This window comes from Ranitomeya variabilis, chromosome 1, assembly GCF_051348905.1.
Source record: "Ranitomeya variabilis isolate aRanVar5 chromosome 1, aRanVar5.hap1, whole genome shotgun sequence".
In the NCBI taxonomy this organism is placed as follows: domain Eukaryota; kingdom Metazoa; phylum Chordata; class Amphibia; order Anura; family Dendrobatidae; genus Ranitomeya; species Ranitomeya variabilis.
Window position 1 is genome coordinate 711,397,702 of NC_135232.1, and position 133,121 is coordinate 711,530,822.

At 45.7% G+C, this 133,121-nt stretch overlaps 3 protein-coding genes across 7 annotated transcripts; 1 reads left to right on the forward strand and 2 right to left on the reverse strand.

The window, feature by feature from the left end:
- Positions 1 to 1,158: 1,158 nt before the first annotated feature.
- On the reverse strand, positions 1,159 to 16,711 carry FAM161B (FAM161 centrosomal protein B). 3 transcript variants are annotated; one of them, XM_077267395.1, is made up of 8 exons: positions 16,383 to 16,711; positions 11,850 to 12,280; positions 11,433 to 11,767; positions 9,016 to 9,131; positions 8,053 to 8,220; positions 3,715 to 3,814; positions 3,520 to 3,640; positions 1,159 to 1,521 (listed from the first exon to the last, which is right to left on the reverse strand). In XM_077267395.1, exons 1-7 carry the CDS (start codon positions 16,526 to 16,528, stop codon positions 3,524 to 3,526), a joined length of 1,413 nt encoding a protein of 470 aa, XP_077123510.1. In that variant the 5' UTR covers positions 16,529 to 16,711; the 3' UTR covers positions 1,159 to 1,521; positions 3,520 to 3,523. The 3 variants fall into 3 exon arrangements, with proteins under 3 accessions (XP_077123510.1, XP_077123512.1, XP_077123511.1); XM_077267397.1 differs by having other exon boundaries at positions 11,850 to 12,275; positions 16,383 to 16,517; XM_077267396.1 differs by having other exon boundaries at positions 1,406 to 1,521; positions 3,516 to 3,640; positions 16,383 to 16,687.
- A 110-nt stretch (positions 16,712 to 16,821) lies between these two features.
- Positions 16,822 to 68,922, forward strand: COQ6 (coenzyme Q6, monooxygenase). 3 transcript variants are annotated; one of them, XR_013216490.1, is made up of 14 exons: positions 16,822 to 16,936; positions 22,589 to 22,744; positions 23,811 to 23,945; positions 24,024 to 24,082; positions 24,154 to 24,277; positions 29,005 to 29,141; positions 30,476 to 30,583; positions 31,311 to 31,373; positions 36,050 to 36,157; positions 36,232 to 36,434; positions 36,508 to 36,623; positions 61,988 to 62,154; positions 63,373 to 63,472; positions 67,999 to 68,922. XR_013216490.1 is itself a non-coding variant. In XM_077267398.1 (13 exons), exons 2-13 carry the CDS (start codon positions 22,597 to 22,599, stop codon positions 63,400 to 63,402), a joined length of 1,398 nt encoding a protein of 465 aa, XP_077123513.1. In that variant the 5' UTR covers positions 16,822 to 16,936; positions 22,589 to 22,596; the 3' UTR covers positions 63,403 to 63,519. The 3 variants fall into 3 exon arrangements, 2 of the variants coding, with proteins under 2 accessions (XP_077123513.1, XP_077123514.1); XM_077267398.1 differs by lacking the exon at positions 67,999 to 68,922 and having other exon boundaries at positions 63,373 to 63,519; XM_077267399.1 differs by lacking the exon at positions 67,999 to 68,922 and having other exon boundaries at positions 16,839 to 16,932; positions 63,373 to 63,519.
- A 29,419-nt stretch (positions 68,923 to 98,341) lies between these two features.
- ENTPD5 (ectonucleoside triphosphate diphosphohydrolase 5 (inactive)) lies at positions 98,342 to 127,128 on the reverse strand. Its single transcript, XM_077267400.1, has 14 exons — positions 126,926 to 127,128; positions 124,208 to 124,433; positions 124,060 to 124,139; positions 117,998 to 118,141; positions 116,516 to 116,591; positions 115,267 to 115,302; positions 111,198 to 111,280; positions 111,045 to 111,124; positions 110,896 to 110,957; positions 110,475 to 110,576; positions 109,362 to 109,502; positions 109,234 to 109,290; positions 99,624 to 99,739; positions 98,342 to 98,628 (listed from the first exon to the last, which is right to left on the reverse strand). Exons 1-14 carry the CDS (start codon positions 126,947 to 126,949, stop codon positions 98,542 to 98,544), a joined length of 1,314 nt encoding a protein of 437 aa, XP_077123515.1. The 5' UTR covers positions 126,950 to 127,128; the 3' UTR covers positions 98,342 to 98,541.
- Positions 127,129 to 133,121: the final 5,993 nt, after the last annotated feature.

Here is a 133,121-nt window from a genome sequence, read left to right on the forward strand (position 1 = left end):
TTGTAATCAGTGTGTATGCATAGACACTGAGTGAGTTTCTGGGATCCAGACAGACTCTTGCATATTTCATCCAGCCACTGAAGTTTCTGGATCGTGATTCATTGGAAAAGCAAAAGAATTGTCAGCGCATCTATGGGAAAAGGTAGTTGAACTGTATAAAACAGGAAAGGGATGCAGAAGCATATTCAAGGAATTGATAATGCCAGTCAGCAGTGTTCAAACTGTGATTAACAAATGGGAAACCAGGGGCTCTGTAAAAACAAAACCACGGTCAGGTAGACCAACAAAAATGTCGTCCACAACTGCCAGGAAAATTGTTCGGGATGCAAAGATGCTTTCATCACCCGATGTTTCTTATATGCTAAATATAGTAACATAGTTAGCAAGGCCGAAAAAAGACTTTTGTCCATCCAGTTCAGGATATATTCCGTCAGAATAAATCCCCAGAACTACGTCCTTCTAAAGAACCTAATAACTGCAAGATACAATATTGTTCTGCTCCAGGAAGACATCCAGGCCTCTCTTGAACCCCATGGCTGAGTTTGCCATCACCACCTCCTCAGGCAGGGAATTCCAGATTCTCACTGCCCTAACAGTAGAGAATCCAAAGTTGGTAGAAAAACCTTCTCTCCTCCAGACGCAGAGAATGCCCCCTTGTGACCGTCACCTTCCTTGGTATAAACAGATCCTCGGAGAGATATTTGTATTGTCCCCTTATATACTTATACATGGTTATTAGATCGCCCCTCAGTCGCCTTTTTTTCTAGACTAAATATAGTAAAAAATAGTAATGCTGAGTGATTGTGTAAATATGCTAATGCTATGTAATCAGTCTCCTCCATAAGAGGACACTATTGACCTTATATCAATAAACACTTGAAATAGATCACTCTGTGTAATGACTCTATCTAAAATGAGATCCACTTTTTGTATTGAAGAACTGAAATAAAATTAACTTTTTGATGATATTCTAATTTTGTCAGAAGCATCTGTACTTTGGTTGGTCAGTCTCACAAACATTAATGGATTCCCCCAGCTTTGCTGCCGTTTGGCCCCTTTACACATCTCATCTCATTAGCAGTCTCATACCAGGAAGGACACGTGAAGCTGTTACTGGCAGCCCAGTACAATTTCTGCTCACGATGGCGGAGACAATTTCCAGTTAAACAATTGTTGCATTTCTTGTTTTTACTAGATAATTTTCCACTCATAAACATTACAAAAAATGCAAACACCAAGGATTGCTTGTATCTGTAGTGCATCACATTAGGGTTATTTGCTGCTTATCTACATTGCCTAAATAGGCAGTCATTTAATGGAGTGGTTTCCACTGGGAATCTGTATCAATGTTGAACAACCCTAATGGCTGACCCTGAGTACAAGCATGAAATGATAAAAAGATGTACAACTAATGGGAAATGACTGGAGGCAAGCGATTCCTCAGTGATGTCCAGTGTCTGAATCGTCCATTCTTCTGCTGGTCAGGTAGATCTTTATCTCCAGAATGTGGACATGGAAACCCTACAGAGAAAAGAGAGTCTGAGATGGCAAACCCACCGCACCACCGTCTGATCCGGCAGCCCACCGAGCCACCGTCTGATCTGGCAGCCCACCGCGCTCCTATTACACCTACTAACCACAGGATCTGTCATTGCCGGCAGGGCTGGGAGACCTCAAGCTGCTTCTTTTTCAACTTTGCCAGTTTGGCTCAGCGCTTTGTATGCGAAAACGTTAATCCTTACGGCTGTAGTAAATCCACCTCTGCGCTTTCCAGTTGGGCACTGCCTTTAAGTTTTTCTTAAATGGACTGTCAGCAGGTGTTTGCTATGTAATCTGACAGCAGCACTATGTATTGGCAGAGAGCCCAATTCCAGCGATGTGTCACTTAGGTTACTGGGTGCTGTAGCTGTGATGCAATCAGTTTTTTTTCTTCAAAGCTGAAAAAGCTGCCCTGCCCACAACACAGCTAACCCCTCCCACACCACAGCTAACCCCGCCCACCCACAGCACAGCTAACCCCGCCCACAGCACATCTGCTTTACCCACAACACATATAACTGACCTCACACCCATCAGGTTCTCAGTGTACGTAGCTATAGACAGTGAGCTGCTCATCATACAAGGGGGTGAAGTCACTCATGTCCTGTCCCAGCAGTGATGAGCTCCTGCTGATAAAACAATCATTACTAGTAACCATCTCGACGGAGGTTGATAAGAGGCACAGTTGAAATCTCTGGTTTAGCCCTGCCTCGTGCTGCTGTCAGATTACATAAAACCTGCTGACAGATTCCCTTTAAGAACTCACCTAATTTATGGTTTTTTGCATTTAAATTTTTTCCTCTCCTATTTTAAAACAACCATAACTTTTCTTTATTTTTTTCCTCTACGTAGTCTGTATGAAGGCATGCTTTTTGGGGGACAAAATGTAGTCTTTACCGCACTACCATTTATTTTACGATATGTAATAAGGGAAAATGGCCAAAAAATTTCAAGTGCAGTAATTTGGAAAAAAAAAATCTCCCGTTGATTTTTGTGTGTGGTTTTCACAGCACTCGCTGTACAGTAAAATGACCACCCGAGTCTCCAGGTCCAGAATTATTGATGCCAAAGTTGTAGAGAAAAATCGTTAGTTTGATTTGAGCTGCCACTTTGTGAGCCCGATCACTTTCATTTCTCCATAAATGGAGCTACATGACTGATTTTTGCATGGCGAGCTGGTGTTTTTGTTAATACCATTCTTAGGTCGACGTGACATTTTCCTTCTTATTGCTTTTTTAATATAGTGCTGCAGCGACCAAAAAAACACAATTCTGGAGTTTTTAATTTTTTTTCCCCTTTAACAGCATTTATGAATTAGAATATATATTTTAATTGGATTTTTTCTACCTTATTTTATTGAAAAACATTCCCCAAAAAAGTGTTTTTCCTTCGCCTGGTGTCAATCAGTACGAATGGCTGACAACTGGCCATACACCGGCTGCATAAAAACAGCCTGCTGTGCACCAAGAGGAGGAGGTCCTCTGCAATCACTATCATTTTCCGTGATGGGAGAGAGGAGGAAACATAGGCCATTGTAATTATTAGCGCTCATGTGACACCACTGTTAAAGCTTTATTGTTAAAGGGGTGATCCGGGTCTACTTCATCATTTACTATGGGTGTAAGAACTAACAGTCAAGTAGTTGCTAACTGGCAGCACTGACTATTGCACCATCTGACTATTGCAAGCTTAGTGCTTAACTATGGGGTCCTGGGTTCAAAGCCCACTACATCTGCAAGGAGTTTTTCTGTTCCCCGTGTTCTCATGGCTTTCCTTCCTTCACACTCCAAAGACACTCAGCCAATGTCGGCCATGCACTGCACCATCCGTCAGCGCTATACTATCCAGCATGACACCTCTTCACTCAGTTTATTCATTACTTGGAAAACTTCTACTGTCCTTATGCCGATATTAGCGGTGTCCCCGGACTCAGACCTCACTGTGACTTCCCCAGGGCTGCCCTCTGCTTTCCTTACTTGCCTTATCAGGATTCTACGTCTTGAAGCCTGCTGCCATGGCCTTCACTCAGACTGTCGTCATTCCACCTGGCGTTTATCAAGGTCTGTGTAGACCCGCGCTCCATGTCTTTGGTGGCACACCCCTAACAAAGACCAAGGAGGTAAAATGGGCTCAAGACAAAAGAAGTCTAATCAAAAGCCTGACAGTACTGCTGACCTTGGTGACTTGCTCAAGGAGATAGGCTCTCGTGCGGACACGCTCCTTCATTGCCTCCAGCTCCAATTTGTATTCCTGACTTCTTCTGTGGTCCGAATGTCTAGATGATAAAACACAAGTTGAAGCTGAATATCTCTCGGTATAATCGTGTATGGAGTGCAGGAGGCAGAGACTTTGTGCCCGATTATTGCTTACATAAAACCTACACAAAAAAGGGAAACCAATGCCCAAGAGAATAAAATATACATATTATTCATTCCAACAAAGAAATATTGACACCCACCAATATTAAAAAGAGAACCAAATGCAGAGTATGCTAGGCATCAGGAAATGCTACAGATCTTTCCTAGATGTAGTGCAAGTGAAGTGCCATGTAGAAATGAGATATTTCCATACCTCGTGTCAGCGTCTTCCAGGGGGATTGTATGAAAAGATGCTACACATGGCGTGGGATCCTTGCTACCAGCACTCTGGGTTCCATAAGTGTTATATTAGATGAATAAATCGGGTCACCTACAGTTACTAATCGCGGCATTGCACTTTAGTTATGAGGCTTATTTTATTACTTGAGTGTTAGATAAATACACTGTTCAAAAATATCAAGGGAACACTTAAACAACAGAATATAACTCCAAGTAAATCAAACTTCTGTGAAATCAAACTGTCCACTTAGGAAGCAACACTGTTTGACAATCAATTTCACATGCTGTTGTGCAACCAGAATAGACAACAGATGGAAATTATTGGCAATTATCAAGACACACTCAATAAAGGAGTGGTTCTGCAGGTGGGGACTACAGACCACATCTCAGTACCAATGCTTTCTGGCTGATGTTTTGGTCACTTATGAATGTTGGTTGTGCTTTCACACTCGTGGTAGCTTGAGACGGACTCTACAACGCACACAAGTGGCTCAGGTAGTGCAGCTCATCCAGGATGGCTCATCAATGCGAGCTGTGGCAAGAAGGTTTGCTGTGTCTGTCAGCATAGTGTCCAGAGGCTGGAGGCGCTACCAGGAGACAGGCCAGTACACCAGGAGATGTGGAGGGGGCCGTAGGAGAGCAACAACCCAGCAGCAGGACCACTACCTCAGCCTTTGTGCAAGGAGGAACAGGATGAGCACTGCCAAAGCCCTGCAAAAAGACCTCCAGCAGGCCACAAATGTGCATGTGTCTGCACAAACCGTTAGAAACCGACTCTATGAGGATGGTCTGAGTGCCCGACGTCCACAGATGGGGGTTGTGCTCACAGCCCAACACCGTGCAGGACGCTTGGCATTTTCCACAGAACACCAGGATTGGCAAAATCGCCACTGGCGCTCTGTGCTCTTCACAGATGAAAGCAAGTTCACACTGAGCACATGTAACAGACGTGACAGAGTCTGGAGACGCCGTGGAGAGCGATCTGCCTGCAACATCCTTCAGCATGACCAGTTTGGCTGTGGGTCAGTAATGGTGTGGGGTGGCATTTCTTTAGAGGGCCGCACAGCCCTCCATGTGCTCACCAGAGGTAGCTTGACTGCCATTGGGTACCGAGATGAGATCCTCAGACCCCTTGTGAGACCATATGCTGGTGCAGTTGGCCCTGGGTTCCTCCTAATGCAGGACAATGCCAGACCTCATGTGGCTGGAGTGTGTCAGCAGTTCCTGCAAGGCATTGAAAATATGGACTGGCCTGCCCATTCCCCAGACCTGAATCCGATTGAACACATCTGGGACATCATGTCTCGCACCATCCACCAACGTCACATTGCACCACAGACTGTCCAGGAGATGGCGGATGCTTTAGTCCAGGTGTAGGAGATCCCTCAGGAGACCATCCGCCGCCTCATCATTAGCATGCCCAGTCATTGTAGGGAGGTCATACGGGCACGTGGAGGCCACACACACTACTGAGCATCATTTCCTTGTCTTGAGGCATTTCCACTGAAGTTGGATCAGCCTGTAACTTCATTTTCTACTTTGATTTTGAGCATCATTCCAACTCCAGACCTCCCTGGGATATTAGTTGTGATTTACATTGATCATTTTTAGGTTTTATTGTTCTCAACACATTCCACTATGTAATGAATAAAGATTTACAACTGGAATATTTCATTCAGTGATATCTAGGATGTGGGATTTTAGTGTTCCCTTTATTTTTTGAGCAGTGTATATATCGGGTCACCTACAGTTACTAATCCCGGCATTGCACTTTAGTTATAAGGCTTAATCTATTACATGAGTGTTATATTAGATGAATACATCGGATCACGTAGTTACTAATCCCAACACTGCACTTTCTTTCACCACATAACGCTGATTCACTTGAGGACTCTGTGCCTTTTCTATCCCTTACAGACCACTTGATCTTATTCTTCAGACTAACTTCTATTATGGATTATCAGCATTATTTATTGTTCAGTTTGTGGGATGAATTCATTGTTTTCTTGAATACTTTTTTTTGCCCTGCATTCTACCTACAGCAGGGATGTCAAACTCAAATACACAGAGAGACAAAATTAAAAACTTGGACAAAGTCGCTGGCCAACCTTGATATTTATTAAAACAATGTCTACAACGGAGGGCGTTTTTCCTTATCAACAAATATAAGTATGTCATATGTTGTGAAGGGGTTAAAGGAGTTGTCTGGTGTAAAATGACAAGTCTGCAGTCACTCTGTGTGACTGCAGACTTGTGAATCCTCCCAGCGCACACTGCTCGCTGTGAGGATTCTCCGAAGTCAGTGCCGTAAACAGCAGTCACATGACTGCAAGTATGCGATATGCAAACTCCTGGCCAGAATCTGACTAGTCTTGTTTTACCATGCTCAACATTAGTATATTACACGAGGCCGGAAACAGTTTAGTCAGGTTCTCTCCAGGAGTTTGCATATCGCAGACTTGCACTCACGTGACCGCTGTTCCCGCTACTGACATCGGAGAATCCTCACAGCGAGCAGTGTGCGCTGGGAGGATTCACAAGTCTGCAGTCACATGGAGGGAGTCAAGATGAAATGGTGCCTCCCAGGTACGACACCAGGGAAATGCCACTACCTCTTCAAGTCACAACTCCACACTCACTACTTGCTGCAGGGGTGGGTGACCTTGCAGGGAAGAGTACCAGATTCCGGCACTTTCCTACTGTAGTATGCTTTGCTACAGAATGTGTATATGGGGGAGAATGGGGTCTTTTTCTGATGCCTTTTAAGATGGCAAATTTTGAATCTTGAAGAAAACAAGTAAAATTTAAGCACACTAGCAATTCGACAAGACTGACATCAAAAGCTTCAATAATGTAGCAAAGGAAAAAACAAGTGGTATGGAATGAAAATGTAAGCAAAGCTACAGTACTGTAATGTTCAGCCCAGGAGAGCAGTACGTGCGGTGAATCCCTGCTGTGTTTCTGAATGGCACAGGAGCAAGTACAATTCTCCCACCCCTTCCTCCCGCAGAAGCACGCTGCCACCAATGGGGCTTTATCATGTACAGAAGAAAGGTCTTCTCTATTCTTACACAGAAGCATCTCTTGTCTGGTCACCTGTTAGGACTTCTCTTTTCTGGTTGGACATTTCAGTAGGCGGTCTGGAGAAGTGCCGGCAAGTAACATTACATTCACTGTGCACAGGGCACTTGCTTGTCTCTGACGCAGCTCCTTAAGGCTGCAGGACAGGGGTGGGAGGGCTGCCTTCCCCGCGGGCCAAATGTTATCAGTTTGCGGGCCAGATTTGCATGAGTTTGACTCTTGTGACCTATGTTATTTATTTTTGAACAGCATTTTTTTTTTAAATATCGACATGGAGTTTTTTCCTATGCATTGAAATATGTCATTTATACATAGCACTTCACTTGCACTACATCTAGGAAAGATCTATACCACTTTTTGAGTGACCAGGCATACTCTGCATTTGGTTCTCTTTTTTGATATTTATGTGTGTCAATTTTTGTTGTTTAAATTAATAAAGTATTTATTTTATTCTATTGGACATTGGCTTCCCTTTTTCTTGTATTTTTGAGCTGCCCATATTATATTACTTTTGGGCTGTATTTAAGATTTTTATTGCTTACATAATTTAGGGCAACAAGACTACACCTAGTTTAGTGCAGTGTGTCCTAAGGAACTAATGTGTCAGGTAAGTGGGTGGTCAGCAGGACCAGGCCGAGTGGAGAAAGAAAGGTTGTGGTACCTGTGAGCTAAGGTGAGGCCCGATCTATTGTAAATCCTGCTCTCCTACATCAGACCGCTCAAGGAACCTCCCAAGTTCTGGTGAAAGCTGCCATTCTCTGTGGACTTACATGGCAGCCAGGCTGGAGTTGTGTAACTCCAGCAACCTTGATAACACATCACCCACATTACTTACCTCTTCTGTTTCAGGTTCTCGTCTTTACATTCCGCTAAAGGCTTGTGTGAATCCAGTGCTCTAGCCCGTCTGGACACGTTGTTCTGCATTGCCAGAGATTTCTGCTGATGCTCAAGAAGCCACTTTTCTCTCTCGGTGGCCTGTTTATCCCTATCCTGTACAGAAGATCTGCAAGAAAGTGAGTCTGTGGACTGCATGCATTATAAAATATAGGGTAGCAAGCCCCCCTGTTCCAAGAGTTACCCATCATAGTGGTGGCATTTTGCTAGGATCATTGGGTGTATGTTACTTCCCAGGTCCCCAATGATCCGTAGGTGGATGCTTAGGCTCTAGTCACATCTGCTTTAAAGATTGCTTTGTAAACTGAAACCACATAGTGCCGGACCTGTCCATTTCACAGACATGTGCCTTGTTTACAGCGCTATTTAACCTGTAAAAATCCTAAAGGAAAGGCATGTCCTTATTCTTTGTCCTGGTGACGTACATGAATTTCTAGGTTTTAATCCAACGTATAGTGTAAAACCCCTAAAACTTTCCTATGAAAAATGAAAGCCTGTTCTTGAGAAAGCGTGCATGGACAGGAGACTACCGTAGGCCATTCTGGAGCATTACCCCGCGAGAACTTGTTATATGGTAGAATAAAACAGTATGACAAGTGTCACAGATTGTTATCCTGCACCGCTGCTTGCACGTCACTGAGCACCACAACAGAGTCTCAGCCGCGGAGTCAGAAATGCTGATCTCTGGAAGACCGTGTGAGAACGTTGTATCTAAAGAAAGGAATCCATCGGAACTATGCTACCAAACTCCAGACCTCACAGGGAACATCCGCACTGAGAACCATCATATCCAGGAAATAAACATACAATGGGCTCCAGCTGCCAGGTGGGACAGTATTTTGTGGTGTTCTCACGATCTGAACTGGTGAGACAAGGGTTGGTTTCCCATAGAACTTTTCATTACCTGATGGCCATTTCCCGCCTCTTGGTGCAATCCGTAATGTAAACTGGAAGAGTGTTGGCTGATAAGCTGGAAAGACTCGCCAGCAATCTGCGAGGAGGCGCCTCCATGGAGGTTTTCTGCAGGAACAGTAACACATGACACATTCCACACAAACTCAGGTCCTCAGATGATCAATCCACTGAATCTTAAAGAAGCATTCGCATCAAAATTTGTATCCTCTTAATATACTGCAGTCATCATAATATAGGGCAATGAACACTTAAAATTGCTCATTTTGCCTTTACATAGTTAATTCTCTTTTTTTTATTAGGTCTATGATATCATGTGATTAAAAACTGATTAACAGAATCCTTCTAAATTCTATGTAGAAACATTTAGGGTACCGTCTCACAGTGGCACTTTGGTCGCTACGACGGCACGATCCGTGACGCTCCACCGTCGCTCCAATATCGCTCCAGCATCGTAGACAGCGGTCACACTTTGCAATGCACGACGCTGGAGCGATAATTTCATGACGTATTTGCGATGTAGAAGCCGTTGGTTACTGTGCGCACATCGTATACAACCTTTGTTACACGATGCGATCATGCCGCCACAGCGGGACACTAGACGATGAAAGAAAGTTTCAAACGATCTGCTATGATGTACGATTCTCAGCGGGGTCCCTGATCGCAGTAGCGTGTCAGACACAGCGATATCGTATGGATATCGCTGGAACGTCACGGATCGTGCCGTCGTAGCGACCAAAGTGCCACTGTGAGACGGTACCCTAAGTCTCTTTCCTCTGCATGAGTGATCACTCATTGCAAAAGTCCCTGGCATGGGGAGGAGTGGAGCAGCTGGGTCCGGAGATGAGGAGAGAGTTATTTGGATCAGTATCCCACAGCACTCGTCCTCACCTCCCATGTATCATGTGGATCAGTATCCTGCAGCGCTCATCCTCACCTCCCATGTATCTCATGCGAATCAGTATCCTGCAGCGCTCGTCCTCACCTCCCATGTATCTCATGTGGATCAGTATCCTGCAGCGCTCATCCTCACCTCCCATGTATCACATGTGGATCAGTATCCTGCAGCGCTCGTCCTCACCTCCCATGTATCTCATGTGGATCAGTGTCCTGCAGCGCTCGTCCTCACCTCCCATGTGTCTCATGTGGATCAGTATCCTGCAGCGCTCGTCCTCACCTCCCATGTATCTCATGTGAATCAGTATCCTGCAGCGCTCATCCTCACCTCCCATGTGTCTCGTGTGGATCAGTATCCTGCAGCGCTCGTCCTCACCTCCCATGTATCTCATGTGGATCAGTGTCCTGCAGCTCTTGTCCTCACCTCCCATGTGTCTATGTGGATCAGTATCCTGCAGCGCTCGTCCTCACCTCTCATGTATCTCATTTGAATCAGTATCTTGCAGCGCTCATCCTCACCTCCCATGTGTCTCATGTGGATCAGTATCCTGCAGCGCTCATCCTCACCTCCCATGTATCTCATGTGGATCAGTATCCTGCAGCGCTCGTCCTCACCTCCCATTTATCTCATGTGGATCAGTATCCTGCAGAGCTCGTCCTCACCTCCCATGTATCTCATGTGGATCAGTATCCTGCAGAGCTCGTCCTCACCTCCCATGTATCTCATGTGGATCAGTATCCTGCAGCGCTCATCCTCACCTCCCATGTATCTCATGTGGATCAGTATCCTGCAGCGCTCATCCTCACCTCCCATGTATCTCATGCGAATCAGTATCCTGCAGCGCTCGTCCTCACCTCCCATGTATCTCATGTGGATCAGTATCCTGCAGCGCTCATCCTCACCTACCATGTATCACATGTGGATCAGTATCCTGCAGCGCCCATCCTCACCTCCCATGTATCTCATGTGAATCAGTATCCTGCAGCACTCATCCTCACCTCCCATGTATCACATGTGGATCAGTATCCTGCAGAGCTCGTCCTCACCTCCCATGTATCTCATGTGGATCAGTGTCCTGCAGAGCTCGTCCTCACCTCCCATGTATCTCATGTGGATCAGTATCCTGCAGAGCTCGTCCTCACCTCTCATCTATCTCATGTGAATCAGTATCCTGCAGCGCTCATCCTCACCTCCCATGTGTCTCATGTGGATCAGTATCCTGCAGCGCTCATCCTCACCTCCCATGTATCTCATGTGGATCAGTATCCTGCAGCGCTCGTCCTCACCTCCCATTTATCTCATGTGGATCAGTATCCTGCAGAGCTCGTCCTCACCTCCCATGTATCTCATGTGGATCAGTATCCTGCAGCGCTCATCCTCACCTCCCATGTATCACATGTGGATCAGTATCCTGCAGCGCCCATCCTCACCTCCCATGTATCTCATGTGAATCAGTATCCGTTATGTATGGAGGCCATGTTGCAGACCCACCACCCACCGGCGGTTCTTACCTGGACATCATGCAATCTGCTGCGTCTCTTGGAGCGGAGACTGGCTGTGCGCAGATTGAAAGGCTTTGTCTCGGTCTGTTCTTGCATTCTCTGATTTTTCAAACAGCTTTTTTGGAAATTGCGATGCAGCCTCTGGAAGTCAGGGGCACAAGAGTTTATCTGGGGCTTGAATGTCAGGTTTTGCTGTAAGAAGGCCAGGTGCTGCTGCTTGGTTCTCCATGAAGCTCTGGATTGTGGGTCCCGGGTGTCTCGGCTGAGTGGGACTGGGGCTGACGAACTCTCCAGCAGCTTCTTTGCTCGTATATGACCGTTAATCTTTTGTAAGATTTTTGCCTCTATGAAGAAAAAAACAAATCAATCAGGACTATGTTGATCCTAGAGGCCTAAGCTTGGTCCTATCCCTACTGCACTATTCACCTCTGAGCCCATCACTGATAGTGGGGTCTAAAACAGATTTGAGGATGGGCCTCTTTCTGCTTGGCACATCGGTGGTGAAGGCACTTGCCACTTGTCGTCTCTTGTCTTGTACCAGGAGTTGGAATGGCTTCTGCATGGACAGAAGATGATGGCTCCTTCTCTGGATGCCAGTTTTCCGTCTCTTTTCATTCTGCTCCATTATCTCCTTGTACATAGGTAGGAAGACGTGAGCAGGTGCTGGCCGGGCACGGAACTGCTTCAAACATTCAGCGTCATCGGCACTCTGCCCGTCCTGCAGATCTTCCCAGGCCTGAGGCTGGAGCATCTTCCTTTTCTCCGCTTCACGCAGCATCATTTGGAAAGGTTGGGGAACAGTGAACTCAGGCACTTTACTGAAGATGTTGGCCTTTTGTTTGGAAGCTGGCTCTGCACTAGAAGAAGACAAGTCAGTAAGGATGAAAGAGTACATACTCGGAACTGTGGGGGAGGGGGTCTCAGGAGAATATAGAATCCATGGAATCAATGCTGCTACAAAAATAAATAGCCCTATAATCAGCTGCCATACCTTGTACATGGTGCAGAGGACTCTACTCATCCTATAGCTCCTTTTCCTTATGTTACCTGTCATCCCAATGTGGCTTCTTACTTAAAGGGGTTGTCCACTACGAGGACAACCCCTACTTGATCTAACTGTTCAGCCTCGATAAAATAATGAAGCCTAGAATAAAGCCTATATTCGCCTCCCATGCCAACATCGTTTCAGTAGTGTTGGCACTTGCGGTTCCAGGTCCGCCGTACGGTTGTTGTGACATGGGACCCTGGCGTCCAATCAGCGCTGACGTCACTGTCCTCACCTTCAGACAAATCGAACATGAGCAGTATGTCCGGGCTGCAGCTGATCCCTCCCTGACTTCCTCCTCAAATCGACAGCAGAAAGGAACAGTGACCTCAACGCTGATTGGGCGCTGGAGTCATGTGTCACAACAACAGTACGGGAGCCCCAGGAGAACGGTGCCAGCGCGGGAGGAGAGTATACGATTTTTTATTTTATCGGGGCCAAGTCGCGAGGTATGATAAGTTGTCCAAGTACACAAAAACAGACCTTTATTAAGCACGTGCTTGATAAAGGTCTGTTGACCGAAACGTCGCTACAGGAGGCAGAATAAATGTAAGCTCCTATTTTTTCACCATCCATTGTGGCGCTGTCTCTGTTTTTTGTGGTCTTGGTACTGTCCGGGATGGGCTCCCTGGTTTTGGACGTGCGCCCTTGTGTCCGCTGAGAGCTTCAATCTTTATATAAAAGGGTGCGGTTTTTACTTTCTTTTGTTTTGACTCTGATGGTTTATAAGTTGTCCAAGTAGTCCCCCTCTTTCTCCTACAGCTTCCTCCCATCCTTAACCCTTTCCCCTCCAGGTTCTGCCCATGTCCTCCCCCTTTCTCCTCCAGGTTCCTCCCGTCCTTAACCCTTTCTCCTCCAGGTTCTGCCCATGTCCTCCCCCTTTCTCCTCCAGGATCCTCCCTTGTCCTCAATCTTTCTTCTCCAGGCTCCTCCCTTGTCCTGTCCCTCTTTCTTCTCCAGGCTCCTCCCTTGTCCTGTCCCTCTTTCTCCTCCATGTTACTCCTCTGTCCTCACCCTCTTTCTCTCCCAGGTTCCCCTGCTGTCCTCCCCCTTTCTCCTCCAGGTTCCTCCCCTATACCCCTCCCCTTTTCTCCTTCATGTTCCCTCCCTCCTCTTTCTACTCTGGGTTCCTCCCTCATCATTTTTCTCCACCCCGTTTTTTCTCCAGGTTCCTCCCCTCCGTTTCTCCTCCAGATTTTCCCCGTCATCTCCCCCTTTCTCCTCCATGTTCCTCCCCCTCTTTTTCTCCTCCGGGTTCCTCCAATGTCCTCCCCCTCTTTCTCATCCAGGTTCCTGCCCTGTCCTCCCTTTCTCCTCCAGGTTGCTCCCCTGCCCTCCCCCTCCTTCTCCTCCAGGTTGCTCCCCTGTCCTCTCCTTTCTCCTCCAGGTTGCTGCCATGTCCTCCCCCAGGTTGCTCCCCTGTCCTCCCCTTCTTTCTCCTCCAGGTTCCTCCCCCTTTCTCCTCCGGGTTCCTCCAATGTCCTTCCCCCTCTAGGTTCCTCCCCTGTCCCCCCCCCCTCTTTCTCCTCCAGGTTGCCCCCCTGTCCTCCCCTCTTTCTCCTCCAGGTTCCTCTCCCCCTTTCTCCTCCAGGTTGCTCCCCTGTCCTCCCCCTCTTTCTCCTCCAGATTGCTCCCCTGTCCTCCCCATCTTTCTCCTCCAGGTTGCTCCCCTGTCCTCCCCTTCTTTCTCTTCCAGGTTCCTCCCCTGCCCTCCCCCTTTCTCCTCCAGGTTGTACCCCTGCTTGCTTCAGTGTCCTCCCCTTATTTCTCCTCCAGGTTGCTCTCCTGCCCTCCCTCTCATACAAGGAGGGATAATTGTGATATTGTGTAAGCACTGCACTGAAGAAGGATAGTCCAGTTCCAGGTAAAAAAAAATAAAAACATTTATGGAACTACACGTTTCAGCTATTTGATAAAGGGAACGGACTGTCCCTGAAACGCGTAGTTCAATAAATCCTTTTTTTTAACCTGGAATCAGACTCTCCTCCTTCACAGCGGTGCACATATTACATTGCAATCCTACCTTCTTGGTTTATATCAAACATAGTGAACGGGCGATCGGTGCAGCAGCCCAGGTTGAGTTCCTGTAAGCTAGCTCAACCTCACCAGGTAAGCAGTGGTGAAATCCTGAGGATGTGGTGTGTCAACTGAAATAGATTCACACATGGAGCACTTTTGTTCTTTTTTGTTACCCCTCCTCCAGGCTCCCCTGTCCTCCACCTCTTTCTCCTTCAGGTTCACCCATCTCCTCCAGGCTTGCCTGTCCTCCACCTTTTTCTCCTCCAGGCTCCCCCTTCAGCCCTCTCCTCCAAGGGTTCCCCGGTCAGCCTTCTCCTCCAGGGGTCCCCCCGTCAGCCTTCTCCTCCAGGGGTCCCCCCGTCAGCCTTCTCCTCCAGGGGTCCCCCCGTCAGCCTTCTCCTCCAGGGGTCCCCCCGTCAGCCTTCTCCTCCAGGGGTCCCCCCGTCAGCCTTCTCCTCCAGGGGTCCCCCCGTCAGCCTTCTCCTCCAGGGGTCCCCCCGTCAGCCTTCTCCTCCAGGGGTCCCCCCGTCAGCCTTCTCCTCCAGGGGTCCCCCCGTCAGCCTTCTCCTCCAGGGGTCCCCCCGTCAGCCTTCCCCTCCAGGGGTCCCCCCGTCAGCCTTCTCCTCCAGGGGTCCCCCCGTCAGCCTTCCCCTCCAGGGGTCCCCCCGTCAGCCTTCTCCTCCAGGGGTCCCCCCGTCAGCCTTCTCCTCCAGGGGTCCCCCCGTCAGCCTTCTCCTCCAGGGGTCCCCCCGTCAGCCTTCTCCTCCAGGGGTCCCCCCGTCAGCCTTCTCCTCCAGGGGTCCCCCCGTCAGCCTTCTCCTCCAGGGGTCCCCCCGTCAGCCTTCTCCTCCAGGGGTCCCCCCGTCAGCCTTCTCCTCCAGGGGTCCCCCCGTCAGCCTTCTCCTCCAGGGGTCCCCCCGTCAGCCTTCTCCTCCAGGGGTCCCCCCGTCAGCCTTCTCCTCCAGGGGTCCCCCCGTCAGCCTTCTCCTCCAGGGGTCCCCCCGTCAGCCTTCTCCTCCAGGGGTCCCCCCGTCAGCCTTCTCCTCCAGGGGTCCCCCCGTCAGCCTTCTCCTCCAGGGGTCCCCCCGTCAGCCTTCTCCTCCAGGGGTCCCTCCGTCAGCCTTCTCCTCCAGGGGTCCCCCCGTCAGCCTTCTCCTCCAGGGGTCCCTCCGTCAGCCTTCTCCTCCAGGGGTCCCCCGTCAGCCTTCTCCTACAGGGGTCCCCCGTCAGCCTTCTCCTACAGGGGTCCCTCCGTCAGCCTTCTCCTACAGGGGTCCCCCGTCAGCCTTCTCCTACAGGGGTCCCCCGTCAGCCTTCTCCTACAGGGGTCCCCCGTCAGCCTTCTCCTACAGGGGTCCCCCGTCAGCCTTCTCCTACAGGGGTCTCCCGGTCAGCCTTCTCCTCCAGGGGTCCCCCCGTCAGCCTTCTCCTCTGGGCCCCCTCCTCCAATAACATGGCTTCCAAAATTACCTGACCTCATCCCAAGTGAAACAGTTTGAGCTGGAGTGAAGGCAAAGTAGCCCCCAAGTGCTCAGCACCTCTGCGAATTCCCCCAGGACCACCATTCCAGGTGCTGACCTGAAGAAGCTGCAGAGAGGACGGCTGGGGACAGCGGTCATCAGAGGGGGACACAGTGAGGAATCTCAGGTGTCACATAGTCGGGGTTATGGTCCAAATGTTTCTATCCTTCATAGGTGGAATCAGAATAAGCGGCTTCTGGCAGCATCTGGGCCGCTCGTCTTTGGGGGCACAGCCGGATTATAGGGTGCATTGCTGTCAGATTCCGGTTTCCAGCTGTGCCAGGATGTCCCCATTGTCCCCTCCAGTCATGAGCCGCCATCTCCCTCAGCTCCGCAGGGATGTGCTGCAGTCCCCCGGACACTGAGGTTACTCACCTCCCGGTCACAACCGGCCCGTTCCAGGCTTCATTCAGACATGCCGGCTCCTGCAGGACGAGGCTGCTCCTTATCTTCAGCCCTTGCATCATCGCCATCACCTCCTCCTCCGCTAGCTGCTCATCTGGCTCCTGACTCCAGGCCATGGCGGAGCCTACAGAGGCGCGCACACAGCACAGGTCACCGCGCAACACTGGCAGCCAAGGTGGGCAGCCCTCCTCAGAGCCGGACCCTCACCCGTCCTGTCCGAGTGCTGCAGTAATATGTTGTGTGTGTTACATACTGTCAAGCCACGCCCCCCGAACGCTTGGTTAGGAACGCGTTACTATGGAAATTCACATCCTTGCACAAAGATTGGCTGCACAAGTCTACATTGTGCATGACGTCCGGCTCCGCCTACCAGTAACCCCGCCCACTACAGCGTTATGCGAAAAATGATCGGGTTCGGGAAAGGCTGTCACGTGATCCGAGCTCCTCCCTATAATTATAGCGACCGCTAGAGAGTGACGTCATTGAGTGCGACCGCGTAGTGCGAATAGTGGAGTCTTGTGTAGGTTGGTACGGTGGCTTGGGTGCTCCAGATGGAATTGTTCAGAGGAGCGGGGCAGTAGAGTAGTGAAGGGTAGCAGAGCGGGGCAGTGAGAGGGAGCTGAACAGTGAGGAGAAGCAGAGAGCGGGGCAGTGAGAGGGAGCTGAACAGTGAGGAGAAGCAGAGAGTGAGGGAGAGCGGGGCAGTGAGGCCTAACCCATCACACACTCACATGTACCCTGGAGACCATAAATCCATCATACACGCATGTACCCTGGAGACGCAAAACAAACACACACATACCCTGGAGACCCCAAACCCATCACTTACATGAACCTTGGAGACCCCAAACCCAACACACACATGTACCCTGGAGACCATAAATCCATCACACGCATGTACCCTGGAGACCCCAAACCCATCCAACACACATGTACCTTGGAGATCACAAACACACTTACCTGCAGACCCTAAACCCATCACACACACGTACCCTAGAGACTCCAAACTCATCACACACACAAGTACCTTGGAGACCCCAAACCCATGAAACACACGTGCCCTGGTGACCCCAAACTCATCAAACATACCCTGGAGACCCAAACCCATCAAACACTCACACGTACCCTGGAGACCTCAAACACACACACACATACCCTGGAGACCCCAAACCCATCGCTTACATGAACCTTGGAGACCCCAAACCCATCGCACACATACACCCTGGAGACCCCAAACCCATCAAACACGCGTACCCTGGAGACTCCAAACCCAACACACACTCACATGTACCCTGGAGACCATAAATCCATCACACACGCATGTACCCTGGAGACCCCAAACACTCACACGTACCCTAGAGACCCCAAACCCATCACTTAATGAACCTTGGAGACCCCAAACCCATCAAACACACGTACCCTAGAGACCCCCAAACACTCACGTGTACCCTGGAGACCCCAAACCCATCAAACACACACGTACCCTGGAGACCCCAAACCCATCACTTAATGAACCTTGGAGACCCCAAACCCATCATACACACGTACCCTGGAGACCCCAAACCCATCATACACACGTACCCTGGAGACCCCAAACCCATCACACACTCACATGTATCCTGAGACAATAAATCCTTCACACACATGTATCCTGGAGACCATAAATCCATCACGCATGCATGTACCCTGGAAACACCAAACCCATCACACGTATCTTGGAAACACCAAACCCATCTCACACACACAAGTACCCTAGAGATCCCAAACCCATCACACGCACAAGTACCCTTTAGACCCCAAACCCATCACACACACACGTCTCCTTTAGACCCCAAACCCATCACACACACACGTACCCTGGAGACCCCAAACCCATCACACACTCACATGTACCCTGGAGACCATAAATCCATCACACACGCATGTATCCTGGAGACCATAAATCCATCATACACGCATGTACCCTGGAAACACCAAACCTATCACATACGTACCCTGGAAACCCCAAACCCATCTCACACACAAGTACCCTTGAGACCCCAAACCCATCACACACACGTACCCTGGAGACCTCAAACCCATCCCCCACTATCACACGCATGTACTGTGAAGATCCCAAACCCACCCCCTACTATCACACATACGTACCCTGGAGAAACCCATCCCCCACTGTCACACTACATTGGAGACTCCCACAGCCACCTAAAAAGTGTTTTCTGCCACCACTATCTTTGCTGCTTGATGTCCTTTTACCACATGTGGCGCTCCTTTGCATCACACAGATCTACTGGCTGAATCCAGTCACAGCGTTTAGAAGCACAAGGGTCTGACCCCATGTAACCTGGCATCAGAGTTCCTTCTAGGATCTACCAAGTCCTGTGTGCAGAGAGTAGTTAATGAGCCATCATCACCTGGAGGGGAAGGGGGGGACATTAGAATATTGAGGGACGGACAGAAGGTATCCGATGGATGGCTCTTTATGCTGTGTAGTGACTGCAGGGTTATTTTGGCTCTTCAGGCTGTGTAGTGACGGCGGGGTTATTTTGGCTCTTTAGGCTGTGTAGTGACTGAGGGGTTATTCTGGATCTTAATTCTGTGTAGTGACGGGTAATTCTAGCTCTTGATGCTGTGTAGTGACTGGGGTTATTCTAGCTCTTTATGCTGTGTAGTGACTGCAGGGTTATGGCTCCTTATGCTGTGTAGTGACTGCGGGGTTATGGCTCTTTGTGCTGTGTAGTGACTGCAGGGTTATTCTAGCTCTTTATGCTGTGTAGTGACTGCAGGGTTTTTATGGCTCTTTATGCTGTGTAGTGACTGCAGGGTTATTATGGCTCTTTGTGCTGTGTAGTGACTGCAGGGTTATTCTAGCTCTTTATGCTGTGTAGTGACTGCAGGGTTTTTCTGGCTTTTTATACTGTGTAGTGACTGTGGGGTTATTCTGCCTCTTTATGCTGTGTGGTGACTGGGGTTATTCTGGGTCTTTATGCTGTATACTGAATGCAGGGTTATTCTGGATCTTTAGGCTGTGTAGTGACTGCAGGGTTAGTCTGGATCTTTAGGCTGTGTACTGAATGCAGGGTTCTGGATCTTTAGGCTGTGTAGTGACTGTATGGGGTTATTCGGGCTCTTTATGCTGTGTAGTGACTGTGTGGGGTTATTCGGGCTCTTTATGCTGTGTAGTGACTGTGGGGTTATTCTGGGTCTTTATGCTGTGTACTGAATGCAGCGTTATTCTTGATCTTTAGGCTGTGTAGTGACTGCAGGGTTATTCTGGATCTTTAGGCTGTGTAGTGACTGCAGGGTTATTCTGGATCTTTAGGCTGTGTAGTGACTGCAGGGTTGTTCTGGATCTTTAGGCTGTGTAGTGACGGGTTATTCTGGATCTTTATGCTGTGAAGTAACTGCAGGGTTATTCTGGAACTTTAGGCTGTGTAGTAACTGCAGGGTTATTCTGATCTTTAGGCTGTGTAGTGACTGTCTGGGGTTATTCGGGCTCTTTATGCTGTGTAGTGATTGTGTGGGGTTATTCGGGCTCTTTATGCTGTGTAGTGACTGGGGTTATTCTTGATCTTTATGCTGTGTAGTGACGGGTTATTCTTGATCTTTATGCTGTGTAGTGACTGGGGTTATTCTGGATCTTTATGCTGTGTAGTGATTGGGGTTATTCTGGATCTATATGCTGTGTAGTGACTGCGGGGTTATTCTGGGTCTTTATGCTGTGTACTGAATGCAGGGTTATTCTGGATCTTTATGCTGTGTAGTGACTGCAGGGTTGTTCTGGATCTTTAGGCTGTGTAGTGACACTGTGGGGTTATTCGGGCTCTTTATGCTGTGTAGTGACTGTGGGGTTATTCGGGCTCTTTATGCTGTGTAGTGACTGTGGGGTTATTCGGGCTTGCTGTGTAGTGACTGTGCAGGGTTATTCTGGATCTTTATGCTGTGTAGTGACTGTGTGGGGTTATTCTGGATCTTTAGGCTGTGTAGTGACTGCAGGGTTATTCTGGATCTTTAGGCTGTGTAGTGACTGTGTGGGGTTATTCGGGCTCTTTATGCTGTGTAGTGACTGTGGGTTTATTCTGGATCTTTTGGCTTTGTAGTGACTGGGGTTATTCGGGCTCTTTATGCTGTGTAGTGACTGTGTGGGGTTATTCGGGCTCTTTATGCTGTGTAGTGACTGTGCAGGGTTATTCCTGATCTTTAGGCTGTGTAGTAACTGCAGGGTTATTCTGGAACTTTAATCTGTGTAGTGACTGCAGGGTTATTCTGGATCTTTAGGCTGTGTACTGAATGCAGGGTTCTGGATCTTTAGGCTGTGTAGTGACTGTCTGGGGTTATTCGGGCTCTTTATGCTGTGTAGTGACTGTGAGGTTATTCGGGCTCTTTATGCTGTGTAGTTATTCTGGATCTTTATACTGTGTAGTGACTGCGGGGTTATTCTGGGTCTTTATGCTGTGTAGTGACTGCAGGGTTATTCTGGATCTTTAGGCTGTGTAGTGACTGCAGGGTTATTCTGGATCTTTAGGCTGTGTAGTGACTGGGGTTATTCTGGATCTATATGCTGTGTAGTGACTGCGGGGTTATTCTGGGTCTTTATGCTGTGTACTGAATGCAGGGTTATTCTGGATCTTTAGGCTGTGTAGTGACTGCAGGGTTATTCTGGATCTTTATGCTGTGTAGTAACTGCAGGGTTATTCTGGATCTTTAGGCTGTGTAGTGACCGCAGGGTTATTCTGGATCTTTAGGCTGTCTAGTGACTGGGGTTATTCTGGATCTTTATGCTGTGTACTGAATGCAGGGTTATTCTGGATCTTTAGGCTGTCTAGTGACTGGGGTTATTCTGGATCTTTATGCTGTGTACTGAATGCAGGGTTATTCTGGATCTTTAGGCTGTGTAGTGACTGCAGTTATTCAGGCTCTTTATGCTGTGTAGTGACTGTGTGGGGTTATTCTGCATCTTTATGCTGTGTAGTGACGGGGGTTATTCTGGATCTTTATGCTGTGTAGTGACTGCAGGGTTATTCTGGATCTTTAGGCTGTGTAGTGACTGTGTGGGGTTGTTCGGGCTCTTTATGCTGTGTAGTGACTGTGGGGTTATTCTAAATCTTTATGCTGTGTAGTGACTGGGTTTATTCTGGATCTTTAGGCTGTGTAGTGACTGGGGTTATTCGGGCTCTTTATGCTGTGTAGTGACTGTGGGGTTATTTGGGCTCTTTATGCTGTGTAGTGACTGTGGGGTTATTCGGGCTCTTTATGCTGTGTAGTGACTGTGCAGGGTTATTCTGGATCTTTATGCTGTGTAGTGACTGTGGGGTTATTCTGGATCTTTAGGCTGTGTAGTGACTGCAGGGTTATTCTGGATCTTTAGGCTGTGTAGTGACTGTGGGTTTATTGTGGCTCTTTAGGCTGTGTACTGAATGCACTGTTATTCTGGATCTTTAGGCTATGTAGTGAATGTGGGGTTATTCGGGCTCTTTATGCTGTGTAGTGACTGGGTTTATTCTGGATCTTTTGGCTGTGTAGTGACTGGGGTTATTCGGGCTCTTTATGCTGTGTAGTGACTGTGTGGGGTTATTCGGGCTCTTTATGCTGTGTAGTGACTGTGCCTGGTTATTCTGGATCTTTATGCTGTGTAGTGACTGTGTGGGGTTATTCTGGATCTTTAGGCTGTGTAGTGACTGCAGGGTTATTCTGGATCTTTAGGCTGTGTAGTGACTGTGGGTTTATTGTGTCTCTTTAGGCTTTGTACTGAATGCACTGTTATTCTGGATCTTTAGGCTATGTAGTGACTGTGGGGTTATTCGGTCTCTTTATGCTGTGTAGTGACTGTGTGGGGTTATTCTGGATCTTTAGGCTGTATAGTGACTGTGTGGGGTTATTCGGGCTCTTTATGCTGTGTAGTGACTGTGGGGTTATTGTGGATCTTTATGCTGTGTAGTGACTGTGGGTTTATTCTAGATCTTTAAGCTGTGTAGTGACTGCAGGGTTATTGTGGCTCTTTAGGCTGTGCGCTGAATGCAGTGTTATTCTGGATCTTTATGCTGTGTAGGGTTATTCAGGCTCTTTATGCTGTATAGTGACTCTGTGGGGTTATTAATGCTCTTTATGCTGTGTAGTGGCCCCTGCACCACGTCATCATTAACCCTCCTCTGACTGCTCTTTTCTTTTTTTCCTGACAGGACCTGAGATGCCGCTTCCTTTGTGTTTGCCAGTGGTTCCTCGGTGCTTGGTTCCCCACCTTTGCCGGTCTGCTGCATCTTCTACATCCTCTACGCTCTATGATGTCATCATATCTGGTGGGGGGATGGTCGGGTCAGCGATGGCTTGCGCCATAGGTGCGGGTGCATCTCTATACTTTACATAATGTCCAGAGGGTTATAGAAAAGAATGAACTTTGCACAAACCAGGAAATTATATCCTAATCCAGCACAGCGCCGAACATGGTGCATTCTGTGTGGCCCCAGCGCCGCCTCTGGTGCGGCCACAGTTCCGCCTCTGGTGCGACCCCAGCGTTGCCTCTGGTGCGGCGCCAGCGTTGCCTCTGGTGCGGCGCCAGCGTTGCCTCTGGTGCGGCGCCAGCGTTGCCTCTGGTGCGGCGCCAGCGTTGCCTCTGGTGCGGCGCCAGCGTTGCCTCTGGTGCGGCGCCAGCGTTGCCTCTGGTGCGGCGCCAGCGTTGCCTCTGGTGCGGCGCCAGCGTTGCCTCTGGTGCGGCGCCAGCGTTGCCTCTGGTGCGGCCCCAGCGTTGCCTCTGGTGCGGCCCCAGCGTTGCCTCTGGTGCGGCCCTATAGCTGAGCTGGTGCGGCCCTATAGCTGAGCTGGTGCGGCCCTATAGCTGAGCTGGTGCGGCCCTATAGCTGAGCTGGTGCGGCCTTATAGCTGAGCTGGTGCGGCCCTATAGCTGAGCTGGTGCGGCCCTATGGCTTAGCTGGTGCGGCCGTATCGCTGAGCTGGTGCGGCCCTACCGCTGAGCTGGTGCATTGTGTGCGGCCTTAGCGCTGAGCTGGTGCGTTCCGTGCGGCCTTAGCGCTGAGCTGGTGGGTCCGTGCGGCCCTAGCGCTGAGCTGGTGCGTTCCGTGCGGCCCTAGCGCTGTGCTGGTGCGTTCCGTGCGGCCCTAGCACTGAGCTGGTGCGTTCCGTGCAGCCCTAGATCTGTGCTGGTGCGTTGTGTGCGGCCCTAGCGCTGAACTGGTGCGGTTTGTGCCACGCTATTGCTGTTCTGGTGCGGCCCTAAAGCTGTCTGTGCGACCCTAAAACTGAGCTGGTGCTGCCCTAGCGCTGTGCTGGGGCGGTCTGTGCAGCCCTAGCGCTGAGCTGGTGCGGTCCTTGCAGCGTTGTCCCTGGTGCACTCTGACTTTGCACTCTTTACTGGTTGATATTGATGTCCTTTTTCCACCTCACCAGGTTCTCATCCTCACCTGCGTCACAAGAGAATCCTTCTGCTGGAAGCTGGACAGAGAAAGGTGTGGGAGCCGCTGCCAGAGCAATTCAGCAATCGTGTCAGCTCCATCACCCCAGGATCAGCCACTCTTCTTAGCAGTGAGTGTAGAGCATGCACCACCAGGGTCTGCTCCTCCTGTGCAGCACTGACCCCTGCCCGCTGTTTTTTAACCACAGGCATTGGTGCTTGGGATCACATCTGTGCCATGAGGCTGAAGCCAGTGAAAAGAATGCAGGTAAGACTGTCGGCACTATCGAGGATTATCGGACCATGTGTTCTTCCCTCCGTCTGATGTTGTGCTCACAGGTCTGGGATGCCTGCTCGGATGCGCTTATCACATTCGATAATGAAGGGATGGCAAATATGGGCTACATAGTAGAAAATGATGTCATCACCTCTGCATTAACCCGCCAGCTGGATACCATGTCAGGTGAGCACAGAACGACCTGCTGCAGCCAATCCCTCCAAAATTACTGGAGATGTCGGTATAGCAGGGCACTACAAAAAGGTCAGAATCTGATCCATTCATGGAGGTCATGACTCACACATGGTCTCTATAGCTGCCCACGGCTCACTGATGGTCTCTGTAGCTACCCGCATCTCACTGATGGTCTCTATAGCTGCCCGCGTCTCACTGATGGTCTCGGTCACGATAATGTATAAAAATACCATGGTCTGAGGGATTTTTTTAGATGGTACCATGGTTCCCGACACACTGCCTAGGAAGCTTTCCTTCTCTGTCTTGGCCTGTAGGCAACTCCTTTCCCCCTGAATACAGCTGTACTTGAAACTCCAGTGTGGGACTCTGCCCCCCCCTCGAATGCAGGAGTGTGTAGAAATCCTTTGTCTGAAAAAAAAACATGTGCTCTCGTGCTCAAGTACAACCTTAAGGCTGTGTGCACACGTTTAGGAATGTCTGCAGAATTTTCCTGAACAAAGCCATACTTTTTCTGCAGGAAATCCGCTCACATTTTTGCGTGGTTTTTTTTTTTTTAGATTTTTAAAGTTTTTTTTCCGGAGCTTCCCAATGCAATAATATAGCAGCACAGCAAAAATGCGAAAATCCGCAAAATTAATGAAGATGCTGCGTTTTTTTCACAGAAAAAAATGCAGCATGTGCTCAAAAATTGCGGAATGCATTGAAATGATGGGATGCTTAATATAAGCTTTTTTTTAGCGATTTTTTTCCCACGGAAAGCGGCCGAAAAAAACACGAAAAATCATGAACGAGTGCACATAGCCTAATAGTAAGTCATAACTTGACCCCAATTAGTGACAGAGATATGGAAGTTATATATTTGATATGTGCATCAGCGGGGCCATCACCCAGTGCGTCTCGCAATTTCCTGTACCCTTGGTATCCAAGAAACGAATTATTGCTTACTCACTGTGCCTAGAGAGATCATGTTTGGTCTTAATAGAATGCTAGTCACAAAATAAGATCAATGATAATTCCGTCATCGCTATATGAGGTTGCATCCTAGAGTTACGGTGGATATGAATGTTCCATAACTCTGAGTCCCTCTGAGAAAAGAGGAGTGCATTTCATAACTCAGCCCACTCAGTGATGTCACGACCAGAGGGCATATCTTAACCCTGCTGAGTTGTGAGTCAGTTTTTGGCCAGGAAGAGAACCAACAGCAGCTCTGCAAGCTGCTCTGATGCACGCTGATGTTCGCCCATCCCCCACAGCACATGGGTTGCCATGATCTGAAATGATATGAACGAAATGTAAGTGTTTTTTTTCCAACTTTAATCCCATTTTATTTGTAATTGTACTGGACATACGACTTGTCTACTTTTATAATATCCTTTTACCGTTTGTAAACACGGTCTACCTTTTTTGGAGTAAAATATATAAAATTACTAGCTTTGTCTCTCCTTGCTCTATAACGAACTGTCACGTCCTCTGAAGTGAATTATGTTACTAATTTGGGTTGGCTCCGGACCCGTTACTACGTAAGAAATCGGAGCAGGTGGCAGCGAATTTGTCCTGTGCATTTGGGAGGCTTTGTAGCGACTGGCGGCGTTGATAACTATTGTTCCCGCCTGAGTGGGAGTCTCCCTCGTTGCAGTGTGTCCATTAGCCAGTACAAAGTGAGGCAGCCTTTCTGGCGACTAATTATCCTAGGTGTAGTACCCGGACTGACCTGAGGGTAAGGGGGGCGCCAGAGAGCTGCAAGTTCCATACCGGAACTGGGAAGTGGGATTTTGATCCCCTTCAGAAAGAACCAGGGGCAACCAAACAACCCCGGTTCATGACAAATTGGTGAGAGCGGCGGGGATGATAAAAGTATCCTCCCCGTGAATCGTGACAGTCTCTATAGCTGCCCGCATCTCACTGATGGTCTCTATAGCTGCCCGCGTCTCACTGATGGTCTCTATAGCTGCCCGCGTCTCACTGATGGTCTCTATAGATGCCCGGGTCTCACTGATGGTCTCTATAGCTGCCTGGATCTCACTGATGGTCTCTATAGCTGCCTGCGTCTCACTGATGGTCTCTATAGCTGCCCGGGTCTCACTGATGGTCTCTATAGCTGTCCGCGTCTCACTGATGGTCTCTATAGCTGCCTGCGTCTCACTGATGGTCTCTATAGCTGCCTGGGTCTCACTGATGGTCTCTATAGCTGCCTGCGTCTCACTGATGGTCTCTATAGCTGTCCGCATCTCACTGATGGTCTCTATAGCTGCCTGCGTCTCACTGATGGTCTCTATAGCTGCCCGCGTCTCACTGATGGTCTCTATAGCTGCCCGCGTCTCACTGATGGTCTCTATAGCTGCCCGGGTCTCACTGATGGTCTCTATAGCTGCCCGGGTCTCACTGATGGTCTCTATAGCTGTCCGCGTCTCACTGATGGTCTCTATAGCTGCCTGCGTCTCACTGATGGTCTCTATAGCTGCCTGGGTCTCACTGATGGTCTCTATAGCTGCCCGGGTCTCACTGATGGTCTCTATAGCTGTCCGCGTCTCACTGATGGTCTCTATAGCCGCTCGCATCTCATTGATGGTCTCTATAACTGCCGGCGTCTCACTGATGGTCTCTATAGCTGCCCGGGTCTCACTGAGGGTCTCTATAGCTGCCCGGGTCTCACTGATGGTCTCTATAGCTGCCCGGGTCTCACTGATGGTCTCTATAGCTGCCCGGGTCTCACTGATGGTCTCTATAGCCACTCGCGTCTCACTGATGGTCTCTATAGCCGCTCGTGTCTCACTGATGGTCTCTATAGCCGCTCGTGTCTCACTGATGGTCTCTATAGCCGCTCGCGTCTCACTGATGGTCTCTATAGCCGCTCGTGTCTTACTGATGGTCTCTATAGCCGCTCGCGTCTCACTGATGGTCTCTATAGCTGCACGAGTCTCACTGATGGTCTCTATAGCCGCTCGCGTCTCACTGATGGTCTCTATAGCTGCACGAGTCTCACTGATGGTCTCTATAGCTGCCCGCGTCTCACTGATGGTCTCTATAGCCACTCGCGTCTCATTGTGTGCACTTGCTTCTCACTTTTCCTCATTACAGGGACATGGTGTCAGCACTCTTGGAGGGTGTAATTAACACCACCCTCTCGCTGAACCCGTGACTGTAAAGGGCAACTCTGCTTTTAACGCCTGTCACATTGAGCTCAGCGTTCCCCCATAGCCAGTTCCCACATCACCATACCAAACTTATTGCTGCGACCACTCTAGGTCAGTGAGACGCCCGCCCTGAGCAGCACACTAGGATGCACACCATCCAGCTTTCTCAGGCTCCTGATGGGTCCTATTCTTGCTCTCTGGCATACACAGGGTAACACAGCCATCTATAATTCCCCTCCTTAAGGTTATGTGTAAGTTTAGAGCAGCAAAGAACAAGCGTATTACATTTTAGATTTAAGATACAAAAGAGTATTGCCTCCAACAATGACGAAATGACTAAATAAAAAGACACACTGCAAAAACAGCAGAGCTATGAAAGGGTTAAATACAGAGCAGTCTTCTGGATTGTGTCTGTGAGCGCTTTGGGCACAGATTATCCTACTGAAGCCTGGAGACGTCTTACCTTCTGGATGTTATCATGGGGACTCTGGGGAAGATTTTATAGAGGGTCTCTTCCCACCCCTCATCCTTCCTCTGGTCAGAGGGGAAAGACACTGTTTAGGATCCGCAATGTCACCACACTGTGTCTGAGCATCCTTTCAGCACGCTAGCCCACGACTAGGACATCCATGATAATTCAGGTGCTTAGAGGCTGGCTACGGCCCAGAATCAGTCACTGCTTCTGACAGTGTATATTGTTCTCTGCCGTGCTTGCTGTGCCTGGGCTCCAGCTCTGCTGTCACAGCCATCACCTTCTCTTCAGAGTTCTCTGCTGCCTTCTGACTACACTTCCCATCATGCCTTGTGATGGGCTGCATGCCAGCATTGACCACACCCCTATAACCCCGCCACACACCCCTCCCCCAGCGCCACACACAGCTTCAGCACCACGTCCTGTACCGGACTCTGTACCAGGGATGGAAGTCATGCACAAAGCACCAGCACACCCGACCAAACAATAAAGGTTATTGGATAGATGGGAAGGATAGCTCCGCCCATCCAGCAGTCCACACCCACTTGTCACTTTCTGAATACTGGAGCTCTGGGAGATTTTGACAGAAGGAATCTGTGTGATTCTCAGAAGGAGATTGTGAGTAGAAGAGCTGCTCAGGATGTAGAAGGACTACAGATAGTTCACCTGAGAGGGGCTTGTCCTGATCAGTCCCTATAATCCCAATGAAGTAATTATTTCCCCACCATAGATATTTGCCTGGATGATGTTGGTGTCAGATCATTGTCAATGTGGCACTGAAACGTGGCCTGTCCATTGTGCCATGCGGTCCTGGAGACGGGCCGTGTACCTTAGGAGCCATCCTCTTCCCCAGCATATTGTAGCACCTGTACAGAGAAGGTTTGTTCTTCCTGCCTGTCCGCTTGTTGCTGGCTGTCCAGTGATGATCCAGACCGTCTCCCATGATCAGTACAGCCGCCCTAGTCTTGATGTGTGCATGCTCCTCTCGCTTTCCCTCATTACAAGGATCTGGTTTCCAGCTTCTGAGACCGTCTCGTTCCCCTGTAACAGAGTGTGCTCCGCAGCGTTCTCTGTGATGGACGCTGTAGAATAATGGGGTCTTTGTGTTGTAGGTGGTGTGGAGGTTCAGTATCGGAGCAGAGCCATACGCTGCACCTGGCCAGCACCTGACAGCAGTGGAGAGGGCAGCCGCAGCCCATTTGTGGAGATAGAGCTCGCGGATGGCAGATGTCTGCGCACAAGGCTGCTGGTGAGGACCCTCCAGCCCCATTATTATGCTCCCAAGCTCTTTCTGAAGCATTTCTCCTATGTCCTATTATGCAGATTGTCTGCTTGTGGCACAGTCCCGTCCTCTTTCTTCTATGTCAGGGGGTTGTATGGCTGACCACACTGCCCTTCCATGTGTTTTTTACAGTGCTGCGCTCTTTCTAGCAGGGGGGACAATACTGAAGAAAAAATGGAGCTCCTATACACCAAAAGACCTAATTCATATAAAAAACATAATTATTATTGAACATGTTAACTAGTAAGTGTCATAATAACAGTAACCACCAGTATGAGGAGAATGGTGAAGACACGAGATGTATGACAACGAATGGTGGTAAGAAGAATACAAATGTATATATGGCTTTATATGCCACACAGTCCGATTCAAATCACAGTGGATAGCAGAAGACTGATTCCTGGGGAGAGCTGTCCAATCATCACTTGTGAAGTATACAAATGTATATATGGCTTTATATGCCACACAGTCCGATTCAAATCACAGTGGATAGCAGAAGACTGATTCCTGGGGGGAGCTGTCCAATCATCACTTGTGACGTAAACATATGTATATATGGCTTTATGTGCTACACAGCCTGATACAAATCACAGTGGATAGCAGAAGGCTGATTCCTGGGGGGAGCTGTCCAATCATCACTTGTGAAGTATACATATGTATATATGGCTTTATGTGCTACACAGCCTGATACAAATCACAGTGGATAGCAGAAGACTGATTCCTGGGGAGAGCTGTCCAATCATCACTTGTGAAGTATACATATGTATATATGGCTTTATGTGCTACACAGCCTGATACAAATCACAGTGGATAGCAGAAGACTGATTCCTGGGGAGAGCTGTCCAATCATCACTTGTGAAGTATACATATGTATATATGGCTTTATGTGCTGCACAGTCCGATATAAATCACAGTGGATAGCAGAAGACTGATTCCTGGGGAGAGCTGTCCAATCATCACTTGTGAACTCAAAGGCATCCCAATATATAAGTACAGTGAAATGGTGATAAAAAATCTGATCTAAAATTGTACATATGTGCAGAGATGGATGCCAAGTGGTTGACACACTGTGGTAAAGAGGGATGTATGTATGGCCAAGAGGCCACACCATCACCAGGGCAGATGCTGCTGAGGAAACAAGTAGTAGCAATACAATATCAGTGCATAATCGTCACCCATAAAGTGCAAAGTCGCCAGTGTGCGCTGGTCAAGCCCCAACACATGTTTCACGTTGACTTTTTGGGAGGCTCTTTATAGCAGTCCTGATGGCATCTGAGCACACTAAAACTTGTCTCTTTCAGATTGGTGCAGATGGCCAAAACTCCATGGTCCGCAGATCAGGAGGAATGAAGACTATTCAGTGGAACTACAATCACGTGGCTGTTGTCGCCACCCTGCAGCTATCCGAGGTGAGTAGTGGAAAATCTGCCGTCTGGTGGTGGGGACTCAACCTATTCTGACGTCCAAATTGTAAAATAAGCTGACTCCAGAACTGGTGAGCGCTGAGGCTGCCAGGACCTTGTGTGGCGCTGATGATGTGTAGATGTGAACCGCACAGGCAGCAGCAGGTGGGAAACCCCTCTGCGCAGGGGATAAGGCATTTGTCACAAGTTCAGGCTACCTTTATCCTCACAGGAACCCTGGGCATGCACCCATGCTTTGACCTGGCAGGCGCACCCTGCACGCCCGCGCTGTCACCTGGCAGGCGCATCCTGCACGCCCTCGCTGTCACCTGGCAGGCGCACCCTGCACGCCCTCACTGTCACCTGGCAGGCGCACCCTGCACGCCCTCGCTGTCACCTGGCAGGCGCACCCTGCACGCCCTCGCTGTCACCTGGCAGGCGCACCCTGCACGCCCTCGCTGTCACCTGGCAGGCGCACCCTGCACGCCCGCCCTCTCACCTGGCAGGCGCACCCTGCAGGCCCGCGCTCTCACCTGGCAGGTGCACCCTGCACGCCCGCGCTGTCACCTGGCAGGCGCACCCTGCAGGCCCGCGCTCTCACCTGGCAGGTGCACCCTGCACGCCCGCGCTTTCACCTGGCAGGAGCACACTGCACACTTGCACCCTCTGTCACCTTGACCAGACTACAATGCTCATACAGAGTAACATTCACTTTCATCATTTTATCTTGTAGCCTACTGAGAACAACGTGTCCTGGCAGAGATTCCTTCCTACTGGACCCATCGCCCTGTTACCGGTAACTATTGCCCACTATATCCGTGATCTTTTCATCAGAATTCGGCATATAGTCTGACTTTTGACACTTAAATCTGAGTTTAATCACCTGGGCTAGTAGTGTGATCACCTTCTAGCTAGGATAAAAATAACGTTTATTGTCTGTACTGGGCTGCAAGATGTTTGATCACATCTCATTGGAAGCAAACGCCCCCGTCTGTACCAGACCTATATATTAGGATCACAGGCATTAGAAATCATGAATATCGCCTATGAATGAAGATAGGGTTGCGAAATGTAGTCTCATCTGGTCCCCTTGGGATACTTTCTGGGGACCCCTGAATTTATGAATCATCTCTACTGGCTCACTCATTGCTCTTCCCATCTATGCATCGCAATACCTCCATCTGTCTCTTGTCCCCTTTGTCTATTGTAAGTCTTCTATGTCTCCCCCCTTTCAGATGGTTAAAAATAAATAAATGCATTAGGATTTCTGAGTAATATAATCCAATGCATATTTACTATGTGTCTGCTGTAACTTGTTTTCATTGCAGCCTTGTTATATGTTCATATATTCTCCTTTTTTATTTCTTTTCTTAAAAATGTATGTTCTGTGAAACACAAAAATATTTAAATAAAAATGTACAGTTGAAATTAAAATTGGCTGCGCGGCTGGAAAAGACGTCTCTTGCTCTGATATTCCTTGGAAATTCTTTTGTAGCCAATGTGTCTCGCCTGGGGTGGTCTACACCCCCCTCTTCCCCCGGTGAGTTACACCTATTGCTATATTAGGGGTTTACCCTATTGTAAGCTTCTCCTTCCATTAGTGACATTCTGGCGTGGTGTTACATTTATCACCACAACCTCAGGATGTACACAGGATAGAAAGGTGTATTTCTGCCGTGGGTCCAGCTGCCAAGACCCCACTGATCTTGAAGATATGGCCCTAAAGTCTACTGTGTGAATGGAAGTTAAAAAATTCACCACACGCTTTAGTTTATGGTGCAAAAATATATTTTATTTAAGTCCATGAATAGTGGAAATATTAATGGGAGCAGGTCAATAATGGTGCAAAAAGCGACTATGCATTATACGACGTTCCGACCCATCCTGGGTCTTAATCATTTAAGATTTCCTTATTAAATTGACAGTAATAGTGTTATGTCGTTGCTGGGGTAAGGGTTGTAGCGTGACCTGCTGGTCCTTTATGCTTAAACCTTACCCCATCAACGATACAGCACTATTACTGTCAATTTAATAAGGAAATCCCCTCCTTCCTCCATTACCTAGGTGACACTTTATTAATCCTACCTCCAAAACAGCAACTACCCGTATTTTCTGGTGTATAAGACGACTGGGCGTATAAGACGACCCCCAACTTTTCCATATAAAATATGGAGTTTGGGATATACTCGCCGTATAAGACGGGTCATCTTATACGCCCAGTCGTCTTATACGGCGTGTGCGGTCCAGATGGTTCCCAGGGTCTGAAGGAGAGGAGACTCTCCTTCAGGCCCTGGGATCCATATTCATGTAAAAAAAGAATAAAAAAAAAAAAATATGGGATATACTTACCCTACGACGGCCCCCGGCTCTCAGTGGTGCAAGCGGCGGCCTCCGTTCCTAAGGATGCATTGAACGAAGGACCTTCGATGACGTCGCGTGACCGTGACGTCATCGAAGGTCCTTCGCTCAATGCATCCTTAGGAACGGAGACTGCCGCTTGCACCGCTAAGAGCCGGGGGCCGTCGGAGGGTAAGTATATCCCATATTTTTTTTTTTATTCTTTTTTTTTACATGAATATGGATCCCAGGGCCTGAAGGAGAGTCTCCTCTCCTCCAGACCCTGGGAACCATACAGGACCGCTCCCTGCACACGCCGTACCCAGCGTATAAGACGACCCCCGACTTTTGAGATGATTTTCAGGGGTTAAAAAGTCATCTTATACGCGAGAAAATACGGTAAATGATTAAGACCCGGGATGGTTCGGAACGTCATATAATGCATAGTCGCTTTTTGCACCATTATTGACCTGCCCCCATTTATATTTTCACTTATCCATGGACTTGAATAAAAATATATTTTTGCACCATAAACTAAACAGTGTGCAGTGAATTTTTAACTTCTATAGACGAGGGCTATACAGCCCGGTCTACTAGGACCTCTCTCCTCGACAGTGTGCACACTAAATGTTACCTCATTACTGTGTGACTGGAGCACTAGTGACTGTGAGACCAGTAGTCCTATAGACGGTGAATGGAGCACTAGGAACTGTGAGACCAGTAGTCCTATAGACAGTGAATGAAGCACTAGGGACTGTGTGACAACCAGTCCTATAGACGGTGAATGGAGCACTAGGGACTGTGAGACCAGTAGTCCTATAGACGGTGAATGGAGCACTAGGAACTGTGAGACCAGTAGTCCTATAGACAGTGAATGAAGCACTAGGGACTGTGTGACAACCAGTCCTATAGATGGTGAATGGAGCACTAGGGACTGAGACCACCAGTCCTATAGACAGTGACTGGAACGCTAGTGACTGTGTAACAACCAGTCCTATAGACAGTGATTGTGAGACAACCAGTCCTATAGACAGTGAATGGTGCACTGGGGGCTGTGTGACAACCAGTCCTATAGACGGTGAATGGAGCACTAGGGACTGTGAGACCACCAGTCCTATAGGCAGTGACTGGAGCACTAGTGACTATGAGACAACCAGTCCTATAGACAGTGACTGTGAGACAACCAGTCCTATAGACAGTGAATGGTGGACTGGGGACTGCATGACAACCAGTCCTATAGACAGTGAGTGGTGCACTGGGGACTGTCTGACAACCAGTCCTATAGACTGTGAATGGAGCACTAGGGACTGTGAGACCACCAGTCCTATAGACAGTGACTGGAGCACTAGTGACTGTGAGACCACCAGTCCTATAGACAGTGACTGGAGCACTAGTGACTGTGAGACAACCAGTCCTTTAGACAGTGACTGGAGCACTAGTGACTGTGTAACAACCAGTCCTATAGACAGTGACTGTGAGACAACCAGTCCTATAGACAGTGAATGGTGGACTGGGGACTGCATGACAACCAGTCCTATAGACAGTGAGTGGTGCAGTGGGGACTGTCTGACAACCAGTCCTATAGACTGTGAATGGAGCACTAGGGACTGTGAGACAACCAGTCCTATAGACAGTGACTGGAACACTAGTGACTGTGCAACAATCAGTCCTATAGACAGTGACTGTGAGACAACCAGTCCTATAGACAGTGAATGGTGCACTGGGGACTGTATGACAACCAGTCCTATAGACGGTGAATGGAGCACTAGGGACTGTGAGACCACCAGTCCTATAGGCAGTGACTGGAGCACTAGTGACTATGAGACAACCAGTCCTATAGACAGTGACTGTGAGACAACCAGTCCTATAGACAGTGAATGGTGGACTGGGGACTGCATGACAACCAGTCCTATAGACAGTGAGTGGTGCACTGGGGACTGTCTGACAACCAGTCCTATAGACTGTGAATGGAGCACTAGGGACTGTGAGACCACCAGTCCTATAGACAGTGACTGGAGCACTAGTGACTGTGAGACAACCAGTCCTATAGACAGTGACTGGAGCACTAGGGACTGTGAGACCACCAGTCCTATAGACAGTGACTGGAGCACTAGTGACTGTGAGACAACCAGTCCTTTAGACAGTGACTGGAGCACTAGTGACTGTGTAACAACCAGTCCTATAGACAGTGACTGTGAGACAACCAGTCCTATAGACAGTGAATGGTGGACTGGGGACTGCATGACAACCAGTCCTATAGACAGTGAGTGGTGCAGTGGGGACTGTCTGACAACCAGTCCTATAGACTGTGAATGGAGCACTAGGGACTGTGAGACAACCAGTCCTATAGACAGTGACTGGAACACTAGTGACTGTGCAACAATCAGTCCTATAGACAGTGACTGTGAGACAACCAGTCCTATAGACAGTGAATGGTGCACTGGGGACTGTATGACAACCAGTCCTATAGTCAGTCCTATAGTCCCTATAGCACTAGGGACTGTGTAACAACCAGTCCTATAGACAGTGACTGTGAGACCACCAGTCCTATAGACAGTGACTGGAGCACTAGGGACTGTGAGACCACCAGTCCTATAGACAGTGACTGGAGCACTAGGGACTGTGCAACAACCAGTCCTATAGACAGTGACTGTGAGACCACCAGTCCTATAGACAGTGACTGGAGCACTAGGGACTGTGAGACAACCAGTCCTATAGACAGTGACTGGAACACTGGTGACTGTGCAACAACCAGTCCTATAGACAGTGACTGTGAGACAACCAGTCCTATAGACAGTGAATGGTGCACTGGGGACTGTATGTCAACCAGTCCTATAGTCAGTCCTATAGTCCCTATAGCACTAGGGACTGTGAGACCACCAGTCCTATAGAAAATGAATGGAGCACTAATGACTGCGAGACAACCAGTGACTGTAAGACCACCAGTCCTATAGCCGGTGAATGGTCCAGTGTTCGTTACCTCTGCACACAGGAGGCTCTTGCTCTCATGGTCGCTGGGGTCTCTTGCATTGATTGGCTGTCACCTTTCCTCTGAATACATGACATGTTTGTTGTGGGACGGCGGGCGATCTGGGTGGTCTCCTGTCATCTCACTGCTCTGTGTTCCTCTTGCAGCTGTCGGACACGTGGAGTTCGTTGGTGTGGTCCACCTCTCCAGAGCACGCCTCTGAGCTTCTCAGCATGGATGATGGACGTTTTGTCGATGCAGTGAATTCGGCTTTTGTACGTGGCTTTCCCCCCTGTATTTGGCGTCTAGCACCGATGACGCCGGCTTTATATCCTCTGTCTTTTCTTAGTGGAGCAGTGAGCACCATTCAGACTTCATCTCTTCTGCTGGATCTCTGCTGCACTCCGCTGTGTCCTTCCTAAGGCCATCTGGTTCTTCTAGCCGGCAGCTTCCTCCCAGCGTTTCCCACCTCGGGGACAAGAGCAGGGCAGCTTTCCCTCTAGGTCTTGGCCATGCTACAGAATACATTCGCCAGCGCGTGGCACTAATTGGGTGAGGTAAAATTAAGGCATTGGGGATCGCCGTGCCATCATTTTGAACTAAGTGCTGATTTCTGTTTCTGTAGAGACGCGGCCCACAGAGTGCACCCTCTTGCCGGTCAAGGGGTTAATATGGGCTTTGGAGATGTGGCTAGTCTGGTTCATCATCTGAGCAGAGCGGCATTTGATGGTGTGGACCTCGGTGAGTTATTAAAAGTAACTCTCAGTAGTGAAATGTCAAGATGTACGATTCATCCAGCACCCTTATAGCAAAAACGTACAAGTGCGCCACCACTAGCTGCACGCCGTATATTAACCCTTTACTTACAGCTTAGAGGTCCAGTCAGTATTTTTGTACTTTCATGCATTCCTAAGCTTTGTCTAAGGCCTCCTTCACACATCCTGGTGATTCATGTACAGTTAAACAGTACTCTGTATCCCATCAGTATGTACGTATGTGACATCCGTGTATCCGTTTCATGTCTGTGTGTGACATCCATGTGACACAAATTGACATCTGGGAAGAAGCGGTACAGTTCGATTTGATCCCAGGCGTTGGCTGCTGAAGGCAGGCCTCATCATTGTCGTCTGGTCTCCCTGACATCAGCGTGACCACGTTACAATGATGGGAGTTGTATTTAGCACCTGCTGTATATACTCTGTATAAAATAAAGACATTTAAAGAAAAAAAAATGGCGTGGGCTCCCACGTTATTTTCATAACCAGCAGAGGAAAACCCTATGGCTGAGGACTGATGTTAATAATCTAGGAAAAGGGACAATATCCCAAAAGTTTCCCAGGCTATTAATAACAGCTCACAACTGTTTGCTTAGCCTTTGCTGGTGAATTTATGGGGGACCCCAGAAAAAAAATGACGCAGGGTCCCCTTATAAATTCAAACCAACAAAAAGCTAGTCAGACAGCTGTGGACTGATATTAACAATCTGGGAAGAGGTCAGAGATATTGCTCCACCCACTTCCCAGGCTACCAATATCAGCAGCCCCAGAAATGGCGCATCCATTAAATGCGTCAAATATGGCACTTAGCCTCGCTCTTCCAACATGCCCTGTGTTGGTGGCAAGTGGGGTAATGTTTGTGGGGTTGATGTCACCTTTGTATTAGGTGACATCAAGCCCAGCGATTAGTAATGGAAAGGAGTCTAGAAGATGCCCCCACTACTAACCCCATAGTAAGTTTTGTAATAAACACACAACAAGAATAAAATCCTTTATTTGAAATAAAAGAAAACTCCCTGTTTTACACATTTATTTGAAAATAAAAACCAAAGTTATACTCACCTTTAATAATACATTGAAGCTCTTGTCCCCTGTAAAAGACAGAAAATAATTACCGGTAACAACCATAATACTCGCCTTACGCCTAATCCATCGAAGCCCATATCCTCTTTAAAAAAAAAAAAAAAAAAAAAGCAAAAGTCATAAACAATCATATCCCTCACCTGGCCGACTTAAACATTATTCTCTGTTGCCCATGTCCTCTGTAAAAAAACAAAAATAAGAAACCACCGTATCCCTCACTTGTTGAATGTGAAGATAATTCATACTGTCCCACGCCGTAATCCATCTGTGTGACATCTGATGCAACAGTCCAGGCTGAAAACCAGGAGGTAATGCGAGCGCAGCTTCAGTGACAATCTGTGACGTCATAGAGGTTACCACCGCACGATGAACTGCGGTATAAAAGTTGCCCTACAGGCCCCCTCCTCTTTGATACCAGATCTCAGGATCTCCCACTCTTCCCATTTACCTGGGAGCTGAAATGAGTTTAGCCGAGGATCCATCAAGTTTGGTGGTTCTGCCTTAGAAAGGTTTTCAAAGTAGTCATCAAAGACGCGCTTGATTTTTTGGTGGCTGAGTGACAAACTGACTTGTAACTGGGGTCCTAATTTGGAGAAGTGGCCATGAAGTGTTTTCAGGAATTGTTTGCGCCACATTTGGGCCTGTTCTATTGCTTCGTTTGAGCTGCTCTTTCTTGGCTGCTCTACTTGGAGAAAGTGTGGTACAAATATATAAAAGTATAGAGTGATGGGTTTTGTTCTATTCTTCTTAGCTGTAAAGTGCTGGTTTCTCATGATGGTTTTGGAAGTGGCCAAAACAAGAGCAATATTGTCTTCATGTTCTGCAGGATTATACAAGTCCCTCATTTTTGTGCATGTCTTTCTCCTGAATATGGCAGGTCTCATCCGCACCCTTCTGGCCCTGGAGCCATAGTTGCTTACAATTGGGGGATCCTCGGAGCTTCTAGAGCACACATGTCATCCCGAATACCTATACAGTTGAAAGTAATGATGTAAATGGGAGCCGTCAGCTGGCGCTCCCTTCGCCATCATTCTGCCCCCGCAGTGACAAACAGTGCAGAGGTTCAGAGCGCTTGATGCTGAGATCGGAGCAGTGGGGGCCCGGGGAAAGGAGAGTATTTATTTTTTATGTGGGCACATTATACTGTATGGATGACTCTGTGGACCCATTATACTGTAGGAGTATGTGGGGCTATTATACATAGTCCCACGTACAGAATAATGGGCACTGCACTGCTTTCCATACAATATAATGGTCCCACATAGTCCTTCATTGAGTATAATGAACCATGCATTGCCTTCTATACAGTATAATGACCCCACCTAATCTTACATACAGGAAATTGGGCTACCATTGCCTTGCAAATAGTATAATGGGCCCTGCATTGCCTTCTATATGGTATAATGGCCCCACATGTCCTCCAAACCAGGAATTGAAGCTGGTGAAGAGTGAAGGGTCGCAATGAGTCTGAGTATCTTTGGGCGGAGCTGAATCGATGACGCTGGGGGTCCCTTCCAACATTCTGGGATTCTATGAGATCAGGGCTTTGTGGGGCCATCTTATCATTTCCAGTACTTATCTCACATGCCATGTCTCAGGGCAGATCTTGTAGTTATTGGGCAGTTCTGTTCATAGGTGCAATCCGCTTACAGTGGGCTTTGTGGCTTGTAGGATGGCTACTGTGGCTGCCAGTGCCGTGAAGAGGAGCTCTTATTTCTATGTTGAAGATGGATTGTGTAAATTTTCACAAGGCCAGATAGCTGCTGGAGCATGGAGGGAACGCTTGGTTCTGCTGCAGCGGGCCACCACCATTTTCAGGAATTTGCTTTTGTTGGCTGTTGGATCTTTTGCAGGGATGGGTTGGGGAAGGCAATTCGTCCATGGGCCTTACATGGGACTGTTATTTACGTGGTGAGCTGCAGATTTTATTGCTACCATTTTGCAGTATATACAATGTTTTTACCTCTATTTCTTGCATTTTTGGGAAAGGTGAATGACAAAAAGAGCGATAGTTATGCTGTTTTTGTTTTTTTTTAATGGTGTTTTTCTTATCGGTTAAATGTTATATTTCGATCAGACTTTAACGGACTCGACAATATCTATTGTACATTAAAATTTCAATCAAGATCCGGGCACCTGATGGTTCATTGATATCCTCTACTGAGGAGATTCTTCGGTGTTTTTGTGATTACTATAAATCATTATACAAATCTGGTAGTGGTCTTGGTATCCCTGAATGTGTAGACTATTTATCGGACATAGCGTTCCCCTCACTGAGTCCAACCCAGCAAGCCTTTATGGAGGCCGAGTTTACTCTGGAGGAGGTGGAGCATGCTATAGTGGACATGGCTACCGGGAAGGCCCCTGGACCCGACGGGTTTCCCGCTGAGTTATATAGAAAATATCGAGGTGTATATGGGATGGAGAATCTATGCCTGAAACATTTTATGATGCAAATATTATTGTACTTAAAAAAGAGGGGAAGGATCCTTTGGAATGTGGATTGTATCGCCCCATATCATTGGTGAACGTAGATTATAAAATTCTCACCAAAATTTTGGCTACTAGATTAAATACGATCATACTAGACCTTATACACCCAGATCAAACCGGCTTTATGCCTGGGAAAAGTACTTCCATCAATATCAGGCGGGTCCAGTCAGTGATTCAATATAGTTCTCTAGAGTCGGATAATAATTGGGCACTAGCATCGCTGGACACAGCCAAAGCGTTTGACTCTCTCGAGTGGCCTTTCCTCTCCGCATGTCTACAGAAATACGGTTTTGGGGATAAATTTATTAGAGGGATAGACACACTATATAGGAATCCTAGGGCACGGGTAATTGTGAATAACTCCATCTCTGATTCTTTTACCTTGCACAGGGGAACCCGTCAGGGATGTCCTTTATCCCCGGCTCTCTTTGCCCTTGCGATAGAGGCTTTAGCAATACACATAAGGTCCTCCACGGATATTAACCCCTTTCTGACATCTGACGTACTATCCCGTCGAGGTGGGGTGGGCCCGTATGACCGCCGACGGGATAGTACGTCATCACCGATCAGCGGCGCTCACGGGGGGAGCGCGGCCGATCGCGGCCGGGTGTCAGCTGCATATCGCAGCTGACATCCGGCACTATGTGCCAGGAGCGGTCACGGACCGCCCCCGGCACATTAACCCCCGGCACACCGCGATCAAACATGATCGCAGTGTACCGGCGGTATAGGGAAGCATCGCGCAGGGAGGGGGCTCCCTGCGGGCTTCCCTGAGACCCCCGGAGCAACGCGATGTGATCGCGTTGCTCTGAGGGTCTCCTACCTCCCTCCTCGCCGCAGGTCCCGGATCCAAGATGGCCGCGGCATCCGGGTCCTGCAGGGAGGGAGGTGGCTTACCGAGTGTCTGCTCAGGGCAGACGCTTGGTAAGCCTGCAGCCCTGCACAGCAGATCGTCGATCTGGCAGAGTGCTGTGCACACTGCCAGATCAATGATCTGTGATGTCCCCCCCTGGGACAAAGTAAAAAAGTAAAAAAAAAAAATTTTCCACATGTGTAAAAAAAAAAAAAAAAAAATTCCTAAATAAATAATAATAAAAAAAAATATATTATTCCCATAAATACATTTCTTTATCTAAATAAAAAAAACAAAACAATAAAAGTACACATATTTAGTATCGCCGCGTCCGTAACGACCCAACCTATAAAACTGCCCCACTAGTTAACCCCTTCAGTAAACACCGTAAGAAAAAAAAAAAAAAAACGAGGCAAAAAACAACGCTTTATTACCATACCGCCGAACAAAAAGTGGAATAACACACGATCAAAAAGACTGATATAAATATCCATGGTACCGCTGAAAACGTCATCTTGTCCCGCAAAAAACAAGCCGCCATACAGCATCATCAGCAAAAAAATAAAAAAGTTATAGTCCTGAGAATAAAGCGATACCAAAATAATTATTTTTTCTATATTTTAGTTTTTATCGTATAAAAGCGCCAAAACATAAAAAAATGATATAAATGAGATATCGCTGTAATCGTACTGACCCGACGAATAAAACTGCTTTATCAATTTTACCAAACGCGGAACGGTATAAACGCCTCTCCCAAAAGAAATTCATGAATAGCAGGTTTTTGGTCATTCTGCCTCACAAAAATCGGAATAAAAAGCGATCAAAAACGGTCACGTGTCCGAAAATGTTACCAATAAAAACGTCAACTCGTCCCGCAAAAAACAAGACCTCACATGACTCTGTGGAGCAAAATGTGGAAAAATTATAGGTCTCAAAATGTGGAGACGCAAAAACTTTTTTGCTATAAAAAGCGTCGCTGGTTTCACACTTGCGTTTTTGTCTGCAGCGTTTTTTGCACAAAAAAACGCATGCGTTTTGTCCCTATATTTAACATTGAAAACGCATGCGTTTTTTTTGTACGCGTTTGGTCGCGTTTTCAAACGCATGCGGGTTTTTTCTGCATGCGTTCATTTTCAGAAATACAACCTGCAGTATTTTCTTGCGTTTTTAAGCACATGCGTTTGTTTGCGTTAAAAACGCATGCATTTTTATCGAAAAAAAACAGAAAACACACTGAAAAGCCACCCACCACCATCAAGGTGATAAAGGGATCCAAACCCTAACCCTAACTCTACCCCTAACCTCACCCCTAACCGTTTAATGAATATTTTCTGACAGTCATAGTGCCACGTATTTCAGTGCCACGTATTTCAGTGCCACGTATTTCAGTGCCACGTATTTCAGTGCCACGTATCACGTATTTCAGTGCCACGTGTTTCAGTGCCACATATTTCAGTGCCACGTATCACGTATTTCAGTGCCACATATTTTAGTACCACGTATTTCAGTGCCACGTATTTCAGTGCCACGTATTTCAGTGCCACGTATTTCAGTGCCACGTATTTCAGTGCCACGTATTTAAGTGCCACGTATCACATATTTCAGTGCCACGTATTTCAGTGCCACGTATTTCAGTGCCACGTATTTCAGTGCCACGTATCACATATTTCAGTGCCACGTATTTCAGTGCCACGTATTTCAGTGCCACGTATTTCAGTGCCACGTATTTCAGTGCCACGTATCACGTATTTCAGTGCCACGTGTTTCAGTGCCACGTATTTAAGTGCCACGTATCACGTATTTCAGTGCCACGTATTTCAGTGCCACGTATTTCAGTGCCACGTATCACATATTTCAGTGCCACGTGTTTCAGTGCCACGTATTTAAGTGCCACGTATCACGTATTTCAGTGCCACGTATTTCAGTGCCACGTATTTCAGTGCCACGTATTTCAGTGCCACGTATTTCAGTGCCACGTATTTCAGTGCCACGTATTTCAGTGCCACGTATTTCAGTCACGTTTAGGGTTAGGGTTAGGGGTAGGGTTAGGGCTAGGGTTGGAGGTAAAGTTAGGGTTAGGGTTTGGATTACATTTACGTTTGGATTAGGGTTGAGATTAGAATTATGGGTGTGTCAGGGCTAGGGGTGTGGTTAGGGTTACCGTTGGGATTAGGGTTAGGGGTGTGTTTGGGTTAGGGTTTCAGGTAGAATTGGGGAGTTTCCACTGTCCAGGCACATCAGGGGCTCTCCAAGCGCGACATGGCGTCCAATCTCAATTCCAGCCAATTCTGCGTTGAAAAAGTAAAACAGTGCTCCTTCCCTTCCGAGCTCTCCCGTGCGCCCAAAAAGGGGTTTACCCCAACATATGTATTATCAGCGTACTCGGGACAAATTGAACAACAACTTCTGGGGTCCAAGTTCTCTTGTTATCCTTAGGAAAATAAAAATTTGGGGGGCTAAAAATCATTTTTGTGGGAAAAAAAAAGATGTTTTATTTTCACGGCTCTGCGTTATAAACTGTAGTGAAACACTTGGGGGTTCAAAGTTCTCACAACACATCTAGATAAGTTCCTTGGGAGGTCTAGTTTCCAATATGGGGTCACTTGTGGGGGGTTTGTACTGTTTGGGTACATCAGGGGCTCTGCAAATGCAACGTGACGGCTGCTGACCAATCCATTTAAGTCTGCATTCCAAATGGCGCTCCTTCCCTTCCGAGCTCTGTCATGCACCCAAACAGTGGTTCCCCCCCACATATGGGGTATCAGCGTACTCAGGACAAATTGGACAACAACTTTTGGGGTCTAATTTATCCTGTTACCCTTGTGAAAATACAAAACTGGGGGCTAAAAAATCATTTTTGTGAAAAAAAAAAAGAATTTTTATTTTCACGGCTTTGCGCTATAAACTTTAGTGAAACACTTGGGGGTTCAAAGTTCTCAAAACACATCTAGATAAGTTCCTTGGGAGGTCTAGTTTCCAATATGGGGTCACTTGTGGGGGGTTTGTACTGTTTGGGTACATCAGGGGCTCTGCAAATGCAACGTGACGGCTGCTGACCAATCCATTTAAGTCTGCATTCCAAATGGCGCTCCTTCCCTTCCGAGCTCTGTCATGCGCCCAAACAGTGGTTCCCCCCCCACATATGGGGTATCAGCGTACTCAGGACAAATTGGAAAACAAATTTTGGGGTCCAATTTATTCTGTTACCCTTGTAAAAATACAAAGCTGGGTGCTAAAAAATAATTTTTATTTTTTTTCTCAAAAATGATTTTCACGGCTCTGCGTTATAATCTGTAGTGAAACACTTGGGGGTTCAAAGCTCTCAAAACACATCTAGATAAGATCCTTAGGGGGTCTACTTTCCAAAATGGTGTCACTTGTAGGGAGTTTCAATGTTTAGGCACATCAGGGGCTTTCCAAACGCAACATGGCGTCCCATCTCAATTCCAGTCAATTTTGCATTGAAAAGTCAAATGGCGCTCCTTCCCTTCCAAGCTCTGCCATGCGCCCAAACAATGGTTTACACCCACATATGGGGTATCAGCGTACTCAGGACAAATTGGCCAACATTTTTTGGGGTCCAATTTCTTCTCTTACCCTTGGGAAAATAAAAAATTGGGGGCAAAAAGATCATTTTTGTGAAAAAATATGATTTTTTATTTTTACGGCTCTGCATTATAAACTTCTGTGAAGCACTTGGTGGGTCAAAGTGCTCACCACACATCTAGATAAGTTCCTTAGGGGGTCTACTTTCCAAAATGGTGTCACTTGTAGGGAGTTTCAATGTTTAGGCACATCAGGGGCTCTCCAAACGCAACATGGCGTCCCATCTCAATTCCAGTCAATTTTGCATTGAAAAGTCAAATGGCGCTCCTTCCCTTCCAAGCTCTGCCATGCGCCCAAACAATGGTTTACACCCACATATGGGGTATCATCGTACTCAGGACAAATTGGCCAACATTTTTTGGGGTCCAATTTCTTCTCTTACCCTTGGGAAAATAAAAAATTGGGGGCGAAAAGATCATTTTTGTGAAAAAATATGATTTTTTATTTTTACGGCTCTGCATTATAAACTTCTGTGAAGCACTTGGTGGGTCAAAGTGCTCACCACACATCAAGATAAGTTCCTTAGGGGGTCTACTTTCCAAAATGGTGTCACTTGTAGGGGGTTTCAGTGTTTAGGCACATCAGGGGCTCTCCAAACGCAACATGGCGTCCCATCTCAATTCCAGTCAATTTTGCATTGAAAAGTCAAATGGCGCTCCTTTCCTTCCGAGCTCTGCCATACGCCCAAACAGTGGTTTACCCCCACATATGGGGTATCAGCGTACTCAGGACAAATTGTACAACAACTGTGGGGGTCCATTTTCTCCTGTTACCCTTGGTAAAATAAAACAAATTGGAGCTGAAATAAATTTTGTGTGAAAAAAAGTTAAATGTTCATTTTTATTTAAACATTCCAAAAATTCCTGTGAAACACCTGAAGGGTTAATAAACTTCTTGAATGTGGTTTTGAGCACCTTGAGGGGTGCAGTTTTTAGAATGGTGTCACACTTGAGTATTTTCTATCATATAGACCCCTCAAAATGACTTCAAATGAGATGTGGTCCCTAAAAAAAAATGGTGTTGTAAAAATGAGAAATTGCTGGTCAACTTTTAACCCTTATAACTCCGTCACAAAAAAAAAATTTGGTTCCAAAATTGTACTGATGTAAAGTAGACATGTGGGAAATGTTACTTATTAAGTATTTTGCGTGACATATGTCTGTGATTTAAGGGCATAAAAATTCAAAGTTGGAAAATTGCAAAATTTTCGCCAAATTTCCATTTTTTTCACAAATAAACGCAAGTTATATCGAATAAATTTTACCACTAACATGAAGTACAATATGTCACGAGAAAACAATGTCAGAATCGCCAAGATCCGTCAAAGCGTTCCAGAGTTATAGCCTCATAAAGGGACAGTGGTCAGAATTGTAAAAATTGGCCCGGTCATTAACGTGCAAACCACCCTTGGGGGTGAAGGGGTTAAGGGAATAAATATTGCGGTTCATGTGGATGCCATCGGTCTTTATGCCGATGACATGATAATATTTATGGATAAAGTAGAAGAAACACTACCACAAGTAATAACGACCATAGATAAATTTAGTAAATTCTCTGGTCTCTATATAAATTGGGATAAATCTGCCTTGATGCCTCTGTCTCATGCTCCAATGCCCTGTCTCGAGACTCTATCGTCGCTACCTGTAGTCTCCAATTTCAAATATCTGGGTATCCATATGTCTCAATATACACTATGTTCCAAATTATTATGCAAATTACATTTTTATCAGATTTTCCTAAATGGTCGGAGCAAATGACAGTCAGTCTAATAAAAGTCATCACCCGTTAGATTATACATCGGATTTTATTGAAGAAACCTCCCAATGATAACAGTATAATCTCCAAAATGAATAAAAACTTAAAATGCACTGTTCCAAATTATTAGGCACAGTAGAATTTCTAAACATTTGATATGTTTTAAAGAACTGAAAATGCTCATTTGTGGAATTAGCAGCATTAGGAGGTCACATTCACTGAACAAAAAAGCTATTTAACTCCAAAACATCCCAACAGGCCAAGTTACATGTAACATAGGACCCCTTCTTTGATATCACCTTCACAATTCTTGCATCCATTGACCTTGTGAGTTTTTGGAGAGTTTCTGCTTGTATTTCTTTGCATGAAGTTGGAATAGCCTCCCAGAGCTGCTGTTTGGATGTGAACTGCCTCCCACACTCATAGATCTTTTGCTTGATGATACTCCAAAGGTTCTCTATAGGGTTGAGGTCAGGGGAAGATGATGGCCACACCATGAGTTTATCTCCTTTTATGCCCATAGCAGCCAATGACTCAGAGGTTTTCTTTGCAGCATGAGATGGTGCATTGTCAGCATGAAGATGATTTTGCTCCTGAAGGCACGTTTCTGCTTTTTAGACCATAGAAGAAAGTTGTCATTCAGAAACTCTATATACTTTGCAGAGGTCATTTTCACACCTTCAGGAACCTTAAAGGGCCTTACCAGCTGTTTCCCATGATTCTGGCCCAAAACATGACTCCTCCACCTCCTCGCTGACGTTGCAGCCTTGTTGGGACATGGTGGCCACCCACCAACCATCCACTACTCCATCCATCTAGACCATCCAGGGTTGCTCGACACTCATCAGTAAACAAGACTGTTTGGAAATTAGTCTTCATGTATGTGTGGGCCCAATACAACCATTTCTGCTTGTGAACACTGTTTAAGGGTGGCCGAATAGTAGGTTTATGCACCACAGCAAGCCTTTGAAGGAGCCTACACCTTGAGGTTCGAGGGACTCCAGAGGCACCAGCAGCTTCAAATATCTGTTTGCTGCTTTGTAATGGCTTTTTAGCAGCTGCTCTCTTAATCCGATGAACTTGCCTGGCAGAAATCTTCCTCATTATGCCTTTATCAGCACAAACACATTTGTGCTCAGATACAGCCACAAATCTCTTAACAGTACGATGATCACGCTTATGTTTTTGGAAAATTTCTAATGTTTTCATCCCTTCACCAAGGCATTGCACTATTTGATGCTTTTCGGCAGCAGAGAGATCCTTTTTCTTTCCCATGTTACTTGAAAACTGTGACCTGCTTAATAATGTGGAACATCATTTTTAAGTAGTTTTCCTTTAATTAGAATCACCTGGAAAACCAATTATCACATATGTTTAAGATTGATTTCAGTGATCCATTGAACCCTGAGACACAATACCATCCACGAGTTTATTTGAAAACAAAGCAATTAAATCTTTATGACACTTAAATCTAATTTGCATAATAATTTGGAACACAGTGTAGTCGGCTAGACTTACAACTTAACATTTATCCACTATTAGATTTGGTCAAATCTAAATTTATAACTTGGAGCAAACTCCCTCTCTCTGTTGCAGGTCGCATTAATCTAATTAAAATGATATTGCTTCCCAAACTTAATTACTGTTTCCAACATAGTGCTGTGCCAATACCTAAGTCTTTCTTTGCGAATTTAAACTCCCTAATCACATCCTTTATATGGGGGAAGACCAGACCCAAACTTAAGCTGTCTACTCTACAGAGACCGAAAAAGGGGGGTGGGGCAGCCTTACCAGACTTTTATCTGTACTATCTTGCCGGGCAAGCTAAAGGCCCCGTCTCACTTAGCGATTTACCAACGATCACGACCAGCGATATGACCTGGCCGTGATCGTTGGTAAGTCGTTGTGTGGTCGCTGGGGAGCTGTCACACAGACAGCTCTCTCCAGCGACCAACGATCAGGGGAACGACTTCGGCATCGTTGAAACTGTCTTCAACTATGCCGAAGTCCCCCTGCAGCACCCGGGTAACCAGGGTAAACATCGGGTTACTAAGCGCAGGGCCGCGCTTAGTAACCCGATGTTTACCCTGGTTACCAAAAAAAAAAAAAACACTACATACTCGCCTTTCGGTGTCCAGGTCCCTTGCCGTCTGCTTCCTGCTCTGACTGAGCCGCCGTACAGTGAGAGCAGAGCGCAGCAGTGACGTCACTGCTGTGCTGCGCTCTCACTGTACGGCCGGGAGTCAGTGAGAGCAGGAAGCAGACGGCAAGGGACCTGACGGACATCAGAAGGCGAGTATGTACTGTTTGTTTGTTTTTTACATTTACGCTGGTAACCAGGGTAAACATCGGGTTACTAAGCGCGGCCCTGCGCTTAGTAACCCGATGTTTACCCTGGTTACCAGTGAAGACATCGCTGGATCGGTGTCACACACACCGATTCAGCGATGTCAGCGGGGCCTCAACGACCAAAAAAATGTCCAGGCCATTCCGACACGACCAGCGATCTCACAGCAGGGGCCTGATCGCTGGTACGTGTCACACATAGCGAGATCGCTATGGAGGTCGCTGTTGCGTCACAAAACTTGTGACTCAGCAGCGATCTCGCTAGCGATCTCGCTATGTGAGACGGGGCCTTTAGGCGATAAACAAATGGATGCCCAATAACTCCCTACCTAATTCAGAGAGTCATTTAATTCATTCTGCCCAGATTGATTGTCCATTGGGTTTTTTGGAAATGGAGAAAGTCAGTGCACCTCGTTTGCTACCTTTACTTCGACTGGCGAGATTAATATGGAGACAAATTAAAAAAGTTATTAAATTTGTAGATATAATAGCCAAAATGCCATTGTGGAATAATAGTTGTTTCCCAGAACTATTGAACCACCCATCTACTGAGTTTTGGATCTCGTGTGATGTTCTCTCGGTAGGCGACGTACATGACCAGGGGTTTTTTGTATCCTTCGAACAACTACAGAATACTTACAACATCCCGAGATCTCAATTCTTCCGTTATTTGCAGCTAAGGTCAGCTTTCCAATCGCACATACGAAATGTGGGTACAGGTCGAGCGATATCATCTTTACCTCTGATAGGGATTCTCAACTCACAGGGTCCTCAAGGACTCATTTCCTCTTTATATACGTATTTATTATCCGTGGGAGATGGGTCTACTATTAACTCTATCAAAGGGAAGTGGGAGGGACTTCTTCCTGATGTATTGGGAGAGGAATGGGAAGATATTCTAGAATCTCCAACTAAAGTTTCTCCTTCAGTTAATAACAGGATGACCCAGTTATATATTATTTATCAGACTTATTTGACCCCGACACGACTGTTTAAAATGGGTCGCCTCTACTCGTCAGATTGCTTACGATGTCATACACATGATGCAGATTTTATCCATATGATTTGGAGGTGCCCGGTAGTTCTTCATTATTGGAAAGAGGTGACGACATTACTAACATCTTTATTGTCAGTCCCTGTCCCACTCGAGCCATTGATCTGCTTATTCGGGGTGTGGGATGCGGAGGCCTGGGATCACTATACTGGGATCTTTCTTCAAGAGACGCTCTTTTTGGCACAGAAGGTGTTGGTGTTAAGGTGGATGGGGGGTTCTTCCCCGTCTCTCAGAGCTTGGATCGATTTGGTGAATTCGATTATCCCGTATGAAAGAACATTGTACCAAAATAGAGGATGTCCAGGTAAATTCGAAAAGATCTGGGGTAGATGGAATTCCTCTTATCATACTCTATAGTCTACACTGACTAGATACATACACAGGAAGGTGGGCTTGTGGTTTTGGGGGCATCACTTGCGGAGCAGGATTTAAGTCTGTTTTTCCTTTTGGCGGCTTACTATTGACGGCTAAAGTTGTTAAAGTTGTACAATAGGTATTTTATAGGTACTAATGATTTAACATGCACAGTTTATTACCCCTGTAAACTTTGGATATGATGATACTCTGCAATAATTTGTATTCTGTGGTCAAATTGATAATGATAAATGCAAATGTGTGCATTGTTTGTTTTATTCTGAATTAACCCCTTCCCGACCTTTGACGCCACGTAGGCGTCATGAAAGTCGGTGCCAATCCGACCCATGACGCCTATGTGGCGTCATGGAATGATCGCGTCCCTGCAGATCGGGTGAAAGGGTTAACTCCTATTTCACCCGATCTGCAGGGACAGGGGGAGTTGTACTTCAGCCCAGGGGGGGTGGCTTTGCCCCCACGTGGCTACGATCGCTCTGATTGGCTGTTGAAAGTGCAACAGCCAATCAGAGCAATTTGCAATATTTCACCTATGAAAATGGTGAAATATTGCAATCCAGCCATGGCCGATGCTGCAATAGCATCTGCCATGGCTGGAAATCATGTTCTGCCCTCCCCACCGCCCCTGATCTCCTCCCCAGTCCTCCGTTCTGTCCGGTACCCCCCTCCGTCCCCCTGTCCGCTCCCCCGTGCTTCTGTCCGCTCCCCCCATCCTCCGATCCCCCCCCCCCTGTGCTCCGATCCACCCCCCCACCTGTGCTCCGATCCACCACCCCCTCATACTTACCGAGCCTCCCGAAGTCGGTCCGTCTTCTCCCTGGGCGCCGCCATCTTCCAAAATGGCGGGCGCATGCGCAGTGCGCCCGCCGAATCTGCCGGCCGGCAGATTCATTACAAAGTACATTTTGATCGCTGTGGTAGGTTCTATCACAGCGATCAAAATAAAAAAATAATAAACAAACCCCCCCCTTTATCACCCCCATAGGTAGGGACAATAATAAAATAAAGAAAATATTTTTTTTTTCTTTTTCCACTAGGGTTAGGGTTAGAACCAGGGTTAGGGTTAGAACTAGGGTTAGAACTAGGGGTAGGGTTAGGGTTATGGCATGTGCACACAGTGCGGATTTGGCCGCGGATCCGCAGCGGATTGGCCGCGGATCCGCAGCGGATTGGCCGCTGCGAATTCGTAGCAGTTTTCCATCAGGTTTACAGTACCATGTACACCTATGGAAAACCAAATCCGCTGTGCCCATGGTGCGGAAAATTCCGTGCAGAAACGCTGCGTTGTATTTTCCGCAGCATGTCAATTCTTTGTGAGGATTCCGCAGCGTTTTACACCTGTTCCTCAATAGGAATCCGCAGATGAAATCCGCACAAAAAAAACACTGGAAATCTGCTGTAAATCCGCAGGTAAAATGCAGTGCCTTTTACCTGCAAATTTTTCAAAAATCGTGCGGAAAAATCTCACACGAATCCGCAACGTGGGCACATAGCCTTAGGGTTAGGGTTGGAATTAGAGTTAGGGTTGGAATTAGGGCTAGGGTTGGAAATAGGGTTAAGATTAGGCTTGTGGTTAGGGTTACGGATAGGGTTAGGGGTGTGTTGGGGTTACAGTTGTGGTTAGGGTTGGGATTAGGGTTAGGGTTGGAATTAGGGTTACGGGTGTGTTGGGGTTAGGGTTGTGGTTAGGGGTGTGTTGGGGTTAGGGTTGTGATTAGGGTTATGGCTACAGTTGGGATTAGGATTAGGGGTGTGTTGGGGTTAGTGTTGAAGTTAGAATTGAGGGGTTTCCACTGTTTAGGCACATCAGGGGTCTCCAAACGCAACATGGCGCCACCATTGATTCCAGCCAATCTTGCGTTCAAAAAGTCAAATGGTGCTCCCTCCCTTCCAAGCCCCGACGTGCGCCCAAACAGTGGTGTACCCCCACATTTGGGGTACCAGCGTACTCAGGACAAACTGGGCAACAACTGTTGAGGTCCAATTTCTCCTGTTACCCTTGCAAAAATAAAAAATTACTTGCTAAAACATAATTTTTGAGGAAAGAACAATTATTTTTTATTTTCACGGCTCTGCGTTATTAACTTCTGTGAAGCACTTGGGGGCTGAAAGTGCTCACCACACATCTAGATAAGATCCTTCGGGGGTCTAGTTTCCAAAATGGGGTCACTTGTGGGGTGTTTCTACTATTTAGGCACATCAGGGGCTCTGCAAATGCAACGTGATGCCCGCAGACCATTCCATCAAAGTCTGCATTTCAAATGTCACTACTTCCCTTCCGAGCCCTGACGTGCGCCCAAACAGTGGTTTACCCCCACATATGGGGTACCAGCACACTCACAACAAACTGGGCAACAAATATTGGGGCCCAATTTCTCCTGTTACCCTTGTGAAAATAAAAAATTGCTTGCTAAAACATCTTTTTTGAGGAAAGAAAAATGATTTTTTATTTTCACGGCCCTGCGTTGTAAACTTCTGTGAAGCTCTTGGGGGTTGAACGTGCTCACCACACATCTAGATAAGTTCCTTGGGGGGGTCTAGTTTCCAAAATGGGGTCACTTGTGGGGGGTTTCTACTGTTTAGGCATATCAGGGGCTCTGCAAACGTAACATGATGCCCGCAGACCATTCCATCAAAGTCTGCATTCCAAAACGTCACTACTTCCCTTCCGAGCCCCGGCATGTGCCCAAACAGTGGTTTACCCCCACATATGGGGTATCAGCGTACTCAGGAGAAACTGGACAACAACTTTTGGGGTCAAATTTCTCCTGTTACCCTTGCAAAAATAAAAAATTCTGGGCTAAAAAAATATTTTTGAGGAAAGGAAACACATTTATTATTTTCACGGCTCTGCGTTATAAACGTCTGTGAAGCACTTGGGGGTTCAAAGTGCTCACCACACATCTAGATAAGTTCCCTTTGGGGGGCTAGTTTCCAAAATGGAGTCACTTGTGGGGAGTTCCTACTGTTTAGGCACATCAGGGGCTCTGCAAACGCAACCTGACGCCCGCAGAGCATTCCATCAAAGTCTGCATTTCAGAACGTCACTACTTCCCTTCCAAACCCCGACGTGTGCCAAAACAGTGGTTTACCCCCACATATGGGGTATCAGCGTACTCAGGAGAAACTGGACAACAACTTTTGGGGTCCAATTTCTCCTGTTACCCTTGGGAAAATAAAAAATTGTGGGCTAAAAAATCATTTTTGAGAAAAGAAAAATTATTTTTTATTTTCATGGCTCTGCGTTATAAACTTCTGTGAAGCACTTGGGGGTTCAAAGTGCTCACTATGCTTCTAGATAAGTTCCTTGGGGGGTCTAGTTTCCAAAATGGAGTCACTTGTGCGGGAGCTCCAATGTTTAGGCACACAGGGGCTCTCCAAACGCGACATGGTGTCCGCTAATGATTGGAGCTAATTTTCCATTCAAAAAGCCAAATGGCGTGCCTTCCCTTCCGAGCCCTGCGGTGCGCCCAAACAGTGGTTTACCCCCACATATGGGGTATCATCGTACTCAGGACAAACTGGACAACAACATTTTGGGTCCAATTTCTCCTATTACCCTTGGGAAAATAAAAAATTCTGGGCTAAAAATCATTTTTGAGGAAAGAAAAATTATTTTTTATTTTGACGGCTCTGCGTTATAAACTTCTGTGAAGCACCTGGGGGTTATAAGTGCTCACTATGCATCTAGATAAGTTCCTTGGGGGGTCTAGTTTCCAAAATGGGGTCACTTGTAGGGGAGCTCCAATGTTTAGGCACACAGGGGCTCTCCAAACGCGACATGGTGTCCGCTAACGATTGGAGCTAATTTTCCATTCAAAAGTCAAATGGCACGCCTCCCCTTCCGAGCCTTGCCGTGCACCCAAACAGTGGTTTACCCCCACATATGAGGTATCGGCGTACTCAGGAGAAATTGCCCAACAAATTTTAGGATCCATTTTATCCTGTTGCCCATGTGAAAATGAAAAAATTGAGGCTAAAAGAAATTTTGTGTGAAAAAAAAGTACTTTTTCATTTTTACGGATCAATTTGTTAAGCACCTGGGGGTTTAAAGTGCTCACTATGCTTCTAGATAAGTTCCTTGGGGGGTCTAGTTTCCAAAATGGGGTCACTTGTGGGGGAGCTCCAATGTTTAGGCACACAGGGGCTCTCCAAACGTGACATGGTGTCCGCTAAAGATTGGAGCCAATTTTTCATAGAAAAAGTCAAATGGCGCTCCTTCCCTTCCGAGCCCTGCCGTGCGCCCAAACAGTGGTTTACCCCCACATATGAGGTATCAGCGTACTCAGGACAAATTGGACAACAACGTTCATGGTCCAGTTTCTCCTTTTACCCTTGGGAAAATAAAAAAAATTTTGCTAAAAGATCATTTTTGTGACTAAAAAGTTAATTTTTTACTTCCATGTTGCTTCTGCTGCTGTGAAACACCTGAAGGGTTAATAAACTTCTTGAATGTGGTTTTGAGCACCTTGAGGGGTGCATTTTTTAGAATGGTGTCACTTTTGGGTATTTTCAGCCATATAGAACCCTCAAACTGACTTCAAATGTGATGTCCCTAAAAAAAATGGTTTTGTAAATTTTGTTGTAAAAATGAGAAATCACTGGTCAAATTTTAACCCTTATAACTTCCTAGCAAAAAAGTGTTTCCAAAATTGTGCTGATGTAAAGTAGACATGTGGGAAATGTTATTTATTAACTATTTTGTGTCACATAACTCTCTGGTTTAACAGAATAAAAATTCAAAATGTGAAAATTGCGACATTTTCAAAATTTTTGCCAAATTTCCGTTTTTTTCACAAATAAACTCAGAAATTATCGACCTAAATTTACCACTAACATGAAGCCCAATATGTCACGAAAAAACAATCTCAGAATCGCTAGGATCCGTTGAAGCGTTCCTGAGTTATTACCTCATAAAGGGACACTGGTCAGAATTGCAAAAAACGGCCAGGTCATTAAGGCCAAAATAGGCTGGGTCATGAAGGGGTTAATAAACGAATTAAAAAAAAATATATATATTCAATCATGTCCTTTAAAAAAAAATAATTTGTAAACATACTGAAAAAATGCCTGATCATTTTTTTATTCATTTTATTAACCCCTTCCCGACATGCGCCGTACTAGTACTGCGCTGCCGGCACTGCGTTACTGACAGCCGCAGTACTAGTACGGCGCCCCGATCACCGCGGTCTCACGCTGAGCGCCGCGGTGATCGGGTGCGGGTGTCAGCTGTATATGACAGCTGACACCCCGCAGCAATGCCCACGATCGGCGCTGTCGCCGATCGCGGGCATTTAACCCCTCTGATGCCGCTGTCAATAGTGACAGCGGCATAGAGGGGGATCGCGCAGGGACGGGGGCTCCCTGCGCTCTCCCACCGGAGCAGCGCGATGAGATCGCGCTGCTCCGGTGACCTGGAAGGAGTCCCCGGATCCAAGATGGCCGGGGGACTCCTTCCGGGTCATAAGATGACCCTGCTTGCCGGCGTCTGCTGAGAATCCTCATAGCAGGCGCCGGCAAGCCCCTGCAATGTGCCTGGCACATCGGTGATCAGACCGAGTGCTATGCACACGGTCTGATCACCGATCTGTGATGTCCCCTCCTGGGACAAAGTAAAAAAGTAAAAAAAAATTTTTTCCACATGTGTAAAAAAAAAAAAAAAAAAATTCCTAAATAAAGAAAAAAAAAATAAATATATTCCCATAAATACATTTCTTTATCTAAATAAAAAAAACACCACACAATAAAAGTACACATATTTAGTATCGCCGCGTCCGTAACAACCCCACCTATAAAACTATATCACTAGTTAACCCCTTCAGTGAACACCGTAAAAAAAAAAAAAAAAAAACGAGGCAAAAAACAACGCTTTATTCTCATACCGCCAAACAAAAAGTGGAATAACACGCGATCAAAAAGACGGATATAAATAACCATGGTACCGCTGAAAACGTCATCTTGTCCCGCAAAAAAAAAGCCGCCATACAGCATCATCAGCAGAAAAATAAAAAAGTTATAGCTCTCAGAATAAAGCGATGCAAAAACAATTATTTTTTATATAAAATAGTTTTTATTGTGTAAAAGCGCCAAAACATAAAAAAATTACATAAATGAGGTATCGCTGTAATCGTACTGACCCGAAGAATAAAACTGCTTTATCCTTTTTACCAAACGCGGAACGGTATAAACGCACCCCCTAAAAGAATTTCAGGAATTGCTGGTTTTTGTTCATTCCGCCTCCCAAAAATCAGAATAAAAAGCGATCAAAAAATGTCATGTGCCTGAAAATGGTACCAATAAAAACGTCAACTCGTCCCGCAAAAAACAAGATCTCACATGACTCTGTGGACCAAAATATGGAAAAATTATAGCTCTCAAAATGTGGTGATGCAAAAACTATTGTTTGCAATAAAAAGCGTCTTTTAGTGTGTGATGGCTGCCAACCATAAAAATCCGCCCAAAAACGCTATAAAAGTAAATCAAATCCCCCTTCATCACCCCCTTAGTTAGGAAAAATAATAAAATTTTAAAAAATATATTTATTTCCATTTTCCCGTTAGGCTACTTTCACACTAGCGTCGGTACGGGGCCGTCGCGCTGCGTCGGCCCGACATACCGACGCATACTGTGCAAGCGCCGCACAACGGGGGCAGCGGATGCTGTTTTTCCACGCATCCGCTGCCCCATTGTGAGGTGCGGGGAGGTGGGGGCGGAGTTCCAGCCGCGCATGCGCGGTCGGAAATGGTGGACCGTCAGCACAAAAAAAGTTACATGTAACGTTTTTTGCTGCCGGCGGTCCGCCACAACACGACGCAACCGTCGCACGACGCTTGCGACGTGTGTCAATACGTCGCTAATGTTAGTCTATGGGGAAAAAACGCATCCTGCAGATGACTTTGCAGGATGCGTTTTTTCGCCAAAACGACGCATTGCGACGTATGCAAAAAAACGCTAGTGTGAAAGTAGCGCTAGGGTTAGGACTAGGGTTAGGGTTGGGGTTAGGGTTTCAGTTAGAATTGGGGAGTTTTCACTGTTTAGGCACATCAGGGGCACTCCAAACGCGACATGGCGTCCGATCTCAACGCGTTTGTTTGCGTTAAAAACGCATGCGTTTTTATAGAAAAAAAACAGAACACACTGAAAAGTCACCCACCACCATCAAGGTGATAAAGGGATCCAAACCCTAACCCTACCCCTAAACTCATCCCTAACCGTTTAATGAACATTTTCTGACAGTCATAGTGCCACGTATTTCAGTGCCACGTATTTCAGTGCCACGTATTTCAGTGCCACGTATTTCAGTGCCACGTATTTCAGTGCCACGTATTTCAGTGCCACGTATTTCAGTGCCACGATATTTCAGTGCCACGTATTTAAGTGCCACGGTATTTCAGTGAAATACGTGGCACTGAAATATCGTGGCATTTACGTGAAATACGTGGCACTTAAATACGTGGCACTTAAATACGTGGCACTTATATACGTGGCCACTGAAATATCGTGGCACTTATATACGTATATACGTATATACACGTATTTCAGTGCCACGTATTTCAGTGCCACGTATTTCAGGTTAGGGGTAGGGGTAGGGTTAGGGGTAGGGTTAGGGTTTTTTGGTTTTTTCTTGTTTTCTTGTGTTTTTCTATAAAAACGCATGCGTCTAAAAAAACGCATGCGTTTTACCGCGATTACATGCGTTTTTTCACACATGCGTTTTTAAAAAAAACGCAAGTGTGAAACCAGCCTTACCCTTGGGAAAATAAAAACATGGGGGCTAAAATATAATTTTCGTGGAAAAAAATATATTTTTTATTTTCGCGGCTCTGCGTTATAAACTGTAGTGAAGCACTTGGGGGTTCAAAGTTCTCACAACACATCTAGATAAGTTCCGTGGGGGGTCTAGTTTCCAATATGGGGTCACTTGTGGGGGGTTTCTACTGTTTAGGTACATCAGGGGCTCTGCAAATGCAACATGACACTGCAGACCAATCCATCTAAGTCTGCATTTCAAACGGCGCTCCTTCCCTTCCGAGCTCTGCCGTGCGCCCAAACAGTGGTTTATCCCCATATATGAAGTATCAGCGTACTCAGGACAAATTGGACAACAACTTTTGTTGTCCAATTTCTCCTGTTACCCTTGGGAAAATAAAAATGTGGGGGCTAAAATATAATTTTCGTGGAAAAAAAAATATTTTTTATTTTCATGGCTCTGCGTGATAAACTGTAGTGAAACACTTGTTGGTTCAAAGTTCTCACAACACATCTAGACAAGTTCCGTGGGGGGTCTAGTTTCCAATATGGGGTCACTTGTGGGGGGTTTCTACTGTTTAGGTACATCAGGGGCTCTGCAAATGCAACATGACACTGCAGACCAATCCATCTAAGTCTGCATTTCAAACGGCGCTCCTTCCCTTCCGAGCTCTGCCGTGCGCCCAAACAGTGGTTTATCCCCATATATGAAGTATCAGCGTACTCAGGACAAATTGGACAACAACTTTTGTTGTCCAATTTCTCCTGTTACCCTTGGGAAAATAAAAATGTGGGGGCTAAAATATAATTTTCGTGGAAAAAAAAATATTTTTTATTTTCATGGCTCTGCGTGATAAACTGTAGTGAAACACTTGTTGGTTCAAAGTTCTCACAACACATCTAGACAAGTTCCGTGGGGGGTCTAGTTTCCAATATGGGGTCACTTGTGGGGGGTTTCTACTGTTTAGGTACATCAGGGGCTCTGCAAATGCAACATGACACCTGCAGACCAATCCATCTAAGTCTGCATTTCAAACGGCGCTCCTTCCCTTCCGAGCTCTGCCGTGCGCCCAAACAGTGGTTCCCCCCAATGTATGGGGTATCAGCGTACTCAGGACAAATTGGACAATAACTTTTGTGGTCCAATTTCTCCTGTTACCCTTGGGGGAAAAAAAATTGCGGGCTAAAACATCATTTTGTGGAAAGAAAAAATTATTTTTTGATTTTCACAGCGCTACATTCTAAACTTTAGTGAAACAACTGGGGGTTAAAAGTGCTCACCACACATCTAAATAAGTTCCTTAGGGGGTCTTCTTTCCAAAATGGTGTCACTTGTGGGGGTTTCCACTGTTTAGGCACGTCAGGGGCTCTCCAAACACGACATGGGTTCCGATCTCAATTCCAGCCAATTTTGCATTGAAAAGTCAAATGGCGCTCCTTCCCTTCCGAGCTCTGCCATGCGCCCAAACAGTGGTTTATCCCCATATATGAAGTATCAGCTTACTCAGGACAAATTGCACAACAACTTTTGGGGTCCAATTTATCCTGCTACCCTTGGGAAAATAAAAAATTTGGGGCAAAAATATCATTTTTTGTGAAAATTAATATTAATTTTTTTTACGGCTCCACATTATAAACTTCTGTGAAGCACTTGGAGGTTCAAAGTGCTCACCACACATCTAGATTAGTTCCTTAGAGGGTCTACTTTCCAAAATGGTGTCACTTGTGGGGGTTTCCACTGTTTAGGCACGTCAGGGGCTCTCCAAACACGACATGGGTTCCGATCTCAATTCCAGCCACTTTTGCATTGAAAAGTCAAATGGCGCTCCTTCCCTTCCGAGCTCTGCCATGCGCCCAAACAGTGGTTTATCCCCATATATGAAGTATCAGCGTACTCAGGACAAATTGCACAACAACTTTTGGGGTCCAATTTATCCTGCTACCCTTGGGAAAATAAAAAATTTGGGGCAAAAAGATCATTTTTTGTGAAAATTAATATTAATTTTTTTTACGGCTCCACATTATAAACTTCTGTGAAGCACTTGGAGGTTCAAAGTGCTCACCACACATCTAGATTAGTTCCTTAGAGGGTCTACTTTCCAAAATGGTGTCACTTGTGGGGGTTTCCACTGTTTAGGCACGTCAGGGGCTCTCCAAACACGACATGGGTTCCGATCTCAATTCCAGCCAATTTTGCATTGAAAAGTCAAATGGCGCTCCTTCCCTTCCAAGCTCTGCCATGTGCCCAATCAATGGTTTACCCCAACATGTGGGGTATCGGCGTACTCAGGACAAATTGTACAACAACTTTTTTGGTCCAATTTCTCCTGTTACCCTTGGTAAAATAAAACAAATTGGATCTGAAGTAAAAATTTTGTGAAAAAAAAGTTAAATGTTCAATTTTTTTTAAACATTCCAAAAATTCCTGTGAAGCACCTGAAGGGTTAATAAACTTTTTGAATGTGGTTTAGAGTACCTTGAGGGGTGCAGTTTTTAGAATGGTGTCACTTTTGGACATTTTCTGTCATATAGACCCCTCAAAGTCACTTCAAGTGTGAGGTGGTCCGTAAAAAAAATGGTTTTGCAAATTTTGTTGCAAAAATGAGAAATCGCTGGTCAACTTTTAACCCTTATAACTCCCTAACAAAAAAAAATTATGTTTCCAAAATTGTGCTGATGTAAAGCAGACATGTGGGAAATGTTGTTTATTAACTATATTATGTGATATAACTCTCTAATTTAAGGGCATAAAAACGAAAAATTTGAAAATTGCTAAATTTTCATAATTTTCGACAAATTTCTGTTTTTTTCACAAATAAATGCAAGTCATATCGAAGAAGTTTTACCACTATCATAAAGTACAATATGTCACGAGAAAACAATCTCAGAATCACCAGGATCCGTTGAAGCGTTTCAGAGTTATGACCTCATAAAGTGACAGTGGTCAGAATTGTAAAAATTGGCCGTGTCAGTTAGGTGAAAACAGGCTTCGGGGTGAAGGGGTTAAAGGGGTTTTCTGACACTAAATACAGTTGTGCTCAGAAGTTTACATACCCCAGCAGAATTTTTGCTTTCTTGGCCTTTTTTCACAGAATATGAATGATGACACCAAAACGTTTTCTCTACTCATGGTTAGTGGTCGGGTGAAGCCATTTATTGTCAAACTACTGTGTTTTCTCTATTTAAATCATAATGACAACCCAGAACATCCAAATGACCCTGATCAAAAGTTCACATACCCTGGTGATTTTGGCCTGATAACATGCACAGAAGTTGACACAAATGGGTTTGAATGGCTACTAAAGGTAACATCCTCACCTGTGACCTGTTTGCTTGTAATCAGTGTGTGTGCATAAAAGCTGAGTGAGTTTCTGGGATCCAGACAGACTCTTGCATCTTTCATCCAGCCACTGATATTTCTGGATTGTGAGTCATGGGGAAAGCAAAAGAATTTTCAACGGATCTACAGGATCTAACTCCTTCTTTTTTCCAGTTCAAGTGTCCATAAAAAAGAAACGTCAGTCTCCCCTGCTGGACCGGTGCCGTTAATTTAATTGCAACGTTTTGCTGATGTGAAATGTTTATGTTGCTGCTGATAATCTGCAGCGATTATATGATGTAATGTAACCAGCATGAGACACGGTGCTGCGATCGGAAGAATGGTGCCGCATCCAAATATGACTCTGCCGTTTTTTTCTTTTACAGTGGACGTTGGCACATTTCCTATTAATGAAAAATCCCTCTAAGTGTTATTAGTATTGCAGTATAAAGTGAAAACTGTCTAGTTGCTGTATTATGAGCCGGGGCTGGCTGCCCCCTTTATACACTTGATTCCACGTGTAGCTTACGTGTGTGGTCGCCCCTTGTGCGTGTCTGCAGGAAAATGCTGTCCGTGCACCAGAACGTCTCTCATAGCACGCTGCCGTGATCCTGTTACTTTCCCTCAGTGTTATGTTACTAGAAGGGTTTCATCCAGGACATTGGGGTCCTTATTTCAGCTTTTTTTTTTATTTCCCAGGATCCATAAGGCACCTTCTGAAGTATGAGATGGAGCGTCAGAGACAGAACCTGCCGCTCATGGCCACCATTGACTTGCTGAAGAGGTTGTACAACACAAAGCAACCACCGGTCGTCCTTCTCCGAACAGTTGGCCTTCAAGCTACAAATGCACTGCAGCCACTAAAGGTTTGTGGTCTCCTGTGTGGCACTTAGTGCCGTGTTTGGCCGTGCAAACAACACCTAATGTGACTGCTGACACTAAAGGCCTGTGGTCTCCTGTGCTGCACTTATTGCCATGTTTGGCCGCAAAAATGACTCCTAATGTGACTGTCGCCACCAACGCAGCATCATGTAGATGAGTGGATCCTATTGTCAGACTGTGGTTGTGAAGATGTCCAGCGCGACACAAAGCGTTCCCATTAGTGATCTCTAAGTATTTGTGACTGCTTAGAGACTTTAATTTTTGCTGACGAAGCTAGATGATTTACAGCTACTAGCCAGCCTGAGTACATGTGGGGGTTGCCTGGTTGCTAGGGAATCCCCACATGTGATCAAGCTGTCTAGTAGCCACAAATCATGCTGCTGGGGCAAGGAAAACTAAATCTCCGAGCACTCACAAATACTCGGAGACCACCCGAGCAATGAGTATACTCACTCATCACTAGTGTTGAGCGATACCGTCCGATACTTGAAAGTATCGGTATCGGAAAGTATCGGCCTAACTCTGCATTCAGGACCTGAAAATTACGTCACGGCTTGCTGTGATTGGTCACGTCGCGGTCACATGGGCGGCACGCAACCAATCACAAGCCGTGACATAATTTTAAAATGCGCGCGTTTACTGCCTTCCGTGACGTCACGGCTTGTGATTGGTCGCGTCACCCATGTGACCGCGATGCGACCAATCACAAGCCGTAACGTAATTTTCAAATCCTGAATGCCTAGAATTAGGCATTCAGGACCTGAAAATTACGTCACGGCTTGCTGTGATTGGTCGTGTCGCGGCCACATGGGCGGCACGCGACCAATCACAAGCCGTGACGTCACGGAAGGCAGTAAACGCGCGCATTTTAAGCAAAGAACGCTGACGGTTCCCTCGGTAAGGTCCAGGCTGCGTCGGAGAGGTGGGTATAGCAATATTTTTTATTTTAATTCTTTCTTTTACACATTAATGTTGTTTCGATACCGATACCCGATACCACAAAAGTATCGGATCTCGGTATCGGAATTCCGATACCCGCAAGTATCGGCCGATACCCGATACTTGCAGTATCGGAATGCTCAACACTACTCATCACTAGTTCCCATCAGTGCAGAGTGATGACGTTTGTATGATCAGACATGTAAAGCGTTTTTGTCCTTCGTGGTCCACATCTAATGAATCCTTTTCACTGTCATTTCCAGGAACAGATCATGGAGTTTGCCAGTAGATGACCATTCCACGAGCCTCAGAGTCCGATTTATGTAACTAATAATAGAAAATAAAGCAATTTTTATCACCAAGGTAATCGCCTGGCATCTGGGGGTAGAAGAGGTACAGATATTTAAGGAGGCCACACATGTGGCTATTGATGACCCGGGGTCTGCAGATTTTTACTCGTCTATGTCTGTTCATATCTACAGTCATGGCCAAAAATTTTCAGGCTAAAGGCATGTGCACATTGTCATTGTTTGCAGGAGGAAAGTTTGCGTTGACAGGAAATCTGTGTGTTGGCTGGACAAACACTGTGCACAACATGCGTCTGATGCTTTTTTCCCATTCATTTGAATAGGTGAAAACTCTGCAACAACACTGAACGACATGTAGCAGTTTTTAAACCACTGCTAATCTGCAAGGAATAAATAATTAGCATGTGCATGAGACAGCAGAAACGTCATTCACTTTGCTGATATAGTAAAACGCTGCCTGGTTTGTTTGTTCTTTGTTTTAATGGGAAAAAAGCAACATGTGATCAAGCACTAACATCCAATTAACCCACCTCTCTTCTGCTTCTCCTTTTTACAAATCCCTTTCATTGACTCACTAATAACCCAATGAACCCAGTTCAAACTACTAACACCAACAAACCCATCCATAACCTGTCTCCTCCGTATAGCTCCAAACTAATCTCCCGATCTCTTCAAACACGTAATGTCAGGTCCCCCCAAGACCTCCTCTCTACCACACTCCTACGTTCCTCATGAAATCGACCCCAAAATTTCTCGAATGTTCCCCATCATATGGAATTCTGTGCCACAACATGTCAGATTGTCCCCTACACTTGGAAACCTTTCAGAAGGAACTTGAAAACCATCTTGTCAAGAAATGTACAGCCTGCAATGACCCAACTGCCACCTCACCACCACCGGAGCTGCCGCAACCTTCTAATCTACGGTCTACTTCCCCATTATGCTATAGGCTGTAACAGGGCTACCAGCAGGACTTTCATGGCCCCATACTGTCAACATTTTTGGGCCCCCTTGAGACTCCACCCAGGCTCTATCCCAGCTCCCCTTTCAACCCTCAAGCTATCCACAGTCCCACCGCCATCTCATAGAAAAACTCCCCTTTTGCACCACGTCCTTGCCAATCACACATTATTAGTTCCCATCTAACACCCGATCGAATAATACCACATACAAAGGACAAATACCACCAGACCACATACAGTGGGAGAAATAAGTATTTGATCCCGTGCTGATTTTGTAAGTTTTCCCACTGACAAAGACATGAACAGTCTATTATTTTTTAAGGGTAGGTTAATTTTAACACTGAGATGGAATATCAGAAATAAAATTTGGAAAATCACATTGTATAAATTATATAAATTTATTTGCATTTTGCAGTGAGAAATAAGTATTTGATCCCCTACCAACCATTAAGAGTTCTGGCTCCTACAGACCTGTTAGACGCTTCTAATCAACCTGCATTCAAGACAGCTGTCTTACATAGTCACCTTTATAAAAGACTCCTGTCCACAGACTTAGTTATTCAGTCAGACTCTAACCTCTATAATATGGGCAAGACCAAAGAGCTTTCTAAGGATGTCAGGGACAAGATCATAAACCTGCACAAAGCTTAAAAGGGGCTACAAAACCATAAGTAAGACACTGGGTGAGAAGGAGACAACTGTTGGTGCAATAGTAAGAAAATGGAAGAAATACAAAATGACTGTCAATCAACATCGATCTGGGGCACCATGCAAAGTCTCACCTCGTGAGGTATCCGTGATCATGAGGAAGGTGAGAGATCAGCCTAAAACTACACGGGGGAACCTTGTTAATGATCTCAAGGCAGCTGGGACCACAGTCACCAAGAAAGCCATTGGTAACACATCACGCCATAAAGGTTTAACCCCTTAACGACCGCCAATACGCCTTTTAATGGCAGTAGTTAAGGGTACTTAAACCACAGCGCCGTTAATTAACGGCGCTGAGGAAAAAGTATATAGCGCCCCCCAGAGTCAGATTTTCTCCCGGGTCTCAGCTGCCGGGGGTAGACGAGACCCTAGAAAACATGATTCGGGTCAGTTTTTACCGACCCCGGGTTGCGATCGCCGGTATTAACCGGTTAATACTGGCGACCGCAAAAAAAAAAGTTCGCTGTCCCATATAATCTCTGTCCTCCGATGTGATCGCACATCAGAGAACAGAGAAATGGGGTCCCCGGTACCTCCCGGTGCTCCTCGTGCTTCCTCCCATGGGCACCGCCATCTTCCGGTTAGAAAAAGGCGGGCGCATGCGTAGTACACCCGGCAGATCTCTGCGTCTCGGCTGCCGGCCGTAGCCAAGACCCCAAAGAACATGATCCGGGTCGGTAAGCCCTCCTGCTTCCATCCATGGGTGCCGCCATTTTCTTCCGGGAAGAAAATGGCAGGCGCAGTGCACCCGCCGAGATCAGCTGGCACCCGGCAACAGTAGGAAGAATTTTCCTATTGGTTCATTTTGGTGACTGTGATAGACCCTAACACAGTGATCAAATTAGAAAAAATAGTAAATAACTCCCCCCCCCCCCCCCCCCCTTCCTTTATCACCCCCTTAGTTATGAAAAAATAATAAAATAAAGAAAATGTATTTATTTCCATTTTCCAATTAGGGTTAGAGTTGGGCTAAAGTTAGGGTTATGGTTGGGATTAGAGTTAGATTTGGGATTAGGGTTAGGTTTGGGATTAGAGTTATTATGGTTAGGGTTGGGATTAGGGGTGTGGTTAGGGGTGTGTGTTGAGGTTAGGGTTGGGATTAGGGTTAGGGGTGTGTTGGGGTTAGGGTTATAGTTAGGGTTGGGATTAGGATTAGGGGTGTGTTGGGGTTAGGGTTGTGGTTATGGTTAGGGTTGTGATTGGGGTTAGGGTTGTGATAAGGGTTATTGTTGGGGTTAGGGATGTGTTGGGGTTAGGGTTATGGTTGTGATTAGAGTTAGAGGTGTGTTGGGGTTATAGTTAGGGTTGGGATTAGGGTTAGGGGTGTGTTGGGGTTAGGGTTATAGTTACGGTTGTGATTAGGGTTAGGGATGTGTTGGGGTTAGGGTTGTGATTAGGGTTAGGGGTGTGTTGGGGTTAGGGTTGTGGTTAGGGGTGTGATTGGGGTTAGGGGTGTGTTGGGGTTAGGGTTGTGATTAGGGTTAGGGTTGTGTTGGGGTTAGGGTTGTGATTAGGGTTAGGGGTGTGTTGGGGTTAGGGTTATGGGTAGGGGTGTGATTAGGGTTGTGTTGGGGTTAGGATTGTAATTAGGGTTATTGTTGGGGTTGGGATTGGGATTAGGGTTAGGGGTGTGTTAGGGTTAGGGTTTTGATTAGGGTTAGGGTTGGAGTTAGAATTGGGAGGTTTCCACTGTTTAGGTACGTCAGGGGATTTCAGGGTACTTAGGACAAATTGGACTACTTTTGGGATCCAGTGTCTCCTGTTACCCTTGAAAAAATAAAAAAATATGGGGGCTAAAAAATCATTTTTGTGGGAAAAAAAAAAGATTTTTTATTTTTACGGCTCTGCATTATAAACTTCTGTGAAGCACTTGGGCATTCAAAATGCTCACCACACATCTAGATAAGCTCTTTGGGAGGTCTAATTTCCAAAATGGTGTGCACAAACAGTGGTCCCCCCTTCACATATGGGGTATCGGCGTACTAAGGACAAACTAGAAACAACTATTGGGGTCCAATTTCTCCTGTTACCCTTGTGAAAACAAAAAATTGTGGGCGAAAATATAATTTTTGTGGAAAAAATATGATTTCTTATTTTCACGGCTCTACGTTATAACCTTCTGTGAAGCACTTGGGGGTTCAAAGTGCTCACCACACATCTATATAAGTTCCTTAAGGGGTCTAGTTTCCAAAATGGTGTCACTTTTGGGGAGTTTCCACTTTTTAGGCACATCAGGGGCTCCCCAAAAGCGTCATGGCGTCTGATCTCAATTCCAGCCAATTCTGCATTGAAAAAGTCAAACGGCGCTCCTTCTCTTCCAAGCTCTGCGGTGCACCCAAACAGTGGTTTACCTCCACATATGGGGGTATCGGCGTATTCAGAGAAATTGCACATCAAATTTTTTGTTCATTTTATCTTTTTACACTTGTGAAAATAAAAAAAAAAAAAAGGTTCTGAAGTAAAATGTTCGTAAAAAAAAAGTTAAATGTTAATTTTTTCCTTCCACATTGCTTCAGTTTCTGTGAAGCACGTAAAGGGTTAATAAACTTCTCGAATGTGGTTTTGAGCACCTTGAGGGGTGTAGTTTTTATAATGGTGTCACTTTTGGGTATTTTCTGTCTTGTACACCCCTCAAAGTAACTTTAAATGTGAGATGGTCCCTAAAAATAATGGTTTTGTAAATTTTGTTGTAAAAATGACAAATCTCTGGTCAACTTTTAACCCTTATAACTTTCTAACAAAAAAATGTTGTTTCCAAAATTGTGCTGATGTAAAGTAGACAATGTTATTTATTAACCATTTCGTGTGACATATCTCTCTGATTTAAGGGCATAAAAATGCAAAGTTTGAAAATTGCAAAATTTAAAAATTTTTCACCATATTTCCGTTTTTTTTCATAAACGCAATATAGAAGAAATTTTACCACTAACATGAAGTACAATATGTCACGAAAAAGCAATCTCAGAATCAGCGGGATCCGTTAAAGCGTTCCAGAGTTATAACCTCATAAAGTGACAGTGGTCAGAATTATAAAAATTGTCCTGGTCATTAAGCTGCATATTGGCTCTGTTACTCGGGTTAAAATCCTGCAGTGCCTGCAAGGTCCCCCTGCTCAAGAAGGCACATGTACAGGCCCGTCTGAAGTCTGCCAATGAACACCTGGATGATTCTGTGAGTGATTGGAAGAAGGTGCTGTGGTTCGGTGTGACAACAATTGAGGTCTGTGGCATTAACTCAACTCGCCATGTTTCAAGGAAGAGAAATGCTTCCTATGACCCAAAGAACACCGTCCCCACTGTCAAGCATGGAGGTGGAAACATTGTTTTGGGGGTGTTTCTCTTCTAAGGGCACAGGACTACTTCACCGCATCAATGGGAGAATGGATGGAGCCATGTACGATAAAATCCTGAGTGACAACCTCTTTCCCTCCGCCAGGACATTAAAAATGGGTCGTTGCTAGATCTTCTAGCAAGACAATGACCCAAAACATATAGCCAAGGCAACAAGAGAATGGCTCAAAAAGAAGCACCTTGAGGTCATGGAGTGGCATATCCAGTCTCCAAACCTTAATCCCATAGAAAACTTATGGAGGGAGTTGAAGCTCTGAGTTGCCAAGCGACAGCCTCAAAATCATAATGATTTAGAGATTATCTGCAAAGAGGAGTGTTACAAAATTCCTCCTGACATATGCACAAACCTCATCATCAACTACAAAAAATGTCTGACTGCTATGCTTGCCAACAAGGGTTTTGGCACCAAGTATTAAGTCTTGTTTGCCAGAGGGATCAAATACTTATTTCTCAATGTAAAATGCAAATAAATGTATATAATGTGATTTTCTGGATTTTTTTTTTTTCATATTCTATCTCTCAATGCTTAAATTATAGACTGTTCATGTCTTTGTAGGTGGGGAAACTTACAAAATCAGCAAGGGATCAAACACATATTTCCCCCCACTGTATTACCACCACATAGTGACTGAATAATACCATATACAAGAGACAAATACCGTCACATCATGGCCGATCCACATATTACCACCCCATACTGACCGAATAATACCACATGCAAGGGACAAATACTGTCACACTGTGACCAGACCACATATTACCATCACATAGTGACAGAATAATACAACATTCTAGGGACAAATAAGATCACACCATGACCAGGCTACATATGGCCACCACATACTGACCAAATAATACCACATGCAAGGGACAAATACTGTCACACTGTGACCAGACCACATATTACCATCACATATTGACAGAAAAATACAACATTCTAGGGACAAATAAGATCACACCATGACCAGACTACATATGGCCACCACATAGTGACCGAATAATACCAAATACAAGGGACAAATACCGCCACACCATGACCAGACCACATATTACTACCATATAGTGACCAATAATACCACATACAAGGGACAAATACTGCTGCACACCACCACATAGTGACCGAACAGGGCTGTGGAGTCGGTAAGCCACAGTTGTGACTCCGACTCCTGGATTTTATCAGACTCCGGCTCCGACTCCGACTCCTTCATAAATGGCCAATTCGTAACAATAAATTTACTGTTGTAAAATATTAACATCGTGCTTATTCAGTTTCTCACCATCATATAATTAATCAGACCACTTAGAGCAAAAACTATATTTATTAGAATACAATTAGAATATAGCAAATAACTTTTATAAACTTTTCTAAACTCTTGTAAGTAAATATGCAATAAACACTGTTATGCAGTTAATAAGAAGAAATCTATAAATTTGTCCTCAGAAAAAGTATTGCCTCTGTCAGATCCTCCTTCATGGATGCCCTCAAATCTGATCTAATTATTTTGAGAGCAGAGAACAACCTCTCTACACTAACTTGGGTTGGTGGCAAAGCAGTAACCACTCGGGCAACATCTCTGACAATGTCAGGATACAGAGGAATCGCTTGTTGCACTGTTATTTTTGATGAACGGTCAAATTTCTCAATTTCTTTTAGTGCACATGAAAAATTCTGCTGAAATATACTGGCTGTGTTCTTTGATGGGGATGACTCTTCTTCTATGCGGGAACGCTTTGCACAGTCCTTGTGATCCAAATATTTTTCGAAATTAAATTCTTCATCAGTTGATGAGGGTGAAGATGTGGCAGGGCGACCAAATTCTTCTTGTTCCTCCTGACTGTTCTGCAACCCTTTCATCCTTACTGCTATTTCAAACAGAGCTTCTTTTCCTTTAGTTAGCTGTTGATCATCTAGAAGAATCCGATGCATTGGGTCTACATAAACAGCTGCCAAAAGAATGTTATTTTGTAATAGTAGCTCCTCTCTCCGTTTCATTGATGTAGCAATGCTACTTGCAATTAACCCTCCTCTTTGGGACAGGCGAAACATCAGGTTCTTCCACTCCTTTAACAAAATACCTGGAGTTAAGTCCTCTGCTTGTAATTTTTTAGTCACTGTAAATGGGTGCTCTAGCAATTTTTCCAGCTCAGTCACCTGATTCCACTGACTTTCATTTAGCGTCAGTTGAGGGTTAGCCATGTCTACAAGAAAGGTTTTCAGTTCAACCAAGCGCTGAATCATTAAGTAAGTACTGCCCCATCGTGTGGCTTGATCAATAATTTCCCCTTGTCCAGCACGTCTCTTCAAAATTGAGTCAACTTTAGGGGTTCTGGCAACAGTAGCCAATTTTCTCACCTTGCCAATCAGTGCAGCAGCATGTCCTTGCAGACTGTCTCTTATAGCCAGCTGTAGCGTATGCACAACACAACGCATGTGATGAATGAAAGAACGTATTGACACAGTTTCAATAAGATCATCTAAACCAGGGGTGTCAAACTGCATTCCTCGAGGGCCTCAAACCATGCGTGTTTTCAAGATTTCCTTCTCATTGCACAAGGTGCTGGAATCATTCTGTGCAGGTGATTAAATGATCACCTGTGCAATACAAGGAAATCCTGAAAACATGACCTGTTTGCAGCCCGTGAGGAATTCAGTTTGACACCCCTGATCTAAACTATCATGTTGCTGTTCATCTGAAGCAACTTCAGTTTGCTCCTCAGTTACAATACTGAGTTCCTCTATTTCAAACATTTCTGTGTCTGTGGACCCAGAATGTTCTTCTAGCTGCTGGTCACCATCATTACTCTCATTCATTAGCTTAATAGTACTTATCATATTTGAAGCATTGTCAGTTACGACAGAAAGAACTTGCTCTTTTTTAAGTTCATAGTCTTGCAGAACCTTTTCCACCAAGACCTGGAGAAACTCACTGGTGTGATGAGCTTTGGTGTCTTTTACTGCCAATGTCTTGGTAACTATTTCATTTTTGTCACAAACAAATCGGACATTGATGGCAATATAGTTCACTCTGTGACGTGTGCAGGCATCCATTTTAAGAAACAGAAAGCGTCCCTTGAGAGTTTTTTTAAGTTCTTCCTTTTGTTTAAAAGCTTCATCGATTACTAATTTTCTAATACTCTCTCTCTCTCCAGAGAAACACCAAGCTTGCGGGCCATTTCCCCATTCAGACACATAAAAGCTGGTCGTGAAAATAATGAAATAGGCACACTATCCTTTACAACAAGCTCTATGATCTGTTTTTTTAAATGTAGTTACTGTCATTGCCACAGTAACTTTGTCACTGACAAAATATCTTGCAACTGATGGCTGCAAAGTTCTCTGCTCCTTTGTTTGGCTGGAAGAGCTGGGCACTGGTTCATTGGTTTGGATGCAGTCTTTCTCATCCACTGCTTTCAGTACTTCTGGATGAAAGCGCTGTAAATGTCTCTTTAGATTAGAAGCTCTGGTAGGAGCATTTTTATCTTTGCCTGAATATGCACTGATCTTGGCTTCACAGCATTTGTTTTCGTCTGGATCATTTGTCATACACCGACAGACATAATGTTTTCTATCTTGAGTGATGGTGAAATGTTCAAATACAGCTGATTTAATGTGACACTTCTTTGAAATTCTCAGGTTTTTAATTCTGCATTCAGAATCCAAATGACAATTGTTTTTCCTAAAAACAATTGTACAAAATTATTGCCAGGTCGTACAACTGATATAGTGGTCAGTAATACTGTTATTCCTCATGTACTCACAGTTAACTGATGCAAAGTTTGTTGAAAGGATAATACTTCTTACAGTCTTCCTCTTCTGAGTAGCAGCTGTGAGATGCTTGGAAGAACCACACCTAGTAAACATCTAGTCTAGAGAAGGAGCTTTACTACTAAGAATTTGCAACACATTTTCACTTTCAGTTTCATACATTGTAAGTAGGGGGGTTGGGGCACCATGAGGTTAACCAAGTATAAGATTAGATAAGGGCAGTGGAGAACAGTGACACACAAGAAGTAAGGGTACCGTCACACAGTACCATTTTGATCGCTACGACGGCACGATCCGTGACGTCGCAGCGATCGTATGATTATCGCTCCAGCGTCGTAGACTGCGGTCACACGGTGCAATCACGGCGCTGGAGCGATGCCGAAGTCCCCGGGTAACCAGGGTAAACATCGGGTTACTAAGCGCAGGGCCGCGCTTAGTAACCCGATGTTTACCCTGGTTACCAGCGTAAACGTAAAAAAAACAAACAGTACATACTCACATTCCGGTGTCTGTCCCCGGCGTTCTGCTTCTCTCCACTGTGTAAGCAGCAGAGCCGGAAAGCACAGCGGTGACGTCAGACGTCACCGCTGTGCTCGCTTTCCGGCTGGCAGGCGCTCACAGTGCAGAGAAGCTGAGACGCCGGAGGACAGACACCGGAATGTGAGTATGTACTGTTTGGTTTTTTTTACTTTTACGCTGGTAACCAGGGTAAATATCGGGTTACTAAGCGCGGCCCTGCGCTTAGTTACCCGATGTTTACCCTGGTTACAAGCGAACACATCGCTGGATCGCTGTCACACACAACGATCCAGCGATGTCAGCGGGAGATCCAGCGACGAAAGAAAGTTCCATACGATCTGCTACGACGTACGATTCTCAGCAGGGTCCCTGATCGCTGCTGCGTGTCAGACACAGCGATATCGTATGGATATCGCTGGAACGTCACGGATCGTACAGTCGTAGCGATCAAAGTGTGACTGTGTGACGGTACCCTAAGAAATGTCTCTATCTCCAGCTGATCTGCTTATCACTGTTGTTCATAGTTTGATAGAACATATTATATTTGAGTAACATTTATAAAATTCATATGAAAGTTCAATTATGAAATATTAATACATTTTTTTAAAGCTGGAGTCGGTACATTTCTACCGACTCCACGACTCCGACTCCACAGCCCTGTGACCGAATACTGCAATACGATCATTAATTAAAAAAACCTACAATACTAATATTACTATAAGTGTCATTATACACAGGAGCTCTGTACATAGTATACAATGAATAGTGTCAGTGTACAGATAATACAGTGATCACCAGTGACATTATACACAGGAGCTCTGTATATAATGTCAGTGTACAGATAACACAGGGATCGCTAGTGACATTATACACAGGATCTCTGTATATAATTTGTGTACATGTAATACAGGGATCACCAGTGACATTATAAACAGGAGCTCTGTACACAGTATACTGTATATAGTGTCAGTGTACAGGTAACACACTGACTCACCGGTGACGTCTCTAGTTGAAGTCCTTCATTTTCATCTAGCGTACACTGCCATCACTTTTTCCAGCCAGGACTCGTCTCATAAAATAGCAGTTATCTAGAGCACATTCCCCAATTTTTCCCCAACTTCTACACTACACCAGATGAAGACAAAAAGCAACAGTGTCACCCTGCACAGTAGCAGGACCTCCCACCCCCAACCCTGAAAAGAGTATCCTCAAAAATAAAATATCACAGCAGTAATGATATCCCTTAATCATTCCCCTACAGTAATTATGTACCACATCCTGCTCCCATATTTACTCCATTGTGGATCCGACGTGTCTCATTCCTGGCCCCATGTCTCTCCACCCTGCCCCGTGTCTCTCCGTACTGTCCCATGGTGCAGCTTTATGAAAAAAAAAGGTTCTCCTTATCTGGCCTAGTTCCAGCGGCGTCCTCTTCCCGATACACCTGATACGCGGATGTCCCGGTGTATGGCAGTGACGATATATGCCGGCAACGTGCGTGCTGACGTCAACTGCCAGCCTGTGATTGGCTGGTGGATGTTAACTGTTGCAGTGAGGGAAGCCTTCCCACACGACAACATAGACGTTGACTTTAGTTCAGTCACTGAATAGGAAGAAACCTTCTTCTGGGGCTCGGTGAGCAGAAGAGAGGGGGCTCGGTCCCTCTGCTCAACGGGTCCCATACACCAGTAAGGGCAGTATTGCCCTGATGGCGGCCCTGTAACCCAGCTTTTGGTCAGGCTCTCCTTTCTGTACTAGCCTGTAACTGTTAGTTTGTTTATTGTAATTTGTATCTAACCCCTTATGTACAGCAGCCGGGAATCAATTGTGTTCCAAAAATAAAGAAAAATAATACAAATATTGGTTTTCAGAAAGTTTACTTCTTCATGGCTTTTAGATCTCTTAATAAGTTTCTATGGTTACTGAAGTGCAATTATCCGCATTTCCTAAGTTTTAGGCTAAGTTCACACTAGGCGTTTTGTTGCATTTTTTTTTGTAGCAAATCCTGCACTCTTGGCAGAAAAGCAGCGTCAAAAACTCATTTTTTTTGGTGCGTTTGTGTGTTTTTGGTTCGTTTTTTACGATCTCAAAGTTTAGCTTTGCTTCCATCACAGAAGCATGAACACAGGACACCAAGGCAAGACATATGTTCATGAAAAAATACACATACAAATGTAACAGCTGAGGGAGGTGAATTCCTCTGGAATAATTTACTTAAGACCCTGGAGAGCATTGAGTGTGTAGGACACTGTTTATCTGTCAGACTTTGGTCAGCCATTGAGATGCTCAGGCATTGTGCTATCTCACACCTTGGTCAGCCAAAGGTGTTGTTCAATCTCACAGCTTGGTTGGCTAATGTTTACTTTTTACCCATCTCTAATTTAATTATACTGTACTAATCCCAACTGCTATCTCAGGTGACCAAGACAAGATGGTAAACCTGCAAAAATCTCAAAAATAAATGGGTTTCATATACTGCTGTACTTACTTTTTTTCATTACCCATTGCTGTCAATGGGTGAAAACCACTGAAAACAATGCTGAAAGAAGTGACAAGCTCTGTCCAAAAACAATGGAAAGCAAAAAACAATGATGAAAAAAAAAAAACAATGTGTGTGCATGAGATTTCTGAAATCTAATATGCTTTGCTGGTTAGGGGCAGGAGTGCAGGGGATAAGGGGCAGCGCTGGGAATATTGAGGCGTCACAGAAACTTCATGGATTTGTCAATTAAATGTAACAATGTATGGAAAGTTTATAATTGTCAGTAACCATAGAAACAGCGACTAAAAGAGTGAAAAACAGTGAAGCAATAAAATATGTAAAAAACAACGTCTGTGTCAGCTCAACATTTTGCTGCCATTGTAGTCAAGTGGGGGCTGCCGTTTTTGGAGATGTATATGAGGTGCTGTGAATGCAGTGGTTCATCTAGACCAGTTGAGCTTCTTCTGACCCAAACTGAACAGCCTCATAGAGCCTTGGTGGGCCACACAGTGTATACTCGGACTGCCGATGTCATACAGGTGAGACCAGCAGTTACCTTCAAGATGTAGAACAAGGGGCAGGGATTATTTTCTTCCTGTTGCTCTAATGCTGTGTGACTATTGTGCACCATCTACGGTCTCTGTTGTCTCGACGTATTCATATGTCCAGGTTGGTAAGTACCGACCTTGAACGTATGGATACGTTATGGCGATTTTGCTCACACAGGAGGTGTGTGCATGCGATTGCCGCCAGTTAATCGGCTGATTTCACATCTGACTCACGGCCAGGAACAGAGTGGTCACCGCTCCCAGCCGATTAACCCCCCAAATGCTGTGATTGATATCGATCGCAGCATGCAAAAGGCAGGCAGAGGGAGGGAGCGAGCCCCCCTCACACTAGTTATTATCCCCTTCAGTGAACACCGTAAAATAAGAAAGGCAAAAAAATTGCTTTATCAAACAAAAAGTGGAATAAAATGCAATAAAAAAAAAACATAAATAAAAATGGTACCGCTCAAAACGTCATCTTGTCCTGCGATAAACAAGCCGCCACACAGATCCATCAGCAGAAAAATTAAAAAAAATAGCTCTCAGAATAAAGCAACGCAAAAGAAAATATTTTTCTATAAAAAAAATATATTGTGTAAAAGCGCCAAAACACAAAAACAGATATAAATGTGGTATTGCTGTAATTGTACTGACCCAAAGGATAAAGCTGCCTTATCAATTTTAACATACACATTAAAAAAAAATTCCTGAATTGCTGGTTTTTGTTATTCTTCCTCCCAAAAATCGGTTAATTATTCTAATTTACTGAGATAATGACTTTTGGGTTTTCATTGGCTGTAAGCCATAATCATCAACATTAACAGAAATAAACACTTGAAATAGATCACTGTTTCTAATGACTATATAATGAGTTTCACTTTTTGTATTGAAGAACTGAAATAAATTAACTTTTTAATATTCTAATTTAGTGAGAAACACCTGTATTGCCACAAAGTGGCACGGGACAGAATTATAACATTTGGCCTGGTCGGGAAGGTGAAAAACAGGCTTTGGGGGTAAAGGGGTTAAAAAGAAAAAATGTCCACATCCTTTAAAATTTTCATCCTGCCCAAAACATAGCTGGTGGTATTTCTAGACTGACTGCACTGATAACATTCATTAAAGAAGCCTCCCATGCAGTTTTTTTAAAACTAAATCTGTGCATATGTGTATGTAGGGCAATGTGTTAATATGCTCACCTCCAGGATCCGGCGTCACTCCGCTCCTCTTCTCCGTGACGCTCTGCATACTCTCCAATCACACCGCACTCTGTGTGACCCGGAAGTGGCTTTTACAATGTCTATGAAGCGTGAGAACGATGCTTCATAGACTTACATCAGTATGTGTAAGACAAAATCAAGAGAGGAACAGTCAGAGGAAAGTATCATAGAAACATGTCACCACTTCAGCATTTATCACCCATTACTGGTTTTGACTCACAAATGCTGATGTAAAATACTGACCAAATACTGATCGTGTGAACGTGGTCTTAAAGAGACTTCTGCCTCATGCAGAGTGCAATGTGATCGGAGAGTCTGCAGAGCTTCACTGAGAAGAGCGGAGTGGTGCTGAATTACGGATACAACGACTGTGGTAGGTGATTATATTAATAAACTGCAGTACATGCACATATTCATATAAAAAAAAAAATCTTCACAGGAGGCTTGAAGGATATCTGCCTGCTTCCACATGTGTTCTCACTTACACAATATGGAAATATTTTGGTTCCACCACATTAAATACTTCAAAAAACTTAATGAAGTCGAACTCCATCCATGGCATTGGTAATAGTGAGCGATGGAGCAGCCTCAGATCACAAGGAAACCAAGTGTTCAGGTAGCAAAGAGCAGCAGCTACATGGTCATGGCATTGCTCCATTCAAAGGCTATAGCTTGAGATAGTCAAGCTCTGTACTGAAGAATAGTTATGGACGAACATCTAAAAAAAATGTTTGGTTTTGCTATCCAAACAGTACCCAGACCCGATTCAGATGAGTGGCAGGCCTGAACACCCATTGTTTGCCAATTTGTGATCTGCATGACAGCACAGCAAACACAGGCTTTGATCACCAGTAAGATTATTACTGCGGGTTAGAGAGCTGCGGTTCCCACGCTGTCAGATGATGGCGTGTGCTAGCAGCGGTGACTGGTGGTAAAAAAAAGAGTGCTACTCCCATCAGCCTATACCTGTTGTCGCTGATAACAGCGAAAGCAGGCGCAGCTAATGGGAATATTCATCAGCTGGCGCCTGTGCAATAAATCAATAAAAATGACATGGGGTCTCTTCTATTTTTGTTAACCAGCCAGGCAAAACTCACAGCATCAGGCTACAACCCTCAGCTGTCAGCTTTATCATGGCTGGTTATCAAGAACAGAGGGGTTCCCACACTGTTTATTATAAATTGTTGAAATAAATAATTAAAAAAAAAATGGCTTCGGGTCCCCTTCATTTTTGACAACCAATCAAGCTAAAGCAGACAGCTGGGGGCTGGTATTCTCTGGTAAGGGGTCATGGATATTGCCCTCCCCCAGTATAAAACTAGTAGCTCTCAGCCACCCTCAATTCTGTTGCTTTCCCTGGATCTTCCTATTTTCCTTGTGACGGTGGCAAGTGGGGTAATTTTTGTGGGGTTGAGGTCAGCTGTTTTATGGTAAATGACATCAAGCCAACAGGTTAGTAATGGAGAGGCGCCTAAAAGGCGTCTATCCATTACTGTCCCTACAGTTAGATTGTAAAAAAAGACACAGTTTTGCCTGTTGCAGCACTCCTGCATCTAAATCTGATTCCAGGTTTAGGGGGGTTTCAAAGATCACAGCCAGAGGAGTCACGTTGAACCACCCCGCTGTTACCTTTTTGTCACAAACAGCGCCCTGCTGCCCCATATCATCAGGATAATTACATGATTGGGCGACGATTCACAGATGAGGCTGTGGCTGTTACCACTAATAGGCTAGTTGTTAGTTCTCCAACAGTGAGTGTATGGTAAATACACATCCGATTCCAACACATGGAATGTATATATACCACATTACGGTGACTGCTAACTCCACGATAACCCAAAAACTACTTGCTGCCACCACCAATCGTTTGTTACAGGCAGATCGTACAGTGGTTATCGAAAGCATTCATACCCCTTTACATTTTTCACTCTTTGTTTCATTGCAGCCATTTGGTAAATTCAAAAAAGTTCTTTTTTTTCTCATTAATGTACACTCTGCACCCCATCTCGATTGAAAAAAAAAACAAATGTAGTAATTTTTACAAATTTATTAAAAATGAAAAACTGAAATATCACATGGCCATAAGTATTCAGACCCTTTGCTCAGTATTGAGTAGAAGCACCCTTTTGAGCTAGTACAGCCATGAGTCGTCTTGGGAATGATGCAACAAATTTTTCACACCTGGATTTGGGGATCCTCTGCTATTTTTCCTTGCAGATCCTCTCCAGTTCCGTTGGATGGTCAATGTTGGTGGACAGCCATTTTCAGGTCTCTCCAGAGATGCTCAATTGGGTTTAGGTCAGGGCTCTGGCTGGGCCAGTCAAGACTGATCATAGAGTTGTTCTGAAGCCACTCCTTTATTATTTTAGCTGTGAACTTAGGTTCATTGTCTTGTTGGAAGGTGAACCTTCGGCCAAGTCTGAGGTCCAGAGAACTCTAGAAGAGGTTTTCATCCAGAATATCTCTGTACTTGGCCGCATTCATGTTTCCTTCAATGGCAACCAGTCATCCTGTCCCTGCAGCTGAAAAACACCCCCATAGCATGATGCTGCCACCATTATGTTTCACTGTTGGGATTTAATTGGGCAGGTGATGAGCGGTGCCTGGTTTTCTCCACACATACCGCTTAGAATTATCACCAAAAAGGTCTATCTTCGTCTCATCAGACCAAATCTTATTTCTCATAGTCTGGGAGTCCTTCATGTGTTTTTCCCCCTTGATGACTCCTAGCAGAAAATTGAGATTTCCATTTTCCAGAATATTTCCACCCCAGAGGATCACATGCGGGCTATATCACCATCTTATTGTTTATCATGATTTTACCATTACCCAGAGACCAAACATGACCCCGGTTCACACCATCTATCAGGCGATTATTTAATTGGAGTGATTCTAATTAACCCACGGCAAAGTGAGTGAATGCGTCACATCTGTGACCTCGCTGCAACTCTGAAAATCTATATCTCAAATATCTGATCTATACAAACCCCAATATTCATGACTTCCCATTGGTACCGAACCGACTAATTGCAGACATCCAGTTTCCTCTGAGGTAAGAATAATTACCTCTAAAGGTGTTAGGCTGGTTTCACATTTGCGGTTGTGTCCACAGCATGCGTCTTCATTTCATATCTTTAACATTGTAGACGCAGGTGCATGCGTTCGCCTGCGTTTGCTTACGCATGTTAGAATTTTTGTGGCTGTAAATTTCCGCCGCCATACGCATGCAGACACTTGCGAAACGAGCGCGTCAAATAAACGCATTACAGTTTGGGAACGCAAGGACATGCATTCGTTTTAGTTTGTACAAGGGTCTAAATACATACATAATCCCATGAGACACGCCCATTGTGTCAAGGAAATTGTCCTTGAAAATTTTTTTCCTATCAAACGCATGCGCATAAATGCGAATGCGTGCAAACGTTGCGTTTTTTTTATCCGTCATGTGTAAGTTGCGGATAAAAAACAGCGTTACCATGCGTTTGCGGTTGCGTACGAAAGGCTGCCGACTCAACCGCAAATGTAAACCTAGCCTCAATTATTCACTTCCTTTCTTTTTCAAATCTTAGACTCTATGGCGATTTCCCCACAATAGATATTCCATAGCTCCCAACCGTCCCTCATTGTGCGGGACTGTCCCGGTTTTGAGCCTTTGCCCCGCTGTCCAGCACGGGGCGCTCTGCTTCCCGCAGACAGCAGGAGAAGCAGCCGACATGCCCCCTTGTGTTAAGCCGTGCCCCTTACCCTTCCGTATGCAGTGCAGTACATATCAGCCGGTCATCCCTGCACCGCAGAGCCTTACACCACATATTGGCTGCCTGCTTTGTGCGCACAGAACCTGTGATGAGGTCACAGGAGGGGAGGAGTCAGGGGTCACATGATCGGGACCTCCGTGGATTGCAGGACTCGGCTGTGCTGGTTGCCAACTTGCCACATGGTGCTGCTGGATGAGGTAAGTAAGCTGCCTTGTGTGGGGTCAGGAGGTGTTTACAGTGTGGATGTAGCAGAGCCATGTGTGTACGAGGTGTATGGATCGGAGCCGTGTGTGTGCGAGGTGCATGGAGCAGAGCAAAATGTGTACGAGGTGTATGGAGCGGAGCCGTGTGTGTGCGAGGTGTACGGAGCGGAGCCATGTGTGTGCGAGGTGCATGGAGCGGAGCAAAATGTGTACGAGGTGTATGGAGCGGAGCCGTGTGTGTGCGAGGTGTACGGAGCGGAGCCATGTGTGTGCGAGGTGTATGGAGCAGAGCCGTGTGTGTATGAGGTGTATGGAGCGGAGCCGTGTGTGTATGGTGTATGGAGCGGAGCCGTGTGTGTACGAGGTGTATGGAGCGGAGCCGTGTGTGTGCGAGGTGTATGGAGCGGAGCCGTGTGTGTATGAGGTGTATGGAGTGGAGCCGTGTGTGTACGAGGTGTATGGAGCGGAGCCGTGTGTGTGCGAGGTGTATGGAGCGGAGCCGTGTGTGTGCGAGGTGTACGGAGCGGAGCCGTGTGTGTGCGAGGTGTATGGAGCTAAATGTGTACGAGGTGTATGGAGCGGAGCTAAATGTGTATGAGGTGTATGTAGCGGAGCTAAATGTGTACGAGGTGTATGGAGCGGAGCCGTGTGTGTATGAGGTGTACGGAGCAGAGCCGTGTGTGTATGAGGTGTACGGAGCAGAGCCGTGTGTATGAGGTGTACGGAGCGGAGCTAAATGTGTACGAGGTGTATGGAGCGGAGCTGAATATGTACGAGGTGTACGGAGCGGGTCCGTGTGTGTATGAGGTGTATGGAGCGGAGCCGTGTGTGTATGAGGTGTACGGAGCGGAGCTAAATGTGTACGAGGTGTATGGAGCGGAGCTGAATGTGTATAAGGTGTATGGAGCAGAGCCGTGTGTATGAGGTGTATGGAGCGGAGCCGTGTGTGTATGAGATGTATGGAGCAGAGCTAAATGTACGAGGTGTACGGAGCGGAGCCGCGTGTGTAAGGTGTATGGAGCGGAGCACGTGTGTGCAAAGTGTATGGAGCGCAGCCGCGTGTGTAGGAGTAGCTATGTGTGGCCATTATACGGTACGAAGTATCATGTGCGGCCAATATACAGTATGGAGCATCATGTGCGGTCATTATACAGTATTGAGCATCATGTGTGGCCATTATACAGTATGGAGCATCATGTGCGGTCATTATACAGTATGGAGCATCATGTGCGGTCATTATACAGTATGGAGCATCATGTGTGGTCATTATACTGTATGGAGCATCATGTGCAGTCATTATACAGTATGTAGCATCATGTGCAGCCAGTATACAGTATGGAGCATCATGTGCAGTCTGTTATGGTCTGGTGATTAAGGAGCGACATGTGACTAGCTCTGAGCAGGTGGTAACTATACAGACCGCAGATCCTGATCTTAACACAGACACTAGCAGTAACCGTGGGATGTTCCTGTCACTCCCTGGACACCTCGTCACAGCCGGAGATCTAGTTACCCCTAAAGGTAGAAATAGGAAAGCTATCTTGCCTCAGAGAAAAACCCCAAAGGATAGGACAGCCCCCCACAAATAATGGCTGTGAGAGGAGAAGGAAATGGCATACGTAGTGTGAAACAAGATTTAGCAAAGGAGGCCACTACTAGCTAGAAAGAATTAGTACAGGACAGACTACTGTGCGGTCAGTAATAAAAACTAGAAAAAGTCCACCGCAGAGAAATGCAAAAATCTCCACACCTGACTAAAGGTGTGGAGGGCAAACTCTGCTGCCCAGAGCTTCCAGCTTAGCTGACTAGATACATACTGATAAGCTGGACAAATGAGCAAAACATAGAAAGTGCTAAACAACAAAGTCCACAACAAGTGAACTGCAAAAAGACAAGCAAGGACTTAGAAACTTTGCTGAAATGGTCAGAGTGACAGGGAAATCCTCAGAGAGCCATGACTCCAAGCTCAACAATTGACAACTGGCATTGAATTAGGGAAAAGGCCAGACTAATATAGCAGAGCCAGAAAGATGATCAGTGAAAACAGCTGCTGATGCTATATCCAAGAAGCAGCCATACCACTCAAAACCACAGGAGGGAGCCCAAGAGCAGAACTCACAAAAATGCTACTTATAACCACCGGAGGGAGCCCAAGAGCGGAATTCACAACAGTACCCCCCCCCCTTGAGGAGGGGTCACCGAACCCTCACCAGAGCCCCCAGGCCGATCAGGACGAGCCAAATGAAAAGCACGAACCAAATCGGCGGCATGGACATCGGAGGCAACAACCCAAGAATTATCCTCCTGGCCATAACCCTTCCACTTGACAAGATACTGAAGCCTCCGCCTCGAAAAACGAGAATCCAAAATTTTCTCGCCCCCACATATTCCAACTCCCCCTCAACCAACACCGGGGCAGGAGGATTAACAGATGGAACAACGGGTACCACATATCTCCGCAACAAAGATCTATGGAAAACATTGTGGATGGCAAAAGAGGCTGGAAGGGCCAAACGAAAAGACACTGGATTGATAATCTCAGAAATCTTATAAGGACCAATAAACCGAGGCTTGAACTTAGGGGAAGAAACCTTCATAGGAACATGACGAGAGGATAACCAGACCAAATCCCCCACACGAAGCCGAGGACCAACACACCGACGGCGGTTAGCAAAACGCTGAGCCTTTTCCTGAGACAACGTCAAATTGTCTACCACATGAGTCCAAATCTGCTGCAACCTGTCCATCACAGAATCCACACCAGGACAATCAGAAGGCTCAACCTGCCCTGAAGAAAAACGAGGATGGAAACCAAAATTACAAAAGAAAGGCGAAACCAAAGTAGCCGAACTGGCCCGATTATTAAGGGCAAACTCGGCTAACGGCAAGAAAGCCACCCAATCATCCTGATCAGCAGACACAAAGCATCTCAAATAGGTTTCCAAGGTTTGGTTAGTTCGCTCAGTTTGGCCATTTGTCTGAGGATGGAACGCCGAAGAAAAAGACAAATTAATGCCCATCTTAGCACAAAAGGCCTGCCAAAACCTGGAAACAAACTGGGAACCTCTGTCAGACACAATATTCTCTGGAATGCCATGCAAACGAACCACATGCTGAAAAAATAATGGAACCAAATCAGAGGAGGAAGGCAATTTAGGCAAAGGTACCAAATGGACCATTTTAGAGAACCGGTCACAAACCACCCAGATAACAGACATCCTCTGGGACACAGGTAGATCCGAAATAAAATCCATGGAAATATGCGTCCAAGGCCTCTCCGGGACAGGCAAAGGCAAAAGCAACCCACTAGCGCGGGAACAGCAAGGCTTAGCCCGGGCACAAGTCCCACAGGACTGCACAAAAGAACGCACATCCCGCGACAAGGAAGGCCACCAAAAGGACCTAGCAACCAAATCTCTGGTACCAAAAATCCCAGGATGACCGGCCAACACAGAACAATGGACCTCAGAAAATACCTTACTTGTCCATCTATCAGGAACAAACAGCTTCCCCACAGGACAGCGGTCAGGTTTATCAGCCTGAAATTCCTGAAGCGCCCGCCGCAAATCAGGGGAGATGGCAGACAGAATCACCCCTTCCCTAAGAATGCCAACCGGCTCAAGGACTCCAGGAGAATCAAGCAAAAAACTCCTAGAGAGGGCATCCGCTTTAACATTCTTAGATCCTGGAAGATATGAGACCACAAAATCAAAACGGGAGAAAAACAGGGACCACCGAGCCTGTCTAGGGTTCAGCCGCTTGGCCGACTCGAGGTAAATCAGATTCTTATGATCGGTCAAGACCACAATGCGGTGCTTGGCTCCCTCAAGCCAATGTCGCCACTCCTCAAATGCCCACTTCATAGCCAACAACTCCCGATTGCCGACATCATAATTGCGTTCCGCAGGCGAAAACTTTCAGGAAAAGAAGGCACATGGCTTCATCAAGGAACCATCAGAATTCCTCTGTGACAAAACGGCCCCTGCCCCAATCTCAGAAGCGTCAACCTCAACCTGAAAAGGAAGAGAAACATCCGGCTGACGCAACACAGGGGCAGAAGTAAATCGGTGTTTAAGGCTACGTTCACATTTGCGTTGTGCGCCGCAGCGTCGGCGCCGCAGCGCACAACGCAAACAAAAACGCGGCAAAACGCACGCTAAAACGCTGCGTTTTGCGCCGCATGCGTCCTTTTTGGCCGAAAGTTGGACGCAAAAAAAATGCAACTTGAAGCGTTTCTTGCGTCCAACGCTTGCGGCCATGCGGCGCAAAACGCAGCACAACGCATGTCCATGTGCCCCCATGTTAAATATAGGGGCGCATGACGCATGCGGCGCCGCTGCGGCGCCCGACGCTGCGGCGCTGACCGCAAATGTGAACGTAGCCTAAGCTCCTGAAAGGCCTCAACAGCCTCAGAGGACCAATTAGTCACATCAGCGCCTTTCTTCGTCAAATCGGTCAGGGGTTTAACCACACTAGAGAAGTTGGCAATGAAACGGCGATAAAAATTAGCAAAGCCCAAAAATTTCTGAAGGCTCTTCACAGATGTGGGTTGAATCCAGTCATGAATGGCTTGGACCTTAACAGGATCCATTTCTATAGACGAAGGAGAAAAAATAAACCCCAAAAAAGAGACCTTCTGAACTCCAAATAGGCACTTAGACCCCTTCACAAATAGAGCATTATCACAAAGGATCTGGAATACCATCCTGACCTGCTTCATATGAGACTCCCAATCATTGGAAAAAATCAAAATATCATCCAAATACACAATCAAGAATTTGTCAAGATAATTGCGGAAAATATCTTGCATAAAGGACTGAAATACAGAAGGAGCATTAGAAAGCCCGAAAGGCATCACCAGGTATTCAAAATGGCCTTCGGGCGTATTAAATGCAGTTTTCCATTCGTCACCCTGTTTAATACGAACAAGATTATATGCCCCTCGAAGGTTAATCTTGGTAAACCAACTAGCCCCCTTAATCCGAGCAAACAAATCAGAGAGCAAAGGTAAAGGGTATTGGAATTTGACCATGATCTAATTAAGAAGGCGATAATCAATACAGGGTCTCAAGGAGCCATCCTTCTTGGCAACAAATAAGAATCCCGCTCCCAATGGTGACGAAGACGGACGAATATGCCCCTTCTCTAAAGACTCCTTTACATAGCTCCGCATGGCGGTATGTTCAGGCACAGACAGGTTGAAAAGTCGGCCCTTAGGGAACTTACAGCCAGGAATCAAGTCAATAGCACAATCACAGTCCCTATGTGGAGGAAGGAAACTGGACTTGGGCTCATCAAATACATCCTGGAAATCTGACAAAAATTCAGGAACATCAGAAGAGGGGGAAGAGGAAATTGACATTAAAGGAACGTCACTATGTACCCCTTGACAACCCCAACTAATCACAGACATTGATTTCCAATCCAGCACTGGATTGTGTACTTGTAACCATGGAAAACCCAGTACAACAACATCATGTAAATTATGCAACACCAGAAAACGGCAATCTTCCTGATGTGCTGGAGCCATGCACATAGTCAGCTGAGTCCAATACTGAGGTTTATTCTTGGCCAACGGTGTAGCATCAATACCCCTTAAGGGTATGGGACTCTGCAAAGGCTGCAAAGAAAAACCACAGCGCCTAGCGAATTCTAAGTCCATTAAGTTCAGAGCAGCGCCTGAATCCACAAATGCCATGACAGAGAAAGATGACAATGAGCAAATCAGGGTCACAGACAGGAGAAACTTAGGCTGCACAGTACTAATGTTAACAGATCTAGCGGCCCTCTTAATACGCTTAGGGCAATCAGAAATAGCATGAGCAGAATCCCCACAGTAAAAACACAGCCCATTCTGACGTCTGTATCCCCTCTGTTCCGCTCTGGTCAAAATCCTATCACATTGCATGGGCTCAGGACTCTGCTCCGAGGACGCTGCCATATGGTGCACCACTTTGCGTTCGCGCAGGCGCCGATCAATCTGAATGGCCAGAGACATAGATTCGCTCAAACCAACAGGCATGGGGAACCCCACCATAACATCTTTAAGGGCTTCAGAAAGTCCCTTTCTGAAAATTGCTGCCAGAGCGTCCTCATTCCATTTAGTGAGCACAGACCATTTTCTAAATTTCTGGCAGTATAATTCTGCCGCTTCCTGACCCTGACACTGGGCCAACAGTGTTTTCTCAGCATGCTCTACAGAGTTAGGTTCGTCATACAATAATCCAAGCGATTGAAAAAATGCATCTCCATTAAGCAATGCCGGATCCCCTGACTCAAGGGAGAATGCCCAGTCCTGAGGGTCACCACGCAGCAGAGAAATAACTATTTTTACTTGCTGAATGGGGTCACCAGAGGAATGGGGTTTCAGAGCAAAAAACAATGTGCAGTTATTTTTAAAGTTCAAAAACTTAGATCTATCCCCGTAAAACAAATCTGGAGTAGGAATTCTAGGCTCTAAGGCCGGAGTCTGAACAACATAATCTTGAATACTCTGTACTCTTGCAGCAAGCTGATCCACACGAGAAAACAACCCCTGAACATCCATGCCCGCATCCAAATCCTGAATCACCCAGAGATTAAGAGGAAGGAAAAAGACAAAACAGACTAAAGAAAAAAAAATGGCTCAGAACTCTTTTTCTTTTTCTTCTTTTGAGATGCATTCAGCTCATTTTTGGCCAGTTGAACTGTTATGGTCTGGTGATTAAGGAGCGACATGCGACTAGCTCTGAGCAGGTGGTAACTATACAGACCGCAGATCCTGATCTTAACACAGACACTAGCAGTAGCCGTGGGATGTTCCTGTCACTCCCTGGACACCTCGTCACAGCCGGAGATCTAGCTACCCCTAAAGGTAGAAATAGGAAAGCTATCTTGCCTCAGAGAAAATCCTCAAAGGATAGGACAGCCCCCCACAAATAATGGCTGTGAGAGGAGAAGGAAATGACATACGTAGTATGAAACAAGATTTAGCAAAGGAGGCCACTACTAGCTAGAAAGAATTTGTACAGGACAGAACACTGTGCGGTCAGTAATAAAAACTAGAAAAAGTCCACCGCAGAGAAATCCAAAAATCTCCACACCTGACTAAAGGTGTGGAGGGCAAACTCTGCTGCCCAGAGCTTCCAGCTTAGCTGACTAGATACATACTGATAAGCTGGACAATGAGCAAAACATAGAAAGTGCTAAACAACAAAGTCCACAACAAGTGAACTGCAAAAAGACAAGCAAGGACTTAGCTTTGCTGAAATGGTCAGAGTGACAGGGAAATACTCAGAGAGCCATGACTCCAAGCTCAACAATTGACAACTGGCATTGAATTAGGGAAAAGGCCAGACTAATATAGCAGAGCCAGAAAGACGATCAGTGAAAACAGCTGCTGATGCTAAATCCAAGAAGCAGCCATACCACTCAAAACCACAGGAGGGAGCCCAAGAGCAGAACTCACAAAAATGCTACTTATAACCACCGGAGGGAGCCCAAGAGCGGAATTCACAACAGCAGTCATTATACAGTATGGAGCATCATGTGCGGTCTTTATACAGTATGGAGCATCATGTGGGGCCATTATATAGTATGGAGCATCATGTGCGGCCATTATACAGTATTGAGCATCATATGGGGTCATTATACAGTATGGAGCATCATGTGTGGTCATTATACAGTATGGAGCATCATGTGGGGTCATTATACAGTATGGAGCATCATGTGCGGTCATTATACAGTATTGAGCATCATGTGGGGTCATTATACAGTATGGAGCATCATGTGCGGTCATTATACAGTATGGAGCATCATGTGGGATCATTATACAGTATGGAGCATCATGTGGGGCCATTATACAGTATGGAGCATCATGTGCAGCCAATATACAGTATGGAGCATCATGTACAGTCAATATACAGTATGGAGCATCATGTGCGGTCATTATACAGTATTAGGCATCATGTGCGGTCATTATACAGTATGGAGCATCATGTGCGGTCATTATACAATATGGAGCATCATGTGCGGTCATTATACAGTATGGAGCACTGTGTGGCCATTATACAGTATGGAGCATCATGTGCAGCCAATATACAGTATGGAGCATCGTGTGCAGTCATTATACAGTATGGAGCATCGTGTGCAGTCATTATACAGTATGCAGCATCATGTGTGGCCATTATACAGTATGGAGCATCATGTGCGGTCATTATACCGTATGGAGCATCATGTGTGGCCATTATACAGTATGGAGCACTGTGTGGCCATATTTTTTTGTTTATAATTATTGTATATGAAACAGTGTGATCAGCAGTGCTAAATGGGTGTGGTTGGGACATGGATATGGGTGTGACTAATTATGAATGGGTGTGGTCAGAAGTGTGGCCTAAAATTTGCCACGGCGCGCAAACTTTGTCCCTCTTTCCCATCTTCAAAAGTTGGGAGGTATGGATATTCTCTTTCAGTCACCCGGGCACGGCATGGAGTCTAGGCTTCAAAAGAACTTGTAATGAGCTTTGTCCCTTCTCGGATAGATATACATAATTTCCTCACTTCCCATATGTCAACTGTGCAACTCTATTTCAAATAGACTCTTAGATTGCCAGCTCTGTCTCCTTGAAATTTTGTGCAAAACAGGAGTGTGTGTGTGTGGGGGGGAGACATGCCCGCTTGCTGGAGCTGTGTTATGGATTTTAATGTTTTCTATAACAGGGGGCATGGCCAGTCTCTGCAGGAGTTTAACCCTGCTGTGTCCTGCAGAGACTAGGTTCCTCTGGCTATCCCGTGCAAGCAGGCTCTTAATTAGGCAGCTCCTCCCACCGCTCTTGGCCTCAAATGTTGGTTCCTAGTCAGTGTGTTCTGCTATTGTCCAGTTAGTGCTTTGTGTATTTTGTTTCTCCCATTGTTGACCCGACTAGTATACCCGTCCTACCTGACCTCTGCTACGTATCCTGAACCTGTGGTGCCTGCCCGACTTCGGACTGTATGACCTTGTCTTTGTTTATTCGGACTCCCATGACAGCACCACGAGAGAGGGGATCCGCCCTTCAGGAACAAGAAACCTACAGATACAAAAGGGCAGCACCTCTCCCACGCATCAGTTTGTTTCCTGTTCTTGATGGGACTCATCCTACAGTTATCTGCAGGAGACAATCGGATCCCAGGCCCGGCCGGTTGGCTCAGGTAGCGGGGGAGTCTCCTACCTCGACCGTTACGGAGCTCCTGGAAGTGCCACGGTGGTCCTCATTGGACTTCAACATGGTGATCGAACAGCAGGGAGTGGAGTCTGGAGGATGTCCATCTCCAGGAAGAAGCCAGCACCTAGGTAAGTATCTCCCCAGCTCCCTGCTGCTCTGGCGGGTGTGTCGCAGGGCTCCTTCCAGGTCCGGTGGTGTCTGTCCTGAGGCCTTGGACATGCATAGGGCTTGCTCCCGGGCAGATCTCTGATGCGTTCTGCGTCATTGGGATCATGGGTCACGTCGGGGGGCGGAGCCGGAGTGTACGTCCGGGTCACCAACGCCGGCTCAACTGCACACACACGGGTTCTGATGGTGGCGTTTGGACTGCAGTGGGCACGTAGGTCTCCGGGGGGGGGGCATGCTCATCATTGGCCCTCTGTGTGGGGGCTGGGACACCTGCTGGGGGCGGGGGATTCTGGCAGGTGCGCGGCATGACCTGCTGGCCAGAGTGAGGGGGTATATATGCATGGCTTTGGAGGGAACCCACGTTTCTGGCCCATTTGCTATAATGGAAGGCGTGCAGGAGCAACAACTACTACAGCAGGAGAAAGCTGCAGACCAGCACGCATCACAGAAGCCTCGGGCCCGACTGAAGTCCCGGTAGGATACAGGTCGTGGCCAGTTAACTGACTATTCCAGCCGCAGGAGCTCTTCCAGACGAGACTCGGTAGCATCAGTTGAGAAACTCCCCCCTCATGATCCAGTACCTATTCTCTGCAGACACTGGTAACTGATCTTCATGAATTTTCACTCAGTGACATAGCCTACCCCTTATGTTTTAAATTCTAGGGGAAGAAATGCAAGGTTAAGACAAAGTACAGGGAATGCGCCCTCTGTGGATTCCCCCTGCCAGACTCATATCCAAAAAAGTTATGTCCCCTCTGTATCCAGCAGACGGTGAGGTCTCAGGAAGGGGGAGGGGTTGAGCGGAATTAGCTTCTAGGTTAGAATACATTGCCTTAGGGTACCGTCTCACAAAACGATTTACCAACGATCACGACCAGCGTTACGACCTGGCCGTGATCGTTGGTAAGTCGTTATGTGGTCGCTGGAGAGCTGTCACACTGACAGCTCTCCATCGACCAACGATGCCGAGGTCCCCGGGTAACCAGGGTAAACATCGGGTTACTAAGCTCAGGGCCGCGCTTAGTAAACCCGATGTTTACCCTGGTTACCGTCGTAACCGCTGTGCTCTGCTTTCACTTTACGGCCGGGAGTCAGTCAGTGCGGGAAGCAGACGGCAAGGGACCTGACGGACACCGGAATGTGAGTATGTACTGTTTGGTTTTTTTTACATTTACGACGGTAACCAGGGTAAACATCAGGTTACTAAGCGCGGCCCTGCACTTAGTAACCCGATGTTTACCCTGGTTACAAGCAAACGCATCGTTGGATCGGTGTCACACACACCGATCCAACGATGACAGCGGGAGATCCAGCGACGAAAGAAAGTTCCAAACGATCTGCTACGACGTACGATTCTCAGCAGGGTCCCTGATCGCTGCTGCGTGTCAGACACAGCGATATCGTATGGATATCGCTGGAATGTCACGGATCGTACCGTCGTAGCGACAAAAGTGCCACTGTGAGACGGTACCCTAACTATCTCCATCAGATTGCGGAAGAAACTCCTAACTTCGCCACGAGTCTGAAGGGCATAATTAGAACAGAAGTGAGTCCATAAAGTCCCTGACTCAAGGGGAGACTTCTAAGTGGAAGGAGCAGAACGTGGATCTTCCAGAATCGGACTCATCGGCTGGCTGGAGGAGGATTCCTCCGATTCATCCCCCTTATCTTCATCATTCAAGGAAGACTCGGGTCGCTTCGGCCTGCCCCTGGACCGCGTGGATAAACTAGTAAAGGCGGTCAGGGGAACAATGGGGATAGTGGAGCCAAGGCTAGAGCTGTCTAGGCAGGACGTCATGTTTAAGGGATTGGACCAAAGGAAGCGTAGGTCCTTTCCCTTGAATGAGAAAATTCAAAGTCTGATTCTTCGGGCATGGAAGAGGCCGGAAAAAAGAGGCTCTTTGCCTCCGGCCCTCAAACGGAGTTACCCCTTTGATGACCCGGCCGTTAACACTTGGGATAAAGCTCCTAAGTTAGATGCAGCAGTAGCCAAAGCATCAAAAAAATCGTCCCTTCCTTTTGAAGACATGGGGACCCTGAAAGCCCCTAGATAGAAAGGCGGACGTCTTCCTTAAAGGGACTTGGGAGATGGCAGCCGGATCCCTAAGACCAGCGGTGGCATCCACTTGCGCAGCCAGATAAATGATGGTCTGGTTGGACCAACTCAAGTCTAAGCTAAAAGAGGGAGCACCTCGAGAGTCGATTCTGGGGGCCCTTCCGGTAATTCAAGAGGCTAGAAGAAAATACCCAAACACCTTATTAAGGATCACCAAAAGAGTATCAGAGCAAAAGGACTTTATTTAGAATATATATAATTCATCATACACAGAAGTAACGACACATAGTACAATATTATACAATATTCAAGAGGCTGCAGCATTCCTGTCTGATGCCTCAGTAGATTCGGTCAGGATGTTGGCAAGAGCAGCGGGTCTTTCCAACGCGGCCCGCAGAGCTCTATGGTTAAATTGCTGGCCAGGAGATATCCAGGCAAGATCTAAGCTTTGTGCTATTTCATGTGAAGGAGAGTATCTTTTTGGCCCGGTCTTGGACGAGCTGCTGGATATCGACGTCCCTTCAGCAGGAGAAAGTTTGGTCAACGAAAGCAATTGTTATCCACCTCTCGTGTCTCCCTTTTTCCTATAAATTGTAAGCTTGCAAGCAGGGCCCTCACTCCTCTTGGTATCTATTTTGAACTGTGTTTTTGTTACGCTGTAATGTCTATTGTCTGTACAAATCCCCTCTATAATTTGTAAAGCGCTGTGGAATATGTTGGCCTATATAAATAAAATTATTATTATTATTATTAAGGAAAACCTACAAGGGACCGTTCCAAGTGGGATGACAGGAAGAAGAAAGGTACAGGCTTCATGTTTAGATGTTCTTCACGGGAGCACAAAAAAACATCCCAATAACTAGCGGTCCCCGTAGGAGGGAGATTGTTGGCCTTCCATCCAGCCTGGTCACGAATCACCAACAGCGTCTGGGTGCAGGGCATGATTTTTTCAGGACTCAAACTTGAATTCCTTTAGGTTCCAGGGGATAAATTCAAGTTAACTGCCTCCGCTCTTCCCACCTGGAGCAGTCTGTCCTGGAGGCAGAAGTCGTCAAACTGTGTCATAAAAGGGTCCTGCAGAGGTTCCGGAATCCGAAAATGGCAGAGGTTTTTACTCTCCCCTCTTTTTGGTTCGGAAAGCGGATAACTCTTACAGAACCATCATCAATATCCGGTCCCTTAATAAGTTTCTGATCACTCACCCCTTTAAAATGGAAACAATTGGCTCGGCAATAAAAACGATATTTCAAAACTGTTTCATGGCGGTTTTAAATTTAAAGGATGCATATTATCATGTGCCTATTCACGCAGATTGTCAGCGTTTCTTGAGAGTGGCAGTATCCATAAGTGGCTCAGTCCGTTATCTCCAGTTTAGAGCCTTCCTCTTTTGCCTCTCAGTCGCTCCACGAGTCTTCACAAAGTTAATTGCCGAGGTCATGGCCCACCTTCGGGAGTCAGACATCCCGATTATCCCCTATTTAGATGACTTAATGATAGGCAGTTCGGCTTATCATTGCCCTTCACAGGTAGCAAGATCCAGGTCCACTCTAGAATAGTTAAGTTGCCTAATAAACTCTGAAAAATCCAGTTTACAACCCTTGAACGTTCAGCAATTCCACAGGCTCGTGCTAGATTCAGAAAGTCTAGAATGTCGCCTGCCACTGGACAAAATCATTCGCCTTTGTCACCAAGTTTTGCGGGCAGTAAATAGGTCCTCTATGACCCTATGGCTTGGGTTCCCTAACATTCTGTATCCCGGCTGTCAAGTGGGCTCAGTTTTGCACAAGGGCGCTTCAGAGGGATATTTTACTTAATGATAGAACCCAGGGGGGGGGGGGGGGGCTCCTGCAGGGAAAATTGACATTGAGTCCATCAGCTATAAGTTCCCTAAGATGGTGGCTTAACAAGGATAACTTGGCCTCCAGGGTTCCCTGGGAGAATCACATCACGCATTATAACCACAGACGCCATTCCTTTAGGCTGGGGGGGATATTGTAGTCCAGGGTCAATGGCATCCCCAGGTACAAAGCTCATCTAACCTGAAGGAACTATCAGCAGTAGAGCTGTCAGTTAAAAAAACTCCTTGTGTGCCTACAGGGTCACCATGTCAGAATTCTCTCGGACAACCAGGTGGCGGTGGCTTACATCAACCACCAAGGTGGGACCCGAGATCTGAGGCCCTGATGGAAGAAACTGAACGTCTTTACCAGATAGCGAAAATACATTTTCTATCTCTGACAGCGCTACACATAAGAGGAAAGGACAACGCCAAAGCGGACTTTCTAAGTTGCAACATACTAAGGCAGGGAGAATGGTCTTTAAATGGAGCCGTCTTCAACCAGATTGTCCGCATGTGGGGTCAGCCGGATATAGACCTTTTTGCCACCAGGAGAAACAGAAAAGTAAAACAGTTCTGTTCTCTGAATCCGGGGGGGGAAGAACCTCTTATGGTGGACGCTTTCCTGAGGAATTGGGACTTCAACCTGGCCTACGCATTCCCTCCGTTATTCCTGTTGCCTCTGGTAGTGAGGAAGATCACAGAAGACAGGGCAAGGATTATACTAGTTGCTCCCTTCTGGCCCAGAAGGGCTTGGTTCTCGTGGCTGAGGGCTATGTCAGTCTGCGATCCCTGGATACTTTCAGATCTTCCGGATCTCCTCTCCCAGGGCCCAGTCAACCATCTACGAGTAGCAGGACTCCACTTGACGGCGTGGAGTTTGAAAGGGCATTATTAAGAGATAGAGGATTCTCCTCGAATCTAATAACCACCCTGCTAAAAAGTAGGAAGTTAATTACAACCAAAATCTATGCTAGAACCTGGAAACCATTCCTAGCCACTTCTGACTTTAAAACCGAGGAGGGGGTACCTATAGGGCAGATTCTAGAATTTCTACAGAGGGGTCTAGAATTAGGTCTTGCCACTAGTACCCTTAGGCTGTGTGCCCACGTTGCGTTTTTTCGCGTTTTCGCAGCAATTTTCCGCTGCGAAAACGCTTACAAATTGCTGCATCCCATTATTTTTTAATGGCATTCCACATTGTTGTGCCCATGCTGCATTTTTTTCCGCAGTGGAAATGCATCACGGAAAAAAACGCAGCATGTTCATTAATTTTGCGGAATTGCGGCGATTTTGCTGCTAAAGAATGGTATTGGGATGCATGAAAAAAACGCATTAAAAATGCAACAAATACGCGTAAAACGTGAAAAAAAGTTAGAAAAACGCAAGCGGATTTTATGGCAAGGGAGTCCGGTTTTGCAATTATGCAAAGATTCTGCAACGTGGGCACATAGCCTTAAAGTGCACGTTTCGGCTCTTGGTGCCTTATTTACTTGTGATATCGCAAATAATTACTGGATCTCCAGATTTATTGAAAAAACTGGCAGATCTAGGCCCATACACAAAGTAAGGTGCATACCATGGGACTTAAACTTAGTCCTTTCGGCTATGATGGCGGCTCCGTTTGAACCTATGGTATCAGCCTCAATTAAGGTTCTATCCCTCAAGGTGGCCTTTGTGGTAGCAATAACATTAGCACGTAGAATAAGTGATATTCAGGCACTCTCTAGCATTCCTCCTTATACGCAGATGTTGGGAGACAGTGTAGTGTTTAGGCCAGACCCTGCCTACTTGCCCAAGGTTTCCTCAGACTTCCACAGGTCACAAGAGATTGTCCTTCCTCCCTAACCCTACTAATCTAAAGGAGGAGAAGCTTCACACATTAGATGATTGAAGGTGTCTGCCAGAGTATCTCTCTGTCACTAATCCCTGGAAAAAGGACAATGCGTTATTTATATCCTTTCAGGGTTCTAGGAAGGGTCATAGAGTTTCAAAGTGTACGTTAGCATGATGGATTAGGGAGGCTATCTCTCTAGTTTACACGGCAGGTGGCGGTCCGGCTCCACAGAATTTAAGGGCGCATTCCACTCGAGCCATGGCATCTTCGTGGGCAGAAAGATCTGGAGTTTCCATCGACCAGATATGTAAGGCGGCTACATGGTCAACCCCTTCCACCTTCTTTCAACCATTATAGACTGGACATGGGAGCTTCCTCAGATCTCACCTTCAGGTTAAGGGTGCTGCAGGCTGTAGTCCCTCCCTAAGATAGTATTTACATCTCTGTAATTCTCTCGTGGTGCTGTCATGGGAGTCCGAATAAAGCATTAAGTTACATACCGGTAACGGCATTTTTCGGAAGCCCATGACAGCACCCTTATTCCCTCCCTTGACATATGGGTGCACACTTCTTCCACTTATAAGTTTCCACATAGGTGAGTTGTTGAAGTTATATAATGTATATTTTATGTGCCATTAACCATGGAGGTCCTCTCAAGCTCTGTAATCCAACTGATGCGTGGGAGAGGTGCCACCCTTTTGTATCTGTAGGTTTCCTGTTCCTGAAGGGCAGATCCCCTCTCTCTTGGTGCTGTCATGGGCTTCCGAAAAATGCCGTTACCGGTACGTAACTTAATGCTTTTCTCCTTCCTTTACATGGTACCCATTCCTCTGACCCTCCGATCAGCTGCTACAGTCCTGGGGACTGCCCTGGAGTGGTATCTTATGTCTATTGGCAGCCCAGCCTATCCTCACCACCAGCGACTCTAGTGAAGACCCGGAGATGGTAGGTCCACCCCGTGGTACAGGGGGTCCACATCTACCAATGTTAGTCACCCTCCAGCATCACATTGTGTTCGGGCGATGGATCCTGCTAGCAAGTCCCAGTGACCCCACGTCCTCCAGGCTGGCACGCATTCCTCTTCTTTTACTAATCCTCCAGGTGCCACACTCTTCCAGGCTGGCACACTCCTCCTCTTTCACTAGTCCTCCAGGCTGGGATACCAATTCCTTCATTAGTCCTCTAGGCTGGCACACTATATTCCTTCACTAGTCCTCCAGGCTGGCACACTACATTCCTTCACTAGTCCTCCAGGCTGGCACAATATTCTTTCACTAGTCCTCCAGGCTGGTACACTCTTCCTTCACTACTCATTCAGGCTGGCAGGCTCTTTTCACTAGTCCTCCACGCTGGCACACTCTTCCATCACTAGTCCTCCGGTCTGGCACACTCCTTTTTTTTCACAAATCCTCCAGACTGACACATTCCTCTTTTTTGACTAGTTCTCTGATCTGGTACACTCCTCTTCTTTCCCTAGTCCTCCAGGTTGGCAAACTCTTCCTGCACTAGTCCTCCAGTCTGGTACACTCCTCTTTCACTAGTGCTCCAGGCTGGCACTCTCCTTTTCTTTCCCTAGTCCACCAGGCTAGCACACTCTTCCTCCGGTCTGGCACACTTATCATCTTTCACTAGTTCTCCAAGCTGATACATTTCTCTTTTTTCACTCGTCCTCCGGTTTAGCACACTTCTCTTTCACTAGTTCTCCAGGCTAGCACACTCCTCTTTCGCTAGTGCCCCAGGCTGGCACACTACTCTTCTTTCACTAGTTCTCCAGGCTAGCACACTCTTCCTTCACTAGTCCTCTGGCTGGCACACTTCTCTTTTTTCACTAGTCCTCCGGTCTGGCACACTTCTCTTCTTTCACTAGTCCTCCGGGCTGACAAATTCCTCTTTTTTTCACTAGTCCTCCGGTCTGGCACACTTCTCTTTCACTAGTTCTCCAGGCTAGCACACTCCTCTTTCACTAGTGCTCCAGGCTGGCACACTCCTCTTCTTTCACTAGTCCTCCGGGCTGACACATACCTCTTTTTTCACTAGTCCTCCGGGCTGACACATACCTCTTTTTTCACTAGTCCTCTAGGCTGACACATACCTCTTTTTTCACTAGTCCTCTAGGCTGGCACACTTCTCTTTTACTAGTGCTCCAGGGTAGCACACTCTTCTTTCACTAGTCCTCCGGGCTGACACATTTCTCTTCTTTCACTAGTCCTCCTGGCTGACACATTCCTCTTTTTTCACTAGTCCTCCGGTCTGGCTCCAGGCTGGAAATCCTTACTTCAAATGCTGCACTCGTGTTTGTATAAAAAAGTAAACACATTAAAATTGTGTTTTATACTTCCAACGACTAATAAATATATATATATATTTTAATCTGAAAACAACATTGTGAAGAAGCAGTTACGCGAGAACTGGCACGTGTGCGCGCTATGCTTCTTGGCAATGGATGGACAGCATCAGTCGTTGCATTTGGAGTTTTCCTTGAAAACGTTTTCCCATCTTTTCCATGTAATGTGGTGATTTTGAAGACTCCATCATCCTGACTGTATAAGAGGCTGCAGCTCCTGTAAGATGGCGCCCAACGTCCAGCTTGTCTCAATATCTTGCACTTTTTTGGCTAACTAGAAAATAAATATGAAATATAATTTACCAGTCTTAAATTATTACAGTACCCACAAATATATTGACTCAAATATATAATGCTTTGAAAAGGAGAACTTGAGTCACCATATATTATGAAATTTTATTTGTACAAAAATAAGTTAATAAGTTTTTAAATGTAAATATAATACATAAATATTCTTAAAAATTATTTACTTACATATGTATGGATATACAAAAATGATGATCCACAAGGGTGGCAATAATGTAGTGGCCATAGACTAGGGCCAGGGAAAAATACCAGAACACTGTTTTCAGACAATTCTAACCTGATGTATAAATGGCCACATGATAGGAAGATAGGCTGAGTCAAAACAGCCTCCCCACAGAAAATTAGAGAGACTGGACGAGTCAACTCAGATCAAACCATGCTGCTGTAAGGCCCATGCAATACATGCATGTTGATGTCGCTTCTCCAGGGGGCGACATCAATGCTCGCGATACGCGCGTCGGGGTACATGGCTGCAGCTTGGACAGGAGTCACCGTATAATGGGCAATTAACCCTTTGATTATTCATCTTAAATACCACTGCATAACGAACACTGGGTTATCTTACTATCGCATTGCATGGGCCTTACAGCAGCATGGTTTGATCTGAGTTGACTCATCCAGTCTGTCTAATTTTCTGTGGGGAGGCTGTTTTCACTCAGCCCATCTTCCTACCATTGATACATCAGGTTAGAATTGTCTGAAAACAGTGTTCTGTTATTTTGCCCTGGCCCTAGTCTACGGCCACTACATTATTGTCACCCTTGTGGATCACCATACATATATAAGCAAATAATTTTTAAGAATATGTACGTATTTAGATTTAAAACCTTCTTTTTGTACAAATAAAATTGTATTTCATAATATATGATGACTTTGGTTCTCCTTTTCAAAGTAGAAAATAAGTATTTAGTGGGTTTTCAAAATAGGGGCAGGAAAGCTTCCCAGTGCCTGAGGGTCTCATACCTGCAGGGTTGTGTCTTCCTCAAAACCAAATCCTTCCCTGAGCAAAGCAGTGATATAGGCAAGATCCATACAGAGGAATGGGCTCTGTAATGTGAAACGATCCATGTGATCACACACTGCAGGAACAAAGTATCGTTTTATAAAGGGTAACAATCTGACAGTTTGCACAGCTTTACATCCATTGTCTTATGTGTTATCTGTGAAGAGGTCCCAGAGAAACAAGATCAATATACAAAACACAAGCTGTGGCACCAGGATGGACGGACAGAACCCAAGAAAGTCATAGGACAGGCTGTGATACCAGGACAGACAGAACCCATGTTAGGCTACTTTCACACTAGCGTCGTTTATAATACGTCGCAATGCGTCGTTTATGAGAAAAAACGCATCCTGCAAAGTTGCCTGCAGGATGCGTTTTTACCCATAGACTGTCATTAGCATCGCATTGCAACGTATGGCCACAAGTCGCAACCATCGTTTGACGGTTGCGTCGTGTTTTGGCGGACCGTCGGCACAAAAAAAGTTACATGTAATGTTTTTTTGCGCGTCGTGTCCGCCATTTTCGACCGCGCATGTGCGGCCGAAACTCTACCCCCTCCTCCCCGGACATTACAATGGGGCAGCGGAAGCGTCGTAAGACTGCTTCCACTGCCCACGTTGGGTGTTGTGAACTCTATTTCTGGGCTCCCTCTTGTGGTCACAAGTGGTACTGTGTGAGTGCTGTCTTTCTGCAGGTTTGTGACTGGCATCAGCTGTCTCGTTATCTGTGGGCTGGTTTTCTATTTAAGCTCACTTGGACTCTCAGTCTATGCCTGCTGTCAATGTATTCAGTGCTATTCTGATTCCTTCTGACTACCTTGCTCCCAGTCTCTTCAAGAGAAGCTAAGTTTCCGTTTTGTTCATTTTTTGATCATCAGTGTTCTATATGTTTCTTGTCCAGCTTGCTAATATGTGATTTCCCAGCTTGCTGGTAGCTCTGGGGGGCTGAGTTTCTCCCCCCACACTGTTAGTTGGTGTGGGGGTTCTTGAATTCTCAGCGTGGATATTTTGGTAGGGTTTTTTACTGACCGCACAGTTCGCTATCTGTCTTCTGCTATCTAGTATTAGCGGGCCTCATTTGCTGAATCTGTTTTCATTCCTATGTGTGTCTTTTCTCCTTACCTGCCTTAGAGCTACGGGACACACGCCGGCACTGAGTTGCACCTCGTTTGAACCGCTTATATTAGCCTATATAGGCATTTATCATTTGAGGACTCTTTCTCTCCGTATACAGACCCCCTTGAGAAAGGCATTGTTTTGCCGAAACGTTGGGAAGTTTGATGTCTGTTTTGTTTGGCTGGCTGTCTCCGTCAATAAATAAATTTTCTGAAAATATAAAAAACAAGTTGTGGACTAGTTGAGTGCTGAAGGTTTTCCTTCTCTATATTTTGGCGCTTTTTTTTCCTTTGAGCACCACATAAATTGCTAAAGAGTGCACCACTTTTGACCTGACTATTTTCTCCTTACCTCACCGTTATTATTTGTTGGGGGCTTCCTATATCTTTGGGGTTATTTCTCTTGAGGCAAGTGAGGTCTTGCTTTCTCTTTAGGGGTAGTCAGTTTCTCAGGCTGCGTCGAGACGTCCAGGATTTTAGGCACGTTCACCGGCTACCTTTAGTGTGTTTGGATAGGATCAGGTTTTGCGGTCAGTCCAGTTACCACCTCCCTAGAGCTTGTGTCTATGTTTAGTTACTTAGCTAGTATTTCCTGTGATCCCCAGCCACTGGGATCATAACAGTACAGCAGGCCAAAGAAGTGTTTTATGCATCGCATGAAGTGGGATAAAAGAAGTCCTGAGTACAATTTTTTTTTTTTTCCTCCTTTGCTGCAGTCTGTCTAGCTTCTCTCATCCCCTTAAACTCTGGGTGGTTTTGAGCTCAGCTGCAGACATGGATATTCAGAGTCTGACTTCTAGTGTGGATCATCTTGCTGCAAAGGTGCAAAATATATATCCTACAGAGAACTACGGAGTATAGACACCCATCGATTTGTAAAAACAGTAGCAATTTTATTGAAAAACCATATACACAAATAATAAACAACAATATAAAAGGACAAGGTACACGTTCAAGCACATGTATGGCGGGACAGCCACACTGAAAAGTAGCACCTAGGGCTTAGAAGTGATACGTGCAAATATCACATAGGAGCAAACTGTTCACTCAGTAGCTAATAACGGTAACTATAAAGTGCATAGTGCTCTACATGAGTGGCAATTATGCCTCAAGGTGAACTGCATCATGAGTCATAAATCAAACAGCATAATAGAAAAGTCCAGCTCTTCCTGTCATTCTTACCCAAATATCCTAAGGTGCCAGTGTGTGCCCGATGGCCCCGATGCGCGTTTCGCGTGAGCTTCCTCGGGGGGACATGAGTCAGTGTTCTATTTGTTTCTTGTCCAGCTTGCTAATATGTGAATTCCCAGCTTGCTGGTAGCTCTAGGGGCTGAGTTTCTCCCCCCACACCGTTAGTTGGTGTGGGGGTTCTTGAATTCTCAGCGTGGATATTTTGGTAGGGTTTTTTGCTGACCGCACAGTTCGCTATCTGTCTTCTGCTATCTAGTATTAGCGGGCCTCATTTGCTGAATCTGTTTTCATTCCTACGTGTGTCTTTTCTCCTTACCTCACCGTTATTATTTGTTGGGGGCTTCCTATATCTTTGGGGTTATTTCTCTTGAGGCAAGTGAGGTCTTGCTTTCTCTTTAGGGGTAGTCAGTTTCTCAGGCTGCGTCGAGACGTCCAGGATTTTAGGCACGTTCACCGGCTACCTTTAGTGTGTTTGGATAGGATCAGGTTTTGCGGTCAGTCCAGTTACCATCTCCCTAGAGCTCGTGTCTATGTTTAGTTACTTAGCTAGTATTTCCTGTGATCCCCAGCCACTGGGATCATAACAGTACAGCAGGCCACAAAAGTGTTTAATGCATCGCATGAAGTGGGATAAAAGAAGTCCTGAGTACAAATTTTTTTTTTTTTTTCCTCCTTTGCTGCAGTCTGTCTAGCTTCTCTCATCCCCTTAATCTCTGGGTGGTTTTGAGCTCAGCTGCAGACATGGATATTCTGAGTCTGACCTAGTGTGGATCATCTTGCTGCAAAGGTGCAAAATATTCAGGATTTTGTTGTTCATAGCCCTATGTCTGAGCCAAAGATACCTATTCCTGAGTTGTTTTCTGGAGATAGATCTAGGTTTCTGAATTTTAGGAATAATTGTAAATTGTTTCTATCTTTGAGACCTCGTTCCTCTGGTGATTCCGCTCAGCAAGTTAAAATTGTTATCTCCTTGTTACGCGGCGACCCTCAAGATTGGGCTTTCTCTCTGGCGCCAGGAGATCCTGCATTGCTGAATGTGGATGCGTTTTTTCTGGCGCTTGGACTGCTTTATGAGGAACCTAATCTTGAGAACCAGGCAGAAAAGGCTTTGCTGGCTATCTCTCAAGGTCAGGATGAAGCTGAGGTGTACTGTCAAAAATTTCGGAAATGGTCAGTGCTTACTCAATGGAATGAGTGTGCCCTGGCTGCAAATTTCAGAGAGGGTCTTTCTGAAGCCATTAAGAATGTTATGGTGGGGTTCCCCACGCCTGCAAGTCTGAGTGATTCAATGGCTTTGGCCATTCGGATTGATCGTCGTTTGCGGGAGCGCAAATCTGCGCATCCTCTGGCGGTGTTCTCTGAACAGAGACCTGAGTCAATGCAATGTGACAGAATTCTGACTAGAATTGAGCGACAAAGTCATAGACGTCGAAATGGGTTGTGCTTTTACTGTGGTGATTCTACTCATGTTATCTCAGCATGCTCTAAGCGCTTAAAAAAAATCGCTAAACCTGTCACCATTGGTACTATACAGCCTAAGTTCATTTTGTCTGTTACTTTAATCTGTTCTTTGTCATCCTACTCGGTTATGGCTTTTGTGGATTCAGGTGCTGCCCTGAATCTTATGGATTTGTCGTTTGCCAAGCGCTGTGGTTTTGTTATGGAGCCTTTGGAATTTCCTATTCCACTGAGGGGAATAGATGCTACGCCATTGGTTGAGAATAAGCCTCAGTATTGGACTCAAGTGACCATGTGCATGACTCCTGTACATCAGGAGGTGATTCGCTTTCTTGTGCTGCATAATTTGCATGATGTTGTAGTTTTGGGTCTGCCATGGCTGCAGGCCCATAATCCAGTTCTGGATTGGAAAGCTATGTCTGTGTCAAGTTGGGGTTGTCAGGGGATTCATGGTGATGTCCCTTTCGTGTCAATTGCTTCTTCCACTCCTTCTGAGGTCCCTGAGTTTTTGTCGGACTATCAGGATGTATTTGATGAGCCCAGATCCGGTGCCCTGCCTCCTCATAGGGATTGTGATTGTGCTATAAATTTGATTCCTGGCAGTAAGTTCCCTAAGGGACGACTTTTTAATTTGTCTATACCAGAACATGCCGCGATGCGGAGTTATATAAAGGAGTCTTTGGTGAAGGGACATATTCGCCCATCCTCCTCCCCTCTTGGTGCAGGATTCTTTTTTGTGGCTAAGAAGGATGGTTCTCTGAGACCTTGTATAGATTATCGTCTTCTAAATAAAATCACAGTCAAATTTCAGTATCCTTTGCCATTATTGTCTGATCTGTTTGCTCGGATTAAGGGATCCAGTTGGTTCACCAAGATAGATCTTCGTGGTGCGTATAACCTTGTGCGTATCAAGCAGGGGGACGAATGGAAAACAGCATTTAATACGCCCGAAGGCCATTTTGAGTACTTGGTGATGCCTTTTGGACTCTCTAATGCTCTTTCTGTGTTTCAGTCCTTTATGCATGACATTTTCCGAGAATATCTGGATAAATTTATGATTGTGTATCTGGATGACATTTTGGTCTTTTCTAATGATTGGGAGTCCCATGTGAAGCAGGTCAGGATGGTGTTTCAGGTCCTGCGTGCTAATGCTTTATTTGTGAAGGGCTCAAAATGTCTCTTCGGAGTACAGAAGGTTTCCTTTTTGGGTTTTATTTTTTCTCCTTCTACTATTGAGATGGACCCAGTCAAGGTTCAGGCTATTCATGACTGGACTCAGCCTACATCTGTTAAGAGTCTTCAGAAGTTCTTGGGTTTTGCTAATTTTTACCGTCGCTTCATCGTTAATGTTTCTGGCGTGGTTAAGCCCTTGACGGATTTGACCAAGAAAGGTTCTGATGTGACTAATTGGTCTCCTGCGGCAGTGGAAGCCTTTCGGGAGCTGAAGCGCCGGTTTTCTTCAGCTCCAGTCTTATGTCAGCCTGATGTCTCTCTTCCTTTCCAGGTCGAGGTGGATGCTTCTGAGATTGGAGCAGGGTCTGTTTTGTCACAGAGAAGCTCTGATGGCTCTGTGATGAAGCCTTGTGCCTTCTTTTCAAGAAAGTTTTCGCCTGCCGAGCGGAATTATGATGTTGGTAATCGGGAGTTGTTGGCTATGAAGTGGGCATTTGAGGAGTGGCGACATTGGCTCGAGGGAGCTAGGCATCGTGTGGTGGTCTTGACTGATCACAAAAATCTGATTTATCTCGAGTCTGCCAAGCGCCTGAATCCTAGACAGGCTCGTTGGTCGTTGTTTTTCTCCTGTTTCTATTTCGTGGTCTCGTACCTGCCTGGTTCGAAGAACATGAAGGCTGATGCCCTTTCTAGGAGTTTTGTGCCTGACTCTCCGGGAGTTTCAGAGCCGGCTGGTATCCTCAAAGAGGGAGTGATTTTGTCTGCCATTTCCCCAGATTTGCGACGAGTGCTGCAGAAATTTCAGGCTGATAGACCTGACCGTTGCCCACCAGAGAGACTGTTTGTCCCAGATAGATGGACCAGCAGAGTTATTTCCGAGGTTCATTCTTCGGTGTTGGCAGGTCATCCTGGGATTTTTGGTACCAGAGATTTGGTGGCTAGGTCCTTCTGGTGGCCTTCCTTGTCGCGGGATGTGCGTTCCTTTGTGCAGTCCTGTGGGATTTGTGCTCGGGCTAAGCCTTGCTGTTCTCGTGCCAGCGGTTTGCTTTTGCCTTTGCCTGTCCCGAAGAGGCCTTGGACGCACATTTCCATGGATTTTATTTCAGATCTTCCAGTATCTCAGAGAATGTCTGTCATCTGAGTGGTGTGTGATCGTTTTTCCAAAATGGTCCATTTGGTGCCCTTGCCTAAGTTGCCATCCCTCCTCCGATTTGGTTCCTTTATTTTTTCAGAATGTGGTTTGCTTGCACGGCATCCCTGAAAATATTGTCTCTGACAGAGGATCCCAGTTTGTGTCCAGATTTTGGCGGATTTTTTGTGCCAAGATGGGCATTGATTTGTCTTTTTCGTCGGCCTTCCATCCTCAGACGAATGGCCAAACCGAGCGAACTAATCAGATGTTGGAAACTTATTTAAGATGTTTTGTTTCTGCTGATCAGGATGATTGGGTGACTTTTTTGCCATTGGCCGAGTTTGCCCTTAATAATCGGGCTAGTTCTGCTACTTTGGTTTCGCCTTTTTTCTGCAATTCTGGTTTTCATCCTCGTTTTTCCTCGGGTCAGGTTGAGCCTTCTGACTGTCCTGGGGTGGATTCTGTGGTGGATAGGTTGCAGCAGATTTCGAACCATGTGGTGGACAATTTGAAGTTGTCACAGGAGAAGGCTCAGCGCTTTGCCAACCGCCGTCGCAGTGTTGGTCCCCGACTTCGTGTTGGGGATTTGGTATGGCTGTCTTCTCGGTATGTTCCTATGAAGGTTTCCTCTCCTAAATTCAAGCCTCGCTTCATCGGTCCTTATAAGATTTTGGAAATCCTCAACCCGGTGTCTTTTCGTTTGGACCTCCCAGCATCGTTTGCCATTCATAATGTGTTTCATAGGTCTTTGTTGCGGAGGTATGTGGTGCCTGTGGTTCCTTCTGTTGAGCCTCCTGCTCCGGTGCTGGTTGAGGGCGAATTGGAGTACGTGGTGGAGAAGATCTTGGATTCTCGTATTTCTAGACGGAGGCTTCAGTATTTAGTTAAGTGGAAGGGCTATGGTCAGGAGGATAATTCCAGGGTTGTCGCCTCTGATGTCCATGCGGCCGATTTGGTTTGTGCCTTCCATGCGGCTCATCCTGATCGCCCTGGGGGTCTTGATGAGGGTTCGGTGACCCCTCCTCAAGGGGGGGGGTACTGTTGTGAACTCTATTTCTGGGCTCCCTCTTGTGGTCACAAGTGGTACTGTGTGAGTGCTGTCTTTCTGCAGGTTTGTGACTGGCATCAGCTGTCTCGTTATCTGTGGGCTGGTTTTCTATTTAAGCTCACTTGGACTCTCAGTCTATGCCTGCTGTCAATGTATTCAGTGCTATTCTGATTCCTTCTGACTACCTTGCTTCCAGTCTCTTCAAGAGAAGCTAAGTTTCCGTTTTGTTCATTTTTTGATCATCAGTGTTCTATATGTTTCTTGTCCAGCTTGCTAATATGTGATTTCCCAGCTTGCTGGTAGCTCTGGGGGGCTGAGTTTCTCCCCCCACACCGTTAGTTGGTGTGGGGGTTCTTGAATTCTCAGCGTGGATATTTTGGTAGGGTTTTTTACTGACCGCACAGTTCGCTATCTGTCTTCTGCTATCTAGTATTAGCGGGCCTCATTTGCTGAATCTGTTTTCATTCCTACGTGTGTCTTTTCTCCTTACCTCACCGTTATTATTTGTTGGGGGCTTCCTATATCTTTGGGGTTATTTCTCTTGAGGCAAGTGAGGTCTTGCTTTCTCTTTAGGGGTAGTCAGTTTCTCAGGCTGCGTCGAGACGTCCAGGATTTTAGGCACGTTCACCGGCTACCTTTAGTGTGTTTGGATAGGATCAGGTTTTGCGGTCAGTCCAGTTACCACCTCCCTAGAGCTCGTGTCTATGTTTAGTTACTTAGCTAGTATTTCCTGTGATCCCCAGCCACTGGGATCATAACAGTCGGGCATTACTTTCACAACGCACGTCGGGCCGACGCATAGCGACAGCCCCGTGCCGACGCCAGTGTGAAAGAAGCCCAAGCTACTTTCACACTTCCGTCTTTCAGCTTCCGTCACAATCCGTCGATTTTTGAGAATGCAGGATCCTGCTAAAAAATTTGCAGGATCCTGCATTATCCCATAGACTTGTATTAGCGACGGATCACAACGGATTGCCACACATCGCATCTGTCGTGCGACGGATCCGTCGTGTTTTGGCGGACCGTCGTCTGGAAAAAAACGTTCAATGTAACGTTTTTTGTCTGCGTCGGGAAAACGTGTAGCGACGGATCCTGCGTCATACGTCGTTCACTAGAATGAAAGCCTATGGACGCAGGATCCGTCACACACTGGAATCCAGCGACGGATCCAGTTTTTCTCCTCTGAGCATGCCCGGAAGGATTTTCAAGTCTGGGAATCTCTCTCTCTCGAGACGACGATGCGTACGTTTTTCACTATTTTCATAACGTCCATCGATCCGTTATTTTGCTGCACTACGACGGAAACAAAAAAACGGAAGTGTGAAAGTAGCCTAAGTCATAGGACAGGCGGTGTCACCAGGACAGACAGAACCTATGGAAGTCACAGGATAGGCTGTGGCATGAGGACAGAAAGAACCTATGTAAGTCATAGGATAGGCTGTGATACCAGGACAGACAGAACCTATGTAAGTCATAGGACAGGCTGTGATACCAGGACAGACAGAACGTATGTAAGTCATAGGATAGGCTGTGATACCAGGACAGACAGAACCTATGTAAGTCATAGGATAGGCTGTGATACCAGGACAGACAGAACCTATGTAAGTCATAGGATAGGCTGTGATGCCAGGACAGACAGAACCTATGTAAGTCATAGGACAGGCTGTGATACCAGGACAGACAGAACCAATGTAAGTCATAGGACAGGCTGTGGCATGAGGACAGAAAGAACCTATGTAAGTCATAGGATAGGCTGTGATACCAGGACAGACAGAACGTATGTAAGTCATAGGACAGGCTGTGATACCAGGACAGACAGAACCCATGTAAGTCATAGGACAGGCAGTGGCACGAGGACAGACAGAACCAATGTAAGTCATAGGATAGGCTGTGGCACGAGGACAGACAGAACCCATGTAAGTCATAGGATAGGCTGTGATACCAGGACAGACAGAACCCATGTAAGTCATAGGATAGGCTGTGGCACAAGGACGGACAGAACCCATGTAAGTCATAGGACAGGCAGTGATACCAGGACAGACAGAACCCATGTAAGTCATAGGACAGGCAGTGATACCAGGACAGACAGAACCCATGTAAGTCATAGGACAGGCAGTGGCACGAGGACAGACAGAAGCCATGTAAGTCATAGGATAGGCTGTGATACCAGGACAGACAGAACCCATGTAAGTCATAGGATAGGCTGTGATACCAGGACAGACAGAACCCATGTAAGTCATAGGATAGGCTGTGATACCAGGACAGACAGAACCCATGTAAGTCATAGGATAGGCTGTGATACCAGGACAGACAGAACCCATGTAAGTCATAGGATAGGCTGTGATACCAGGACAGACAGAACCCATGTAAGTCATAGGATAGGCTGTGATACCAGGACAGACAGAACACATGTAAGTCATAGGACAGGCTGTGATACCAGGACTGAATATTCACCTTCTTGGGCTTTTACAGCAAAGTCCCTGACTGTAAGCTCTCCTCCATCCTCGTGCTCTAAAAAAGAGAAATTGAATTGTTAACATCTTCAGATGCATAAACGCACACAAACCAGTGGACCATCTTACCAATTAGATTGGTGTCCACCGCCCGGTCATAGTAATAGGAGAAGGCATAAAAGCGTCTGCTTTGAAGTTCGTCAACATGGTGAAACTTCCCCTGTAGAATATGCTGAACCTCTGAGTAACAGGAATCAAACCCTACAAGTCCTAGACAGCAGAGGACAAAGACACATTGATGAGAAGACAGCAGGTCTGTAGCGTGCAAAGCTAAATATTAACATAGATTATCAGAAACATGGGGGGATTCGACTTGAACCCTTCAATATAGCAGCCTTAATGTGTACCTGATAATACAAGGAATGTCACTGGTTTGTTTCGTGGTATACACCAAATACATATCCAGTTTACCCATCACGACTGAAGATTGTTCTATGCAGCACTAAAATCTGAGTGTAAGGCTGTGAGCACTGGGTCTGTGGATACTGTAATGCCCCCATCAGTCCCCAGTGTGGTCTTTTCACCGTCATCTGGCCAGCATGCACCTGCAGACCTACATATAAAGGAAGCTCAGCAGCCTGTGCCACATGCACTATTGTTTCACTTTCTACACACTAGGTCTCTATGGTGGGTGGATGTTGATGCATCCACTATGATAGGCCTATTTTAGGCATGCTTGTGGCAGTGGCCATAAAAACCTTGAAAATATTGGGCCTTATTCATCATCTGCGATTTTTATAAGTCGCTGTTCTTTTTTGTGTTGTGGATTCATTGTCGTTTTTGTGCCAAAGTCACAAAAATGGCTCAACAGAGACCATGAAAAATAGCTTCTTCTTTTTTTTTTAAACCAGTTTTGCAACTTTTTTCTTAGTCAAAAATTGGATGTTCTCCAGAAATATTGCAAAAATTGAACCAAAGTTTCAAACTGGGATAAAATCACTAATGGGGAACAGAAGGTACATTTGCAAAATAAGTCCAGAGTTTTTGAAAAGTTGCAAAAAGGATGAATTGGGTGAAAACATCTGATAACCCTGAACTCTTGACTTTAAGCAAGGCATATATGGAAAGATGAATATGGTGGTGCAAAACACTAACAAGTCGACCAAAACAGGCACAAATACAATGCTTAATTGAGCCCATGGTGTAACACGTAGAGCTCTCTGCCCATCATGTGTCACTTACCATCAGACTGCCCTCCATATCTGTAGGTGACGCCAGCGAATGTCCATTCTGCATCCAAATCTGGTTGGAAACAGTGACTCCGAAACATCTGTTTTTGCTGGGCTGAAAGTCAGTGATTTATTTTTTACATTTTCACAAGCCTCGGTTTCGTGGGATTTCTTTTTATTCAGACATTTTTTACGTGTATTTTAAGGCCAATAGACAAGTGATTGGGAAAAAAACATTTATAATGGCCACATAGCATCCTGCATTTTTAAAAATCTCTACCTCGAAATCCACATCCTGTAAATCCAATCACTAAAAACACAGTACATGTAGTTCGCTTTGTTTCCCTAATGCTTCACAAAATAAAAGCAGATGTACAAATTTAACCTTCTGCTTCCCGCAGGATCTTTAACTGGCATCTGTGTCCCATCCTTACCTGCAGACGCAGAAGCTCCAAGCACAGCGAGACGAGCCGCCTTCAGACCAAGACCCAGATAACTGAAGAACAGACACATAACAGTAACACACATGCCCTCAATGCCTGTACCACCCCCAAGGATCTGTGCTATGTATAAACCCTCTGACCTGTGCGTGTACAGGCGATATGTGCTGTTAAACAACTCAAACCAAGTCAGAAAGTCAGCTGGAGTCTGATCCAGTGTGGCCTGAAAAATCAAAAGGCAAAATGGTGCTAATGATGACATCAAAGGCATTGATGCAGAAAAAGATAGCACCTACCTTAGCCAAAGGCAAGAAAGTTATCTGTGTGGAGCCTCCACCCAAATCCAGGGTCCCCACAGTATGATCCCCTTGTAGCAGACCTGAAAAGAGTATTATTTAGGGCTCATATTCACTTGCGCACGTCAATACCCGGCACTCAGGAGCGGAGCGTGCGGGAGCATGTATTGCTATGCGGCCACTCGCTCCGATCTGAGTGCTGGCTGCAGTGTCGGGTATTGACGTGCGAGACTCATCCGAGTTTCTCGCAAGTGAGTATGAGCCCTTACAATGTATATGGGACCCGAGAACTAGGATCGCTTCATTCCCTGACTGTACTCCAGAGCTAGTAACCACATACACCCCCATCGGTACCCAAGAGCTATGTCACCGCACTTCTTCTATTGTAGCCCTGAGCTTCATCACATACACTTTTGGCTGTACCCAGAGCGGTTGCCCACATTTGGATGTAGCCTAGAGATATGTTTTTAATTACTCATTGTCGCTGCAGTAGCTGAGCTACAGCGCAAACATACTTTTGGCCCTACCGCAAAGCTAAGAATCAATCATTAATCCAATTATATTCCCCGACATTACCGCAAAGCTATGAGCGTATATTTTTATTTCCTTGAATGTCGGGATGAACACACTCTCCCGACAGTACCACAACGGTGAAAATATCCATTTCCCTGACTTTACAGTAAACTCAGTGTTAGGGTGAACATACCCTCCCGACAGTACCACAACGCTGAGAATATCCATTTCCCCGACTATGCAGTGTACTCAGTGTTAGGGTGATCACACCCTCCCGACAGTACCACAATGCGGAGAATATCCATTTCCCCCACTGTACAGTGTACTCAGTGTTAGGGTGATCACACCCTCCCGACAGTACCACAACGCTGAGAATATCCATTTCCCCGACTATGCAGTGTACTCCGTGTTAGGGTGATCACACCCTCCCGACAGTTACACAATGCAGAGAATATCCATTTCCCCCACTGTACAGTGTACAGGTGATCACACCCTCCCGACAGTACCACAACGCGGAGAATATCCATATTCCCCACTGAACAGTGTGCTCAGTGTTAGGGTGATCACACCCTCCCGACAGTACCACAACGCGGAGAATATCCATTTCCCCCACTGTACAGTGTACTCAGTGTTAGGGTGATCACACCCTCCCGACAGTACCACAACGCTGAGAATATCCATTTCCCCGACTATGCAGTGTACTCAGTGTTAGGGTGATCACACCCTCCCGACAGTACCACAACGCTGAGAATATCTATTTCCCCCACTGTACAGTGTACTCCATGTTAGGGTGATCACACCCTCCCGACAGTTACACAATGCAGAGAATATCCATTTCCCCCACTGTACAGTGTACGGGTGATCACACCCTCCCGACAGTACCACAACGCGGAGAATATCCATTTTCCCCACTGAACAGTGTGCTTAGTGTTAGGGTGATCACACCCTCCCGACAGTACCACAATGCAAAGAATATCCATTTCCCCACTGTACAGTGTACTCAGTGTTAGGGTGATCACACCCTCCCGACAGTACCACAATGCGGAGAATATCCATTTCCCCCACTGTACAGTGTACTCAGTGTTAGGCCGGTCTCACACTAGCGAGTTTTACGGACGTATGAGCGCATAAACTACGTCCGTAAAATTCGCATTACACACGGCGTAATGAATCTCTATGGCCCAGCTCATATCTGCCGTATATTACGCATCCGTAATATACGGTCTTGTACGGCCGTAGAAAATCGCAGCATGCTACGTTTGTCACCGTATTGCGCAAAAAAATCCCCAATGAAAGTCTATGGGGGAGAGAAAAATACGGATTCCACACGGACCAGCAGTGTGACCTGCGAGAAATACGCAGCGGTGTTAGTGAAAAGCCGGTAATTCAATTGCCGGCTTTTCATTTCTCCTTCCCAAACTCGACAGGATATGAGACATGGTTTACATACAGTAAACCATCTCATATCCCGTTTCTTTTTGCATATTCCACACTACTAATGTTAGTAGTGTGTATGTGCAAAATTTGGGTGCTGTAGCTGCTAAAATAAAGGGTTAAATGGCGGAAAAAATTGGCGTGGGCTCCCGCGCAATTTTCTCCGCCAGAGTGGTAAAGCCAGTGACTGAGGGCAGATATTAATAGCCAGGAGAGGGTCCATGGTTATTGGCCCCCCCTGGCTACAAACATCTGCCCCCAGCCACCCCAGAAAAGGCACATCTGGAAGATGTGCCTATTCTGGCACTTGGTCCCTCTCTTCCCACTTCCGTGTAGCGGTGGGATATGGGGTAATGAAGGGTTAATGTCACCTTGCTATTGTAAGGTGACATTAAGCCAGATTAATAATGGAGAGGCGTCAATTATGTCACCTATCCATTATTAATCCAATTGTATGAAAGGGTTAAAAAAACACACACACATTATTAAAAAGTATTTTAATGAAATAAACACACAGGTTGTTTTAATATTTTATTGCTCTCTCAATCCACCTGAAGACCCTCGCTCTGCAAAATAATAAACCAACAATATACATACCTTCTGATGATCTGTCACGTCCCACGAAGTAAATCCATCTGAAGGGGTTAAATCATTTTACAGGCAGGAGCTGTGCTAAAGCACTTGCTCGTGCCTGTAAACCCCAGGTACTGAAAGGAAAGCTGGGTGATCTGTACTTACATTGAGTCGCGGTGAGGCGCCCTCTGCTGGATGTGCTCATGAACTGGAGCCTTGGAAAAGTTCCCACGCTCGAGTTCATATGAGTTCATACGAGTGCTTTAGCGCAGCTCCTGCCTGTAAAATGATTTAACCCCTTCAGATGGATTTACTTCGTGGGACGTGACAGATCATCAGAAAGTATGTACAGTATATTGTTGGTTTATTATTCTGCAGAGCGAGGGTCTTCAGGTGGATTGAGAGAGCAATAAAATATTAAAACAACCTGTGTGTTTATTTCATTAAAATACTTTTTAATAATGTGTGTGTGTTTTTTTAACCCTTTCATACAATTGGATTAATAATGGATAGGTGACATAATTGACGCCTCTCCATTATTAATCTGGCTTAATAAGAGTGTATAATAAGAGAGTGGCCAAGTGCCAGAATAGGCGCATCTTCCAGATGTGCCTTTTCTGGGGTGGCTGGGGGCAGATGTTTGTAGCCGGGGGGGGGGGGCAATAACCATGGACCCTCTCCTGGCTATTAATATCTGCCCTCAGTCACTGGCTTTACCACTCTGGCGGAGAAAATTGCGCGGGAGCCCACGCCAATTTTTTCCGCCATTTAACCCTTTATTTTAGCAGCTACAGCACCCAAATTTTGCACATACACACTACTAACATTAGTAGTGTGGAATATGCAAAAAGAAAGGGGATATGAGATGGTTTACTGCATGTAAACCATGTCTCATATCCTATCGGGTTTATGAAGGAGAAATGAGAAGCCGGCAATTGAATTACCGGCTTTTCACATATATCGCGCTGAATTAAATATAAATACAGAATATATATATATGTGTCTCAATGACATATATATATATATATATATATATATATATATATATATATATATATATATATACACTGTATATATGTTTTAACGAACATTTGAGCACATAAATCCATTAGATGTCGGTTTTGCAAGCCTGCGAGAAAATATCGCAGTACGGATGCCATACGGATTACATACGGAGGATGCCATGCGCAAAATACGCTGACACACCCTACCTACGGATGACATACGGATCACTATTTTGGGGACTTTTCTGCGTATTACGGCCGTAAAAAACGGACCGTATTTACACACGCTGAGTGTGAGGCCGGCCTTAGGGTGATCACACCCTCCCGACAGTACCACAATGCGGAGAATATCCATTTCCTCACTGTACAGTGTACTCAGGGTTAGGGTGATCACACCCTCCCGACAGTACCACAACACTGAGAATATCCATTTCCTTGACTGTACAGTGTACTCAGTGTTTGGATGAACACACCCACAGCTACAATGCCATGGATTCCACCATAGCGCCAGCGTCTTGCTCCCCATTGAACACATTAGGAGATACCTGTCAGGTAGTTGACTGTGATCCAGGCCAAAACTCCTATAGAAAGAATGGACAGCATCAGATATCTTGTGACATTCACAGACCTTGTCAGCTTATCTTTCCAACTTACACTTTACCACAGTTAAAGAAATCTGTATCTGAGAGACAAAGAAAGAGAAATGTTGTCATGAATCGAACCCAGCAGCTCCTGTGCACTAGACGGCAGCTCTTCCCTCTGAGCTATTCAGCTTGCTGGACAGTGCCGTGCTCACCCAAATAATTGTACCTATGTTGTATCTGATGGTCTCTACCCTGAGTTCCTGTTGGTGACCACCCTGTGTTTCTGATTGGCTCCATCCTGATTGCATACCCTATTTAAACCTGGCCTTGCTCTCCTTCCTTGCAAGATTATTGAGCTACCAGCCTCTAGTCAAACTTTCTTTCACCTGCTGCATATGCTCAAGATTCTACAATGCTGTTCCTGTGTACTGACTATCCCTGACTACTTTTCCTGCTTATCCTTCAAACCACATTGCTTCTCCTTTTTACCGACTTCTTGGCTTTCCCTGACTACGATTCCTGCTTATTCCTTCAAACTACATTGTTCCCCCTGTGTACCGACCTCTGGCTATCCCTGACTATTCTACCTGCCGGTGAAGCCCCTAGTGGTTGCAATACCACTGCTCCAAACCAGGTCAGTCCATAAGAGTTGTGCAACTATCTAGATCAGACGTGAGAAAAGCTACTTTGAAACGAGTTCATTTTAGTTAGAGTCAACCTGCAGAGAGGACTGCACTGTCAAGAAACATTATTATTTCCATGTTGGCCCAGCAGGGTCTGGTCGATTTGACCAGAATAGGGATCTCAACCCTGACTTCACCATCCTTCAACTTGAGTCAGAGGTTGCTAATAACCGCAGGGCGCCGTCCAATACTCCAGCAGATCAATCAAGATGGAGGCTTCTCAGAAGCTCCTTCTTTACCCATTGTCATCTTAGGGAGCGAGGAGCAGGCAGGCAAACAAGTGGGGAATTACATAAATGGAGAGAACTCATAGAACAGAAAAAAGACATAAGTGCTTATCATAGTAACTATCTTCCCGGGGCAGGACTTATTGATGTGCACTTGATTGATTAAGTTACTTGGTCAGCCGCCAGATTTATTTTCTTTTTCTTTTCTTTTTTTTTCCGTCATGGAAAGCGGGGGCAAAACAGAAAATCAAGCAAATGAAAATGACTGATCATCAATTTTTTTGTTAATCACTTGCTCACCTTCATCTGTACCATCCATGATGCGTACGCTATTCTCTGAAACCAGAAAAGGAGATGAACTGAAGACTTTCCAGACCTAAAATCAAGAGGAGGCACCAGAATGAAGCAATGTACCCTCATACACAATTTTCAAGCGCTCATGGAAGGCCGTTCTGCTTCAAGTTCGGATCTTTTTTTAAATCACTGGATACTTGTAAATTGTCCCCAGGAGCAAAACAGAGCTCCCCTCAGCTGTCGCAAAAGCCTCTAGGGGTAATGAGGAAATGGTGTTACTGCAGACAAAGATGCCAGTAATCCACTCCATATACAGTGGATAGAAAAAGTCAGGTGTTTGTAATGTAAAAAAAAAATCATATTAAAAATAATAATTTCAGAACATTCCCTTTTTTATGAAACCCATAATCAGTACAAACCCATAGAAAAATAAACTGAAATATCTTCGGGAGGCAAAAAAACAAAGAACTAAAATAATGTGTTTGCATAAATTTACACATTCTTAAACTACTTTGAATTTCCTTTTAAATTTCTGACCGCATTCAGTCTTTATGGGTAGGCGTCTATCAGCAGAGTACATCTAGAATTGTCGATCTTTGCCGACTCTTCCTTTCAGAAATGCTCCAAATCTGTCAAATTGCTTTCAACTAAGGCTTCTGTCACATTTCCGTCGGTAGTCGGCCGTCACAAAACGTCAGCGTGACGTACCGACAGATGTTTGGGAAATAGTGGATAACAAGTGCAGCAGATGCAGTGTTTCAACGGGTCCGCTGTCCGGAATGGTAAAGTGTTAAATCCCGGGGAGGAGAGAGAGATTTCCTGCCGGGCATGCTCAGTAGGAACCAAAGGATCCAATGTACAGAAAAACGTTCCCTTGAACGTTTTTAGCAGACGACGGTCCGCCAAAATTTTCACAAACCGACATATGTCGACGTGTGTAGAAAGACGGAAGGGTGAAAGAGGCTTAAGAGATCCCTTTGGTGTGTTGTAAGCTGTTTAGCTTTTGCTATAAAATGCAACTAAGAGTGTTTACATCCCAAAAATGTGGCATTTCAGCAGATTTTGTATAAGTACTATATCAGCTTTAACAGATCCAGTGAGCAAATAGCGGATTTTTTTCAAATGAAAGAGAAACATGGCTATTCAACGGAGCAGTGTTTTATAGACTTCAAAGTTAAAGAAAAAAACGGATAAAGCTGAATTTAGTTTTTTTAAAAGCAGACAAAAAAGTTGCGTCTGCACAACTTGTTAGCCAATGGATTGTCTGTACTGTAAAGCGCTGCGGAATAAGTTAGCGCTATATAAAAATAAAGATTATTATTATTATTGCTGCTGGATCCGTTCTAACTGATGAGTATTGAACATGAAACCATAGCCTTAGCCTGCAAATTCTCCACTCCAAGAATTACAACTACGGTACTTCAGGCAGTTACACCCAGAAACACCTGACAGTCACCAATCCACCCCACGATGGGCGATGTCTCCCACCTCCAGGAGCAGGGCCTCGGCCTGGTGTTCAGGAAGCAGTCGGAGCCCAGCTGTGGCTTTCAGTAGCAGAGGAGTTTTCTGCCAGTGGGTAGGAGGAATATTGTCCTGTGCAAGGTGGAGCAGGGAGCGAACAGACTCTGCACCCTAAGAAACATGGAGACTCTCACAGTCATCAGCGCAAATCACTTTATTTCAGTTAAAGAAGTTGTCCACTACTATAACCTTTTTTTTTTTTTTTCATAAATCTTGCTATTATGTGCCACTGAAAACATCTACTGTGTTTATTTTAGCAATATTACCTTTTATCATGCTGTAGCAGCACATTTTAGTGCTGGATTCAGCTCTCATGGGGTTAATCGACAACTTCCTTTCTCCTGAGTCATTGTGCTCTAATACTACAAGTTCCATGATGCATTGCACTGTCCTCTAAGCCCGAACTTAGCACACCCACTCCAAAACACACCCCAACCCCTCCCTCCTCTATCTTCAAAAAGATTTGTGATGTCATTTCTGTCCAACCTCCTCTTTTACATTTGTCCAACCCACACTCCATTACACACAGATAGATAGATAGATAGATAGATAGATAGATAGATAGATAGATAGATGGATGTCTATTTCCATAGGTATGTCCATATCCATGTTTCTAAACCCCTTCACCCCCTGGAGCTTTTTTGTTTTCATTTATCGCTCCCCTTCTTTCCAGAGCCATAATTTTTCCATCAATATGCCCATGTGAGGGCTTATCTTTTGCAGAACAAGTTCTACTTTTGAACGCCATCATTGGTTTTACCATGTCGTGTAGCAGAAAATGTGAAAAAAATTCAAAGTGCAATGAAATGGCAAAAAAAGTGCAATCCCACACTTGTTTTTTGCTTGGCTTTTTGGCTAGGTTCACTAAATGCTAAGGCTGTGTGCACCCGTTGCGGATCTGATTGCAGATCCGCAGCGTTTTTTGCTGCACTGAATTGCATCAAATCCGCAGTGTAGTGTACAACCAATGTAAGTCTATGGGAGCCGCAGACTTGTGCACATGCTGCGGAAAAGGCCGCACCAAAACCACACCAAGAACTGCATCAAAACCGCACCAAAAACTGTATCAAAACCGCACCAAAACTGCGAAACTGCACCAGGTTTTGATGCAGTTTTTGGTGCAGTTTTGATGCAGTTTTTGGTGCAGTTTTTATGCTTTTTTTGGTGCGGTTTATGCGCGGTTTTAATGCCGTTTTTGGAAATAAGTAAATAAACGGAAAATGTGCATGATTTGAATGGAAACATGCATGAAAAAACGGATTCCAAGGCCGGATTCATCATTTCACAGCTCAGTTTCATACTTTTTTTTGCCGGATCCGTCGCTGTGCGTTTTTTCGCCGGACAGAAAAAACGTTCCTCTGTATGTGTTTTCCATCCGGCGGAAACAGCTTTTTTAACGGATCCGGCAAAAAACGGATGAAACTCTATGAGAAAAAGACGGATCCGTCGGAAAAAAATGGATCCGTTTTTTTCAAAACTCGCCGGATTGTGCCTCACGGCAAAAACCTGATGTGTGAAAGCAGCCAAATATATGGATAGATACATCTATGTATCTATAGATATATCTATAGACAAATATATCTATAGATAGATATATCCATAGATATATAATAGAAAGGCCGATGTTTCTAAGGCTACTTTCACACTTGCGTTTTCCGCAATCCGTCTTTTTGGGAAAAAAACGGATCCTGCAAATGTGCTCGCAGGATGTGTTTTTTACCCATAGACGTGTATTAGTGAAGGATCGCGACGGATGGCCACACGTCGCGTCCATCGTGCAACGGATGCGTCGTGTTTTGGCGGACCATTGGCACATCCGTCACGTCTGCCATTTTCTACCGCGCATGCGCAGCCAAAACTCCGCCCCCTCCTCCCCGGACTTCAGAATGGGCAGCGGATGCGTTGAAAAACTGCATCCGCTGCCCACGACGTGCACAAATTTCACAACGTGCGTCGGTACGTCGGCCCAACGCATAGCGATGGACCCGTGCCGACGCAAGTGTGAAACAGGGCTTAATGAGCGTTTAATTTAATAAAAAACTGAAAAAACCGGCGTGGGCTCCCGCGCAATTTTCTGCGCCAGAGGGGGAAAGCCGACGGCCGAGGCCAATATTTGTAGCCTGCTATGAATATCAGCCCGCAGCTGTCTGCGTAGCCTTTACTGGCTATTAAAATAGAGGGACCCCCCCAAAAAATGACGTGGGGTCCCCCTATATTTTATAGCCAGAAAGGCTACGCAGACAGCTGCGGGCTGATATTAATAGCCTAGAGAGGGGCCATGGATATTGGTCCCCCCCCCCGGCTACAAATACCAGTCCGCAGCCACCCCAGAAATGGCGCATCTGTAAGTCTACGTTCACATTAGCGTTCGGCGCCGCCGACATGCATTGTGCTGCGTTTTGCGACGCATGTGTTTTTTTGGCCGCAAGCGTTGGGCGCAGAGGACGCAGCAAGTTGCATTTTTTTTGCGTCCAACTTTCGGCCAAAAAGGACGCATGCGTCGTTTTAGCGTGCGTTTTGTTGTGTATTTGTTTGCGTTGTGCGTTGCGTCTCCGACGCTGCGGCGCACAACGCAAATGTGAACGTAGCCTTAGATGCGCCAATTCCGGCACTGAGGCTGGTTTCACACTTGCGTTTTTGGACGCTGCGTTTTAGCGCTAAAAAACGCATGCTTTTTTTCCTATACTTAACATTAAAAACGCATGCGTTTTTTCGCATGCGTTTTGACGCGTTTTCGGCAACGCATGCGTTTTTGAATGCGCGCGTTTGCGTTAAAAACGCATGCGTTTTCATAGAAAAAAAAACAAAAAACACTGAAAAACCACCCACCACCATCAGGGTGATAAAGGGATCCAAACCCTAACCCTACCCCTAACCTCACCCCTAACCGTGTAATGAACATTTTATGACATAGTGCCACGATATTTCAGTGCCACGTATGTAAGTGCCACGTATGTAAGTGCCACGTATGTAAGTGCCACGTGCCACGTATGTAAGTGCTACGTATGTAAGTGTCACGTATGTAAGTGCCATGTAAGTGCCATGTATGTAAGTGCCACGCATTTAAGTGCCACGTGACACGTATTTCAGTGCCACGGATTTAAGTGCCACGTATTTCAGTGCCATGTGCCATGTATTTCAGTGCCACGGATTTAAGTGCCACCTATGTAAGTGCCACGTATTTCAGTGCCACGTATTTCAGTGCCACGTGCCACGTATTTCAGTGCCACGTATTTCAGTGCCACGTATTTCAGTGCCACGTATGTAAGTGCCACGTGCCACGTATGTAAGTGCCACGTATGTAAGTGCCACGTATGCAAGTGCCACGTATATAAGTGCCACGTATGTAAGTGCCACGTGCCACGTATTTAAGTGCCACGTATGTAAGTGCCACGTGCCACGTATTTAAGTGCCACGTATGTAAGTGCCACATATGTAAGTGCCACGTATGTAAGTGCCATGTATGTAAGTGCCATGTATGTAATTGCCACGTATTTAAGTGCCACGTGACATGTATTTCAGTGCCACGGATTTAAGTGCCACGTATTTCAGTGCCACGTGCCATGTATTTCAGTGCCACGGATTTAAGTGCCACCTATGTAAGTGCCACGTATTTCAGTGCCACGTATTTAAGTGCCACGTATGTAAGTGCCACGTGCCACGTATTTCAGTGCCACGTATGTAAGTGCCACGTATTTCTGTCACGTTTAGGGTTAGGGTTAGGCCCTAACCCTACCCCTAGCTATTTCTATTTATAGTGGGTTTTCTTGTGGATTTTGATGATTGGCAGCTGTCACACACTTCTCAGCATGCGTTTTAAAAACGCAAACGCATGAAAAAACGCATGTAAACGCGGCAAAACGCCGCTTTTTTTTCTACATGCAAAAACGCATGCGTCTAAAAAACGCAGCGTTTTACCACGTTTACATGCGTTTTTTCACACATGCGGTTTTTAAAAAAACGCATGCAGATAAAAACGCAAGTGTGAAACCAGCCTAAGCCCCTCTCTTCCCACTCCCGTGTAGCGGTGGGATATGGGGTAATAAGGGGTTAATGTCACCTTGCTATTGTAAGGTGACATTAAGCCGGGTTAATAACGGAGAGGCGTCAATAAGACGCCTATCCGTTATTAATCCAATAATAAAGGGTTAATAAAACACGCAAACATTAGGAAAAAGTATTTTAATATTCTTCATTTAACCATACTTACCATACTTCAGCCCCTGCAAAAAACGTAAAATAATAAACCATATACTACCTGTCCGCCGTAGTCCAATTAATAACGAGTGTCCCACGACGACCTCCCCTATAGAACAGTGACATCGGGTGATGTCACTGCTCTATAGGACCCTCAGTGACACACTGACAGGAGACAATGGCTCCTGCAGTGCATCACTGAGGTTACTATAGTTCACTGGTCTCACTTTATGGCAAAAAGCTGCGTGGGAACTTTCTCATACAGCATGCCATAAAGTGAGACTAGGGACTATTTTCTCACAGGGGCGTAGGAATACATTGTGGGGAATACATTGTGGAAGGATACGTTCCTCCCCTCATTGTCTTCCTGGAGCCCCTGGAGAGTGGTTGCATCAGCAGATGCTCCTGTTCTCCACGGGAGATCGTCGTGGGACACTCGTTTTAATTGGATTTCTGCGGATCAGGGAGTATATTGGTTGTTTATTATTTTAATATTTTTTATGACACTGGCTTCGGGGATCAAAGTGACAAGTGATGGTGAGTATGTAATCTATGTTATATGTACTGTATGTCTGTATGTATGTACTGTATGTCTGTATGTATGTACTGTATGCGCATGTCGTCGCATGCCGTCGCATGGCGCATGCCGTCGCATGGCGCATGCCATCGCGTGGCGCATGTCGTCGCATGGCGTCACATGGCGCATGTCGTCACATGGCGCATGTCGTCGCATGGCGCATGCAGTAGCATGGCGCATGTTGTCGCATGGCGCATGTCGTCGCATGGCGCATGTCGTCGCATGGTGCATGCTGTCGCGTGGCGCATGTCGTCGCATGGCGCATGCTGTCGCGTGGCGCATGTCGTCGCATGGCGCATGTCGTCGCATGGCGCATGTCGTCGCGTGGTGCATGTCATCGCATGTCGTCGCATGGCGCATGTCGTCGCATGGCGCATGTTCTGTATGTGTGTATGTACTGTATATGTGTGGTTTTTTTTTTGTTTTTTTTTACATTCAACACATTAGCCGGATGATGGGACTACTACTGTCCCATCATTGGCTAATGTGTCACTCACTGTCACTGTAGCAGGCAGAGCACGATGGGACTTGTAGTCCCATCGGACAATGCCTGCACACAGAGACACACACACACACACACACCAAAGACCACCCCACCCCCCGCAGCAGACCCAGCACATACCGGCAGCAGAGCCCCGGCGCCGGCCCCCACCCCCACCCCCACATGCCGGCGCAGAGCCCCGGCGCCGTACCTACATACCGGCGCTGGCACGCAGAGCACCGGCGCCGGCACGAACATACAGACCCCAGCGCCCGCACCTTCATCATCCCTGCCTAGCCCCGCCCGCCCCCAGCACAGCCCCGCCCGCCCCCAGCACAGCCCCGCCCGCCCCCAGCACAGCCCCGCCTGCCCCCAGCACAGCCCCGCCCGCCCCCAGCACAGCCCCGCAGGCAGCCACCAGCCCCGCCCACAGCCCAGTCACTCTTGATGAGTGACTGCTGACTGTGCGGCTGGGACACACCTGCTGCTGACGTCACGTCAATTTCCAGAGCCTGGAAATTGACGTGACGTCGGCGGAAATAAGCGGCGGCTGCAGCCTGGGGGTCACGTGACCCGGACTCAGCCGCCGCTACAGCGCCGCTCACAGGCAAAAACGGCAACAAAAGCTATTTGCACAATTCATCAGGGGCCCCGGGGGGATACATTGGGGGGTTAATTGAAAGTAGTGGACAACCCCTTTAATATATACAATAATAGAACTGTCATCTACATGAAAAAATTTCAGCCTAGGACTAACTGTACGTGTCTGCTCACCTTCTCAGGCTGCCCAGCGAAAGCAGAAAGTCCTGGCTTCAAAGACTCAAAAATCTCTCCAACAATATCCAGGGAAGATCCTAAAGCATAGATAAAAAAGGATAGGACGGCAAGACACGATAAGGAGCAGGGAATGATGGCACCTTACCTGTACTGCTCAGACGGAAAGTATAGACATGGATTCGCGTCCCGGTGCTGCCAGCATCAAAAACTATACCGTACATGATAGTGTTGGAAATATTGGGCACTGCCAGAGCCGAGGGGAACTTCACATCATATGCAACAGAGGGGTCCGATAAAGAGAAGACAGGCAAAAGGGAAAAATAGAAAGTAGAAAAAAGCAAAGGTCTCATAGTCTCCCAGAGATGCAAACCCTGCAAAAAGAGGAAGGAGACTCACTGCAACACCTCTATAGTGCATCACACACCTCTATCAGTACCTCCCCCCAGAGTACCAGGTACCTGTTATATAGACCACAGTGCAGCACACCCCAGTCACCTGTACTATACACCACAGCCCATTATACCCCTCTATCACTGTACCCCCAGAATACCAGTCACCTGTACTATACACTACAGCCCATTATACCCCTCTATCACTGGATCCCCAGAATACCAGTCACCTGTACTATACACTACAGCCCATTATACCCCTCTATCACTGGACCCCAGAATACCTGTCACCTGTACTATACACTACAGCCCATTATACCCCTCTATCACTGGACCCCAGAATACCAGTCACCTGTACTATACACTACAGCCCATTATACCCCTCTATCACTGGACCCCCAGAATACCAGTCACCTGTACTATACACTACAGCCCATTATACCCCTCTATCACTGGACCCCAGAATACCTGTCACCTGTACTATACACTACAGCCCATTATACCCCTCTATCACTGACCCCAGAATACCAGTCACCTGTACTATTCACCACAGCCCATTATACCTCTCTATCACTGGACCCCAGAATACCAGTCACCTGTACTATACACTACAGCCCATTATACCCCTCTATCACTGGACCCCCAGAATACCAGTCACCTGTACTATACACTACAGCCCATTATACCCCTCTATCACTGGACCCCAGAATACCAGTCACCTGTACTATACACTACAGCCCATTATACCCCTCTATCACTGGACCCCAGAATACCAGTCACCTGTACTATACACTACAGCCCATTATACCCCTCTATCACTGGACCCCAGAATACCAGTCACCTGTACTATACACTACAGCCCATTATACCCCTCTATCACTGACCCCAGAATACCAGTCACCTGTACTATACACTACAGCCCATTATACCCCTCTATCACTGGACCCCAGAATACCAGTCACCTGTACTATACACCACAGACCATTATACCCCTCTATCACTGGACCCCCAGAATACCAGTCACCTGTACTATACACTACAGCCCATTATACCCCTCTATCACTGGACCCCAGAATACCAGTCACCTGTACTATACACCACAGCCCATTATACCTCTCTATCACTGGACCCCAGAATACCAGTCACCTGTACTATACACCACAGCCCATTATACCCCTCTATCACTGACCCCAGAATACCAGTCACCTGTACTATACACTACAGCCCATTATACCCCTGTATCACTGACCCCAGAATACCTGTCACCTGTACTATACACCACAGCCCATTATACCCCTCTATCACTGACCCCAGAATACCAGTCACCTGTACTATACACCACAGCCCATTATACCCCTCTATCACTGACCCCAGAATACCTGTCACCTGTACTATACACTACAGCCCATTATACCCCTCTATCACTGGACCCCCAGAATACCAGTCACCTGTACTATACACTACAGCCCATTATACCCCTCTATCACTGGACCCCCAGAATACCAGTCACCTGTACTATACACTACAGCCCATTATACCCCTCTATCACTGGACCCCAGAATACCAGTCACCTGTACTATACACTACAGCCCATTATACCCCTCTATCACTGGACCCCAGAATACCAGTCACCTGTACTATACACCACAGCCCATTATACCTCTCTATCACTGGACCCCAGAATACCAGTCACCTGTACTATACACCACAGCCCATTATACCCCTCTATCACTGACCCCAGAATACCAGTCACCTGTACTATACACCACAGCCCATTATACCCCTCTATCACTGACCCCAGAATACCAGTCACCTGTACTATACACTACAGCCCATTATACCCCTCTATCACTGGACCCCAGAATACCAGTCACCTGTACTATACACCACAGCCCATTATACCCCTCTATCACTGACCCCAGAATACCAGTCACCTGTACTATACACCACAGCCCATTATACCTCTCTATCACTGGACCCCCAGAATACCAGTCACCTGTACTATACACTATAGCCCATTATACCCCTCTATCACTGACCCCAGAATACCAGTCACCTGTACTATACACTATAGCCCATTATACCCCTCTATCACTGGACCCCAGAATACCAGTCACCTGTACTATACACCACAGCCCATTATACCCCTGTATCACTGACCCCAGAATACCAGTCACCTGTACTGTACACCACAGCCCATTATACCCCTCTATCACTGACCCCAGAATACCTGTCACCTGTACTATACACTACAGCCCATTATACCCCTCTATCACTGACCCCAGAATACCAGTCACCTGTACTATACACCACAGCCCATTATACCCCTCTATCACTGACCCCAGAATACCAGTCACTTGTACTATACACTACAGCCCATTATACCCCTCTATCACTGGACCCCCAGAATACAGCACATTTAACCCTTTTAGACCCTCTTCCTTTGCTTCAGTAGTTACATGATATGTTCTCACCTGGTTTCTCATGGTTGTGCACATTTCTCCTTCTTTGTGTTGCAACTCAAATTACATGCGGGTAGCAGAATGAGGATTAAAGTGCAGGGAGAGTCACCTGACCTCTTAACCCCTCCCCTTAGTGACCACCTATATGTCTTTACTGACCTGCGATTCATGAGACTAGGTGACAATCCAGCCGCTGTCGGCTGTACACTATAACTGACAACTTGCTGCATCAACCACAATCAGTGGTGGTTCTGGCTTTAGTCATTTAACCCCTTAAGTGCTGCTGTCATCGGCACCCTGAGATCATGAGTGTGTGGTCCTCATGTTTGCCATGGCAGTTCATGGCCAAATAACGACCTTAAAGTCTGCCGGCTACAGTGGCCTGTTCAGAAGTTAGCCGCATTTAGGTGGTAAAAATACACTTTTTAATTCCTGTTATGTCACTTTACATTAATTCGTGAAAAGCACCTGAAGGGTTAATAAACTACCTGAAAGAAAGTTGTAATACATTGAGGGTTTTTTTTTTTATAAAAGGATATCACTTTTGGGGTTTCCAATTTATAGGACCCCCAAAGTCACTTCAAAACTTAATAGGTCCCTAAAAAAAATAGGATTTGCACATTTCCTTGAAAAAAATGAAAATTTGCTGCTACATTTTTAAACCTTCTAAAAATAAAACAACATTTTACAAATGGTGCTGATGTAAAGCAGACGTGGGAAATATTATTTATTAAAGTTTTTGTTTGATGTCTATCTGGATTAAAGGGATCATCAAAGTTTGATAATTGCTAATTTTTTACAATTTTTGTCAAACTTGATATTTTTATAAACACAGAAAATAACAAATTTACCACTATCATAAAGTACAATGTGTCATGTAAAAGCAATCTAAGAATCACTGGATTTGTTGAAGCGTTCCAGAGTTATTACCACCTAAAGTAGTGACACTGGTCAGATTTTAAAATGTTGTCGCGGTCACCAAGTGGTTAAACACACATCGCTATTTATTTCCAATAGGTAAAGTGTAACTTTTGGAGGGAGAAGTGACAGGAGTGAGTTCTGGACTCTGACAATGATTCTCCAGTCAGTGTCCTCCTGATGTGTTCCTCAGTAACGTCTGATATTCTCTGTAAAGGTCACCATTCATTGCAAAGTGCTGCCGAATACGTGGGCGCTATAGAAATAAAAGTACTTATTAATTTGCACGTTTCCACAAATTCTTCTGCAGATATAAAGCAGGTTGTGACTCTAGCCTATAAAGTGTTTCTGTGTATTTGATAAGAGTTGCGGTTACACAATCATGAGGCAGACGATGTCAACAGAAGGTCCCGGGACAGTGGCACAATCACATAATAGCAGAACGCTCACACTAGACACCAATATGGTAAGAGAGCAATCCGAGCAACAGCGCAGCTTCTTCATTTGTAGGTTTATAATGGTAATAAAAATACAACATGTGATGATATTATTATATAGGCACTGTACGGTGGTGTTACTGTACAGGCACAGTGTAATGATATTATATAAGCACTGTACAGGCACAGTGTAATAATATTATTATATAGGCACTGTACGGTGGTGTTACTGTACAGGCACAGTGTAATAATATTATATAGGCACTGTACGGTGGTGTTACTGTACAGGCAGTGTAATGATATTATTATATAGGCACTGTACGGTGGTGTTACTGTACAGGCACAGTGTAATGATATTATTATATAGGCACTGTACAGGCACAGTGTAATGATATTATATAGGCACTGTACGGTGGTGTTACTGTACAGGCACAGTGTAATGATATTATTATATAGGCACTGTACGGTGGTGTTACTGTACAGGCACAGTGTAATGATATTATTATATAGGCACTGTACAATGGTGTTACTGTACAGGCACAGTGTAATGATATTATTATATAGGCACTGTATGGTGGTGTTACTGTACAGGCACAGTGTAATGATATTATTATATAGGCACTGTACGGTGGTGTTACTGTACAGGCACAGTGTAATGATATTATTATATAGGCACTGTATGGTGGTGTTACTGTACAGGCACAGTGTAATGATATTATATAGGCACTGTATGGTGGTGTTACTGTACAGGCACAGTGTAATGATATTATTATATAGGCACTGTATGGTGGTGTTACTGTACAGGCACAGTGTAATGACATTATTATATAGGCACTGTATGGTGGTGTTACTGTACAGGCACAGTGTAATGATATATAGGCACTGTACGGTGGTGTTACTGTACAGGCACAGTGTAATGATATTATATAGGCACTGTACGGTTGTGTTACTGTACAGGCACAGTGTAATGACATTATTATATAGGCACTGTACAATGGTGTTACTGTACAGGCACAGTGTAATGATATATAGGCACTGTTCGGTGGTGTTACTGTACAGGCACAGTGTAATGATATTATATAGGGACTGTACAGTTGTGTTACTGTACAGGCACAGTGTAATGACATTATTATATAGGCACTGTATGGTGGTGTTACTGTACAGGCACAGTGTAATGATATTATATAGGCACTGTACGGTTGTGTTACTGTACAGGCACAGTGTAATGACATTATTATATAGGCACTGTACAGTGGTGTTACTGTACAGGCACAGTGTAATGACATTATTATATAGGCACTGTACAATGGTGTTACTGTACAGGCACAGTGTAATGATATATAGGCACCGTACGGTGGTGTTACTGTACAAGCACAGTGTAATGATATTATATAGGGACTGTACAGTTGTGTTACTGTACAGGCACAGTGTAATGACGTTATTATATAGGCACTTGGATGGTGGTGTTACTGTACAGGCACAGTGTAATTATATTATATAGGCACTGTACGGTTGTGTTACTGTACAGGCACAGTGTAATGACATTATTATATAGGCACTGTACAGTGGTGTTACTGTACAGGCACAGTGTAATGACATTATTATATAGGCACTGTACAATGGTGTTACTGTGCAGGCAGTGTAATGATATATAGGCACCGTACGGTGGTGTTACTGTACAGGCACAGTGTAATGATATTATATAGGCACTGTATGATGGTGTTACTGTACAGGCACAGTGTAATGATATTATATAGGCACTGTACGGTGGTGTTACTGTACAGGCACAGTGTAATGACATTATTATATAGGCACTGTATGGTGGTGTTACTGTACAGGCACAGTGTAATGATATATAGGCACTGTACGGTGGTGTTACTGTACAGGCACAGTGTAATGATATTATATAGCCACTGTACGGTGGTGTTACTGTAAAGGCACAATGTAATGACATTATTATAAAGGCACTGTACGGTGGTGTTACTCTACAGGCACAGTGTAATGACATTATTATATAGGCACTGTATGGTGGTGTTACTGTACAGGCACAGTGTAATGATATTATATAGGCACTGTACGGTTGTGTTACTGTACAGGCACAGTGTAATGACATTATTATATAGGCACTGTACAGTGGTGTTACTGTACAGGCACAGTGTAATGACATTATTATATAGGCACTGTACAATGGTGTTACTGTACAGGCACAGTGTAATGATATATAGGCACCGTACGGTGGTGTTACTGTACAAGCACAGTGTAATGATATTATATAGGGACTGTACAGTTGTGTTACTGTACAGGCACAGTGTAATGACGTTATTATATAGGCACTGTATGGTGGTGTTACTGTACAGGCACAGTGTAATTATATTATATAGGCACTGTACGGTTGTGTTACTGTACAGGCACAGTGTAATGACATTATTATATAGGCACTGTACAGTGGTGTTACTGTACAGGCACAGTGTAATGACATTATTATATAGGCACTGTACAATGGTGTTACTGTGCAGGCAGTGTAATGATATATAGGCACCGTACGGTGGTGTTACTGTACAGGCACAGTGTAATGATATTATATAGGCACTGTATGATGGTGTTACTGTACAGGCACAGTGTAATGATATTATATAGGCACTGTACGGTGGTGTTACTGTACAGGCACAGTGTAATGACATTATTATATAGGCACTGTATGGTGGTGTTACTGTACAGGCACAGTGTAATGATATATAGGCACTGTACGGTGGTGTTACTGTACAGGCACAGTGTAATGATATTATATAGGCACTGTACGGTGGTGTTACTGTAAAGGCACAATGTAATGACATTATTATAAAGGCACTGTACGGTGGTGTTACTCTACAGGCACAGTGTAATGATATTATATAGGCACTGTACGGTTGTGTTACTGTACAGGCACAGTGTAATGACATTATTATATAGGCACTGTACAATGGTGTTACTGTACAGGCACAGTGTAATGATATATAGGCACTGTTCGGTGGTGTTACTGTACAGGCACAGTGTAATGATATTATATACGGACTGTACAGTTGTGTTACTGTACAGGCACAGTGTAATGACATTATTATATAGGCACTGTATGGTGGTGTTACTGTACAGGCACAGTGTAATGATATTATATAGGCACTGTACGGTTGTGTTACTGTACAGGCACAGTGTAATGACATTATTATATAGGCACTGTACAGTGGTGTTACTGTACAGGCACAGTGTAATGACATTATTATATAGGCACTGTACAGTGGTGTTACTGTACAGGCACAGTGTAATGATATATAGGCACCGTACGGTGGTGTTACTGTACAAGCACAGTGTAATGATATTATATAGGGACTGTACAGTTGTGTTACTGTACAGGCACAGTGTAATGACGTTATTATATAGGCACTGTATGGTGGTGTTACTGTACAGGCACAGTGTAATTATATTATATAGGCACTGTACGGTTGTGTTACTGTACAGGCACAGTGTAATGACATTATTATATAGGCACTGTACAGTGGTGTTACTGTACAGGCACAGTGTAATGACATTATTATATAGGCACTGTACAATGGTGTTACTGTGCAGGCAGTGTAATGATATATAGGCACCGTACGGTGGTGTTACTGTACAGGCACAGTGTAATGATATTATATAGGCACTGTATGATGGTGTTACTGTACAGGCACAGTGTAATGATATTATATAGGCACTGTACGGTGGTGTTACTGTACAGGCACAGTGTAATGACATTATTATATAGGCACTGTATGGTGGTGTTACTGTACAGGCACAGTGTAATGATATATAGGCACTGTACGGTGGTGTTACTGTACAGGCACAGTGTAATGATATTATATAGGCACTGTACGGTGGTGTTACTGTAAAGGCACAATGTAATGACATTATTATAAAGGCACTGTACGGTGGTGTTACTCTACAGGCACAGTGTAATGATATTATATAGGCACTGTACGGTTGTGTTACTGTACAGGCACAGTGTAATGACATTATTATATAGGCACTGTACAATGGTGTTACTGTACAGGCACAGTGTAATGATATATAGGCACTGTTCGGTGGTGTTACTGTACAGGCACAGTGTAATGATATTATATACGGACTGTACAGTTGTGTTACTGTACAGGCACAGTGTAATGACATTATTATATAGGCACTGTATGGTGGTGTTACTGTACAGGCACAGTGTAATGATATTATATAGGCACTGTACGGTTGTGTTACTGTACAGGCACAGTGTAATGACATTATTATATAGGCACTGTACAGTGGTGTTACTGTACAGGCACAGTGTAATGACATTATTATATAGGCACTGTACAGTGGTGTTACTGTACAGGCACAGTGTAATGATATATAGGCACCGTACGGTGGTGTTACTGTACAAGCACAGTGTAATGATATTATATAGGGACTGTACAGTTGTGTTACTGTACAGGCACAGTGTAATGACGTTATTATATAGGCACTGTATGGTGGTGTTACTGTACAGGCACAGTGTAATTATATTATATAGGCACTGTACGGTTGTGTTACTGTACAGGCACAGTGTAATGACATTATTATATAGGCACTGTACAGTGGTGTTACTGTACAGGCACAGTGTAATGACATTATTATATAGGCACTGTACAATGGTGTTACTGTGCAGGCAGTGTAATGATATATAGGCACCGTACGGTGGTGTTACTGTACAGGCACAGTGTAATGATATTATATAGGCACTGTATGATGGTGTTACTGTACAGGCACAGTGTAATGATATTATATAGGCACTGTACGGTGGTGTTACTGTACAGGCACAGTGTAATGACATTATT

What these genes read in the sequence shown, in the direction of transcription:
- FAM161B (XM_077267395.1), bottom strand. Translation starts at nt 16,528, where the DNA reads ATGGCCTGGAGTCAGGAGCCAGATGAGCAGCTAGCGGAGGAGGAGGTG. An exon ending in GCAGATTGCATGATGTCCAG is followed by an intron (nt 9,132 to 11,432) that starts GTAAGAACCGCC and finishes CTGTTCCTGCAG; the next exon opens with AAAACCTCCATGGAGGCGCC. An exon ending in TCCTTGAGCAAGTCACCAAG is followed by an intron (nt 3,641 to 3,714) that starts GTCAGCAGTACT and finishes GGTCTTTGTTAG; the next exon opens with GGGTGTGCCACCAAAGACAT.
- COQ6 (XM_077267398.1), top strand. Translation starts at nt 22,597, where the DNA reads ATGCCGCTTCCTTTGTGTTTGCCAGTGGTTCCTCGGTGCTTGGTTCCC. An exon ending in ATGCAGTGAATTCGGCTTTT is followed by an intron (nt 36,158 to 36,231) that starts GTACGTGGCTTT and finishes GTCTTTTCTTAG; the next exon opens with TGGAGCAGTGAGCACCATTC. An exon ending in CAGCGCGTGGCACTAATTGG is followed by an intron (nt 36,435 to 36,507) that starts GTGAGGTAAAAT and finishes CTGTTTCTGTAG; the next exon opens with AGACGCGGCCCACAGAGTGC.
- ENTPD5 (XM_077267400.1), bottom strand. Translation starts at nt 126,949, where the DNA reads ATGTGCACAACCATGAGAAACCAG. An exon ending in TCGCTGGGCAGCCTGAGAAG is followed by an intron (nt 118,142 to 124,059) that starts GTGAGCAGACAC and finishes CATGTTTCTTAG; the next exon opens with GGTGCAGAGTCTGTTCGCTC. An exon ending in TGCTGTAAAAGCCCAAGAAG is followed by an intron (nt 99,740 to 109,233) that starts GTGAATATTCAG and finishes TTGTTCCTGCAG; the next exon opens with TGTGTGATCACATGGATCGT.